At 44.9% G+C, this 112,253-nt stretch overlaps 5 protein-coding genes across 9 annotated transcripts; 2 read left to right on the plus strand and 3 right to left on the minus strand.

The window, feature by feature from the left end:
• Positions 1-327: 327 nt before the first annotated feature.
• On the minus strand, positions 328-11,371 carry bloc1s6 (biogenesis of lysosomal organelles complex-1, subunit 6, pallidin). Of its 3 annotated transcripts, none has more exons than XM_055661325.1 (6): positions 11,247-11,371; positions 10,824-10,916; positions 7,454-7,598; positions 5,416-5,503; positions 3,220-3,306; positions 328-1,302 (listed from the first exon to the last, which is right to left on the minus strand). In XM_055661325.1, exons 2-6 carry the CDS (start codon positions 10,876-10,878, stop codon positions 1,183-1,185), a joined length of 495 nt encoding a protein of 164 aa, XP_055517300.1. In that variant the 5' UTR covers positions 10,879-10,916; positions 11,247-11,371; the 3' UTR covers positions 328-1,182. The 3 variants fall into 3 exon arrangements, with proteins under 3 accessions (XP_055517300.1, XP_055517298.1, XP_055517299.1); XM_055661323.1 differs by having other exon boundaries at positions 11,326-11,366; XM_055661324.1 differs by having other exon boundaries at positions 11,084-11,260.
• A 5,947-nt stretch (positions 11,372-17,318) lies between these two features.
• Positions 17,319-34,447, plus strand: slc30a4 (solute carrier family 30 member 4). Of its 2 annotated transcripts, none has more exons than XM_055661327.1 (8): positions 17,319-17,429; positions 18,045-18,610; positions 19,948-20,094; positions 25,199-25,352; positions 26,707-26,890; positions 28,698-28,803; positions 31,177-31,311; positions 32,313-34,447. In XM_055661327.1, exons 2-8 carry the CDS (start codon positions 18,178-18,180, stop codon positions 32,465-32,467), a joined length of 1,314 nt encoding a protein of 437 aa, XP_055517302.1. In that variant the 5' UTR covers positions 17,319-17,429; positions 18,045-18,177; the 3' UTR covers positions 32,468-34,447. The 2 variants fall into 2 exon arrangements, with proteins under 2 accessions (XP_055517302.1, XP_055517301.1); XM_055661326.1 differs by having other exon boundaries at positions 17,366-17,513.
• A 2,164-nt stretch (positions 34,448-36,611) lies between these two features.
• Positions 36,612-39,662, minus strand: c33h15orf48 (chromosome 33 C15orf48 homolog). Its single transcript, XM_055661328.1, is given in 5 exon segments — positions 36,612-36,929; positions 38,657-38,717; positions 38,989-39,019; positions 39,022-39,076; positions 39,624-39,662. Coding segments are annotated over 5 exon segments (255 nt in total). The 3' UTR covers positions 36,612-36,860.
• A 2,527-nt stretch (positions 39,663-42,189) lies between these two features.
• On the minus strand, positions 42,190-52,689 carry spata5l1 (spermatogenesis associated 5-like 1). The gene is made up of 8 exons (XM_055661329.1): positions 51,499-52,689; positions 49,889-50,074; positions 48,305-48,463; positions 47,897-48,106; positions 47,404-47,637; positions 45,307-45,441; positions 44,311-44,433; positions 42,190-42,551 (listed from the first exon to the last, which is right to left on the minus strand). Exons 1-8 carry the CDS (start codon positions 52,687-52,689, stop codon positions 42,396-42,398), a joined length of 2,394 nt encoding a protein of 797 aa, XP_055517304.1. The 3' UTR covers positions 42,190-42,395.
• On the plus strand, positions 52,620-93,454 carry LOC129712692 (AP-3 complex subunit sigma-2-like). 2 transcript variants are annotated; one of them, XM_055661332.1, is made up of 10 exons: positions 52,620-52,742; positions 53,602-53,677; positions 54,272-54,404; positions 57,102-57,308; positions 58,718-58,881; positions 65,754-65,845; positions 71,725-71,836; positions 83,400-83,471; positions 91,899-92,006; positions 93,329-93,454. In XM_055661332.1, the coding sequence occupies exons 1-10, from the start codon at positions 52,642-52,644 to the stop codon at positions 93,434-93,436; spliced, it is 1,173 nt and encodes a 390-aa protein (XP_055517307.1). In that variant the 5' UTR covers positions 52,620-52,641; the 3' UTR covers positions 93,437-93,454. The 2 variants fall into 2 exon arrangements, with proteins under 2 accessions (XP_055517307.1, XP_055517306.1); XM_055661331.1 differs by lacking the exons at positions 52,620-52,742; positions 53,602-53,677; positions 54,272-54,404; positions 57,102-57,308; positions 58,718-58,881 and adding an exon at positions 62,788-62,947.
• The last annotated feature ends 18,799 nt before the right edge of the window (positions 93,455-112,253 follow it).

Raw genomic sequence — 112,253 nt, forward strand, 5'->3', positions numbered from 1 at the left:
ATTGATGCATAATTTATGTTTTTGTGTTTTGTCCGAGTCTATGTACCTGTGAGGCTGCTGCAAGCAAGATTTGCATTGTACCTGTACTCACCAGACTTCTCCATTGGACAATAAACTTGACCATACCACAGCTGTTTAGGAGAAGTGGCAGAGGGAGAGGAGCCTGCAGTGGAATTAAATATTTACAACTTCTTTAAAATATTTTATTAACAGTGGAAGTAACTTCCCTGTTGTACTAAAATCCAATCAATTGCATTGGATTGTCCAACTGGTTCAGTTGGTTAAAGCTGCCAACAATTGAAACCAAAACTTAAAAATGAAACAAGCTGAGAACATTACAATTTATTAGTTAGGAGACAGACGTGACAATGAGCAGGGAGCATAAAGCAGTGAATCGTTTAGTCCAAAGTGAAACCTCTGCATCCGTTCTCCCTGACACTGAAAGGTCACCTTCCTCATATCGACAAGCATCTAATACCTGAGCTCACAAACCTGCATTATAACTAATCGCCAAGCACATTATTTAAATTTGGAACTGTGCTTCATGATGGGGCAAAATCTCCAAACAAAACCCAGCCCCTTACTCACAAAGTTTAATTACTGCTTTAAATATTTTCATCCAGCTTGGGATTCTGCAAGGCCCAATCAATATCCCGGAAGATGGTGATGGTGATGCAGCAGCCTTGTTCGTCATGTTACAACTAAGAACTAACATAATATAACAAATTTAGTCTGGCTTTCCTCGACTATATGTCCTATTTTGACCGTGACAAGCAATGGTCTACTGCAGAGAGCTCAGTCAGGGAAGTGTTCACAGGATTCCAGTCCTCACAACAAATGAACCTGGAAGAATCCCTGAGCAATGTTCTGTTTCAGGGCAATGCTAGCCATGCAATACCAGTACAAGACCTCACTCCTACAGTGGAACCTGGATTTCCAGCCCTGGTTAAAACATCGTAGCTTTGTAGCCACAACTGGCAGCTCCGGTGAAAATCTCCTATAGACACACATTCTTAAAAAGTGCGTTTCAATTTCCAGTAGTTTGTACCGAGTTAATCACGGCGGATAAACCGAAGGTTAGTATTCATAGCACTCTGCTCCGAACCATCACGGATTGTGATGTCTTCCAATGGCAGAGATTCCATCGTCCATGTTCAATCTTGCAGCTGTGACACTGGCTGCCTAGACGAGCTTGGCAGGTTTGGCAATCAGCTGCCGCTCACGCTCAAGTTCCTTCTCCCGCCGCTGCTCATGTTCCAGCTCATCCTTCCGTCTCTGCTGCTGAAGTTTTAAAGCTCGTTTCTGCAAACAAAGGAGAAACCACGCAAATGCTGAACCTGATCCATCAAGACCCAGAAGACGATTCCCCGTGGACGGGGAGTTGGAGCCGACATGAAAAGGCAGAATCAAGCACAGCACAAAGCTCCAAAACACAATTTAAAGGCTGCAGAGACACTCTGCTTGGGCAACACAGAGAGAGAGCCAGGCGCAAAATGAAGCCATTCATAAATCCAATAAGAACCGAGAAGTTGCAAAAGTTAATAAAGTGCTGCAAATTGATCAATATAAATGACATAATTGCCAAAGTTCATAATATTCAGAATACACCTTGAAGAAGGATTCTAACCAACTGAGGGGGAAGCAGCACCTGTGATAACTGGAACTCACCAACTGTGCTCAGTCAGTTACTTCCAAGTATTTGGAATAGAAAAATTGTAGCAACCAGTGATCTTTTCATTTGATCTTGCATCTGGCCACCAGTTTTGAACATCCCAAACCTTTCTGCTCCTCCACAGCTTTTAGCTTCTCGTAATTTAAAACTTTCCCAACACTGAGCACCGCACTGGCTGCAGTGGCTCACCACCACCTCTTGAAGTCAGGGAGGGATGGCAATAAAAGCCAGTATTGCCAGCAACAACCACAACATGCAAGAGAGTAAAAAAAACAGTAAAAGTACCGAATGATGGAAGGAGTGTGCAACAAACTGTACTGTCAATGGAAATAACACAAGTGTGGCGTCAGCTGATACACAGACAACTTATGGTCGAACCCTCGTCAGTAGCTACAAAGGCCGTCAGGGGCTACGGGGAGTGTCCTGCTACAGAAGCATAACTCACCTTGAGATCACCCGGGTCAACAGGTAGCTGAGCTCGAGACAACACCCTCGCTCAGCTACAGCAGCAATGACAATTATGTTAGTGGACCAAACTTACATGTAACACTTGAATAAAGCAACTGTTTATTCACCACGTCTGGTGCTGCTACATAAGGTTTAAAATGTCTCAAATCATTCACCAGGACAGGTGCATGGAGTTACCATGGATTAGCAAAGGGCTCAGTGAATGCCAAGGACAAGGGCTGCCTGAGAAATTAGCTTCCTCCACAACCTCCAGGTCTAAAACTGGAAAATCACTCATTACAAATGTTCTCCATCAAGACCTGACGCCAAGTTCACCTTGACACTATCAACCATCTCCCTTCAGAGTTGCTGGGATGCTCAGGGCCAGCAGAATGTGTACAACAGTGAGCTAAAAAAATCTAAGTAATTGACCCAAGACACCTAATGTGGAGGAGTCTCAGAACAGACTTTGTCAGCACGCATACAACATGCCAAACAGTGTCCTCAAGCTGAAAATTTCAATCTATGAAAAGTTAAATCCTGCAGATCTCGAAAGTATTATGGTTCCAGCTGCTGGAACCATTCAGCAAGTGAGGCAGCAAGAAAAACAGAATTAATGGTTCAGACGTGACTACAGGTCACAGACGTGCAACGAAGACCATCAATCTAAACCATTAGCTCTGTTTCTCTGCCTTAACAGTTGTGTTTTCGATGTTTCTGCTCCCATTGCTCCTGCCGCAAACAAGCAAAGCACTGAGGAATACGAACTGTGTTCGGTTGCTGCAAGCATCACAATGACAACCAACTGAAATAGGACTGGGGACAAGTAATGGAATGTGGCCATGGTACCAGTGGAGATTCCATACTCAACCCAGCATCTGGGTTGAAAAACAATCAGCTGGAGTGGAAGCACTCAAATCCTCAGCCCATTCCAGCCCAGGAATGGGAATCACTGCTGGCAACAATTTTGGACAATAAGCTATAGATGATGCAGAGAAAGCAAAGTTATGCAAATTTCTTAGGATTCAGAATGACGCATACAAGGTACAGATTTGTCAGAGATGGCTCAGATACCCCAGTGAGGGTCATGGGGTCCATACCTTTAGTCTTGATGTCTTTTCATGCAACGTGACCATTTCCCTGCGAATGTTCACCAGTTTATCGTGGTAACATTTGGCCTCTGTGAACTGCAGGAAAATAGTTTCATTTGTTGTTAGGTGTACCGAAGTAGTGAATAGATGACATAATCACTGAGAAACATATCCATCTAATATTGTTAGCCATAGGCTGAGTTAAGAATGTGTACAAGTTAAAGAAGCCCTCCCACAACCAAGTGGAACTCTGATATGTCTGGAGAGTAGGCAGATGATTAGTGGGATAACATAGAGTGAACAGGTGATCAATGGTCGGCATGGACTCGGTGGGTTGAAGAGCCTGTTTCCATGCTGTATCTTAGAAACATAGAAACATAGAAATTAGGTGCAGGAGTAGGCCATTCGGCCCTTCGAGCCTGCACCGCCATTCAATATGATCATGGCTGATCGTCCAACTCAGTATCCCGTACCTGCCTTCTCTCTATACCCTCTGATCCCCTTAGCCACAAGGGCCACATCTAACTCCCTCTTAAATATAGCCAATGAACTGGCCTCGACTACCCTCTGTGGCAGAGAGTTCCAGAGATTCACCACTCTCTGTGTGAAAAAAGTTCTTCTCATCTCAGTTTTAAAGGATTTCCCCCTTATCCTTAAGCTGTGACCCCTTGTCCTGGACTTCCCCAACATTGGGAGCAATCTTCCTGCATCTAGCCTGTCCAACCCCTTAAGAATTGTGTAAGTTTCTATAAGATCCCCTCTCAATCTCCTAAATTCTAGAGGGTATAAACCAAGTCTATCCAGTCTTTCTTCATAAGACAGTCCTGACATCCCAGGAATCAGTCTGGTGAACCTTCTCTGCACTCCCTCTATGGCAATAATGTCCTTCCTCAGATTTGGAGACCAAAACTGTACGCAATACTCCAGGTGTGGTCTCACCAAGACCCTGTACAACTGCAGTAGAACCTCCCTGCTCCTATACTCAAATCCTTTTGCTATGAAATATCTTTCTGTGAACAGCAGCCAATGTCTCACCAGTTCACCACATTTCAATATCTATCATAACTGACCTGCTAACTGATGCAAGGTAAAACCATTAAAATATATAGGTGGTAACCTATTTTGCAGCAGGTTAATGAGGTAGTGCAGACAGGCTCTGCCTTATTCATTACCAGGAATACAAAAGTAACAACTAGCAGTGAGATACAAAAAAAGTTCTCTACTCTTGTCATTCATTAATACCATGGTTATTCTTTACTTAAATATCACTTACCTACACTCTCTCCACAGATTTCTGGATATTAAGGGAATTCATTGTTATCCTTTTTGAATAAACTCAATGACATCCTCTGTTGTATTGAAATGCAAAGATTCATCGCCTCCCAAGTGAAGAACTTTCTCCTATCTCAGTCCAATGTGGCCTCTCTGCCGCTCCGAGCTGTGACCCCAATCCTGAACTCTTCTGCTGTAGAAATAGTCCCCCTTGCATCTAGCCTTTCAAATAAATCATCTCAGATTTCTCCAAACTCAGAACCGAGTATTCAACTTTTCCTCACATGACAAACTCGCTTTCACTGGAACCAGTCTAGTGGACTTTCACCACATTCCCATCATGGCAAATCAATGCCTTTTTGTATTTTCTGTTCAAATGGCATCCAGTCCTTAATTATCAAATGTTACAAGAGTCACATTTCCTTGATCTGATTATATGCCAAGCAACAATCACAGCATTGTTACTAAAATCAGTTGCCCCTCCCCACGATCATGTAAATCAGTAGCCTGCCTCCTAAAAATCAGCCCCCATCCCACCAAAGAGCTGGCAGCAGCACTTGGAGATGAAAGGCCTTTCCTTTGCTGGGAGAATGCGATTCTGATGCCAGTTGAAACCTTGTGCTGCCTTTTCATCCCTTAATCAGCCTGCATTTATCTATTTATTTTTATTATTATTTATTTAATTCTTTATTTCGAGCGGAATAAAAGAATAAAAAGCAAGTGTGAAACAGCATACAAAAAACAAACAAAAAACAAAACAGGAATATTTATAAAGTGTCATAAACAATATTTATAAATAAATGAAATCGTAATGGTTCGAAAAGGAGCAGGAAGAAGCCAAAGCTTATTAATTCCCACCCCTTATTTAACTGCTTATAATTATCTTAAACAAATTCAGCAGCTATAATTTAGCAGCATTAAAATTGTACTTACTAGTGCATTAATATCCAGCACCAAATGACACTCACGGAATTTAGCAATCTGTTGCTCCAGGGTGTCCAATAATACCACCTGATTCTGTCTAGAACAGATAAAATACAAAGAGTTTTAAAAAGTGACCAAGTTCATCGCTATTCTCAGCTCCATTTCATACAACATGCATCGATTTCCACCGAAAAGCTATGTTCCTCCTAGGATTTTCAGAGAAACAGACTGGAACACTGACACTCAGCTACAGCAAGGCTCAACATCACAGCAAGTCATTCACAATCACCTGCATACAGTCAGACCCACTTGCCTTCCCTCCATGTTCCCCCATGACACATACTCTCGACCCCTAAATTACCCCAGCTATGACCCTCTTGCAGTCTGTTCTAGGTTTAATGAACTGTTAGATTTTCTCTGCAGTGAGTCTGCTTCCCTTTATTCCAATTGCTAATATCAAACATCATACTTTATTTCTAATCTTTTATAGTATTTGCAGGTTTACACCACATCATTACTCAGTCACATCACATCTTTGCAATTCCCTTATTCTTCACTTTAACCTCTCTGATGGATGAGATTAGTGCACCTTTGAGCTGACTATATAAAGTCCCCTGACACTTTCATTATACAGGTACTTGCAATCTTCCAATTTACATATTTGCCAGACGAGCATTGGTTCTATGTAGAAATGCTGAAGGTGACAAATTAAACATAATGCAGGCAATGCAAAGCTTGGTAGACAGGGCAGGAAAGCAGAATCCTTTTTAAAAGCTGGGAAACTGTAAACGTGGGTTTAGAGTGCTGGGTGCTGGTGAACATTCAGGGAACCCTCTCCTTCGAAGGATGAGGGAAGGGCAGCGTGGACATCACATTTCCTCATCTTATAAACCATTTTCCAGATATTTGCCCACACACGTCACCCATCTATCTTTGAACATTTTTAATGTAGCGGTAGACAAACATTTGATTAAAAGTAAGAGAACCATAAATGGACAGAAACATAGAGGTGAAGTTACAGTACGATCAGCTGTGACCTTATTAAATGGTGGGGCAGGCTCTTGGGCCTGGGCCTACTTCTGCATCTAACTTGTATGTTTGTCACTTGCTGAGTGAGGCTCAACACAATTGATATGGGGATGACATCTTTTGGGGATAGCTCGAGATTCTGAAACGTGGAGGACTAAAAAAGCCAAAAGGACACTGAAAGCAAAGTCATAGTTTTTCCTTGGTACTTTTATCAATTTGTGGAGCCTGTGTTAATGGCAAATAACATTCCCACTGGAATTATCTGTATGGAAAAAACATCCAATGTAATTTTAATACTGATTTAGGCAAAAATCAATTAGTCATGCAACTTTATTCAGTTCTCATTATAGTTGATACTGGCAAGGTCAGCATTTATTATTCATCTGCAAAACTGTACAAGTGACAAGCTACTGTCTTGAACCACTGCTGCGCCGTACAGGGAGATTTCTTCCACAGTGCAGTACTCAATGTGCTTTGGTCATTATCTGGTGGTTCTGCTTGTTTAATTCTCCTTTTGTTTTTGTCATAATGGGTTAGTGCAGCAGAACACTTGCCAGGCCAGGTTAGAGTGCACATGGGAAACATGTCAGAGCAGGCCCAAACCCAGAGAGGCAGGTTCCCTTCCCTCAACAACACTTGTGAAACGTACATTATTTTAAAATGTCAATTTGTTTGATCGTGATCACAAATAAAGACACTTTAGGTGTGGATTAGTTATTTCAATGAATTTAAATTCCCAGTAACCACAGTAAGAGCTGGCTCAGGGCCGGAATCTTAAGCCCTCTGGATCACTGGTCCTGTGATTTAACCACCTTGCTTCTGTTCCCATCTACAATATTGATCTGATCAAACAGAATGAGAACTAATGGCACATAAAAGCTGCAGAAAAGCAGAATATTTCAATTTGTCACCAGATTGTCTCTCAGCTTATTCCTCATAAAAAGTACACTTGCTAAGCAAATAGCAAAACAATCAATAATTAATCAATACCCGAGCATAAATACTTTCATAGACATACGTCAGTTCCTGCAGGGCATTTTTCAATTGCTTTAGATCGGGGAGGTAGTGAGATATTAATCCTTCTGTCAGCTTTTCCACTGTCTCCTGATTCACACACGATAACTCGCCAGAGCTCTCAAACTCTGTAATGCTTTCACTGAGACCTGAGACACAGGAAGGAGCAGAGTGGGAAATGATTAACATCACGCAATCCTCACCCACCTTACAATTCAAGCAACAAGCAAATTTGTCAGCATAAGCCCTTTCGTGTTCAAAATTAAAATCTATTTCTCTTTGGTTAATTATTAAGCGCAGAACAGTGTGTGCATTGCAGCATTTACACTGCTGCCTGGTTACGTAGAGCTGGATTAGGGCACGAAGTATAAATGGCAAGAGGCTGCAGATTTGAGATGTGGAGGGTTTGGGTGCCCATGCGCCTGTTCCACAGAGGCAAGTATGCTGCACAGCAAGTCATTCAGAAAGTGTGCACCACGGACTCTGGAACAGCTTCTTCTCCCTCTGTTATCAAACTTCTGAATGGTCCTTCCATAATCCAGAGTACTGCCCAATACATCTCTACCCCATTGTGTACATTGGATTTTTGTCTCTGAAACTGATGCACTGCAATGCTGTGAACTATATTCTGTATTCTATATCTTCCCCTTTGCTCTACCTATTGTACTCGAGTTTGACATGATTATATTTATGTATAGTATTATCTGATCTGATTGGATGGTGTGCAAAACAAAGCTTTTCACTATACCTTGGTACATGTGAGAATAATAAACCATAATAATAATGTCATAAGAATCTTATTACCTGTACCTCACATCAGTCTAGATTAAATTCCATCTGCCACTGCTCCACCCAATTTTTCAACTGATTTATGCCCTGCAGTATTCTTAAACAAGATCTTCGCAATCTATAATTTCACCAATTGCCACGTGGAGCTTTGCCAAAAGCCTTCCTGAAATCCACTACTTTCTTCATCAATTTTCATAGTTACCTCTTCAAAGAAAAACTCAGACCTGCAAGTACTAGTTCCTTGAAGTGGCGTCACAGGTGCTGCAGATAGGATGGCTAAGGCGACTTTTGGAACATTGGCCATTGGTCAGGGTATTGAACATGGAAGTTGTGCTGTTATGTTGCAGTTGTTCATGATGTTGGCAAGAGTATACTTGCAGTATTGTGTTCACGTTTGGTCACCCTACTATAGGAAGAATGCTGTTAAGCTGGAAGAGTGCAGAGGAGATTTACAAGAATATTGCCAGGACCTGAGGGCCTGAGTTGTAGGAAGAGGTTGGGCAAGATAGAATTTGGAGTGCATAAGGCTGAGGGGTGACATTGTAGAGGTATATAAAAACATGAATGGAACAGTTTTTTATCCAGAATAGGGGAATTAAAAACCAGGGGACATAGGTTTAAGGTGAGAGGGGAAAGATTTATTTGGAATCTGAAGCACCTTTTTCACAAAAAGGGTAGTGTGTATATGGAATGAGCTGCCAGAGGAGGCAGTTAAGACAGGTACTGTAACAACATTTTGAGAGACATTTAGACAGATACACAGATAGGAAAGGTGTAGAGATATGGGCCAAACGCCGACAGGTGGGACTAGCTTAGATGGGGCATCTTGGTCGGCATGGACAAGTTGAGCCAAAGGGCCTATTTCTATGCTGTGTGACTCTACGGTACCTGGCCAATGGATTTCCATGCCCAACGATCCGTAGATACCAATCCACTTAAATATTGTCAATGACTCTGCTTCCCTCACTGTCACCAGCAGTATATTAGATAATAGACAATAGGTGCAGAAGTAGGCCATTTGGCCCTTCAAACCAGCACCGCCATTCAATGTGATCAATCATTTACAATCAGTACCCCGTTCCTGCCTTTTCTCCATATCCCTTAACTCTGCTATCCCGAAGAGCTCTATCTAACTCTCTCTTGAAAGCATCCAGAGAACCAGCCTCGACCGCCCTCTGAAGCCGAGACTTCCACACACTCACAACTCTCTGAGTGAAAAGGTTTTTCGTCGTCTCCTTTCTAAATGGGTTACCACTTATTTTTAAACTATGGCCCCTGGTTCTGGACCACCGACATTAAGAACTCGCTTCCTGCCTCTAGCATGTCCAAACCCTTAATAATCTTATATGTTTCAATAAGAGCCCCACTCATCCTTCTAAACTCGAGAGTGTACAAGCCCAGCCGCTCCAATCTATCAACATATGACAGTCCCGCCATCCCGGGATTTAACCTCGTGAACCTACGCTGCACTCCCTCAATAGCAAGAATATCCTTTCTCAGGTTTGGAGACCAAAATTGCACACAATACTCCAGGTATGGTCTCACTAGGGCCCTGTACAACTGCAGGTGGACCTCTTTGATCCTATACTTAACTCCTCTTGTTATGAAGCCTAACATGCCATTCACTTTCTTCACTGCCTGCTATACCTGCATGCTTACTTTCAGTGATTGATGAACAAGGACCCCCAGGTCCCCCTGTACTTCCCCTGTACTTTTCCCAACTGCCTTCCTGTTTTTGCACCAAAGTATAGATCTCACATTTATCCACATTAAACTGCCTTCCTGTTTTCACCCACCTGTCCAGTCACCCTGCATCCTCATAGCATCCTCACAGTTCACACTGTTGGCTCATATCAATGTACTCACAATTCTGCGTGAAAAAGGCCCCCTGAAAAACCAACATCTGAGTTTGTTGTTTCATCATTCTGGTGAAACTCCTCTGCACACTCCCCAGCACTATCACATCCTTCCTATTGTGAGGTGACCATAACTGCCTGCAGTACTCAATCTGACAAATATAAAAGTTGGAGAACAACCTCTCTGCTGTTGTACTCAATGACCCAATTAAAGGCAGCCGATGTCCCATCGGTATTTTTAAACACATTATCTACTTGTGCTACCACCTTTGTGGATCTTTCGCCTGGTCTACTTTTGGACATCCCTTTGTTCCTCAAAACCCTATTATTCATGGAGCATGTCCCAGCCTCATTAGTACTCCCAAAATATATTATCTCACATCTGTCAGGATTAAGTTCTATCTGCCATTTCTCAGGCCAGCACGTCGACATGACCCTGTAGTCCCGACTACCCCTCACACAGTCAACATCAATCTGTGTGTCATTGATGAATTTACTGGTGGTGCTCCTACATCCAACTCACTCACGGACATTACATGCAGCAAGGGTTATCAAGCACCGGTTCCTATGGGACTGCGCTAGTCACAAAACACCCCCACCTTGTCTCCCTCACTGTGGACACGAGTTATCCTCCTGCCGTCTCCCGCATTGTGGACACGAGTTATCCTCCTGCCACCACCATGGCCGACAAGATGCAGAATTATCCCGCAGAGCACCAGCAAGCCCTACCTGCGGCGGCCTTGGGCCAAGCGGAGGCGCCCTGAGCAGAGTCCCCAGGCTCCATGGTTTACCGGCCGCGCCGGGCCTCACACCGGCGGCCTCCTGTTGGTGTAATGGGAAAAGGTCAAGGCGGTAACCGACCAGTGGAACAGGCCGATCCGTGGCCCACCTCGCCCACTCCCCGGCCCGAACGTCCACCCCTCGCCCAGCGCCAGCCCGGACCCGCGCCCGTCATCCACCGTATAAATACATATAATCCGTGTAAGTACATATACAAACACAAGCCGCTTGCGCCGCAACAGCTAACAGTATGCAGGAGTCGAGATGTGTTCCGGGAAAGACCGAGGCTGCGCTTCATGCCCTGATTCCGCCTCCAGCGGAACCCGGCTCGTCGAGAGAACTCGCTCCGTCCCACAGGCCCGACCCTCGTACCCTCTCCACCAGAGCCCCAGACATCGGATCTGTCCAATTCTACTCGCGTCCTTTACTCCGCTACCACTTATTTATTTACTATAGGTTGCTCATTTCTCGCTTTCCATAAATTCCAAGGTGCTTTCCCCGATTCTGCCAGTGAAAATGATGCAAACGCCCCTCCCATTCCTTTATTTATTTTATAATTTCTGAGTGTATCTGCAGAACCCTCGTCGTCTTTCCCAAGTTTCGTTTTACATAGTTACAGAAATTAGTGTAATATGCATAAATAAGGAACTGCAAATGCTGGTTACTAAAAACGGCACCAAGTGCTGGAGTAGCTCAGCGGGTCAAGCAGCATCTCTGGAGAACATGGATAGGTTGGGTGATGTATCAAATGATTACTTGCAGTGACTGGTGTACAAGGACACCCAGGACTTGTTGCACCTCCCGTTTTCCTAATCTGACACTATTAAGATAATCATAACTTTTTTTTTATTCTTGCCACCAAAGTGGATAATCTCACATTTATCCACATTATACTGCATCTGGTTTGCATCTGCCCACTCACCCAACCTATCCAAGTCACCCTGCAGCCACATAGCACCCTCCTCGCAACTCACACTGCCACCCAGCTTTGTGTCATCCCAAAACGTGGAGATGTGACATTTAATTCCCTCGTCTAAATCGTTAATATATATATATATTTTTTATAAATCATGTTTCTCTGGGTATCTAAATTTTTAGTTGTTTGTTATGACATCGGATGGAAGCTGCATACTAAATCTCGTTGCACCTATGTGCAATGACAATAAAATATATTATTATTATTGTAAATAATTGGTGTCCAAGCACTGAGCCTTGCGGCACCTCATTAGTCATTACCTGCCATAAAGGACCTGTTAATTCCTACTCTTTGCTTCCTGTCTACCAACCAGTTCGCTATCCATGTCAATACCCTACCCTCAATACCATGTACTCTAATTTGGCACACTAATCTCTTATGTGGGACCTTACCAAAGGCTTTTTGAAAGTCCAGATACACCACATCCACTGGCTCTCCTTTATCCATTCTACTTGTTACATCCTCAAAAAATTCCAGAAGGTTAGGCAAGCATGATTTCCCCTTCATAAATCCATGCTGACTTTGACCGATCCTGTCACTGCCTTCCAAATGTACTGCTATTACATCTTTAATAATCGACTCAAGCATCTTCCCCACTACAGATGTCAGGCTAGCTGGCCTATAATTCATTTTTCTCTCTCCCTCCTTTCTTAAAAAGTCCACAGGAACTGATCCAGAGACTATAGAACATTGGAGAATGATCACCAATGCAGCCACGATTTATAGGGCCACCTCCTTGAGTACTCTGGGATGCAGACCATCAGGCCTTGCCGATTTATCTGCTTTCAATCCCAACAGTTTACCTAACACAATTTCCTGATTAATGTGGATTCCCTTCAGTTCTCCCTCCCACTAGAACCTCGGTCCTCTAATATTTCTGGCAAATTGTGAAGACATAACCAGAGTACTCATTTAACTGTTTTGCCATTTCCTGGTTTCCCATTATTAATTCACCTGTTGCTGCCTGGAAGGGACATACTGTACATTTGTCTTCACTAATCGGCCAATTCTGAAACTCCAAGCCGCGAGTGTGTTCCGATCTGTTCCGACGCTGGAGATTCGATCAACCCGGCGAGAGGGCCTGTGCATCGGGCCGTCCGACGCGGCGACTGCGGAGGATTCAAAGGCCCCGACCACGGGTGAACAAAGAGGAAGATGACTGAACTTCCATCACAGTGGGAAACGTCGATTCCGTTGTGGTGGATGTTTATGTTAAACTCTATCGTGTATCGTGTTCTTTTTATTTGTATGGCTGTATGGTAACACCAATTTCACTGTACCAATTGGAGCATGTGACAATAAATATGAAGGTGAACATAATTTTTTCCTCTTCACATATCTAAAGAAGATTTTAGAGTCAGTGTTTATATTCCCCGAAACTTTCTTTCATGCTCTAATTTCCCCCTCTTAATTAACCCCTTTGTCCTCTGTTGAATTCAAAATTTCTCTCAGTCTTCCAGTTTGCTGCTTCCTCTGGCTAATTTATATGCCTCTTCCTTGGATTTAACACTTTCCTAATTTCCTTCGTTCGCCACAGTTGAGCCGCCTTCTTCATTTTATTTTTACGCCTGACAGGGATGACTAGTTACATCCTCAAAAAATTCCAGAAGATTATTCAAGCATGATTTTCCTTTCGTAAATCCATGCTGACTCAGACCAATCCTGCTACTGCTATCCAAATATGCTGCTATTTCATCTTTTATAATTGACTCCAGCATCACCCCACCACCAATGTGTCAGGTTAACTGGTCTATAATTCCCTGTTTTCTCTCTCCCGCCTTTCTCAACAAGTGGGATAACATTAGCAACCCTCCAATCCACAGGAACTGATCCTGAATATATAGAGAATATTGGAAAATGATCACCAATGCATCCACGATTTCTAGAACCACTTCCTTAAGTACCCTGGAATGCAGACCATCAGGCCCTGGGGATTTATCAGCCTTCAGTCCCATCAGTCTACCCAACACCATTTCTTGCCTAGTGTGAATTTCCTTCAGTTCCTCCGTCACCCTAGATCCTCTGGCTGCTAGTACATCAGGGAGATCGTTTGTACCTTCCTTAGTGAAGATAGAACCAAAGTACCTGTTTAACTCTTCTGCCATTTCCTTGTTCCCCAATAAGTCCACCATATTATGGTCACTGTTGCCCAAGGGGCTTTGCACAACAAGATTGCTAACTAATCCTTCCTCATTCCACAATACCCAGTCTAGGATGGCCAGTTCTACACATTTGTTTACACAACCATCCCCTATACATTCCAGGATATCCTCGTCAGCATTGTAACCAATTTGTTTAGCCCAATCTATATGTAGATTAAAGTCACCCATGATAACTGCTGTACCTTTGCTACACGCATGCCTGGTTTCCTGTTTGATGTTATTCCTAACCTCACTACTGCTATTTGGTGGTCTGTACACATCTCCAACAAGCGTTTCCTGCCTTTGGCTATTTCGCGGTTCTACCCATACAGATTGTACAGCATCCAAGCTAATGTCTCTCCTTGCTATTGCATTAATCTCCTCTTTAACCAGCAATGCCACCCCACCTCCTCTTCCTTTCTGTCTATCCTTCCTGAATCTTGAATACCCCCAGCATATTGAGCTCCCAGCCTTGGTCACCCTGGAGCCTCCGTAATCCCAACTATATCATATCCGTTAACAACTAACTGCGCATTTAATTCATCCACCTTATTACGAATGCTCCTCGCATTAAGGTACAAAGCTTTCAGACTTGTTTTTCTTTTCTCCCTTCTACTTTTTGCTTCTCCCCTCAACCTACAGCCCTCTGTCTCCCATCATTGGTTCCCATCCTCCTGCCCTATTAGTTTAAACATGATTTTTCCTACACTCTCTTTCCCATTAACTGCACACACACACTTCCACGTTGTTGCCCCCCCCCCCCTCTCAATATTTAGTTTAAACCCACCCGTGTAGCACTAGCAAACCTACCTGTCAGAATGTTGGTCCTCTTCCAATTAAGGTGCAACCTGTCCCTTTTGTACAGGTTACCTCTTCCCTAGAAGAGATCCCAGTGGTCTAGAAGCACAAATTTAGGTTCCTATTCATAACTAAAATCCCTTATTCTTACAGCCATTCTCATGCATCTCCTCAACATCCACTTAAGACCAATTGTACCAGAAATAGTATTCCAGGTATAGCTTATCCAGAGCTTTATAAAGTTTCAGAACAATTTTCTAGAGGTAAGTTCCTCCAGCATTTTGTTTTTCTTGTGAACCATCCTCTGGACCATCTGCAATGGGGCCTAAGTCAGGTATGGGGCCTAAATCTGCTCATAATATTCCAAATAAGGCCTGACTTGCACCTTATAAAGCCTCATCATTACATCCTTGCTTTTATATTCTAGTCCTCTAGAAATGAATGCTGACATTGCATTTGCCTTTTCTCACCAACCCAACCAGCGTAATAACCTTCTGGAAATCCTACGCCAGCACTCTCAATCCCTTTGCACCTCCAATTTCAGAACCCTCTCCCCATTTGGAAAATAGTCTGTGTCTTTATTCCTTTGACCAAAGTGCATGACCGTACACTTTGCTACACTCTATTCCATTTGACACTACATTGACCACTCTCCCAACCTATTCAATTCCTTCTGCAGGTCCCCTGCTTCCTGGCCATCCATCTATTTTCGTATCATCTGCAAACTTGGCCGCAAAGCCTTCAGTTCCATCATCCAGATCATTGATATGAAACGTAGCCGACCAACTCCTGAGGAACACTACTAGTCACCGGCAGCCAACAAGAAAAGGCCCCTTTATTCACACTCATTGCCTTCTGCTAGTCAGCCAATCTTCTGTCCATGCAAGTACCTTTCTTTGAATACCATGAGCTCCTATCTTATTTAGCAGCCTCACATGCGGCACCTTATCAGTGGCCCTCGGAAAATCCAACATCGTCCACTGACTCTCTTTTGTCTATCCTGCTTGTTACTTCGTCAGAGAATTCTAATAGATTTGTCAGGCAAAATCTCCCCTTTACAAAACCATGCTGCATTCAGCATCCTATATCATGTACTTCGAAGTACCTGGAAACATGATCCTTATAATGGACTCTAAAATTTAACTAACCACCGAAGTCAGACTTCTGGCAAAAATTTCCTTTTTTTTGGCCACGCTCCTTCTTATACAGTGGGGGTTAGGTTACATTCATGATTTTCAAGTCCTCTGGAACCATTCCTAACAGGTGATTCATGCTGAAGTGTAAAATCCCATATGCTTTGTTAAGCATTCACTCAACGTGTCCTGCCATCTTCAAACATGAATCTCAAGTCACACTATTGCTGCACATCCTTCAGAACAGTGCCATTAAGTTTTTATTGCATTTTTCCATTCCTTCTCCAAAAATGTATCACCTCACAATTCAGTACTAAATTCTATTTCCACCCCTCTGCCCATTCTGCTCGCCGTTGTCATATTGCAGACAATTAAATTGTATTCCAATATTCATTTCACTCACAGTGAACAAAGCATTCCCTTTGACCAGCGAACTCAACTTCTTCCACTTGCACACACCCCTCCCAACAACTACCAAAGCATACCCAACACATTAAAGATAACCCCACCCATCTCTCAAGAGCTCTTAGCTCTTTGACATTTGCAGCCTGGTAATTGGGTTGAACAATGAAGCACTAGGCGTTAACCACACAAGGAAAATATAAACAACATTCAATTGCCAAAGAAGATGCAGCGATCTCTGACCATCAGCCACATGATGAACTCATCCTTCAAGAGATCCATTTTTGTGGCATCCCAACCCTTGGAAGAATTACTAACCTAATTGTAGAACAAGGCGACCAGGTGATTCTAGCATTAACATTGGCACACTGTCTGATAGATACACACAAAGTGCTGGAGTAACTCAGCAGATCAGGCAGCATATTTAGAGAAAAAGGAAGGGTGATGTTTCAGGTTGGAACCCTTCTTCAGACTTTTTTTCCAGAGATGCTGCCCGACCCACTGAGTCTATCCTCAGTATAAATCTGCATTTGTAGTTCCTTCCTACACAACTGTCTATTGTGAAAATTAGACAACCACTTGCCACAACACGTTATCTTCCATCCTTGAGCCATTTTTTCAGAGCTGATCCTCAATTGTGTTCAATTTAAATTACTGGAGAAACTCGTTCGTCGAGCAGCATCTGTGGGAGGAAAATAATTGTTGACGTTTTACTTGTCCAGACTCAACGCGAGGATTTAAGATTAATAAGCCAAAAAATCAATTGTAAAGTAAGAACAAATAATACTTGTCAGGTCGGACAGCTTCTGTGGAGAAAGGCGCGGGGGGGGGGGAGGGCCCGTTGGACGTGCGCGGGGAGGGTACTTGCGCCCCCCTCTGGCTCAGCCCCGCACTACACTCCGCGTCACAGGCCGAGTTGTTGGAGGCGGGGAGAGGGTCAAAGTCGACCTCAAACCGCGATTGGCTGTGGTTACCATCAATCATGTGCTCCTGGCCTCTGATAGGCTGGGAACCTATGACCGTCACCGGGGGGCGTTGCCGATTCTAATGCCCATCGTGATAGGCTGATTGCGTTGGCAGCTGTGTCCGAGCGCCGGGCCCTGGGGTGAGCTGGGCGCCGGGGTCGCGCCTCCCGCCTTGGCTTGCTTATGCTGCACGTCGCACGGACGAGATATGATGCCGTCCCGGGGTTGGTAGTCCGGGAGAGTGGTCCCTGCAGAGACCTTTGAGGGAAGCTCTGGGCTGGGTCCTGGAGGGTGTCCGGGGCTTGGGGGTCTTCAAGGCCGAGGGTCTGGCAGTGAATGTGACCATTGACGAACCCAGGCGCTGCTTTAAAGCAGAGCAACATCATGTATCTGCGCTGAGATTACTGATTACTGTCGGCTTGTTGAGTTCACACTGGGAAGTCCTGTGGCTTCCTTGGTTTGCATAGGGAAATGTCAAACATTCCTACTTGCTTTGCTTTGCTTCGGGTCTGCTTTTGGTAACGGGCTCTGTTGGTGTGTTGTGATATTTCAGCGATAACATCAGGGAACGGGTGACTGATTTCTCCGAGACTGGCCACTGTGATTGGAGAGAGCTGAGCCATGAAATGAGAATGCGTTGAGAGATGTCAGCACTTTGAACATGTTGTCCCTGTACACAGTGCACTGGATCGGAAGGCTAACACTTGTGTTGCAGTGATCGGTGAATGCAGTTAATGTGTTTCTGTTTGTTGCAGGGTGTTCTGACGATGCTGGGTTAATCATTGCTGGTCTCCTGGGGCAGAAAAGAAGCAGCATTAGAACTGTAAAGGAGGAAGGAATATCCAGCTCTGACCAACACTTGGTGTCCATTGCTGACCTTGAGTGATCATGGCTAAATCCTTATGGAGTAAATTGAAGTCATTCACCCACCAAGATGACGGAGCCTGCACTGACTTAACAAGTGACACTGTTGCACTAGACTTTGCTGATGATGCAGAGGACGATGGAGATATGTCGACATTCAACAGTACCTGTACACTGCAAGTAGTCACTTTTGATCAGACTGAGGAGATTGCAAATGTGCCGATTGTGATTTGTAATGGGAGCACGGAAGCCAATGGCGAGAGCACCAACACTCATGAGGAGTTGGAGGCTTTTCAGAAACCAGGCTTGCAGGATGAATTTCAAGAAGCTGGGCAGTGTAATGAGGAATGCAAACATTGTACAAAGAACTCAGAATTAGTCAAGCAGAGGACAGTAAAAAGAAAATTGTGGATTGCTGTTATACTCTACAGTTTGTTTACCATTGGAGAACTTGTGGGTAAGTTTGATTTTGGATATTTGGATGACAATTTGAACTTTTGTTGAATAGTTTTACAGTTTTATGCCTCTTTGTAATTTACGAGTGGGGTAATTGATTGGATAGAAGATTGCATCCTACCATTTCTGGGTTTTAATGTGCTGCATAATAGGTGCAAAATTCAGCCTTTGCTGGAAATCAGCCTGCTTTGGTATAAATCATTTAACAAGGAAGCATCCGTGGATACTATGGGGAAGGCGACCAGAACTGTATACAATACTCGAAATGCGACCTAACCGGTCTTATGGAACTGCATCATGATTCCCTGACTCTTGTACTCAATGCCCTGACAATAAAGCCAAGCATACCAGACACATTCTTTACCACCCTATGTACTTGTGCTGCAATCTTCAGTGAGTTATGAACTCTGACGCCACTTGTGCTGCAATCTTCAGTGAGTTATGAACTCTGACGCCAAGATAGATAGATATAGATATAGATATGCCATTTATTGTCACTATACATGTACAGTGAAATTGAAAGCTGCTCGTACTCAGTGCATACATATAATTTAGTACAAAAAACAAGAAACAGAAAAACAAAAACAGAAGGGAGAAGGGGGGGGGGGGGGGGGGGGGGGGGGGGGGGGGGGGGGGGGATGCACAATTCTGCAGAGCTATATACATATATACATATATACAGATGGAAGTCCGGGTGTTGGGCTGTGAAGTCAGTGCATGTGTGAATTTGAATTAAGAGTAGTTATAATTTTCGGAAAGCAACTATTGATCCCTTTACACTTCAATGCTGTTAAGGGTCCTGCCATTAACTGTATACTTTCTGCTTACATTCAACCTCCCAAAGTGCAACACCTCACATGTGCTCCGATTAAACTCCATATGCCATTTCTCTGCCCGTTTCTGCAGCTGATGTATATCACGCTGTATCTCCTGACAGCCTTCCTCACTGTCTGCAACTCCTGCAATTTTGGTGTCGTCCGCAAACTTGCTCACCAACCAATCAACATTTACGTCCAAGTAAAATACAAAGTGCAAGAGGGGGATTCAGTAGATCAGACATCTGGGAGGGGGAGAGGGGGGGGGGGTTGGACAGGCGATTAATTGGGTTGCGATCCTTTAATAGATTGCGAATTCTGACCTTAACATTTAGAGGACTAAGTCAATGTGGTACATGTTATGCTATGGCAGTCACCAAAAGTATGAAGGGATTTGAGACATCAACCTGGATGTTAATGAATGGTGGAGCAAGTTGAAGCACTGTCTCCTGTTCTTATGTTCAGTGATTTTGTCTAAGTGGGTTTTTTTTTCTCCCCCTCCCTTTCTTTCCCCACTAACCAGGAGGGTGGCTTTCTAACAGCCTGGCGATCATGACTGATGCTGTTCACATGCTAGCCGATGTGCTGGGGATTGCTGCTTCCTTGGTTGCACTATATCTTTCAGCAAGGCCTCCAAGTAACAGGTTCACGTTCGGCTGGCATCGATTCGGTACGTGATAATTTGCCTGATTATTGTAAGCTCTCACTTCACCTTTTTGGTGCACAATTGGTTGGATGATTACAGTGTGTTAATTTCCTTAGATATGGATCAATATCAACTTTTTGCCATCCAGACGTGCTGTGGTATAAAGTCTTTGTCTTGCTGCAGTCCTGGCTTTGCTCTCTCAGCACTTCAAGCTGACAGTCCTAAATTGAGATTGATCAGGATAGATGATGGGCTAAAGTTATAGGAAAAGTATAATGAAGAGAGGCTTTAATGCGGAGCTTGCTGTTTCAGCTGATGAGGTAAACAAGCTGCCCTGTGGGGGTGGGAAGGGAGGGAACTGCATGGGGAAGTGGAGGGAGCCTCTCACTAACCAAGTACAGTTAGCTGACTCCCCAGTACAACTTGGGAGCTTATAAAGGGATGCTGAAGTCCCGACCGGAAACATCACCCATCATGTTCTCCAGGGTTGCTCCCTGAACCGCTGAGTTATTCCAGCACTTTTTGTCGATGGGGAATCTCAATACGTTTCATGCACCATGGTCTTGCGAGTGTGGGTTTTGGTATATAACGGGAGGGGGGTTCAGGGAGGCTGGTAATGCTGATTTGTCTGTGTGGGAATGTTCACCATGAGCTTCTGAATGTCAGTAGCTATACGGTGAGTCTTTTGACACTTATTGTTCAAGGTTTTGGTGAGGGTGTGGCCTGGCAGGACGGGTTCTCCAGGTGGATGCACCCTGTGCATCATGAGGGAGGTGTTAGATGACATGTTCCAGAAATCGTCATGTCCAGTTGCAGCAGCTTGTGCTGTTTCAGAGCTGGGCCGATGCTAAGAGTCACTGAGGTGCATCCATGGGGCTGATAACTGAATAACATGATTGGGGAGGTGATTACATTGTAGCTTGGGTTTGACAAGGCAGAGTTCATGGGGGACCATCAATCAGACTGGAAGGAGAGATACAGAATGTTGGAGTAACTCAGCAGGTCAGGCAGCACATCTGGAGAACATGAATAGGTGATGTTTCAGGTAGGGGCCCTTCAGACTGATTGGGTCAGACTAGAAGAAGCCCGTGAGTAATGAGCGAGTCATCATTGTTGAGCAGACTTCCCTTTGGCACGCTGTTAGGGGTCTGTAAAGGAATACAGAGAGAGTCAGGATCATGACACTGAATGGCTCGGCTGCATAGGAGAGCGGGAAGAAAGTGTGAGAACAATAATGATAGGGAATTCAATGGTTGGGGTGTGTTTCTGTGCTTGCAGATGTGGCTCCTCGTGCCAGTGACAATCATACCGGGGAACATCTGCAGAACATCTGGAGGGGGTGGGCAAACCCCAGGAATTGTGGTTCATGTTCTTCAAAGCTTAATTTTAACTGCAAATTAAACTATCTTTGTTTTAGCCTGTATCCATATGCTTCACATATTATTGAGAACTATCTTACTATATAGGTAGCTCCATCAAAGAGACGGCACAAGATAATGTGAATGGTCTCCTCCTGTACTGTATCGGTCTTTGCTTATTTATTCAGTTCAACCGTACACTCACTCCTGGATTTGTTTTAGTGTAATGGAATTTGTGTGTTGGTAAACTGAACTAAAAATCATTACATTGGAAAACCCTTAATTAGTCAGTCGCTTGAACATTGACTCACTGTTTGAACTTTGTATTATGTTCCTAAATATAAAACAATAATTGCTGTATGCTTCACCTACACACTGCCTTTAGACCTAAAGGCACAACATTTACAACAAGACAATGGAGAGTGTATTATGCCACGCAGCATTGACTGCCTAATCTGGTGAGGAGTGACTTTGTGTGCTCCAAATGTATTGCATCTGTGACTGAGGCTGAAAGTTTGGACAAAACTCTAGAGAAGAGCTGGTGGAGAAGGAAAGAGTAAGAGTGTGTGTACAGGGATGGGGGGGTCATGATTTCTGCAGTATAATCATAACACAGATTAAGACTGCATGAGTCAAGGTGTTGTCTAGGCGGAAAAAAGTGAGAAAGCTGTGCTCTTTTAATGTATTATTTTTTACTGCAATCTCACCTTGAAAATGCCATTTCTTCCCTTGCACCTGCTCTGCCTATCTCCTTTATGTATTGTTAGAATTACAATTCTTAATTCATTTGTGGGATTTGACTATCGCTCATAAGGCCAGCATCTATTGCCTTTACTGCTTTGAAGAAGGTGTTGATGAGCCACATTTTTGATGGCTGTTGGCAAGGGAGATTCAGTATTGAGACTGAGTGATGATGAGGTTTATAAGTATATTTCCAAATCAGCCCAATGTGCAAGCTGGGGAACCTGCAGATGGCGGTGATTCTCTGCTCTTGCTGGTGGAAGAGATTGCAAGTTTGTGGGGCTACTGTCGGGGACCTAGATAAGTAACCGCAGAGCATTCTTTGATATTGCACATTGTAGCCACAGTGGTGGAAGGAGCGAATCTTGAGGGTGGAGTTTGGGATGTCACTGAATCCATGGTGCCTTATCCTCAATGATGTTGAAGGAAATTGTTGGAGCTATCAATACTGTCCAATTCTTCTACTAATGTTACAAATACTGCCTTGGACAGACGTATCAATTACAAAAGTACTGGTTGCAGATGTAATCATGCAGGGTGTCCAACTTGGTCAATGATGGGGGGAAAAAAGTTCCCTGTGAGGATGTCAGCTGTGGTCTTGCTCCAAACAGTGGTTCTTTAAAAGTGCTTATTAAATATTTAGTCTTTGTATGTACTGGAAGCCAAGTACAGTATGTTCCCTAAGTGTATTTTGGCAGCAGTGAAGATTTTGGTGAAATTGGGAATTCGTTGCATGGGGGAAAGATGTGGTGCTTAGTATTAAAAATAACAGAAAGAAAATTGAATTAAGAAGAAAACAACATATTGAGTTGAATAAACTAACAATGTAGCTGGGTACCAAGTCTTGAGCTGTTGGCAACTACACCTGCAGTAATTGTTAACCGGAACTGCTTAAGGTCTCGAGTTCAGACCTTGAGCAGGGCTTGCTGTCACGCTGGTGACATCTGTAAGGCCAGAGGTTATATGGACAGCATGTTCCAGGTGGTGATTGCTGCAGCTTGTATCATTTTCAACCTGAGCCTCCAGTCAGGGAGGGTACCAGGTTTGTGGAAAACATCATGTCTCGTGCCGATTCCCAAAGCAGGGCGGCCGACCGAGATCAACGACTACGGACCGGTGGCCCTTGCATCCCATATCATGAAAACAATGGAGCGGCTATTCATTCGTCTCCTGAGACCACAAGTCCAGCACGCACTCGACCCACTACAGTCTGCATACCAGGAGAACATTGGGGTGGATGACGCAGTCCTCTACATGCTGCACCGGATCTACTCCTTTTTGGACAAACCCGGTGGCTATGTGAGGATTATGTTCTTCGACTTCTCAAGTGCGTTCAACACCATCCAACCCCTGATTCTGAATGACAAGCTTAAGAAGATGGGGGTGGATTCCACATTTATCTCCTGGATAGACGACTACCTGACGGGTCAACCACAGTTTGTCAAGCTGAGGGACAGTGTCTCTGGCACAGTGGTGTGCAATGTTGGAGCCCCACACGGAACGGTTCTGGCCCCGTTCCTCTTCACCCTGTATACAGCAGACTTTAACTATAAGTCTGACACATGCCACGTACAGAAATATTCAGATGATACAGCGATTGTGGCATGTGTAAGGAACGGGCAGGAGGAGGAATACAGGAACTTGACCAGTTCCTTTTGTGCCTGGAGTGAAGAGAACTGTCTCATCCTGAACACAACTAAGACTAAAGAGATGGTGGTTAACTTTGGCAGGTCCAAGCTCCCCCTTCAGCCGGTCAACGCTGCTGGGGCTGACATTGAGGTGGTGCAGACATATAAATACCTTGGAGTGCACCTTGATAACAAACTGGACTGGTCTGTCAACTCTGCATCCCTCTACAAAAAAGGCCAGAGCAGACTCTTTTTCCTCAGAAGGCTCAAATCCTTCAATGTGTGTAATGACATGCTGCACATGTTTTACAACACTGTGGTTGCAAGTGTTATTTTCTATGCTGTTGTCTGCTGGGGCAACAGCATTAGTGCAAAAAACAACAAGAAGCTGGTCAAACTGGTTAAACGAGCTAGCTCAGTGCTGGAGGGGAGAGTAGACTCTGGGATGGATGTGCTTGAGAGGCGTATGAGGCACAAGGTGCAGGTCATCCTGAAAAACCCCGGGCATCCCCTCCATGTAATTCTGGAGAGTCAAAAGAGCACTCGGAACAACAACCGGCTCCTCTCCCTGCCCTGTAGAACGGAGCGGTTCAGGAGATCCTTCACCCCTGCAGCCATTAGATTTTATAATTCGGACCGCTAGGCTGTAGGGGGATGCATTCTTGCAATTTTTAATTTTTAATTGTTAATTATTGGTCTTTTTAAGTATTTATTGCTCTCAGGTAGTGTCCACAGTGTATTCTATGTATTTTCTGTCTGCGTTCGTTTTGAATCTGTGGGTTTGTTGGTTGGGGGCTTCTGGACATCTGAATTTCCCTGAGGGGATCAATTAAGTATTTATTATTATTATTATTATATGGAGGGAGAATGATCTGACTAGGAGGACCAGGCAGGAAATGCAAGCATCTACGGAATGCCCTTGACTCTACAGTTGGTTTTTGCTTCTGAACACTGGAGAAGGTGTTAAATTCCTTGGGATTTCAACCAGATCAAAATCCAAGGTAAAGCAGGTGACTTGCCTGAACAGGATAGAAACCAAACTACAGAGATCTGGGGTGACAGGAATTCAGCACGTGATGGGGTGAGGTGAGGGATGAAGTTCTGGGGCTCAGCTAGGATGCCTGGGTTGAAGGTTCTTCTTGGTACCCGAGCCAAGGATGCGGCAGAACGCAGAAATGAATGGAGCAAATTTGAAAACAATGTACCAAAATGCTGTGGTATTCACATTCCTTGTATATTTAGCATTGGTTCAGTTGTCATGTAGTTGTGACAATGATCATTGTGCTTGATGTGATCAGCCCATTCCTCCTGACAAGTCTCTTCAGTCGTAGGGTTGCCAATGCTTGCATTATTTGTTTTGTACTTTATTAATGTGACTAACATTCTCCCCGTCTGTTGCAGAGGCGCTGGCGGCGGTGCTCAGTATGTTGCTGATCTACGCTGTAACCATAGGGCTTGTATATGAGGCTGTTCAGAGGACCATACACCAGGACTTTGAGATCAATGCAGACGTGATGATTATCATTGCAGCTGTTGGAGTTGCCATTAACCTCGTGTAAGTAGCATTTGCTTTAAAGAGCTGAATTAACACTCTGCTGCAGTCCTTCTTCTTATCTTCTCAAGCCCTTTGCTCCTCTGGGGAGCATAGGCCATTGACAAATGTCCCCCACCTCATTCGATTGTTGGCAAATCTTTTGAGATCTCCCCAGTTGAGCCCACTCTCAGACATCTCTCTCTGGACACCTCTTCTCCAGCTGTTCCTGGGGTGACCTCTTTTCATTTTTCCCTGGGGTTCAGTTTCAGGGCTTGCCGGGTGATGTTTGTGGCAGGTTTTCTGAGGGTCCAACTCCAACTCTATTTTCTCCTTCGAATTTGTAAGTCAGTGGGCTCCTGGCTTGTTCTTTTCCACAGGTCCACATTGCTGACATTGCCTCTCCACCAGATGTTAAGTATTCTCCTAAGGCAGGTGTTAATAAATGTTTGCAGCCTGTTTGTAGTATGTTTTGTTGTTTTCCATGTCTCTGATCCATACAGCACCACCTGTTTCACATTTGAGTTAAAGATGCGTATTTTGGTGTTGATTGAGATGTGTTTTGAGCTCCTTCCTGAGCATGTTAAACACCACCCTAGCATTGATTCTACATTTTATGTCTGCCTCTGCAGTCCACAATGTCTTTACGCCCATCATTTGGGCTGGAAGTCCAATTTCACGGTTTCATTGGTTGTAACATCCAAAGGTCAGAGGAATGTTGGGTAATGATTATTAGTATGGCTTATATTGTGAGTGCCCAGAAGTGTGGTTGGGTGGGAACAGTATGGAATTAGACATTGCTGGAAGAGGGTGGCACCAGGTCAGTGAGTCTAGTAGCCTTGGGAGGGGGTGCCCAGCAGTGTTTGGGGGTGTAGGGGAGAGGGAGAGTGCCCAGCATCAAGGGGTCAGTGCAGTGTAGGGTGTAAGCACATCTCTGAACAGCGACAGTTCTGAAAGTGCTATTGTTGCAATTCTTCCCAAGCAAAACTTATTTCCAGCACTCACAATCTTTTGGGTAGAGATCCTTCTTCAAACGTCTGAAGAAAGGTTCCAAATCAAAACATCACCTTTCCAACACTTGGTGTTTTACTCAAGATTTCAGCACCTGCGGTTCTCTGTGTGTTAATTTGTGCTCTAACTTAATCACTCCAGATTCACTGTGTTTAGGAGAATTAATTTCCATCCACTGAGATGAAATTATTTGATTAAATTAATTTGGCTTCACTTGATCGAGGTTTTATGCCAGGTGTTGAGATGATGCCAGGCTGCATGCCAGGTTTATACTCAGTAATACTTTGATTATGCAGAATGATGAAGGGTTTTGTATGCACATTGTTCAATGTTTAAAACTTTCATGTTTTTAATTTAAATTTAACAGGATGGGGTTTTTGCTGAATCAGTCTACCCATTCCCATTCCCACTGCCCTTCAGAAACCAGGGGAGCGCCTGGACACGCTCATGGTTCTGGGACTCTGGCTGTGCGAGCTGCTTTCATCCATGCTCTGGGAGACATGATGCAGAGTATTGGTGTCCTGATGGCAGCCTATATCATTCGCTTTGAAGTACGTTTGACCTTCTTTTGTTGCAAATTATATAATCCTGTGCACTGCATGGTTCCATAATGGAGTGGGTAAAACTGGTTTAGTCCTTCAGGTGCAAGGTGTTGTCACTTGTCTGTGAAATCAATGCTAAGTTTTGGGAGACGAAAATATGATTTGGAGTGGAACAAAATGACTCATAAATAAGAATTGGAGGGAGTAGATTGTGAGGCCTCTTGCCTTCCCTGCAATACCACAATGGTGTGCTCCTGCACACTCCACATATCCTGTGTGAACATCTATTTTTTATATTTGTTTTCAGGGTCACGGGTTTGCTGACCAGGTCGGCATTCATCCCCTTTCCAATATTGTTCCTGGGGAGGTGTGGTTGTGAACCACTGATCTGTTTTGAATTATCTCGAGGACTGAACTTCCTGTGCTCTCCAGCGGGCAGGGAATTCCCGCGATTCACCCATTTGCGTGGACATTTCTCCTCATCTCTCTCCTACATGCCCTACCCCTTATTCTGAGGCTGTGGCCCTGGTTACAGATTTCTATCTCGGGAGAAATTGTCCTCCCTGCAACCCAGACTGTCGAGCCGGGCAAGAGTTTGTAATTGTCAGTGAGATCGCCTTTCATTCTACTAGTTTTGCAAATCCAATTCCAGCCTATTGATCAGTCCAAGAATGGCAAATCCACCTCCCTGGAACCAGTCTGGGGACACTTCCTTTCTGGATGGTATATCCTTCTTTAAAGAAACCAACACTGACCCCTATTGGACTAATTACCAGTATTCTAAATCTGAAGTCCCATCTTTCTATTGTAACTCTTGAATCACGCCCCATATAATTGTACTAAGATATTTGTATTCCTGCATTTAAATACTCTTGCAGTAATGGCCAACATGTAATTTGCCTTTATTTCTCTGGCAGCATGCTCATTGGCCCTATCTCTGTGCTTTGACTTGTTGAATACCTGACATTTGTTGTAAATACAAAGGCTTTATAGCACAGAAAGAGAGCAGTTGGACCTGTCCTAGGGAGTAAAAACTCCCAAGTACATGGTTGCTGTGTTCACATTCATTCTACCCAATCTCAACTTGGGATGATAGACACAAAATGCTGGAGTAACTCAGCGGATCAGGCAGCATCCCTGAAGAAAAGAAATAGGTGACATTTCGGGTTGAGACCCTTCTTTGAACTGAAAGTCAGACAGAATTTTTTCCCTGGATCTCAGTCTGAAGAAGAATCTCAACCCAAAACATATTTTCCTTTTCTCCAGAGGTGCTGTCTGACCAGCTGATTTTTTTCTTGTTGTCTCTTTTCAGTTTTAAAAGGATCTGCAGTCCATCCTACACATTTTCTCAACTTGGGATGATTCTCTCAGATTCCCGCGTATTTGCCATTTTTGGAGATGTTGAATAGAATGGGATTGGATTTACATGACTTTTGGGTGTTGAGATGATGCTAGGAGGCAGTCTGTTAACAAATAGTCCGCATCAAATTCTTGATTAACTGTGCCTTCTAAACTCATCCAGAGCCATTTTATGCTTTCTTTAAATGTGCTGGGTTCACTGATAAAATTACAGTCGACTCTATAACATGCAAAGTAAAAGTGTATTGGGAGTATCATTCAATAATTCAGTAAATTCAAGAAATCTGCTTGTTTCAAAACCAGCAAATTCCCAAGCTTGCTGTATTATTGTAATTGTCCTTTGACCAGATGTTAACGGATGTTTTGGGTGTGTGAAACACACGACTGATTGGGTCCATGACCCAGCATGGTGTTGTGGCTTTGACTCCACTTCATGGTTACTCTTACTCTCCCACAGCCAGCCTACAAGATTGCTGACCCAATTTGCACCTACATCTTCTCCATTCTCGTTTTGTGCACGACATTCCGAATAATGCGAGACACCGTTCTGATCTTTCTGGAAGGTACAAATTTTAGCACAAAAGTACTAATTCTTCTCTTACAGATAGTGGTTGAAAAGCAGCTCTAATCGGGGAGTAGTCTGGTCCTGCAGCAGGAGTATCGGGTTCATGGAAGGCACCGTTATTTCCCACACAACAGAAAAGTTAATTGTGTTTTGTGATAGTAATTAGTGGGTTTATAATGTCCGTGAACACTACCTTCTGAAGGATTCTGACACTGGGAGGTGTGCTATGTGTCCCTACTGCACTAGCAGAGGGCTTGCAGAAGCATATTTTTATTTCATTTCAGTTTTTCCAACATCTGCAGCTTTATTTCCCCCATTTCTCCCCATTATTTTCTTGAATAGTTATCAAATAAGAGAATAAAATATTACATTTCAAAAATGGCATAAAAAGGAACTACAAGATGCTGTCTTGTACCAAAGAAAGACACAAAATACTGGAGTAATTCAGCGGGTCAAGCAGTATCCCTGGAGAACATGGATAGGCGACATTTCGGGTCGGAACACTTCTTCAATCTGAAACATCTCTTATCCATATGCTCCTGGGATGCCTCCTGACCCGCTGAGTTACTCCAGCATTTTATATTAGACGTTATATCATAAATGGTTTGTAAACCATATCGGGTATGTGTCAGTTGCTCCTTTGGTTGAATATCAAATCAGGTTGTACTCGCTTGAACTGCAGCCACATCATCAGAGCGCATTATTATGAGTACGTTTCTTTATCGTGATCAACATTGATGTCGTAAAGTGTGAAATCTCCCATTTAGTTAATTAATCTCTGCACCCTATTGGGCAAAATACCAGTATTCCAAATCTGAATTCCCATACGTTCTATTGTAACTAATTGAAAAGCAAAAATGCAGGAAATTCTCAGGAGGTCATTCAGCACCTGTGGAGAGAGAATTGGAGTTAAATGTTGCAAGTCAAATTGGGAGGAGTTAGAAAGGTGACACGTTTTAAGTTGCAAAGAAAATGAGGAAAAGCAGAGGGGGAAGGGGAAATCTGTTACCAGGAGAGAGTGAAGGACAAGTGCGGGAGGTGGTGCGTGAAGGAATGGTGAATGAGTATCTGGAGGAGTGTTCATGAGATGGAGGGGGAAAAAGAGAGGGGTTGAATTCTGGAAATAAAGGATATAAGATAGGAAAGCTGATTCCCAATCATTAAAAAATTACATATAATGACACCAACTTTTCTCTCTTCTGCTTTGCTAATTGACCTAAAATGAGAACTATTTTCCTCACAGTTTGACTGACTGACTTGCTGACTATTTCCAATAATCTGTGTTTTCATACTCATCTCCCTCTTCTAAACACCAGTGGATACAATCCTTGCCTCTCCAAATTTATAACACAAACTCGACTGGTAGGAAAAACAAAGTGCTGGAAATTTTCAGCGTGTCAGGCCACATTTGTGAGAAGAGAAACAAAGTTCATGTTTCCTTTGTCTAGTAAACCTCTGGACTCCCCCGAGTGCCACCCCTGGTGATCTGATAAGCCTTGTGAGTTGAGCAACGCATTTTATAAATGAGCTGATAACTGAGCAGTAATTGTTTTGGTTCTGGATTTTCCTCATCCTGAGAAAGGATTACAAGGCCAAAACACCCCTAGCCCACTGGGTGTGTTTAGACCACCAGCTGGTGCTGCTTGAGTTCCACTTGTGCCTGTATAGTGATGGATTGAGGCATATTTTGTGTCTTTTCCTCACACTCTGCATTTCACAATCACTAAAAAATCACAACTGCAATAATACTTTATTAGCCAATTATGTTTTGCAACATACGAGGAATTTCATTTGCCAAGTCAGTCATTCAAATAAAAAGCAACGGAACACACAAAACACATTTTAACATAAACATCCGTCACAGTGACCTCTCCACATTCCTCACTGTGATGGAAGGCGAAAAAAAAGTTCAATCTCTTCCCTTTGCTCACCCGCGGTCGGGGTCCTCAAGCCCTCCGTTGACGGGATGATGTTGCCTCCCGTAGCCGATGGCGGGCCCTTCGTGTCAAGGTGATCAGCTCCTGCATCGGGGGAGGTCATCACTCTCTGGCAGACCAGTCAGTTCCAAGCAATGTCAGTTGTCGGCAGCGTGACTCCAGGGAAACCCAGCGGTAAAGGTTCGAAACCTTTATGGATGGTTTACATTGTATATCATGGTATATGGACACATTATCATGGTATATGGACACACTATCATGGTATATGGACACATTTATCTGTTTTGTAGTAAATGCCTACTATTTTCTGTGTCCTATACAGGGACACATGACAATAAACTCACTTGAACTTGAACATTGTGTGACCGACTGATCCTCCTGCCACCCCCCCCCCCCCCCTCACCCCCCATTCATTGGACATTTTGTACCCTCAGGCACACCAAGACATCTTGATGTACATCACATGCGGGACTCTCTGCTGAAGATCGATGATGTGCATTCTGTTCAGGATCTGAATGTATGGTCACTAACAGTGGGGAAAACAGCAGCCATTGTGCATTTAAAGCTGAGTAAGTGGTTTACACATCAAATCCACCCCACCCAACTCCCTGGGAATAACCTTGCAGTTTTAGTTAGTGGCAAAACCTTGATCTAATGGCTTCTTTCTGCATCTCTTGTTGACTGTGGTCAGGAACAGGGGAATGAACTCGGCCAGTGGGGGCTGAAAGGTCTCTTCCACATTGTGTACAGTTGTGGTCACTACACTGCAGCAAGGATGTGGTTACACATGTGAGAGTGCAGAGGTGGTTCAACAGGATGTTGCCCGGAATGGAGTATTGTAGTTAAATGGCGAGATTGGATAGGCTGAGTTTATTCTCACTGGAACCTAGGAGCATGAGGGGTAGCCATAGAGCTTTACAAAATTATGAGGGGCATAAATAAGACAGCTAGTTTTGTTTCCCCTAGCCAGGAGTATCTAGAACCAGAGGGGGCAAACTTGGGTCAGAGGAGATTTCGGTCATGTCTTGGTTTTCTGGAACATGTTGTGAGAGGAAGTGGGAGAGGCAGGTCCAATTATAATGTTTGAAAGGTGTTTGGACATGGATAGGAAAGGAACATATATGGACCAACAGGTAAATGGGATTGGTGTAGATACGCATTGAAGCTGACAAGGGTTCATATCAGTGCTGTTTCTATTCTCTGACTGAGGATTGGACTAAAGCTGGCAAAACTGCTTTATGCTGATGATAAAATCTATCACTTTGGCCCAAGGGTGCGATTTTAGCATTTCAGTGCACTCGCAGCCTGGTGTAAAGCCTGGCTCTGCTACTGAAGTCTAATTTATGTCGGTAAAGGCCAAAAGTATTCACAATTCCATTTGTCTTCCTCCTGTGGTGCAGTGACCATTTCAGGTGCTCAGATACTGAATGGGTCGGGTAAAATTGACATTTGTGCTACTTGCTCCGGTTAGAACTACTGACCACTCAGGAGCTCCGGCTAGTGTTCACTGATTTCACCAGTCTCAGCATCCTCGTGTTGGCTGCCTGCTTTGATTAATGTCTGTATTCAGTTCCAGAGAGTACCTCCAGATGGGAAGGTGTTCAGGCCAAGGCTCGGCACGTCTTGCTTCATTCCTACGGCATGCACCAGTGCACAGTGCAGCTCCAGGTCTACAAGGAATCATCGGGCAGTGCTTGCACCAAGTGTGGGTCCTTGGATGGTTAGGGGCCTGATCCTTAAATTTTGTGCCTTTCATTCAGATGAAAAACACTAAAAATCAGTATTTGAAACTGTCATCACAAACAAATTCTACTTGTGGAACGCCAGCTGTAGAATTGAACCTCTCAACACATCGCCTCGCTCTGTTGCTGCAGAGACCCTCTGCTCAGCAGCTGACTTGAAGACCCTTTTGCCCTTCGGGCAGCTTCTGATCACGTGTCCCCCTTGATTCCCAGGTACCCAATATGTTTATATACCTTTTCTTCAGTTCGTATTTACTCCGTCTGGGTGAGAACTCTGGGTGTTCACTAGTGGCCTGGGACTGAGCAGCGCTGTTTATCTAGAGAGCCAAGAGTGATGCAGGGAGTTGTTGATTAAAGCAGCTGTCGAGGACATTCTGGGCAGAATGGCCTCTGTGCTGGACCAATCTCTCAGTCCACACGGAGCTGCTTGAAGGCACTCTTCTAACTTGCTGAGAATTTGATTCACTGAAACAATGTGTTTCAGCTAATAATCATGAATAGTAATTAGTTTTATCCCTCTCCCCATTTCCTTCCTGGGGAGCAGATAAGGAAAATGAGGCTCCAGCTGCCGGTGGCCATGTTGCAGCCTGGTCTGGGCATTGATTTACTTTGAGACTCTGTTCATTTTACAGCTCCCCAGTTCCATTCTGTGACCCAGAGCCAGTTTATTGATGGTGCAAGTGTGTGCCATTTGTAATCGCAAGTTGAGCATTAACAATTACTCGACATTATGTGCGATAGTGCAGTTTGCTGGGATTTGGATTGGGAAGACGAGTTGTCCCAAGTGCAGTAAACAGTTAAACAGTATTTGCAGATCAACACTTTGAACAAGTCTTTCTGAAAGAAATTTCCTCCTAACCTTTTGTGAGCTCGGCCTCTCTTAATTGTTACTGGAAAGAATTGTTTAGCCTTCAATCTCCTGGAAGAAATCAGACAATTTAAACATGTTTATAATGAGGAATAACTAAGAAACAAGTTAATAATGTGCATAATCTGGTGAGATTTAAAAACAAAAATAGAAGCTATAGTAATTGCAGGACTTCTGATCGTGTTCATCACAATTCACTCCAGTTTAGTACAGGATATGCTGCTGTCCTGTTGATGGGATATGAACTAATCTATCAAAATAGTTATTTCTGGTTTGTCTGCAATGTCCTTTTTAAAGTGCCATATACAATTCTACAGGCAAGGGATTCTTGACACTGTTAAGAGTCAGCCTTTGCCAAGTGCCACCAACTATAGCAAGCAGCTGATGTCTTTAAGCAGATGTGCTTCTGTGCACTGTGGTGGCACCTTCCTGCTGCTCTGTTACAAGACCTGGAATTAACCTGCAAATGGTCTTGAATTTTCCCCATCAGCCCTTTGATGTTCGCTTTGTTTAGCAGTGCAGGTAGTCTCTGTGGTAGGGCAGTGCTACCTGATGTTTGTGTTACATGTGACCCCCAAGGTCATGAGGAAAGAAGGAAGCACCAGCATTGAGTGCCATATTGCGTTGCATGGCTATTGATTTCCCTATTTCATTATTTACAAGTAATATGCTGTCTTATTTTTTATTCCTATTTGAATTTGCCTCGCATTTGAATTTTGGTGCCAAATGTTATGCTTATTTTGCTTGAATATTAATGTTGTAACTAACATCCACTGCACCGATTTACAGTGGTAAATTATGTTTCACCTCCAATTGTGTATCAACTCCAAATTAAAGAAAACTTGTCCTTTTGTCTCTGTTTTTCCACATACCAGTTACCAGTTTTTATTTTGCTCATTATACCCGTTATATTTTCCTTGGGTTTTGAATTCTCTTAAATCTTTTCCATTGCTGTTCAGTTTCATTGTTTTGCAATATTGTAAATCATTATACTTTGCAAGGTTGAATTCTCAGCCCCTCAAAATGGCATTTTCTTAAGTCTTTTGCCTCGGTATTCATTTTGTGTCCTTTAAGATAATAAACTGGAGTACAGTCTTTGAGTCGACGCTGTTTATTCTCTGTGTTCTGTTACCTGCTCGGGCGAATCCACAGGTGGCGCATCTTATCAACCCTTTTCCCCTGCTGAGTACAAAGGTGTGTATGTACATTGTGGGGATAATAACTACTCACCTTTGCATGCTATTTAATTTTCGAGTTGTGCAAATTCATGTGTCTTTGCTCAATTCCCAAATTGGTTTGTAAATCCTCTCTGATTCCACAATTCACGAGTCAGTGAACAAACCCCGAGTCTGTGATTCATCCCTCAATGTCCGTTTCTCTCGTGAAAATGACTGGAGTGGTGCAGGTGAATCATGGCCTCGCCTCTTTGGGTCACTGGATGATGGGAAGGGAAGATGCAGTAGGCGAGGCGGGAAGGCAACCATCCCTCGCAGATGCTGAACAGTGGAGCAGCAGCCTCCACATAGGATGACTATTCTTCACTATTTCCTCCACATGTGTAGGATACATCATCCAATGTGGCTGATGCTGGGGTATGGGTGAGGACCAGGGCATATCTGTTTTGCGGTGTCTAGAAGAAGAGGCGAGAGCAGGATATGGATGAGATGTGGACAGAGGCTCTGTCCAATACAGTAGAGGGGAAGCAATGGTTCAAGAAGAAAAACATTTCAGGGGCACATCCACATTATTGGAGCACTTGTGGGCAAGACAGACGAACTGAGAGAGCGAAATGGAGGCAGGGTGGAGGAGGTCCAACCTAAGGGAGGCTGTGGGCTTGTGGTGGATGCTGGTGTCCAGCCTATCACAGGATAGAGGAGAGACCTGGAATGGATGAGGAGATGGGCCGTGTGAAGATGAGAGCGGGGTGGAAACTGACATTAGCGAGTGGAGGAAGTAGCAGTAACGCGATCCTGGATGTAACGGGGGAGAATTGGGGGAATGGCGGAAACAGCGCTGAAACCGTCTCTCACAACAACAACAACGCAAGCGCTGGAGGAACTCAGTGGGTCGGGCAGCATCTGCAGAAGCAACGCTGCCTGACCCGCTGAGTTACTCAAATACTTTGTGTTTTTTTTAAACCAGCATCTGCAGTTTCTTGCCACAACAAGACGGTGGGGGCTGTGGCAAGAAACTACCCAAGGCCGCCCCTCGTGTCGGGGACACGAACCCTCCGTGTGAGGGCTGATGTCGGGTTGGACCAGCCTGCCAGGTGTTTCCGTCTCTTCATTTTAAATTACCCGAGGAGGAGATCGGTGCGGTGGTAAGCGGGGAGTTGCAGCCTCGCCCAGCGGACAGGAATGAAGTCAGCGGATGGAGCCGCCCCGAGTCCGGGGGAGCGGAGAATCCTGCGCTTCTTCAGCACCGCCCCTCCCACAGCACAGCCCCTCCCACATCACAGCCCCTCCCACATCACAGCCCCTCCATCAGCACCGCTCCCTGGCATTTCACTGCTTGCAAGGCGTCCTATTCGCTGTGAAAATGTGGGATTCGTGCAAACGTGAGAAAATAAGACAAACACGATCGAGCCTTGTACATACACACAGGCAGGAGCGGTTGTACATGGGGTATAATATAGGGGACACAATGTATTGATACGCGGCAGGTGTTGAGATCTTCTGAAGTTGGACCTACTATAGAAATCTAGATGAATGATTGATCTGTGCATCTGTTAGGGGCTGGAATAAGCATAAATACTGACAGAGGGGTGTGGACAGCACTGGCCTGTCCCACCCTGCAACGTCCCCATAACGCAACACCATGACCCTCCCCCCCCCCCCCCCCCCCACACACACACACGTGTGGCTCCCTCAACTCTTTAGCAATAACAAAAGTGCCGGAGAAAAAGTGAACGTCGCCTATCCATTCCCTCCACAGATGCTGCCTGACCCGCTGTGTTCCTCCATAACTTTGTGTTTTGCACAGGATTCCAGCATCTGCAGTTCCTTGTGTCTCCTTCAGATCTTAGTCTGAAACGCATGTCGCCCACGAGGTTCCCTCCAAGCCTCGGGGAATAAGTGTCGGTAACATTGAGCACCCCCGCCCTCACGTTGTATACTTCCTTACAGTATAGAAGGAGACGAATCGGCCAATTGAGCTTGGGCCAACTCTCCGATCAATCCCACCCCAACTCCCCAGGACCGGCCTCTCTCACGTCCACAGTGCTGGGGTGAAGACAAGGGAGACAGATAATTCAATAGAATGTTATTCAATAGAATAAAAATCTTCGTTTATTTTTTAATTTACACAATTTGTTAAATAGAATGTAATGAGTTAGATATATTTGATGCTTCCACACGATGGCCTGAGGGTTACAATGAGAGAGAGAAAGTTGTCATTTCCTGATGAATTTTGAAATCTGTAGCGAGAGCAGTTGCAGAGTTCAGGGATGATTGGACAGAATGACTCAGCATTTGTCTGCTCACCTACGCGCTCAGGATTCGCACACTCCTCACTTGGTGTAACCTTTCACCATCTGCAGTTCATCCACGGGTTTCCATTTCTGACTGACGGTCATGAACTGCCAGGAGAAAAAACGGCAAGGCTTTAATCGTTCCGCGAAACAGGCGTCGTGGCACAGATGTACATAAACAATTGTACTGTCATCGGCAGTGAAACTGCACTGATCCAGTGTGAGAGCCAGTGGCCATTGGACCGGTCTCTGGACTGAGATGGAAGTCGGATGTTTGAAGGAGCAGGTGGGGGATTGAGGTCCCGCCTGTGTGATTCAAGTCTTCTATCACAGGCTCAGATCGTTCTCTGAACACTAGTGGTGGTATATTCGGAACGAACTGCCAGTCCCCCCAACCCCCCCCCCCCCCCCCCCCCCCCCACACACACACAACAAAACGCTCCCATTGTGTATGTGTCCTTTACCCCAACTTCACCGCCGCCACGTTCCAGGTCATTCTGGTTAACAAACTGTTCCACAGGCATTAGGCCGGGGGCCGGAGGACACATTTCCGACCAGTTGACTTTATTTCCTGAGACAGTGGAATGAAACAGGCTGGGCCACCACTGACTTCGAACGCCACATTTGGATCCGTGACCCACATTTGGAGCATTGCCCTATCCTCCTCTGGAACCCGGTGGACACTGTTCTGAGGCAGGATCCCAACCCGAAACGCCGACCATGTATCTGTCTCCACAGATGCTGCCCGACCCGCTGAGTATTTCCAGCAGTTTTACTCTGCTCCAGTTTCCAGCATATGTATCTCGAGAAATTCCCCCACGTAACTAGCGCGTCCACAGGAGCAACCCAAACCCAACACTAAATGCTGTTGGTGCTGCATTTCCTCGGCGCCTCCCCCCTCCCACAGTGCGCGGCTCCCTCACACCTGGGTCTGAAGCTCTCATCTCCCGCGAGGTTCCCTCCAAACCCCATCAGGCCTCCGAGAGCATTTGTCCGCCCACCCTCCCATATAGTGCTCATTCCACCCTCCCATCAATCCCACCCCCAAGGACTGGTCTCTTGCACAAAACCATCGGAGCCACCAGCTTCTCCCCCTCACCCACATTTGGGGAATTCACAGCCGATTAACCCACATCGTCGTTGGAGGAAAGCGAGCTCCTGGAGAGGAGGGGGTAACGCGGTGACACGGGAACATGCAAACCCCACGCAGACAGCATCGGAGGGCGGGATCGAACCCACGCCACCAGCGCTGGGAAACAGCGGCCCTCCCGCGGCGCCATCACTGACGCACCGGCACAGCCCCGCCCCCCTGTTGTCCAGTGAACTCCCTTTTCCCTCGCCAACATCCTTTTCCATCGGCCATCGCCTCTCTTGCCGGTAAAAGCAAACTTCATCACCTCCTCGAGTCTCGCTCCACCCCCCTCCTCCCGTCCCCGCCACGTCTCCTCCCCTCCCTCTAATCCCCCCTCCCATCCCTCCTCTCGCATCCTCCCATCCTCCGCCCCCCCTCTAATCCTCGCTCCCCCTCTCCATCCCGTTCCTCCCACCCTCTAAAACCCGCTCCTCCCCTCCATCCCCTTAATCTGCCCATATCCCTCCCCGCTCCCCCCCACCTCAATACTCCTTCCCCCCTCCCCCCCTTCTCCCCCCATCTCTTCCATCACCCCCCCCCCCCCCCCCCCCCCCTCCCGCTCTCCAGCCGCGGCCCCACCCGTCTGGTCACCAGGATACTCTTACATCAAGATGTTGCCCAACATCGCGACCAGCCCGCTCCGGGAATCAGTGACTCAGCCGCTTTCCCATCAAATGTTATAAAGTCAGAGCTATGAGGTTACCTTCTGAGGTTTGTTCGGGTCTATGTTCTCCCATGGGGTAGGATTGTGCGTCTTATCGATTCTAAATAGAGAGAAATGAACTTCAGAAATGTTTTATCATCCAAAAAGTATCCGATCGCACGGCTGGTGTACTACATCCAGATCCTGATCCCCCCCCCCCCCCCCAACACACACGTCTAGACAAACACACCAAGACCGGAAACCACCAAACGCGCACCCCAACATACAGACACATCCTTGAACACATACACAGTGATGCTTGTTGCACTTCAACATCTGCAACAGGTCCCCGGCCCCTGTCCCCTGTCTCCCGGCCGGGACCGGATACTTACATGACATCGCTCTTGGTGACGAGGAAGTAATGCCGGCGCTGGTACAGAACGAGGCGGCGGTGGCCATCAGGCCGATCAGGGGGATGAGCTGCGGGACAGACAGCATCGGTCACCATGGGCTCCGAATGCGGCATCGGAGCCCGATTGAAAAGCAACGGGTCTAACAGAAGCGGCTACTCGGCTGCTGCAAACACCCGGGGAAAGTCAACAACAGCGGGCCGGGCGAAGCTCAGCGCGCCGGGCAGCGGGTGAAGAGGGAGGACTGCGGTCAAGAAACGGACTAAACTGTCGGGAAGAAGAGGGGGAGACAGGCCGAGCGGCAACAGTGGTTCGGGAACAGACCGGGGGGTGATAGAGATGGAGCGGTCGGTGGCATAAGGGAGACGGGCCGATAGGCCATAATGGGGGGGGATGCTGTCGATGGGCCGATCGGTCCGGTGGCTCACGGAGACGGGCTGGGCGTGATAGAAACATAGAAAACAGGTGCAGGAGTAGGTACCCGTTCCTGCTTTCTCCCCGTAGCCCTTGATTCTGTTGGTGCCAAGAGCTAAATCTAACTCTTTCTGATGGAGGGGACGGGCCGAGTGGTCAGGGAGGATAGGACGATCGGAAGGGGGTGGGTGGGGTTGGTTCACCTCCTTCCTCCGGCGGAGCATCGTGAAAAAGTTCGACATCTTCGCAGCGCTTGTCCCGATGATACCGGAAAATGAGAAACGAGCGTCGTAGCCTAGTTTTGAAACACCGGTCACAAACGGCCCCGCCCACCCGCCACATGCCCCGCCCACCCCTGCTAGCCCCGCCCCCTCCTCTGCTCGCCCCGCCCACTCCCATGATAGCCCCGCCCACTCCACCTGAGTTCAGCAGCGACGAGACTCCGGTCACGTCCACAGCAGAGACAGAGGGTGGAACGACTGGGGCGGGGCAAGGCCGCGAGCGCTAAGGTGCAGGTGGAGGAAGTCATAGTCATATTTCCACTGCTGTGTTAGTTTTCCAGCATTTGGCCCCTGGCCCAGGAACTTATCACACAGATCCCCTCTACATCAATACTTTATTTTAAACAAATATTATCTATAGCTACTATGGGAAATATAGGTTATTGCAGAATACCATATCTATATTCATCATAATTTCATACACTTTTAATATGTCCCCTCTTAAGCCACTCCACTTTAGGGAAAACAGACCCAGCTTCAAATTAAGGGAAGTGGTGATGGAAAAGGTGTACGGGAGAGGAGGGGCGAAGGAAAGGTTATGGGGTACGAGAAGCTGGGGAGTATTGGAATGAGAAGATGGGGAGTATTGGAATGAGATGCTAAGAGGGAGGGATATGCAGGGAGGAGTATGTGAACTTTGTGGGATGTAGAGAAGGGGTGTACATAATGGTAGGGGACAAAGTTGCAGGAAGGGAAGGGATTGTGGAGGAGACATGGAATGGAGATGGAAAGAGGGGAAGTGGTGTGGTGGAAAAGAGGTGGGAAGGAATTGTGGGGAGAGGAAGGGTGCGTGCAGGGGGTATGGAGAGGGGAGGGTGCTTTGGTGAGCTGAAACCCAAGTCATGATTGTGAGGATCCCAGTAATGGGTTTTGGTTGTCTAACATGGTAAAGTCAATCCCATCCCTTCAGGGTCTGATTCATGTTAAACTCTGTGTTGTATTGTGTTCTTTTTACCCGTATGGCTGTATGGCAACTCAAATCTCACTGTACCAATTGGTGCATGTGGCAATAAATGTAACCGGAACTAGATTGCAGTTATTGCTCAGATATAGGTGCACCATCAGAATCATTCTTGTAATTTGCCCGAGCCCTCCATCATCATCCTTGAGGTGTCCCATGTCCCATGGCGGCAGATCAGTGTGATATAGGTGCAAGGGCCTCAACATTGCCTCCAGGTCCCCAGTCTCATGACATCATGAGAAACATAACAAAGGAAACCTTCTAGTTACCACCCACCATTCAGCATTCCCTCTTAATTTGCTTAATGAGGGCTCCTCCATGTTGAACAACAAGATTTAGCTCTTAGGGCGAAGTGAATGAAGAGGTATGGGGGGAACAGGGTACTGATTTTGGATGATTAGCCATGATCATATTGAATGGTGATGCTGGCACAAAGGGCCGAATGGCCTACTCCTGCATCTACTTTCTATGTTTCTAAAGCAGTACTGAAACTAGCAAAAGTACAGAATGTTGAACCTCTAGGGGCTGTCCACCCCCAGCAGGATTTTGTAGCACCATCCCAGACTAAACTGGCAGAAGCATGAAGGACGGAGTAGTCAGAATGAGTCGATAGCAGATGGTGATGATCCAACCTAGCTTTGTCCAATCCTGTCTATCTGTAGTAAATACATCTGTCCATGCCCACACTGACAGCTTCAACTGACAGACAGGGAGATTTCACAAATTTTACAATATTTATTTTACTAACTCCAGAAGGGCAATGGAAGTGGTTGGAGTGTTGGATTTAGGTTGACTGTCCTGCAAGGATTCTGGTGCCAGTTTGAACCATTGCTAGCATTATGTACAAGACCAGTGTCCTGGACGTTTAAGGAACAGCAATGGAGACATCTCAGGACTTGTATTTTGGAAGATTTGAAGAGCAATACAAGTGGGTCCTGCCAGAGCTCTCTACATTTAGATATCAGAATATTTTTGTGTTACCTTTCACCTCCACCCTCAATTACCTCCATCGGTTACCTTCCCTCGGTACATCAACTGAATTTACTAAATTTCACCTCTTTTTCTGCTTCTTTGTCCAGTTTGGGTTGAATTTGTTCCGTTAAACTTTCCTGCCTTCCTCTTTCTGGTAGCCGAGGGTACAGCCCAGCTGCTCTTTCCCTCATTCTTATCAGTGACTCCATCTCTCTCTACACCTTCCTCAAAGTCACAAGCAACTTGCATTTATCATCCATCCCAAATCTTTTTCAAGCTTACTTTTCCAGCACATTGCTCTGCAGATTACATCTCATGTACCATTGTGGCATCCACACTAATGTAAACATAAACTCTTTTTTGCAGAGCATGCTAATGCAATGCTTCAAGGTCTTCTTTTGTATACTTCACCCTCCATCCATCATGCCTCACACGTGCCCAGTAGAACAGCAGTGGAAAAGCCCAAGATTCTGAGACTCTCAATGTAGACCTCTTCGTTCGAAACTCACCATTCTTTCTCACTTAAATTGTTACAACAAATTCCATCACAATTACAACTGCATTCTTTAGATATTTAATATTTTTTTACAATTCTATTTTCTACTTTATAAAGTCACACTTACAGATTGAAGTATAAAAAATACTTCTACATTTATTCAAAATAAAACACAATAAATCTTTAAGCAGTTGTGATTCATTTGTCCATGGCTGAACCAGTGATTTGGCAAAAGGTCAAAGGTTACATACTCTGGAATCAATGGTCACATTCCTGGGTTCCTAGCTGAGAACAGGTTGCAGTAAAAGTCAAAGTGCTGGTCAGTTAGTGAAGGTTGAAAACTCTGAAGAGAGTTCATGAAGTGCATTTGTGTCACTGCGGCAGCATCAAGCCCATTTTCTTGTAGAGACAATAACGCAGCCTGTCAGAGGAATAAGAGATGAAAATTAAACATCTGACGACTCTGTGGTATAAGTTACAGGACACATAGAGGTGTCCGCACAGCCCAGGCCAGTCTGGGGACATAATCATGCCAAACTGGAGCTGTTGTGTCAGAGAGGGGATGGGCCAGAGGAGGTGGTGGTGGAATAAATGGGACTGAGGGGCAAGGTTTTTGAGATCAAGAAGTGGGGCTTTCCCAAGGTTGACTGATTACACTGGGAACATTGAATGAACAAGGAAGTTGAAACCGAAAGTGAAACACAAATTCTTGCAACAATTCCAAGAAGTTCAGCAGCAGAGTAATAAACAAGTGCAGAGTGCAACAAACCGAACAAGAGTTTGGTTACCAGGTCAGTGCAGCTGGTGTCCTTCATCTGACTACTTCACTCTACAGATGCTACCTGACTCACTGAATTCCTCCAGCACTTTGTTGTCTGGTCGATAATCTAGGGCTGGACTAATCTCGTAATACAGCAGAGAGCATAAATTTATAAAATTGTAATTTTTCTCACAGGAGATAATGGATACAAACAGCTGATATTTAGTGTCCATCCCTAACCATGCCTGAACTGAGGAAGCAGTTTAAAGTTGTTGGATCTGGATTCGTGGGTGACAGAAAGGGTGAGGACGGCAGACTTTCTCGCACAGAAATTAATGAACCAGCTGTGATTAAGACAATTTGGTGGTTTCACTATTATCAATCCTGAGATTAATTTAATTCCAGATTCATTTAATTAATTAAAGTTAAATGCCTTGTAGCCATGGAGGGATTCAGAGCATCACACTGAATCAATGGTCTGCACTCCAGATACCCATGCAATGGTGTAACCACTTCATGGTCATCCTCATCTACCTCTTCTGTACTAAATTCTGGAATGAAAAGCTGGAGTCTGTGCTGCAATGATTCAATGGGCTTGTGTGGTCAGGGAAGGAAACCTGGTGTCTTTACCCCGTGGGCAATGCAGTACCCACAGCAATGAAATGGGCCGCATTCCCTCAGTGATGACAAAACATCACATTGATGGCAGATTTATACAGTTACAGAACTCAGCAGCCACACAGAGAAGCAATCCGCAGATATGCATGCCAGGTATGTTCAGGTTAGTTTCAGATTTTCATCATCCGCAACAATTTAGATATATGCAGAGGACTTCAGTAGATTTGCAAAGTATTGCAATGGCTAGAGGATGTGTTGTGATAACAGTAAATGCCTCAAGAAAATGGCTGTTTCACCATAACACAGCAGCAGCAATCATTGAGTTACACCACCTCAACCTGTGCATTCACCTCGGGTAAGCAGACAGTAGAGTTACAGTTCTCTTGCTGTGTTTCAGCAAACTGAATGCATCTGCCAATTTCCCCAACGATGTTCACATCCCACGTAAGCAGTTATACTGCCCCTGGGACGAGGCATTATAAACTAACGGCATGACAAACTCACCGCAGTGCCTGACGTCTGAGGACACTTATGGTTCCAACTCAGCATTGCTTTGCTAGTTTAAGGTACATGGAGCTCCAGCCTTGTCTGACCTGCACCACAATCCACATTTCTCTGTTCACTCAAAATCTAAAATGCATCTCTACTTCCCTTTAAAGAGTTTGTTTTTACATTTTTGCCCTTTCCCTGTTCGGCTGCCCTGATAATGACTGCCTGTAAACCCTCGCTTGATACAGAGAGTGAAAGACCTGGCCCGACTCCCAATCCGGCCACTACAAGCCCATGCTGTCAGCGCACTCACCTCCTTGCACAAATTCTGTAAATCTGCTCCAGTAAATCCTGCGGTCGCAGCTCCTAGCTCCTTCAGGCACACGCCATCCAGTGGCGTTTTGGAAGTGCAGATCCTCAGAATGGAAAGTCTTGCCTAACGTGTAAAAAATGTTAATTAGTAACCAAGAAAAACAGTGTAGAGATGATCACAATGCAAATTGACCACTATCTAAACAATTTCACTGAAAATGTGATCATCTGATCATTTCTTGTTGTTTTTGGAACATTATTATACACAGGCGCTGATATATTACTGTGTCAGTGAGGTTTGGAAATACTTTATATAAACACAGGACTGTCCTAAGCGTGACATATAAATGTTCCAATTAAAGGCAGAAGTGTAGTACACCTTTATCCACAGCTCTTTGTGTCTTCAAAAAACTCCAATAAATTGGCCACACGTGATTTCTCTTCCCTCCCCGTTGTGTTGACCTGATCATCCCGATTTGTTTGCAAGTGCTTTGCTATGACATTTTAATAATAGCGTTTAACGTTTTTCCAATGACAGATGTTAAAACTGACAGGACCGTAATTTCCCTTTTTCTGTCTCCCTCCCATTTTGAATAAAGTACATTTGCTACTTTCAAAACTAATGCAACCGTCCCTGGAATTACGAAGTTAAGAAAAATTGAAACCTATGGGTCAACCATCTACTGTTTTTTAAGGGCTTTTCCAGGACACAGTGACCCATACGTCATCAACTCCACAAGTCGCTTGGATGATTGTTATTTTCCGACTTGCTCTCTGTTCCCGATTCTGGAATTTGAGCTATCTCTAATAGCTGCGCTCTGCAATGGTTTATCAAATGGTGGCCACTTCAACAAAACATTCAATGGAACTTTATTTATCCCAAGAGGAAAATTGATCTGCCAACAGCCATAAAAACACAAAATATATAAAGCATGAAATTAAAGTGACGAGTGGAAAGTACAGAAGTGCATCATCAACATCTCTTGAACATACTCGCCTCTTCATCTGGGGGTGGAACATAGATGATTTGATCAAAGCGGCCAGGTCGCAGTAAAGCATCGTCCAAGAGATCTGGTCGATTCGTAGCAGCAATCACAATGACGCCTTTGTTACAAATTTCCTGAAACTCTATCTAAGGGATAATAACAGTTCAATTATCCTCAAACAATAGCAACAGCGTAATGATGAAATATCATTGCTTAAAATCTGTCATAGAATTACAAGATTATGCAATTCCTGCCTACAAGATTATTATATTTCGTAAGAGTTTAGGCATAACGGATCGAACCATGGGTTTCATGAAGTATAGATGCCTTTGTTTTAGAGGAGTGAGCACACAAACTTTCTCATTCAGTTCTATTTTAAATCACTTGGCCCTTTGTACTACATTTCTTGGTCTTTTGCTTTGCCGACATGCATGCTATTCAGTTGTGATTATAGATTTATGTATTATTCATTTTGGAATTTTGCTATTGCTGGAATAGCCAGCATTTAGTGCCCATATCCCCATAAGAAAGTGGTGATGTTCGAACTTGCTGAGTTCTGGAATTCATACCTAGTAAACAAGTAAAGATGGTGATATAGTTCCAAATCAGGATAGTACCCCTGCTGGGGGGGGAAGCAGCTGAGCCGCTCCCTGCTCGTCCGCCGAAAACCAGAGACTGGGAGGATGGAGCCGGTGATGACAACAGATGCGACAGGCGAGGTGCAAAGCCGGTGGGAGAGGGAACCGTGGTCTGGATCACTGCGTACTCAAGGTCGGCTGCAGGAGGCACCCCCGGGGCATAAAGGTAAGACAGGCGAGGAGAGGGACGTTGGGCCCAAAGAAGGCGACAGCTTGGGCCCGCAGCAACTTGCCTGGATTCAGCAACGCTCAAGAATTAGAGTAAGAACTAGAGTGCGGACTGGACTTTGAAAAGGGCGACAAAACATGGTGCATAATACATGCGGGCTCAGTAGACTATTTCTGTACACTTTGCTAATCAGGGTTGTACTGGCAATACTTTACTGCATGCAAGAAAAGAATTTCACTGTGTATTTGCACGTGGCAATAAAAGCAGCATTGAACTCGCGTGGTGGTGTTCCACATGCCTTTTGCCCTCATCCTGCTTGGTGGCCCATGCTGCTGGTTTGAGGTGTGATTTAGGATACTCTAGGCAAGTAAATGCAGTACTGTGTGCAATTACAGCAGTTGTTCCAGCTTCTCCCTATCAAACAGATGAATACAACTTGGCTTGACTTTAATACAATGTTATTTCTATTCATTTGTTTTGGGAAGTAAGCATCACTGGCAAAGCCCAAATTTAGTCTGTCTCCAACTACCCCCAAAGTGGTGGTGGTGAGTTACCCTTTTAAATCACTGCAGTCCATCTGGTCCAGCACCAACACAAAATACTGGACAGAAGGTTCCCGACCCGAAACACCATCTCTCCATATTCTCCAGGGATGCTGCCTGACCCACTGGGTTACTGCAGCATTTTTGTGTCTTTCCTTGGTAAACCAGTATGTGCAGTTCCTTGTTTCTACACACTTCCAGTGCTGTTGGGAAATCCCAGAAGATAGGCCAGCAATGATAAAGGACAAAACATTTCCTATGCCTGTCTTTCCCCAATCGACATCCATGGTTCCTTTACCTCACCAGGTTTAAGTCCTGGAGCTCACTCACCAACAGCAGTGTGGGACACCCTCACCTGAAGGACTGCAATGGTTGAAGGCAGCTGTCCATCAACCTCTGAATGCTGACTTGCTAATGATGCCGTCTTCCCAAAAGATAAATAAATGAACAAAATAATGACAGCTGAAGCAAAGACTGAGACACAGGGATACAGTGAACAACCTCTCCTGCGTTCTTTTATTCTAGGATTCTGACCCCATATTCTTTCCAAAGCCGCTTTACTATCTTATCAACCTCTTTCTAGAGTCTGTTTGAATCAAATCTTTATTTTCCCAGTTCCAACAATCCATTTCAGGTTAATGTCGATGTTGAACCAATGTTTGACCAGATATGTTGCATTTTACTCTTTTGATTACAAAAACGGGATTAAAATTTGCATCCGTCACACTCAACACACGTTTGGCTGCTTTAATCTTTCACCTTTCTTGCCTGTTCCTCAGATTGATCCCCTTCACACGTCAGCATGCTCTTGCCAGTTCCTCTTCTCTCAGCCAGTGGGGATCCAATTCCATCCATCTCGTTGAGAAGGACAGACAGTACTCGCTGCTGTACACTGTGGCCACTTGCAATGTCCCTCGACCGAGACCCAACTATTGAGTCAATCTCATCCAGGAACAGGATTGATGGAGCGGCAGCTCGAGCCTGGCGAAAGACCTGCACTCGAAACACAACAGGATGGAAGTGAGAGAAAGGATAGGGATGGGGCCAGCCAACCAGTCACACAGAACAAGCAAGCAGCTGGACAGTGGATGGCCAAATCTCCCCAAATATAAAGGGACTGTATGACATTATCACATTATGAGCATTGATTACCCAAGGAATATGCAGCAAATGCTTTACTGCCGAAAGTGAGGTCCACGTTGCAACAACTCGCAACATAGCCAGCCCGGAGCAGAGGACAGTAAATGCTCACCTCAGACAACGCCTTTTCAGAATCACCCACAAAGGGGGAGAAGAGCTCAGCCCCACTGACCGACAGCAAGGAGCACCGGCAGCTGGAGGCCGTGGCCTTCACCAACGTGGTCTTTGCACATCCTGGTGGTCCATACAGGAGGATACCTCGACAAGGCCTCAGTCCCATCCTCACAAATGCTTCCGGGTACATCAGTGGCCACTCGACACTCTGCCAGAAGCAATGCCAAAGTGGTCAAACTCTGCTGAGAGACAGAGAGCAAGAGGGAGAGAGACAGAGACACGTATAGACAGAAACACATACAGAAATCCCAGAATGATATGGATGCACAAAGATAGAAAGAGCAGCAGATGGAGAATTAAATTGGTTTGAAGCAGATGGGCAAGGGGAGGGTTTGATGAACTTTACCTGCCTTAGTTTCAACTTGATATCATCCAAACCTCCGACCTGGTCCCAGGGCACGGGTCTGAAGTCAGTCAGGCCAATGCTGCTCCGCAAAGATGAAGGGAACACGATCTTCAGCGCCTCCTGGAAGTCTGCCAGTGTAATCCGCTGCTTCACCGAGCTCTTCCTCAAAAAAAATCAGAAGTTTAGAAAATAAGTGATTTCAACAAACAAGCAATGTTGGAGGATTGGCAAAATACCTGGCATACTGCTAACTCAGGGTTATAGTACAGCATAGCATAAAGTAGATGGGGAGGAGGAGAAGGCTACTTCAGAGAACATTGGCCTACAACAGTTCCCTGGTCTATGTAATGACCTGTTAACAAACCATTATTGTCACATTATACTTTATTGTCACATGTACCTAGGTACAGCGAAAATCTTTGTTTTTGCATACAATGTACAAAGTGTGTAAAGTGCCGCCATGTAGTCGACAAAGTCCTCATTATAACCCAAAGGTCCCTCTCACCCCCCCCCCCCCCCCCCCGCCCCCCACCTGTTCTTGGCTACTCTCCCTGTCTCTCCTCTCCGGTCCTTCAACCTTTGTGCCCCATGGGGGGGGGGGGGGGGGGGGGAACGCCCCCGGAGGCTAAAAAAACCTCCAACGATTCCCAACTTACGTGGTCTGCCAGTACTAGTTCTGACCCAGTCCCATGTGTTTGGAGGTGGGATACTGTCGGGGCATTCCCACCCTGTGTGCAGAGAGCCGGCGTAACACCTATGTCTGGACATCAATGTGGCCGAATCCTGGAGCTTTACATTTATTTTCCAGAGCCCGTTTCCTGGGAAGGCTGGCATTTAATGCCCAATCCCAAATGCCCGAGGCGAAGATAGTAAATTGCCTTCTTGAACCACTGCTGTCCTTCTGGTCAAGGTACTCCCACAGTACTGTTGAAGAGGGAGTTCCAGGATTTTGAGCCAGCATTGACAAATGGGGATACACCTCCACGATGTGTGTGACTCGGAAGGTATCTTATAACAGGACAGTCAGTCTCTGGCCTGTTCCTGTAACCACTGTATTTTCATGGCTGTTTCTGTGACTTTCTGGAGACAGTGATCCTCCTCGGGATACTGATGGTGAACGAGTCAACGACAGTAAAACCAATGAACATCACAATTGGGTTGCTCAATTCTCACTTGCTAAGATGCTAATTTGTGAAATGATTACAGGTCAGACGTTGATAGGCACTGTCAGCTCACACCGGAATATTGTCTAGGTCTTGCTACATGAACTGAGCTGAGCTGCTTCTAATGGAACTGAACCAATCATCTGTGAAGTTGCAATGGAAAGTCTGCAGAGGCAGCTGAAAACATTTGAGTCCAGCAAACGGTTCTGAGGCAGGGACACTTGACCTGCGATAGCCTCAACCATTCTCCAACCATCAATTCTACATCATTTTGCACGATTCTGGTTTGCTTAAATCTCACACTCACTCCACTGGTAGGTGGATGCCTCTGCACCCAGCCTCAAGGTTTCAAGGTCAGTTTATTGTCACATGTACCACTTAAGGGGCCTGGGTGTTTCTGGCAGTTTGTTTATCTCCATACCTGGGAACTGCGCCTGATGACCTGCAGTGCGGTCTCTCGACACAGGGCTGTCAGGTCAGCCCCAACGTAGCCACTTGTTGCTTCCGCCAGCCAGGACACATTAACATCAGCGCTCAGAGGCATCGGGGCAGTGACCGCTTCCAAAATGGATTGGCGTTGCAACATAGTAGGGACTCCGATTGTGATCTGGAGGAAGGAACAGAAGTGGGTGACCGAGTCTGATGCTGAGTGCAAAAATGTAATCGTAAAACAACCGGCAAGACGGGATGCGACTGAACCAAGAAATGAGGAAGTCAGTGGATGCACTGCTGCAACCAGGGAAGGGGGCACGTTTACTGCTCAAACAGGTTGAATGGATGGAGCAAGGTGGCTGGGGCAAGACCCAGTTCTGATATATAGAAACCCAATTCTCCCCTCATTGTGTCACTAGTGAAAGTGGAAATACAGAAAACATGGTTGCGTGAAGAGCAGGACTGGCAGCAATTGTTCCAGGGTGGTGGTTTCGTAGGTGTTGGCGCTGGGAGCTTTGCTGTTTGTGATGCATATAAACAATTTGAATGGAAATGAAACCAGACCGATTAGCTTACTGATGACACAAAAACTATGGGAGTTTGAAAAACGATTCACGAGGAAATAAAGCTGTTGGTGATGTGGGTGAAGAAATGGTAGATGGAGCCTAATACGTAGATGCAAGGTGTTGCACTTTGAAAGGTAAAATGCAAGGAGAAAGTATATAATAAATAACTGGGCCCTTAGCAGTATTGAGGGGATACAAATCCATAGCTCCCTGCAGATGACAACACAAGCAGACAAGGTAGTAAAGAAGGTGGAAGCATGCTTGTGTTGGGACATGGAGTATAATAGCCACAAAGTCAAGTTGCAGCTGCTTAAAACTTTGTTTCGACACATTTGGAGTATCATGTACAGTTCTGGTCACCACATTACAGAATGGATATGGAAGTCTTGGAGGACACAGAAGAGGTTCACGAGGATGTTGCCTGGATTAGAACGTATTAGCAGTTAGGAAATCATATGACAATAAAATACTCGTGACTCATGAGAAACTATCATTGTGTCAAACTATCACATTCGCATCAATCATATGCTGGGAACTTTTCACAACTATTCAGTCGTAGGGGCAATGAGTTATATTGCGAAATATAGCCGTATTATTTTAGATGGGCAAACATCTCGGGCTGGACACACTGGGCCAAAGGGCCCGTTTAGGTGCTGTACTAAATAAACAGCATACCAAGTTTCACAGAACATTACTGGTTTAATATTTCTGACTCGAGAAATTGTTTACACTTTCCTCCGCTACATTTGAAATCATGTTCCCCACCTGCTGCACCTCTAACTCGACCCATGTACAGGCAACCACTGGTCTTTGCTATAAGATCTTTGCAGGCAACCACTGGTTCCAGGTGAAGCTTGCACTGGTCTTGAATGCGACCAACGACTAAAGTAACCAACAGACTGGCCGGAGGGAGTCCAGGGGGAAAGAGGATCAGTCCCATCCCGAAGTCCCTACTTCCCTGGGGTGGGCTCATCCCGGCTATTGCTGTTTCCCCTCCATCCATACACCAACTCCCGCTGGACGCAACCCTCACCTCCCGATCAAATCGTCCTGGCCTCCTCAGTGCGGGGTCCAATGCCTCGGGTCTGTCCGTTGCGGCCACTAACACGAATTGCCTGCGGTCCTGCCCATCGAGCAGGCCGAGGAGCTGCGCCAACAGCCGGTGCCCGGCGCCCTGGCTCCGACCCGCCCTGCGGGAAAACACGGCGTCCAACTGGTCGATGAAGAGCAGGCAAGGCCGACGCTCGGCCGCAGCCCGCCCAAAGAGACGCCGGAGGCGGCGTTCGCTGTCCCCGGGCCGCGGCCCGAGCAAAGCTGAGGCGGAGGCCTCCAGCACCGTGGCGCCCAGCTCCCGGGCCAGGCAGTGCAGCAGCCGGGTCTTGCCCACGCCCGAAGGCCCGAGCAGCAGCACGCCCCGCGGGCAGTCCAGGCCCAGGCGCGCCGACGTCTTGGGGTAGAGGAGCGGCCAGGCCAGCGCCTCCCGCAGGGAGGTGAGAACAGGCTCGGGCCCCGGCCCCGGTGCCTCGGGCGGGGCTCGGCACTCGGCCCGGTACTGATCCAAACTCAGCACCTCAGCCACCTGCACCTCTGCACCTGCCGCTAACAGAGCGGCCCCAGCTGCCGGTGGATCCAGCCAGACGACCTCGAGCTGGAGCAAGGCGCCGGGACAGGCCGAGGCCTCGGGGCCTGCTACCCGCACCACCAGCCCGGCGCTCAGGTAGACGCCCTTCAGCAGGCCGCGGATCAGCGGGAGGGGGAGCGGGGACGGAGGCTCCGGGCCGTCGGGCCGCGCCGCCACCACCGCCCGCACACACACCCGCCGGGCCCTACTGCAGCCGAGGGGCTGCAACTGCCCGATGCCCAGGCTTAGGCCTCGGGCCGCGCTGTCGGGGAAGCCCGGGCTGGCGCACTTGGTGTCCAGCTGCACGAAGCCGTCGGCGCGGTCAGCCCGGGGCCAGGCGGAGCAGAGGGCCAGGCCACCGGCCACGCACACCCGTAGCGGGGCACCGAGGCGCACGGCCAGCGTTGCCAGAGCCCGGGGCCCCAGGCGGCAACGCTGCGAGTCGCGGTCCCGAGCATCGGGCGGCAACAGCCGCAGCTCCGGCCCCTCCATGGGGCCGTTACCTGGGTGATCGACTAGTTTCCGCCGGAAGCCTTCCCAGTATCCGGTCGGACGATGAGCCGCATCTACAGCGACGAGCGGCTGCGGGTCGGCCCGGTGCATCGACACCGCCTCCCCGGCTGCTGGACCCCGGCCACCGCCACACGGACACCATGGTGAGGCTCGGGGGAGGGGGAATCTGGGGGCTGAGCGCTGCCCGCCACATACGGCCGCAGGCGGAAGATAGGACAAAAGATGGACACAAAATGGGGAACAGGGGACAGGCAGCACCTCTGGATATTCAAGATTCTAGAGAGTTTATTGTCGTGTGTCCTAGATAGGACAATGAAATTCTTACTTAGCTTCAGCACAGAATATAGCAAGCATGAATACAGAACTGAAACTTGATCAGTCTGAAGAAGGGTTTCGGCCCGAAACGTTGCCTATTTCCTTCGCTCCATAGATGCTGCCTCACCCACTGAGTTTCTCCAGCCTCTTTGCCTACTTTCCGATTTTCCCGCATCTGCAGTTCCTTCTTGAACATGAATACAGAACAGATCAGTGTGTCCATATACCATTATATAAATATATACATACATGAATAAATAAACAGATAAAGTGCAAATAAACAGATAATGGTCTATTAATGTTCAGAGTTTTGTTTCATTTGAGTTTAATAGCCTGATGGCTGTGGGGAAGTAGCTATTCCTGAACCTGGACGTTCAGAGAAGGAATAGTTCGTGTTTCGGGTCGATAACGAATCTTCAGTTCCTTTTCATAACCTATTCCTTTTCTCCCGAGATGCTGCCTGTCTCGCTGAGTTACTCCAACATTTTGTGTCTGAGGTGTAAACTAGCATCTTCAGTTCCTTGTTACACAGAAGACAGGAATGCCCGGTGAACTTTGTCAGTGCCAGAAACGTGCCGACTCTTGTGATTTTACCGCGTTCTATGCAAAACAAATCATTTCATTGTACCTAGGCACATGTGACAACGAAGTATCATTGAGCCACATTGACTCGGTATTTGTTTACAGTGGTCCTGGTGCGGTGCTGGAAGGGGAACTACTGCTGGTGACCCGGCATCAGATCGAGGACGAGACCGACAGTAAGGTGAGCGGGTGTGTCGGTAATTGGGTGGGGGACAGCTTTGGGGTAGCGGTGTGATAATTTCGGGGGATTATGGGGACGTTGCACGCAGTCGAGGTCACGACCCATGACCCGTACTATTGCCATGCAACGCCAGCTGGAGGGCACGCGGTGAACTGCAGGTAAGCATTTACCAAAGCTCTAGTATCTTTGGCATTTACTGTGGCTGTCAGCACAGCCGGCCCTTCTTCTAGCCCAGCATCCGGAATGGTTGCACTGGAGGAGGAGGGGGTCGGGGCGAAGAGGTCGGGGTGCCGATGCAGCGCGGTGAGTGACTCTGGGTGGGTGGAGGAAGCAGACCACCCCCAACTCTGCTGCAGCTGACGTTGCCTGGAGCCGCGGCCCCGGCCCCTCAACCCACAGTCCCGTGACAGTGCGGCCCACAGAGGGAGACGGGGTGGAGGGCAGCAGTGGCCGGACAGCGCTGGCCCGGGTGGGAGAGTCCGAAAAATGCAAATGTAATTACCATAATTCAAAATTGTTTAAGTGTTTCTATTAATACCTAAGTAATCAAATATGTATTACCATACCATGTTGATTTGTTTGCATCTTTTTCAGTACCGTTACTTCATTCTGTATATTAAGCCAACGAAAATCCACAAAAGAAAGTTTGATTCTGATGGAGTGGAGATTGAACCAAACTTCAGTGAAACCAAGAAAGTCAACACTGGATACTTAATGTCATCCTTCAGTGAGTACAGAGAGTTAGGTTGCAATTGAGCCACTATCTCATTAAATGGGATCCATCTCGGGGGGCAAATACCCTTCTTATACTTTGAGTATCAGACTCAATGATTCTTTGGGAGAGGTCCCCATCTCCCAATAAATGTCAGTGATTTTCATGTCCTCTTAGCCTTGCTATACTTCCATATCTCTTTGCAAATTTGAGTCTAAACAGGCTCAATGAGCCATTTCATTCTCCTTACTTGTTTTCCCAGTAATCTATTTTCTCCACATTCCCAAGAATTCCCAGCAGATTCTACCACTTACCAATATACTTGGAACCAGTTAAAGGATTATTTAACCTGCGTGTTTTTGGGACGTGAGAGCACAGGAGGAAATTCACGTGGTCACAGCCATATGATGCAAACTAGCACTGAAAGCACCAGAGATGCAGATTGAACTTGGGTTGCTGAAGCTGTGAGGCAGCAGCTCTGCCAAACGCACCAAGAAGAACTGCATTGCATTTTCCCACTGTTTCCATCTCTAATTCTATATTCCTCGCCACTTCTCCAAAAGTGAGATTGGCTTCCCTGAATCCTAGATGTCCAGTACACCAGCTTTTATATTGTGCTGCATAGTTCTGACACCTTTAAACCTGATTTCACCATCAATGAATGAAAATGGGAAATATTGGAAATGTTGTGGCGGCACCTGGTGGCTAGCACAGGCATAGCGAACCCTCGGCTCAGGAGGGAGGGGTTGAGCGTCTCAGAATGGGAGGCATAGGGTCACGGGGCCTGGCCCTGGGTCTTTAAGGTCGGGTAACGCCCGTGCACGTTCTTGGAGTAGGGAGCAGCACTGAAGTAGTAATAAATACGTTCGATCACACAATTTTGTGTTTCCGACTAATTCTTGGCTGGACTCCTGTGAGACCCCACTACTATGTGACGGTTTGGTGGCCTCTAATGGAGAGCTGAATCCAGCTAGTTTTAAAACCACATTTTTAGCATGCTTGGCTTGCAAATATACCCATTGTCTGTAACAGTACCTTTCTCCATCCTCTCAGATGGCCCCACCACCACGTGCCATTCAAGATCTCTTTGTTCCTATCCTAAAACAGGCCTTTCTGCCTCCCCTCTCTACGCTGTCCTCACATTGGCTCACATTTTTCATTGTTCGCTGTTATGATGTTATTTACCAGATTTTTCTATTTACCTGAGAATCCTATTATCTCCACATGATCCTGACCTGCTGATGTTTTTATATCATGTGATAGTTGGGATTGGAGGAGTTCAAACCTAACAGGTCCGGAATGGGCAGATTAGTGAACAATCGGTTCCATTGAGCACTTGGAGTTTCAAGGGCATCTGATGAGGCATTAGATATAACAATTGTAGTTATAGAGGATTGGTTAGAGGACAGAAAACCAACAATTATTATTTCCGGGTTGGCAGGCTATTACTTGTGTTGCCGCAGTGACGGGGTTCCAACCTCTCAGCTTTTCCTAGTTTATATTATTAACTGATGAGATATCAATATAACATATACAAGGCAAGGTGGGAAAATGAGCTGTGAGGATACAACAAGTCTGTGAAGGATCTGGACAGGTCAGGTGAGTGGGCAAGAGGTTGGCAGATATACTTAATCTGATATTATAAACTTTAATGGAAAGTGGGATTTTTAAATGAAGAGGAACTAAATTCAGGAAGTCCGCAGATTACGACAGAGTTCAGTTCCTGAGATCTGTTTGTAAGTTGTAAATGAACAGATACAGATGTGCAAGGAGAGCGAGTAGCTACCAGCCAGCCTCACTGACTCAATGAGTCATATGAGTTTATTCAGCATTCCCAGTGCTGCTCGACTCAGTGGGGATGTGTGGGGGTGAAGGCGCATGTAAATGCCCTATTCCCAACCGGCAGAAGATACCTGTAGTTCTGCAGCAGCCAGCAAGCCCGTCCCACTGGTCTCCAAAAACTCACTTGTATGTATGGGTTGTCCACAATCCCGGTGTTTGTTGTAAAGCTGGGGAGGACCTGGATACATTGGTGTACAGAGCGTACTGGTTCATCAGAAACTGTCAAAAAAAATTTGCGCCAATTATGGGATATGAGCATTGCTGGCAAGATCAGCACTTACCCTCCTTGAGTATCGTGCATCTCTATACCTAAAGGTGGATGTTCTTGCTTAGGAATTAATAGATATGCCAGAAGAGGAGATTTAGTTGGAAGAGATGGTCTGGCCTAACTTGATAGGGTAGATGTTGGGATTTGTTCTCTAGTTGGAAAATTACAAACAAGAGGACACCGCTACAAAATAAGTGGGTGGTCATTTAAAGCTAGGAAGTGTAGAAATGTTTTCTCCCAGAAGGTGGTGAATCTCTGGAACTCTCAGGTGGTGAAGGCTGGGTCATTAGGTATATTTAATGTGGAAGATATTTATATGTAGAGATATAATTGAAAGATCATGGAAGTGCAGATTATGTGGAACTGGTGCATATATCAGCAATGATAGTGAAGGCAAGGGCAGGTTTGAGGAGGCACGTGGCTTATTCCTGCTATTTGCTTGTGAAATCTACTGCTCCCAATTCTCTGGTTGTTAAGTGGTAAGAGAATGGTTGTAAACTTGGTGAGGTTAAGGGGTCCATAGAGGGCAGTTACCTGAAGCAAAATATTGAGACTAATTTGGCCTTTGTTTTCACTTTCTCCTTTGTTACACCATGTGACAGAGGTGGAAGCTAAAGGACAGTCAGATAAGATTTCGACAGAAGAGTTGAAGAAGTTGATTTACAAATCAGAGCTGGTGCAGATCTCCGAGAAACACACCCCAGACCAAAGCTTTGCATTTTGGATCACTGAAGAAGAGATGGGAAACATTGAGCTGGACGTCGGAGATGCGTTGCGTCTGAAAACACAGGGCGACAGCCCATTTATCCGTAAGTACTGCGCTGTGGAATTGTCTGGTTTTGGATCTGAAAGGTAAAACTGGAAATTCTTCAGAACTTCTCACTGTCTCCAGATTGTCCCAGACAATTTACTACTGAAATGTTATCACTGTTCACGTAACCTTAATGGTTGGGCGTTTGCCATTATTTCCATGCTAGTCAACCTAATGGCTTGGTCCCACTTTCTGCACCAGGTTCACAACCCTGCCAGTCAGAGCTTTTCAAGTACACATCCAGCTGCTAGTTAATTCATCTTGGGAGGGGGGGGGGGTCTGACTGTCCCACCTCCCAGGAGGGAGGTCCCAGGAGGAGACTCCCAGGAGGCAACTTCCAGAATCCCACCAGCTTCTAGGTGAGAAACATCTCCTTATTTCCCCAAAATCTCATCCAATTATTTTGCACCACTCTGTATATTGGTCCTCTTATTTAAGAAAAAAAATCCAGGAGCATTGTGGGCTATTCGAAAGACTTTTCCCAGGCTAATTTCTGAGATGGGACAGTTGCAATGTCACAGAAGTTAGATCAGGTATTCGTGGTCATCAGAAGAATGAGCAGTGATTTTATCAAAACACAGAAGATCCTGAGAGGACTTGGCAGTGCAGATGTTGACATGTTACCACAAAGGGCAGAGTCTTGATCGAGAGGACATAGTTATAAGATATGGGGGTGGCCATTTAAAACTGAGGTGCGTGGAACTTCTCACAGTAAATTAGAAGTAATCATAGAACATATAAATGCAGGCAGTTATACAGCCTGGAAATAGGTCCTTCTGCCCAACCTGTTCATGCTGAGCAAGGTGCCTCCCCATAAGCGAGCTTCACTTGCCTGTATTTGATCCATTTTCTTCTGAACCTTTACTATCATCTCCGGGATCATTCTCGTAAACCACTTCTGTATCCTCTCCAACATCAGCATATCCTTCATCAGATATGGGGCCTAAAACGGTTCGCAATATTCCAAATGTGGTCCTACCAGCGCCTTATAAAGCCCCAGCACTACATCCTTGTTTTTATATTCTAGTCCCTTTAAAATAAATGCTAGCATTGCATATGCCTTCCTTACCACTGACTCAACCTGCAAATTAACCTTTTGGGAAATCCTGCACTCCCAAGTCCTTTTGCATCTCCGATTTCTGAATCTTTCCCCATTTAGAAAGTAGTCTATGCCTTTATTCCTTCTATCAAAGGACTAACTGTAAACCTTGCTGCGCTGTATTCCATTTGCCTCTTCTTTGCCCACTCTCCCAAACTGTCCTCACCCTTCTGCAGACTCCTGGCTTCTTCAACACCACTTGTCCCTCCACTTATCTTTGTATCATCAGCAAACCTGATTGAAATTGAAAGATTGAAATACAGGAGGGTGTGCAGTGCTCACCAGTAATGCAAGTACTTGATTTTCAGTTACAGTGGCCAAATTGGATGCAGGAACTGTGACCAAATGCAACTTTGCAGGTGATAAAAAGGCAGGAGATTCCTGGACAGACAATATATTTGCTACAAAGTCTAAAAACGAGCAAGAGGATAAAGGCAGCAGCCGAGGAGAGGGTGCTGAGGAGGATGAGTGGGTAAGTTATCGATGGAAAATGCCCACTTCACAAACTCCTATTGGGAAATGTGTCTGAGATTTCGAAGAGGTGAACTGATTGTGAAGTTCATTTCACTTGAATTGAACCATAAGGAAGTTGGCAGAGTGAAGCCCCATTACGTGCTGTAGTAAGGAAAAAAGTTGTATCGGACAGAACATTAAATGCATTTGGTTAAATGAATGATCCCAGAAAACTTTGTAGTCAGACAATTAGCTTTTCTTTAGTCAATTATAGTTGGACTAACAACGTATTAAATGAATCTATAAACTGCCAAGATGAGTAAGTACTTATACAAAGGACCAAAAGAAAGAAGTCAAAAACAAAGACATTGTCAGAATGTATACAGTATTCCAAACCAGATCGATGGCATAATGGATGTGCGTGGGTTTGATCTAATAGTCTTTACAGGTACGAGCGGCAAGGTGAACAAAACTGAATCCTCCGTAGTTCTACGTTTACGAAGGAAAGGTGGAATGGAAGAGACGGGCAGTGCTGAGAAATTATTTTACTCAAAATCAGGAAGAACAATATTCGGGTTGAGAGTAGCAACTGGGAGATCAGGTAGGTTTAGGCAGACTAAGCGGAAGTGTTCAGCGAAACGGTCGCCGAGCCTGTGCTTGACCTCATCGACATATAAGAGTCCACACCTGGAATAGCGGATACCGTAGATGAGGTTGGAAAAGGTGCAAGTGAGCCTCTGCCTCACCTGAAAAGACTGCCGGGGTCCTTGGACGGAGTCGAGGGGGAGGTGTTGTATCTCCTGCGGTTGCAGGGGAAAGTACCTGAGGGAGCGGTGGTTTGGGAGGAAAGGGACGAGTTGACCAGGTAGTTGTGGAGGGAATGGCATCTGCGGAAAACGTTTAGAACTTTATGAAGATCTAGACATGCAAGTTCAGGTATTGGTGGAATTTCACAACATTTTCTAAACAGAAAAACCTATAATTAGAACTAGGGGTTGTTGGAAATGTGTTCCCCGGCTCCCAACCAATTCCTCCCAATATATTTTCTCTTTGCGTGCACGGCTGATGTCTGTATGGTAAACACAAACACTGTTTTAAATTTAGCTAATTAATATTCCGTTTAGAGATATAGCACAGAAACAGGCCCTTTGGCTCACTGAGACACGCCGACCAGCGATCCCTGCACAATTTTAACAATTGTTTTTGCCTTCCAGGATGATTGAAGGTCCAGGCAGCCAGCGAGACAATGAAATGACCAGCCCTGTCAACGTATTATTTTTTACACTCCCTCTCATCATTTGATGTTCTTTATATGGCACTAAAATTTACTTAGATTCTATGACCCTTTGGATTTACCAACTGCGGAACACTATTCAAAGAAGCTTGGTGTTTTGCTCGAGTTGTATCTCAACTTCTATGCTTTTTTTGCTTTTGAACTAAATTGGTTATCTAATGCCTTTCCTGAACCCGAGCACTGTGTGTGTTGAATTACACTCTTCCTTCTTCTTTGGCGTTTTATGCTTAGTCTGAGAACATGGGTTATTGATGAGCTGACAGCAAACCAATGTCTGGGGAAAAATGTTCAATTTTTGCTTTTATTTGAAATGAATGTTAGCACAACTATGAGGGAATATTGGTCAGCGAGTGCAGTGTTATGTCAGTGATATGTTTGGGTGGGAATTGACCTGCAGTGAACCAAGGTGATGGTTAGTGATTTACTGAGCTGAAACCAGGTCATCTTCGTGTGGCATAGGTTTGCGGTTCATAAGTGACCTCTGCTGAGTACAACATGAGGTTGCAAACAATAGGGTTTATATTCAAAGAGAGGACTAGTCAGTCGTCAGGGAATGGAGTTTGTGACGGGGTTGAAGATGATGGCTTCATCCTTCACTGTTAATAGGAGGAAATTTCCACTCCTCCGTTACTGGATGTTGGACAAGTAGCCTGATGATGCAGTTGCAACAGAGGGGCCACTGGAGGCGATGGTGAGGTGAAGCCAGGTGAAATCCAAGAGGTAGAGTCAATCCTTGCAATTTCTGGAAGGGAAGTGAACCTGTTACAGGAAATATCAAGAGTGTGTGGATAGATAAGAATAGCAGCAAGTGCGTGCTGTCCCTACCAGAAGCTTTTTGGGATGCAAGGTCAGTATGTTGAGGAGGGAGAGAAGCTGAGGCTGATTTGAGCCACTAGTACAGAACCAGGAAAGAAACTCTCCAGACGGGGCTGGGCCCAGCATTAACCAACTTTAAACAGGAAATTCTGAGAGATGCGATGGAAAAATCTGTGCTTTTTATTAAGTGTTTTTTTAATATCCTTTTGTTAATGTTTGCTTGCCTGTGAACAGTATATTTGTACTTTTTTACTCTAATGCTTTTGTTGTTTATTTGAATTTTTTTTAAATTTCCTCAATGAATAAAAGTTATCAAATGTACTTTAATAATTTCACTCTGCTACTGTTAGCGTTTCGGAGAACTCTTATCTGTCTTCTGTGCTGCACTGTTGTGTAGATGGCATGCTTTATTGGATGGGACGGGGGAATGGATTCATAAGATCAGGTATATCACATTACTGATGACATCTTAGTGCAAGTGTAGCATTGTGCAGGACAAGATAGAAACATGGAAAATAGGTGCAGGAGTAGGCCATTCGGCCCTTCGAGCCTGCACCGCCATTCAATATGATCATGGCTGATCATCCAACTCAGTATCCCGTACCTGCCTTCTCTCCATACCCCCTGATCCCTTTAGCCACAAGGGCCACATCTAACTCCCTCTTAAATATAGCAATGTTAATACTCTGCAGATAGTGAGAACTGCTACATGTGTATGAAAAGGAATAGACAAGCTAAGGGAAATGTGCGTAGAGGAAATCACATTGATTCTAAATAATTTTGGATCAGTCTTCATAGCTTTAAACATAATTGATAAATCAAAAAGCTGCAAAGAGAAACCTGGGAACCATAGACCAGTAGGCCTAACATCTATATTAGAAATGTTACTGGGGAGGATACACATGCGTTTGGAAAGACAAGGGATGACTAGGGATAGTCAGCATAGTTTTGTGCAGGTTGTGTCTCATGATTTAGAACGTTTTGAAGAAGTAACCAAGACGGTGGATGATGGCAGGGCCATAGACGTCGACTATATGGGGCTAGTTTGTTTGGATGGGACCAAAGGGCCTGTTTCCATGCTGCATGACTATGACGCATTGGGGGCTTTGGAGTAAATCAGACAATCTTAATGTCACTTGAGGAGAAATACTGGACAATAATGAGGCTAAAGGCCGATGTCTACTGGATAATGGTCAGCTTCAGATCTTAAAGGACGTAACTACAGAGATGGTGGGTGTGTTGATTGTAATCCAACATCAGAACACAAAATAGCAGGGACAGGCCATTGAGCCTTCCCTGCCATTCAGTGTGATCGAGGCTGATATATGCAGGCCACAGCTACCCTTTTTGTACTACAATTCCTCAAATACTTATCCATCTTCACCTTGTATATCTAGTGATCTGCATCTGCCTCTGCCTTGGAGGCAGAGAATTCCATTCTATTAAATGGTGACACAAAAAACTGCAGACGCTCTGATGCTGAACAAAGAAAAAGTGCTGGAAGAAGTCAGCCACTCAGGCAGCACCCATGGAGGAAAGTGGACAGGTGACGTTTCCGGTCGGGACACTTCTTCAATGGTCTGTCCATTTTCTCCACGGATACCGCCTGACCAGCTGAGTTTCTGAATTTTTTTTCAATGGTTAAATTTCGATTTCTCCGCTGCTAGAGCTCCAGACGCCGGTCTGGGCATCCTGAGTCAATGGTGGTTCGCTTTGCCCAGAGGCCACCGCGCACAGGAATACACTCTATCCGCGTTAGTGAGGTGTTGGAGCCGCGACATCAACTCCTGGAGAGGACGGCAGGGGGCAGCACCGCGCCGCCGCGCTCGGTCAGGTGCTGATGTCAACGGAGCCGGAAGCGGTGCAAGCCGGCCGGAACCTGTGGTGGTGCGGGTTGTCCGGGAGGATGATCAAGGCGATCTTGGTGTTTAACAATCACGGCAAGCCGCGGCTCAGCCGTTTCTACCAGCACTTCGTGAGTAGCCGAGCTCGGGGCCGGCCTCCTCCACGGGATACCGCACTCCTGGGGCGAGCTCCAGCTTCATGCCTCCCCCTCGCCTTTTAAACCTGTCCCTCTGGTCTGGGACTGCCTTGGGGAACAGGCTGTGTGGTTATCCATCTTATCTGTGCCCCCCTCATGATTTTATAAACTCCGAGGTCACGACTTTGCTCCCCGAAATATAGTTCCACCCCCTCATTGTGACCCGAGCCTCCAGTCCTGGTAACATCCTGGAGAATTTATTCTGCGCTATTTCCAGTTTAACTACATCCTTCATATAGCTGGGCAACCGGAACTGCGCACAATGCTCCAAGTGCTGTCCCATCAATGCATTTTAACATGTCATCCCAACGTTTGTGCCCAAAGCCCAGACCGACGAACGCAAAGTGTGCTTTCATGGAACTACATACCTGCACTCGTATGTCTGTCTGCTCTACAAACATCCTCAGCGCCCTGTCATGCACTGTGTATGACCTGGTCTGGATCAACTTGCCAAAATGCATTACTTTGGAGTTAAATTCCATCTGTCATTCCTTCGCCCACTTTCCCAGTTGCTCTAAATAGCCTTCTTCACCCTCCATTATACCACCAATTTTGGTATCTGCAAACTTACTAATCACACCACGTACATTTCCAGATCATTAATATGCACAAATAAGGATCCAATACTGATCCCTTGGCACACTGTTGGCCCCCAATCTGACTCCTTATACCAAACCAATTTTGTATCCAATTGGCTAGTTCACCCTGGGCACCATGTAATTTAACCTGCACTGGCATACCATGCAGGACCTTGTCAAAAGGGATTTTGAGGTTGTGACAATCTCAAAGACAGGGGAGACCATTAATATGAGCTTTTATTATGCAGCGGGAGGCAAATCCTTGGAAATCCTTACCCAAGAGGCTGGGTCATTGAGTTAATTCAGAACAGAGATTGATAAATTTTGAACAATTAAGGGAATTAAAATGCGGTGAAATGGCAGGAAAATAGATGATGAATGACCACATACTTAAGGGCTGGAATGATCTCCTCCCTCTGTTCCTTATCTTATTATACACTACCAGTCTAAAAATGATTGTCTACCCTCACTGTGTGCACTCTGTCCAGTGATTAATATTGTAATCAGAGTGTTACTCTTTTAATTCCATTGATTTTGGTAATAAGTGATTGCAACTTCATATTTTTATTTTACGAACAAGGAATGTCGAAGGGAACATGATTGACGAGATCTTTATGCATTTAGCTAGGTGTTTAATAAAGTTTGAGTCAATTTTCTCATGGAAATGTAAAATACATTGTTATTCAGGGGAAGTTGGCAGTTTCATTGTGGGCCGAAGGGCCTGTTCCTGTGCTGAACTGTTCTATGTACATTTGCTTTTCATGGTTTATTTTTACTATCCATCAATGATTTATGTTTGCCAATGATGAAGGTTGATGGGGGGGAAAATTAGTTTAGATAACAGAAAGACATGACTGGAAATGAAATTTAATGGGTAGAAGCGATGCATTTTGTGGTGGCCAAGACATGAGAATGCTGAATACATTATGGATTTTGCAAAGAGGTACCTTGACTGCATTTCCACAAACCTGAAGGTAGATGGCAGGTAATATGAGTGTCATCGGCTAGTTGCCTTTACTGCTTGAAGCACGAGTGAAGAGAAAGGAGGCCATGCAGGACTGCATAAATCTTTTGTTAGGCCACAGCTAGGATATCAGGTAGAGTTCGATAACCAGCCTGAAGACTGGATGTGAAGTACTGGCAAGGATGTAAAGAGAAATTCAAGAGTCAAGTCAAGAGTGTTTTATTGTCATATGTCCCGGATGGGACAATGACATTTTTAAATTGTATAGAAGTGTAGTTATTCTTTGGATTAGAGAGGCTGAGGGGAGTTTTATGTGAGTTTTTATTACATTGCAGGCAGCCAGGACAGGGCGAACAGCCTGTACTTTAGTCAGAATTCCAGCCAGTTGGAAGCAGTAAATGTAACATCCCAATGCAAGAAAGGAGGGAGTGCCAGAGAGAGAGAGAGAGTCATTAAGCATGAAAATACTACCCATGCAGCCTAACATCTGGATGAAAGCTGGCATCCAAGAGTGGAGAAATAGTAGCAGAACATTGAGAAAGTCTTAACCAAACTGGCACATTGAACATGGTTTAGTGCAAGAGAAATCAGATTAGACAAGGTAGATTTTTTTTGAGTTATGGTTCAACATTTGTCACATATGCAACTGCACAGTGAAATTATTTTTCCATATTTACACATGCAGGCGCCGCCGTGTTTTGGCGCCATTATTCAAAGTCCAAACTCCGTATGGCCCATGAGCTTGATGTACTGGAGCAGTTTGCATGAACAGATGCGCCCCTCTCCTCTCCCGGTCTTCTTTGTGTCCTGGAGATGCTTCCTGTAGCCAACCATTAAGGCCGGCCCACCATCCATGCTCCTCACATCCGATGTCTCCAGCTCTCTCCCCGTTACAACGTCCGATGAGCCTTCAACCAGGTTACCGGTTCTGCTGCGTTGGCTGTAACTTGTGTGTGGATTGCCAATGTACTCCATCCACCTCATATCTGTCGTTACTATAGATTGCAAGGACAGGTTCTGCAACGTCTCTACAGGATGTTGGTGAGGCCATGTCTAGGTATGGTATAAAGTGGTGGCCTCCTTAACATACTTGACATAGATGTGGATCAGATAAGGATAAGCTGGTTCTAGGTCAAAGGGGTTGAGTAGTTTGGGTTTGCGTTCTTTGCAACTGATTGTGTTTGTTTTATGTGTTCAGTCGGAGGATATGCAACAGCAGATAATCCGTGAAACTTTCCAACTGGTATCCAGGAGAGATGAAAATGTTTGCAACTTTCTGGAAGGTGGCAGGTAAGTGGTGCTAGAGAGAAACGAGTTCCAGCAGAGAGCGATGGTTTGCGGTGAGCCCCAGTCTTGGCGTGAGACCAACAACCAAACGTCAGCCACCCAGCCCTTTAAGCCTCCACTGCTGTCATCTAGATCCTGGTGATCTTTACCTTGGCTGCATTTTCCTTCACTGTCCCCACCTTACTCAATACTCTTCCTGCTGAGAAACCAATCGATTTGTGTTTTGAATGAACTTGGAGACTAAATCTCTGCAACTGCCTAGAATAATGAATAACAAGATTTAACACCTTTTGTGTGAATACATTTATCCTGCAGCCACTCTGGTGAATGTTCAGAAACCTGAGGGACAACATTTTCATACAGGGTGGTCGGGAAATGGAACAAGCTGCCAGAGGAGGTAGTTGAGGCCAGAACTATAACAACATTTAAGAGACATTTAGACAATTACATGGTTAGGAAGGATGTCATTAAACTAGAAAGGGTGCAAAATAAAAAGCTTTACAAGGATCCTGCCAGATGTGGAAAGTTTGAATTTTAAGAAGTGGCTGGATTAGGTGGATCTTTTTACACCGTTGGCACTGCCGCCAAACATGTCCATGCCAACGAAGATGCCTATCTGAGCTAATCCCACTTGGCTGCGTTTGGCCTAAATCTCTCTAAACCATTCCTATCCAAGTAACTGTCCAACTGTCTTACCATAGTTGTAATTGTAGCCACATGTACCACTTCTTCTGACAGTTTGTTCCACTTATCCATCTCCCTCTGTGTGAAGAGGTTACCCCGCAAGTCCTTTCTAAATCTCTCCCCTCTTATCTTAAAACCATGCCCTCTAGTTTCAGACTCCCCTTACTCGGGACTGTGACCATCTACCTTATCAGTGCAAGATTTTTATATCTCGTTAATGTCTCTCAATCTCCATATGCTCCAGGGAATAATGCCCCAGCCTATCTAGAACATCCTCGTAACTCAAATCCTTCAGTTCCAGTAATGTCATTGTGTTTTTTTTAATGCACCCTTTCCAGTGTAATCACATCCATCCTATAGGAGGGAAACAATAAACGTATGCAATACTTCAAGTGTGGTGTCATCAACGACTTGTACATTTGTAATATGATATCCCAACTCCTGTACTCTGTGCCCTGACTGATGATGACAAGTGTGCCAAATGCCACCTTCACCACCCTGTCGACCTGTGCACCTATTTACAGAGAACAAATAATAAAGGACAATATATCATTTGCCTTCCAACATGCATGTGTAGTTCCACAGTCTGACACTTGGGGCCCCTGCCAGCGAAAACATCTATAGCAAAGATCGGGCCAAAGGGATAAAATATCTCTAATGCATTCTGTGGATGAGTGCAGCTCCAGTAACGGAAGAAGCTGAATATCATCCAAGACAAAGCAATTCACTGTATTGGTACACCACCTACCATTGTAGACCCTCCCTCCCACCACCGACACAAAACGGCTACAAAATATACAGCAGCTCCTTTCCCAGCCTACTCCCACAGTCCCCCCAAACCTGCAACCTCTGCATCAAGGGCAGCAGTCACGTACACATTCCCTCTCGGTAAGATGGTGAACTGACTTGCAAAATATGTTGTTAGCCTTTCATCTATGCTGGGACTGTATTAGAACTCCCTCTTTAATGGCACCGTGAGAGCACCTTCATTGGTAATGCCCGTGGCTGGCGGCATTAGGGAAAGGTGATAAATGCCGTCTTTGTCAGCAACGCTACATCCTAAAAACAATAAATAAACAAGACAAAGGGACATTCCTGGTCGATCTCTGGCTCATGTCTGCATCCATCCCTACTCCCTTCTTTTGGCACCTCCAATGCAGATGCAGCGCAGAGGGAGAAGAGGAGGGAAGAGACTGCGACCTAAGACTTTTGCCTCCATCACAGTGATGAGATGCTGGGTGGACTCACTGTGGTGGATGTTTTTTATTTTTATTTTTATTTTTTTAAATTTTATTTTTATTAGAAGTACGGTAAATTACAATACTACACAACACATATATCTTAATACATTTTTTGTACCGCTTCATTTTTTTTGAGCTTTAAGAGAAAGGTAGAAGTAAGGAAAGTAAAGAAAGTGCGTGAGAGTCGTGAAGTGCAAGAGTGTTGGGAAAAGAAAGCCCCTTAGAAAAGAAGTTAGAGAAGGAAGTAAAGTGAGAAAATAGATCCTAGAAAAGAAAGAAAAAGAAAATAGGAACAATCGCTCTATTATAACATTAAACTCCGCAGAAAGGGGACTACCAACCAAGTCTGTTTTTGTTGTTTTACCTCCCGTTACCAGGTCCTGATACCACTTATTTATTTGTTTATTTAAATTACTATTGCACCTCATATCCAGATAGGTCCAGAAACATAGACCACGTCTTTTGGAATTGGTCTGCTTTACCTGCTAAGAGGAATCTCATCTCTTCCAGATGTAATGTTTCAAACATATTTGATATCCACATTTTTATTGTTGGTGTGGGCGCATTTTTCCAGAATTTAAGTATAAGCTTTTTTCCCATTATTAGCCCGTAATTAAATAAATTCTTCTGAAACACGTTTAGTTCAGGGTTACCTTCTGATATTCCAAAGATAATCCATTCTGGTTTTGGTACCAGTTTTATTTTGATTAATTTTGAAAAAATATCAAATATTTCATACCAGAATTTTTGGATTTTTGTACAAAAAACAAAAGAGTGCGTTATGGTAGCTTCTTGACACAGGCATTTATCACAGATTGGTGAAACATTAGGGAAGATTTTATTTAATTTAGTTTTTGAATAATATAATCTATGTAATGTTTTAAATTGGATGAGCGTATGTCGTACGTTGATCGAACATTTATGCACCTGTAGTAAGTGATTATCCCAGGTCTCTTTTGAGATTTTTATAGCTAATTCTTGTTCCCAATCTTTTCTAATTCCATCTGTTGAGGGTATTTCTATGTTTAAAATGATATTATATAGGTACGATATTAAATTAGCTGATTCCGCCTTTGTCTTCATTGCTTCATCCAATAAGTCGGAAGGCATATTATGATAGTCTTTTGTGTGTTTTTTCAGATAATCACAAATTTGAAGATATTTAAAATATTGGTTATTTTTCAAATTATATTTCAGTTGTAGTTGTTGAAATGATAGTAAATTCCCCAATTCATACAGATCTTCGAGCGTTTTGATTCCCATTCTTTCCCATTGTATAAATGATTTATCTATGATTGATGATTTAAATGATGGATTATTGACTATTGGTATTAAAAGAGATAGGTTTCTTAATTTTAGAGTCTGTTTTATTTGTTTCCATGTTCTTATTGTGTTATGTATAATTGGATTTTTATTATAATTTTTATTATTCAAATTTATTGGTGAGAGGATGGTCGCTCCTATATTACTCGGGGAGCAGTCCCCTTTTTCCATTACCATCCAGTCCGCCTGCTGTGCAGAATTGTCCAGCAGGTGAATCATATTTTTAATATTTACTGCCCAATTATAATACATAAAATTAGGGAGCGCTAGACCCCCCAGCTCTTTTCGTTTATTAAGGTGTGCTATTTGTATTCTATGGGATTTATAATCCCATATAAAATTTGTAATGTCTGAGTCCAATTTTTTGAAAAACTTTTTTTTGGGAGATATATAGGTATTGATTGAAATAGGTATAGGATTTGTGGTAAGAAAATCATTTTAATAGCATTTATTCTGCCTATTAAGGACATCGGAAGTGTTTTCCAGAATTTAATCAGATTATTCAATTTCTTGAGTAAGGGATTATAATTGGCTTTAAACATATCCTGGTAATTTCTAGTAATTTCAATTCCCAAATATTTGAATTTTTCTGTAGCTATTTTAAAGGGAAATTTCCGGAGATGTGTTGAGTCTTTTGGTTTTATCGACATAATTTCACTTTTGTTCCAATTTATTCTATATCCCGAAAAGGATCCAAAGTCCTCAATTAAATTTAATATGTTTGGTATACTAATTTGTGGTTTTGTGATGTACAGTAGTACATCATCAGCATATAGGGATATTTTATTCTTTGAATATTTTGTATTATAACCATAAATATCCGGGTGTGTTCTTATTTTTTCAGCAAGGGGTTCAATTACCAAAGCAAATAACAGCGGTGATAATGAACATCCTTGTCTATTGCCCTTTGATAGTTCAAATTTCGAGGATAATATATTATTAGTTAATATTCTAGCCGTAGGTTTGTTATATAATAGTTTTATCCATGCGATGAAGTTTTCTCCCAATTGGAATTTTTGCAATACTTTAATCATATAATCCCATTCTACTTGATCAAACGCTTTTTCTGCGTCCAGTGAGATGATAGCTAACTCTTGGTCGTGAGATTTATGTGAGTGCATTATGTTAAGCAAACGTCTCAAATTATTGAATGAGTGTCTCTTAGGTATAAATCCTGTTTGATCTCCATTTATTAGTCTACTAACGTACCTGCTTAGTCTACTGGCCACTGTGGTGGATGTTAATGTGTGTTTATTGTTGTTTTATTGTATGGTATTATATGTATGACTGCTGCAATTTCGTTCAGACTTCGGTCTGAATGACAATAAAAGGCTATCTATCTATCTAACAGATACAATACCCTCCTTTTACCTCTTTGTCTCATTATCCAGAGACACACTTTTCCTGTGAATTGTGTAGCGCACTGCTTTTGATGTTTATAATAATCCCCAGTATAGATTTGCAGAAACCTTTGTTGGTTAATCTTTCAAGGGTAATCTTGAGCTTCCAATTACCTTTCACATCTACCTTTGGTCACTGATGTTATCCCCAGGAAGCTCAATAGATAGCACCTCGTTTTCCGACTGGCTATATTATAGTCTTCCTGGTTTCAGCACTGAATTCAATAACTGATTCAGCTAATCAGCTACTTCACCAGCATCTCCCATTTTCAGGATTTTGTTTGCTTTCCCTCTCCTCTTGCAACTTCCAATTGCACCCTCCCACTCCTCTTGACCTCTGCCCCAGACACGTCCTTCTCTGAGCATTACCAACCAAAGATCTTGCTCTACTCTAAGATCTTTGTTACCAACCAGCTTCAGAAACCACCATGGGTGTCAGGCGATCCAGCCTCACCTGCTCACATAATTTATTTTTCGTCTCTCCACCTTTCCTTTCTTGGTAAATGTTTTTCCAGATTGCGCTGAAAGGTCCTTGACTGTATTTCCCTGGACTGCTCCCCACAGGGTGTCTGATCTGCGCAGTAGTTCCAGCAGTTTCTGTCTGCATTCGCTTTGATAAGGTGCCATTCATTTAGTTTGAACTTCATCACCCACATCTTCAGTGGTGTCTTCCAGAATATTGCCAATAATTGTAGTTAAACTACAAGTTCCATGTTTTTCTTTTTTAAATTACATTTTTTTTATTTTCTCCTGGATTTTTTTTTCTAAAAACTGGGGAATTTTGGAAGATCATCATTAATTCATCTGCAGTCTCAATAGCGACCTGGTGTGGAACCTTGAGCTGTGGCTCGTGAAGTCTGGAGGATCAGTTGGTTTTACTTCCTGTAGATGCTTCAGTTCTTTCTGTCTAATATGTTCATTGAACTCCTTATTGCAGTTGGGATTTGGGCTCTCTCTGTTGATATCACAAATGGGGACAAAATATGTCAAGCCTCAGCCGTCTCTTACTTTCCACCCATTTTCTCCTGTTGTATCTCAATTAGATCATTGTTACTCCCTTTTTATGCCTGTATCTGACAGCAAGGCATTGCTCCTAACATTTATGAATGCAATCCACCTACTTCCAACAAAGAGATCTTGCTTCCTTTGACCTTCTTTAAGTTATTGTCTGCCATATTCGTGTACTTGCCCTGTTTTTTCCCTTTAGTTTGTAATTGCCTCTTATTTGTTACAGTTTGATTGGAGGGTCAGATTACAAGCTGATCTACCGACACTATGCTACCCTCTATTTCTTGTTCTGTGTCGACTCTTCGGAGAGCGAGTTGGGGATCCTGGATCTGATACAGGTTGGTGCCGATTCCATTCTTGTGGCTTACCTTCGTTATTCCTTTGGGATTGACTGGGAACGTCCCAGCTTGTCCATGTGTTCAGACCGCTAAACATTTTTGAGAAAATAATTTACACCTCATCTGCCAGGATGTAGGGAGAGGTTGTAACTGCATCTCGGAGCAACTCACAGGGAAGTAAAATCCCACTCGAGGGACAGAACTGGATAAACACTCCAAAGAAGGCAGATCAATGTCTGACTGCACGTGTTAGCTATAGGGTAAAGTGAAGTTTAATAGGTTGACCTGTTTGCTCATTACTGAAGATCCCGTTGAATTTACTTGGATTGGTAGTATTGGTATTGTCACGGTGATTTTAATTATCATTAATATATATGACGAATAATAAAAGATTCAGCACTGATCCCTGCGGCACACCACTGGTTACGAGCCTCCAATATGAAATATAGCCCTTCACTACCATTCCCCGTCTCCTACCACCAAGCTAATTTTGTATCTAATTGGCTAACTCACCCAGGATCCGATGTATTCCAACCTTCTGGACCATTTGCGACCTTGTCAAAAGCTTTGCTAAAGTCCATCTAGATTACAGTGCTGGAGAAACTCAGCGGGTACAGCGGCATCTATGGAGCGAAGGAAATAGGCAACGTTTCAGGCCGAAACCCTTCTTCAGACTTCAGACTGGGTTTCGGCCCAAAACGTTACCTATTTCCTTCGCTCCATAGATGCTGCTGCACCCGCTGAGTTTCTCCAGCACTTTTGTCTACCTTGGATTTTCCAGCATCTGCAGTTCCTTCTTAAACACTCCATCTAGATAACATCTAGAGACACAATTTCCCACCTAGAAAAACATTCCAGATAATTCTTATTTAGTTTTTGCCTCTCCAAATGCAAATCCTCTTCAATATATTTCTCACCAGAGTGTGTAGTTCCTTGAATTTTGCATGCAGCCCTGCTTAATTAAAGGTACTATGTTAATCATCTACCAGTCCTTCAGTACTTTCATTCACGTGGTGGATGAAAGTACAAAATCCTGTGTCAGGGTCCCAGCAGATTTCTCCCTCACTTTCCAGCATGACCTGGGATATAGCAGGTCAGGCCCCAGGGATTTCACCACTTCAAGAGCACCAGCATCCCTTCCCATGTAATGTCAGTATGCTTCAGAATACCACTCTATGCCTTTTCCAGGCATTCCCGATTTGCTTAATGGCGAGTTATGCAAACTTGCACTTAAATATACAATTCACAATCATCCATTTCCTGAATGACGTGTGTCATTGCAATGGGAGGATGGTCAGGGCTTCCGCGCCCTCGGCTTCATCGATATAAATCATCGTCCGGGTACGCTGCCTTTCCAGCGTCGACCACCGTCAGTGTGACACTGGGAGGACTAGCGAGAACGGGGAAGACATTGGAGAGCAATTCCCTGCCAAGTCACCGTCACCTTCCACAAGCTGCAGCAGCGAGACTTTCTTCACCGGCTGCTGGTGTTATTATGGCTCATGTTGTTGCCTCTGGATGTCAGCATTTTCTTCAGGCTGCCGCCACTGACATGACACGCTCGGTCGCTGCACGCTCCCTCCCCGCTTACCAGCTGTCACTTCTTCCTGTTGGCTGTCGCTTTGTCCACTCCGCTGCTTCCTCCTCCACCGCCATCTTCTCCCCTACAGTCACTGACACTTTCCACCTTGACTCCGGGGAAAAGGAAAGAAGGGAAGTGGACAAAGCGACAGTCTACAGGAAGAAACTGCAGCTGGTGGGGAGACGAGAGTCCCACTGTGACCGAGCAAGTCCTGTCGGTTGCGGAGGCCTGAAGAAAGTGCTATCAGCCAGAGTTACAACGTGAGCCACAACAACAGCCAAGTGAAGAAGTGCTTGCCACGTGAACAGGGGTGTTGACCAGTGGCATCGGCGCCTAGTTTTAAGGTGAAACGACACAAAGTGCTGGAGAAATTCATCGGCGTGAATCAGTCTAAAGAAGGGTCCCACCCGAAACATCACATATCCAAGTTCTCCAGAGATGCTGCCAGACCTGCTGACCTACTCGAGCACTTTGTGTCATTTTGTGTATCAACCAGCATCTGCAGTTCTTTGTTTCCACCTAGTTTTCAGGTGATTCTGATTTTACTTGAGAGTTTCCATGTCCTTCGCCATGGCAAACACAGATGGGAAATATTCATTTAAGACCACACCCATCACTTGTGGCTCCACACGAAGATGACCACACTGATCCTGATGGGGACCTACTCTCTCCCAAGTTACCCGTGTGCTTTTAATCTACTTAAAGAATCTTTTCTATTCTCCGTTACCTTATTTGTAAGGATTATCTACATCCTTATCAAACTATTTCAGAGAAAAGACAAGGTTAGGTTGTGTCTTTAAATGAAATTTAGTTATTTTCAGAGATCTTCAGAGTTATATAAACCAAAAAATATATCCTGAATATCCATGAATTAATCAAAGAGGACGGCAGGAGAGATTTGTAGAGGGGTGTTCACCAATGTTTTGAATTTTAAAAAGAGCTTTTTGGGATGGAGAGGTAAGACTTGGAGGTAATAGAGAACCCTGGATGAGCAGTTGGGAATTACCTTAATGTCAACTGGGCAATTTCGAGGAGATCTATTACAACACATTCCAACTGTTAGCATTGCAGTCAGCATTAAAGAAAGGAAAGAACCCAGTTTTATTTGTGACCTATTTTAGCTGAGACTTAAATATTGTATAAATCAAGATACGTTGTTTTATTATGCATCATCTATATTGAGTAGATATTTTAAGATTTATGGTTCTATGGCTCTGACAATCTGCAAAAACTGCTGAATTTCATTGCAATATGCAATCTAATCATGTCCTTTCTCTCAAATGATTTGATAAGGTTTGATAAGGATGTGCATAGTAATCGTTCCCTTTTACTGTTTCACGAATTAATGGCCTTGGGTTCATATCTTTCCATTGCTCATATCAGGTGGAATGGTTTTATTGATCAGATACTCCCAGATCAAAGGGGCATTTCTCGAATGATTGCGAAATGTTGTCCAAGATATTGTGGAGTCTAGTTGGCACAGCATTGGTGGAGACGTAGAAGGTTCTTTACAGTGAGTCTTTCTGATTTTAATAAAAAAAATCAGCCCCCCATCACCCCTCAGCTTGTCCTCACCTGCCCACCATTTTAGTCATCCAGTAACCCAGTATTTGGCTGCTTACGGTTCAACAACGCAGACATTAAAATTGATCTCATGGGCTAGATCTGATTTTTATTTTGCCCAACTACGGAGTGCTGGGGACGGAGTGCTGCCTACTAATGTGCCACACTAAAGACAGCAATTTCACTAAAACCTTGCCTTGGTAATGCTCTCGGTTATTTTCCCAAAGTCCATGTCAGTCGTTGCTGCAGACATTGTTATTGCGAATTCGGGCAGATTAGCAGACATTTTCTAAATGCCCATTTCCTTGCTCTTTGTTCCCTTGCTGACAGTTATTTTACACAACTAATAATAATAATAATACATTTTATTTATGGGCGCCTTTCCAGAGTCTCAAGGACACCTTACAAAAATTTTGCAGGTAGAGGAAAAACATGTAAGGGGAATGAAATAAATAGTAGAGACATGACTAGTACACAAAGTAACGACAGAATTCAATACAAAACACAATAATAAGGCAATTAATGCACAGATGAAAAGGGAGGGGGACGTGGGGCTAAGGATAGGCAGAGGGGAAGAGATGGGTCTTGAGGCGGGACTGGAAGATGGTGAGGGACACGGAATTGCGGATCAGTTGGGGGAGGGAGTTCCAGAGCCTGGGAGCTGCCCTGGAGAAGGTTCTGTCCCCTAAACTGCGGAGGTTGGACTTGTGGATGCAGAGGAGACCAGCTGATGTGGATCTGAGGGACCGTGAGGGTTGGTAGGGGGGGAGGAGGTGAGTGAAATATGTGGGGGGAGAGATGGTGGTAGAGGGCTTTGTAGGTGAGGATCAGGATTTTGTAGGTGATCCGGTGGGAGATGGGAAGCCAGTGAAGTTGTTTGAGGACTGGAGTGATGTGATGCCAGGATTTGGTGTGGGTGATGAGTCAGGCGGCTGTGTTCTGGACCAGTTGGAGTCGGTTGATGTAGGTGGAGCTGATGCCAAGGAGAAGTGAGTTGCAATAGTCCAGTCGGGAGGAGATGAAGGCATGGATGAGTCTTTCAGCAGCGGGCGGTGTGAGAGAGGGTCTGAGTTTGGCGATGTTGCGGAGATGAAAGAAGGAGGTTTTAATGACATGGCGGATGTGAGGCTCAAGGGAGAGGGTGGAATCAAAGATCACGCCAAGGTTGAGGGCCTGGGGAGATGGGGAGACAGTGGTGCCGTCGATGGTGAGAGTGGGGTTATTGATTTTGCTGAGTGTGGCTTTGGAGCCTATGAGGAGGAATTCTGTCTTATCGCTGTTGAGTTTGAGGAAATTATGTTGCATCCAGGTTTTTATAGCTGACAAACAGGAGTTGATATGGGAGAGGGGGTGGGTTGTGGGGGGATTTGGTGCCAAGGTAGATCTGGGTGTCATCAGCGTAACAGTGGAAGTCCAGGTTGAAGTGGCGGAGTATCTGACCAAGGGGGAAGATGTAGTTGATGAAGAGGAGGGGGCTGAGTACGGAGCCTTGGGGAACACCTTGAGTGACTGTGGCTGTAGCAGAGGTGTGGTTGTGGAGAAAGATGAAGTGGGATCTGTTGGAAAGGTAGGAACAGAGCCAGCTAAGTGCAGAGCCTTCAATGCCGAGGTCTTTGAGTCTGGTGAGCAGGATGTTATGGTTCACTGTATCGAAGGCTGCGCTCAGGTCGAGGAGGATGAGGATGTTGAGGGAACCAGTGTCAGCAGAGGTGAGGAGGTCGTTGAGGACTTTGAGGAGAGCAGTTTCTGTACTATGGAGGGGGCGAAAGCCAGATTGGAGGGGTTCAAGTAGGTTATACGCAAGGAGGTGGGAATGAAGTTGCGACGCAACGATACGCTCCAGGGTTTTTAAAAGAAAGGGAAGGTTTGAGATTGGGCGGTAGTTAATGAGAGAGGAGGGATCAAGACTAGGTTTCATTAAGATTGGTGTGACAGCAGCAGTTTTGAAAGCGGAGGGGACAATTCCTTGGGACAATGAGGAGTTGAAGAGATTAGTGAGGTAGGGGCAGAGAACGGGGAGGCAGGACTTCAACAGGGGAGTGGGGAGAGGGTCGAGGGAGCAGGTAGTGGGTTTGGAAGAGCAAATGAGTTTGGAGATTTCAATAGGGGTGACCAGGTCAAACTGGGAGAGGAAGCAGTGTGGAGGAGGGGTAAGGAGGTCAGTGGAGATGTTGAAAGGAGGGGCCTTGGTAGGTGGTGGAGTAGATGCTGGGGATTCGGGTACAGGGGATAAAGATTGATAGATGGTGCTGATTTTATCAGCGAAAAAGTGGAGGAATGCAGAGATCTGGAGTAGAGGTAGGGAGAGTGTTGGCTCGAGGCTTGAGGAGGTTGCCCACTGTGGGGAAGAGGGTTCTGTGGTTTAGGCAGGGATCGGTGAATATGGAGGAGAGGTAGGCAGATTTTGCAGCAATGAGGGCATCTTTGTAGTCAGTGAGGTGGAGTTTGTAAGCTTCAAGGTGGACTGTGAGAGATGATTTCTTTGTGAGTCGTTCAAGTCGGCGACCAGTCTGTTTCAGTTTACGAAGTGCAGGTGTGTACCAGGGTGAAGATGTGTTGAAAGTTACGGTTCTTGTTTTGAGGGGGGCCAGAGTGTTAAGGGAGGTAGACAAGGTGGAGTTGAGATGGTTTGTGAGATCATCAGGTGAGATGGGGGTTGAGTCCAGGGGGAGAGTGGTGGAGAGCAGGTCAGAGAGATGGTGGGGATCAATGGATTTTAGATTACGGAAGGTGATTTCTCGGAGGAAGCGGGGGCGAGGTGTCGGAGAAGGGATGGTGAACCGTATAAGCTTATGATCAGAGAGGGGGAAGAGGCATGGATGGAGGTCGAGTACCGGTTGATTTGTGGAGCAGACCAGGTCAAGGATGTGACCTTTGTCATGGGTGGGAAAGGTGACGTGCTGAGTGAGAGAGAAGTTGTCCAGTAAAAAGGCGAATTCAGATGCGAGCTTGCAGGTGGGGGAGTCCATGTGAATATTTAAGTCACCAAGTAGCAGCAGACGTGGGGAGAGGGATGAGGCAAGTGTGAGGAGTTCAGTGAAGTCAGATAGGAAGGAGGGGTTTGGTTTAGGTGGCCAGTAAATGAGGATGGCTGTCATGGAGGAAAGGGCTTTGAAGGCGAGGAATTCAAATGATGCTACTGGGGGGAAGGTGAGTTCAGTGATATGAACATTCTGGTTGAAAATAACAGCGAGGCCACCTCCATGGCAGGAGGTGTTGAGGAGGGCAAAGTTGGCATTATGAGAGGGTGGAGGGATGGGGGCAGGCTGGAGAGATCTGAGGTTGTCCCGGTTGACAGTGCGTGCGGTCAGCTGGGATTGGGGGTGACGCGGTGAGGGGGGGCAGAGCGTGGTAGTGAGCAGATGGATGGAATGGAATGTCTGTGGTTGAAGCAAACAAGCCTGCGCCGAGAGCCTCTGTGGATGAAATGGGTCATGACGCAGAAACATAGAAATTGTTGCAGGAGTATGGCCATGGATGGCTGATCATCCATGGGTATCCCGTTGCCTTCTCTCCATAAACCACATCAACTCCCTCTTAAGTATAGCCAATATTTGAGCATCAACTACCCTCTGTGAGGGTGCCAGAGAGGTGTCTCAGCGTGAAAAAAAAGTTCTTCTCATCTCGGTTTTAAAGGATTTCCCCTTTATCCTTAAGCTGGGTCGACGCAGAAGTCCAAGATGTTCAATGACCTGGATGCAGGATGGGATGTGGTTGTTGAAGAAACCAGTCATCTGTAGAGCGGGCATGATGGTGAGCGAGAGGTGTCCAGCAGTGCAGCAGTGAGAGAGAGTATCAGCGAAGAGAGGTTGTCCAGCAGTGCAGATGTAGAGGTAGTCCAGCATTGAAGGAGCAGATAGGTTGTCCAGCAGAGCAGGTGTGGAGGTAGTGCAGTGATGAGGGTGTAGAGGTAGTCCAGCGGTGCGGGTGCAGAGAGGATCCAGCTGGTGCAGGGAGGTGTCCAGCGTCGATGCGTCGATGGTGCACAGGCACAGGTACAGGCAGGGAACAGACAGGCAGGTAGGTAACAGACAGGGGGGGGACAGCGGGCGGAGAAGCGGCGAACAGTCAACGCCAGCGTCCTCTCCGGGCAGCGTGCAGGGATTCAAGCGGTTCTGGCGGCTAGCAGCTAGCTGTATAGGCCGCAGGAGGACGATCGTTCAACGGCCGAAAACGGCCAAAAAACATCCCAGACCACCACAGCCGGAGCGACCCTCCAGTGGTCCCACGACAGGTGGTAGATCAAGACCTCGTCCGGGATGGAAATAAACCGCAGTCGGCAAATTGAAGGGGATGAAGCCGATTCGCGGTAAGGGACCGTTGTTAATTTGAATTTCCCGCCGCCGCCATTTTCCCCCAACTGTACATTGAAATATATTTGCAATGCCGTGTAGCTTTGGGTTTATAATATAGATCATAAAACAGTAATGCACCATGTCTGTGCTGACTATGATACCTAATCTAACTGATTCCATCTGCCTGCACATGGTCCATTTTCCTCTAATCCTTGCTGTTAATGTGTTTGTCTAAAAGCTTCTTAAACGTTCCTATCATATCTGCTTCCACCACCTCCCTTTGCAGCGTGTCGCAGAAACCTACAACTATTCTGTTTAACAAAAAACTTGACTTCACATCTCCTTTATACTTTCCCCTTCTTCAATAAAGCTGTATGTATACTTTTGTACTTGACATTCCCACACTAGAAAAAAGATTCTGACAGTCTACTCAATCTATGCCTCTCATAATTATATATACTTCTAACAGGTAGCTCCTCAGCCTCTGATACTCCAGAGAAAATAATCCAAAGTTGTACAACTTCTCCTCGTAGCTAAGGCTCTCCAATCCAGGCAGCATCCTGGTGAACCTCTTCCGCACCCTTTCCAGAGTCTTCAAATGCTTCCTATAATGTTTGACTGCGCACAATAATCCAAATGCAGTGCAATTAAAGTTTTATACTGAAGCATCTTTTATACTCATTGTCCTGACAGATGAAGGCAATCATACCACAGTCTTCTTTATCACCCTATCCACTCGTGTTGCCACTTTTGTGAAGCAATGGACCTGTACCCCAAGATCCTTCTGTACATCAATGCACCCAAGTGTCCTGTCATTTACTGTATTCATTCTTCTTACATTTGAACTCCTAATATTGCATCACATTGCACTTGCCTGCTTTAATTCCATCTGCCATTTTTCTGCCCACATTCTCAACTGGTCGACATCCTAATTGTCTTCACGATGCACAACTCCCCCAATTCAGCCCAGTGAGTTTATACCAGCTCTAAGCAGAGCATTCCCATTGGTTTCTTTCCTGCCCTCATTCTCCATTGTCTGGCAAAATATGTTTGCATGTTCCTATCCATTTCCCTTTTGAATTCCTCGATTAATTCCATCTCATACATCCACACTGACAGTGAATTCCAGATCCTGTCTGCTTTCTGGTAGAATTAATTATTCTGCACACCCCCTTATATATTTTGGCCTACGTTTTAAATCAATGCTCCTTTGTTTGTTAGTTCTCTGCTAATGGAAAGAGCTCCCTCTACTTCCCCGATCTAATTTATTCCTGTTCTTGAACACCTCATCAAATCTCTCCTCAATATTCTGTGCTCCAAGGAAAACAATTCCTGTTTCTCCAGTCTAATTATCCAGCTGAAATCCCTCATCCCGAGATCCATTTCAGTAAATGCTTTCTGCACCCTTTCTGTGTAATAAGAGTTTTTCCTGAACAGTCCATGTCTCAAAGTGCTGTGGCTTTTAGCGCAATGTTTAAAACCTCATAGCGCTGTGTCCGGTAACGCATGTTCAGTGGCTGTTGGTGCTGTGTTTAAAGCTTGTCATGCCAAGGCGATAGCATTGTGTGCATTGCCTTGCGTGCCGAGTCTGTGGCCGTAGCACTTTGTTTCCATGGGGTGGGCTCGCTCGGATGCAAGCCCCTGCCATTGGTTGCAGTTTGAATTTGGAAGCGGTGCTCTTGGCCAGGACTTGATGGTGGTTATTTTCAACGGCTGATTCCTGCCGGTATAAAGGCAGGCGCCGGTAAACCATTAGTTCGTTTTTGTACGAGAGGGGTTCACCGACGGGCTGGGTCGCATTCTACTTCAAAGTGTGACCATTGGATGTTAGATACGGTCAAACCAGTTGAGGCGATCAGGCAGTGACGTAGCGTGGGGGCAGCCAGAGGGGCGGTTGCCCCGGGCGCTAAATTTTTAGGGGCGCAAAAAAATTGTTGAATAAAAAAAAATTATAAAATGGCAAAAAATGTTGTTCTAAAGGCACGCTGCACCTCTTTGGCAGCCTTCCCCTGGATTATTGTAATAAAATGTCGGGTCGAGTGGCCACTGCCGCCAGAACGTGCCCCAGCTCCGAGTTCTGGTCGCCGCTGCCGCTGCTCCAGCTCCGATGCAGTGTGGCCGCTGCCCCCGCTCCGAGGCCAGGCCACCGCTGCCACTGTCCCAGCTCCGATGCCGTGTGGCCGCTGCCGCTGTCAAAGCCGCCGCCGCCGCTGCCCCAGCTCCGAGTTCTGGTCGCCGCTGCCGCTGCCCCAGCTCCAAGGCCGCCAGCTCTGCCATTAGGCTTCGGCGCAGGCGGAGACGGGGGATATATGACAAAAGAAGTCGCATGCCCCGAAGGAAGAGACCAAAAACGTGTTACCCCCACATACACAACATAATAAACCAAAAATCAACTAAACAGGACAAAAGAACAACACAAAAAAAGAAAAAAAACCAGATAGACTACAGTCGAGCCGCAGCTGCTAAGGCAGCGCCGCCATCTTTTTGTTAGTCGGAGAAAATAAATACAAAACTTGGATTTATAACAGCTCATGGGCCATGGCTAGCCGCTAATGAGGAGGCGCAATATTTTAAACTGCCCCGGGCGCTCGAAACCCACCCTACGCTACTGCGATCAGGTGATTATTTCTGTTTTAATTTTGTTGCCAATCTCCTGTTAATCCATGTATGGCATTGGAACACTGCCAGATTAATTAATTAAAAAAGTAAAGGCCAGTAACTGGAGAACATTTAGAGAGAGTAACCTGAGACAAAATTGAACGTCTCCTGGAAAAATACAGATTATAAATGCAAAGCAGGACGCATCTGTTAACAACGGTGAGGGTGTGTCTGGTTATTGCTCTGAATTTGCCCAAAGCTGGTGATACAGCACGTTGGTTTCAGATCCTGTAATGGTGGTTGGTGTATTTAATTTCAGTAACATATGTAGATCTAATATCAACAGGTAGTGTCGGTAATAGTGACTGTGAAACGACTAAATTCTACTAGTTTCTTAATGTCATTCAGAGAATACAAGAAAATAGCAGAAGGAGTGAGCGTCGGGCTCTGCTTACTCACTCTGGGCTTTGTAACTCCACTGTGATAGACTCCAGACAATAACCTTTAGCATATGCAGTCATGGCCACAACTTGTAAATAAAGCAATGATACATAGCTCTATCAAAAAGACATTGCAGGATCAGTGGAGCTGAAATGGGCGTCATTATATCGCGCAATTCTGAATTTAACTTGTTTATCTGAAGCGGCTTCGTGCTTTACCTCTTTATCAGTTTTAGCAGTTGTGTGTACTCAGCACATTTGCTTGGTAATAGTTATCAATCTTCCCCAGACCAGAAATTAGTTGCTTACCTTTTCCTTTGTTTTCTTATTGGATGAGTAGTCTATCTAAGGGGAAGTGATAAGGTGGTTTCTGATATGTTCGGTGATTATAGGGACTTTTTTGAACTCAAATGTCATGATGCTGATTCAGTGTGTGTACCTTTGTAACACAATCCACTGTTCATATTTTCAAATGGAGGAATCCATGCTAAATAGTAAAAGTCAGTGATGCGTGGTACAAGAAACTCTGGACTGTGGATAATTGTGTGTACAATGATTTCTCTGAGCTTCATTTCAATGTTAACCACATAACTGATAAATACTCCCAGTTTTAATAATGATACTGTGGTTGGCCTGACGTCAATGTTTCTAGTCAAACCTGTCACTTTTGGCCTTCCTCTTCCCACATGTCTAAATTCGGTCAAAGCCCAATGGGCCATTCTACAACAATTAATTGTGGCGATGTGCACATCTAAAGCCAGGCCATTTTTCTAAGCAAAACACCATTGTTGTTGGAAATCTAAATAAATACTGGAAATACAGATTGGGCAACGTCTGAGATAGAGAGATAGTTAACAATCCAGGCTCTAAAAGATTGTCAACCTGCAATGCGAATTGTTTCTCTTCAAATGATACTGCCTGACTTGAGCAAGGTCGAGCAGACTATGCAATGGCAATGGACATTTTATCCAGTTGTGGTGGTCCAGAATCCTATGTGGGTGCATTGTAGTCAAACAAATTGGATGGTGTTGGCATTGTCTGATCACTGAATAATACGTTGCTGTTTGCTTAATCTGTTCTTTCAGGTGTTTGTGGAAACATTGGACAAGTGTTTTGAAAACGTTTGTGAGCTTGATCTTATATTCCACATGGACAAGGTAAGTCTTCATCTGCTGCTGTTTATCTGGTTTAAATTGTGCATAACTGTTTGGAATTCAGTTCTATCACACCATTCATAGCTGATGGAATAAGAATGCTTGATAAATATTACTAAGCATTTCAGTGTTAAATGTTCAGATCGGATCAGCTCTGTGAAGGCTGTCAGATTAGTTTATCTTGGTAACTTGGGATCTGTTCACACACACACAATGCAGTCCGACATAAAGCCTTCCAATATAAATTGTGCATTGTTTACTTTGGATTAAGAATAAATGGAAGGACTCGAGACAAGAAGCTATCTGCCAGAACACATGGATATTGTAGACAAACCCAGATTTTGCTGAACTCAGCCATGCACAAGGCATGTTGATTCTGTTTGCACTCCTGGAACAGCACCACAGGGTCATTTTGTTTAAGGAAACCCCTCTCCTCCACGTATGTCTCTGAGCATTCCTTACCGCCTCAGGGGTAATGGTTTATCTCATCCAACTGTTTCTTGCTTCTCTTTTACATTCCGGCAGTGTGTGTGAATCTCTTGGTGTTGTGTTGCTGCAGGTGTTACAGCAGTTCACAGACTGTGGGAACAGAGATTAGATTTAAGAAAGTGAAGCTTTGCTGGAGATGCTGTTATAATAGAAATGTCCTTGGAGGCTTTGGCTTTGTTTGGTTAGTACATTATGCTCAGAGTAAGCAAGCGATGTTTACTTATGTAGTCTCCCTGATTGTTAGTGATTAAAGCCACAATTATAGTTGGATATCTTAAGGACTTAGTTTCCATCATTTAGAATATTAGCCCAGATTGTGTGAAATTTGTTTAAACTAATGTTTATTGGATGTTCTGCAGAAAGGATAACAATCACATTTTTGTACTCTGAATATACGATTGCGGAATAAACAGGAAGCTTGGTAATATTCTATTTGTGTTTGTGGATTGTATATAAGAAATGCTTGTCAAGTCAGTAAGTATCAGTAATGTTGTCAACCATGGCTGATTAATGTTTTGCTTGACAGCGTAAACTGTAAACAATGGTAAAAGGATCCATTAGCCATGGTGATCAAGGATACGTTCTTGTCTAAGTATTCCATAACATGACTAAGTTAGCAAACTTGTTTAAAGATAAATAAGTTAGAAGTAAACAGTTGACTTAACAAAATGTTTGCAAAGGAGTCCTGAACAAATACAGTGGGTATAGTACAGTACAGAAATAGTGGATGCATTAGTAATAATCTTTCAAAACTCTTTAGATTCTGGAGTAGTTCCTGAGGATTGGCGGGTAGCAAACGTAACACCACTTTTTAAGAAGGGAAGGAGAGAGAAAACGGGGAATTACAGACCAGTTAGTCTAACATCGGTAGTGGGGAAACTGCTAGTCAGTTATTAAAGATGGGATAGCAGCACATTTGGAAAGTGGTGAAATCATTGGACAAAGTCAGCATGGATTTACAAAAGGTAAATTATGTCTGACGAATCTTATAGAATTTTTCGAGGATGTAACTAGTAGCGTGGATAAGGGAGAACCAGTGGATGTGGTGTATCTGGACTTCCAGAAGGCTTTTGACAAGGTCCCACATAAGAGATTAGTATACAAACTTAAAGCACACGGCATTGGGGGTTCAGTATTGATGTGGATAGAGAACTGGCTGGCACACAGGAAGCAAAGAGTAGGAGTAAACGGGTCCTTTTCACAATGGCAGGCAGTGACTAGTGGGGTACCGCAAGGCTCAGTGCTGGGACCCCAGCTATTTACAATATATATTAATGATCTGGATGAGGGAATTGAAGGCAATATCTCTAAGTTTGCGGATGACACTAAGCTGGGGGGCAGTGTTAGCTGTGAGGAGGATGCTGGGAGACTGCAAGGTGACTTGGATAGGCTGGGTGAGTGGGCAAATGTTTGGCAGATGCAGTATAATGTGGATAAATGTGAGGTTATCCATTTTGGTGGCAAAAACAGGAAAGCAGACTATTATCTAAATGGTGGCCGACTAGGAAAAAGGTGAGATGCAGCGAGACCTGGGTGTCATGGTACACCAGTCATTGAAAGTAGGCATGCAGGTGCAGCAGGCAGTGAAGAAAGCGAATGGTATGTTAGCTTTCATAGCAAAAGGATTTGAGTATAGGAGCAGGGAGGTTCTACTGCAGTTATACAGGGTCTTGGTGAGACCACACCTGGAGTATTGCGTACAGTTTTGGTCTCCAAATCTGAGGAAGGACATTATTGCCATAGAGGGATTGCAGAGAAGGTTCACCAGACTGATTCCTGGGATGTCAGGACTGTCTTATGAAGAAAGACTGGATAGACTTGGTTTATACTCTCTAGAATTTAGGAGATTGAGAGGGGATCTTATAGAAACTTACAAAATTCTTAAGGGGTTGGACAGGCTAGATGCAGGAAGATTGCTCCCAATGTTGGGGAAGTCCAGGACAAGGGGTCACAGCTTAAGGATAAGGGGGAAATCCTTTAAAACCGAGATGAGAAGAACTTTTTTCACACAGAGAGTGGTGAATCTCTGGAACTCTCTGCCACAGAGGGTAGTTGAGGCCAGTTCATTGGCTATATTTAAGAGGGAGTTAGATGTGGCCCTTGTGGCTAAGGGGATCAGAGGGTATGGAGAGAAGGCAGGTACGGGATACTGAGTTGGATGATCAGCCATGATCATATTGAATGGCGGTGCAGGCTCGAAGGGCCGAATGGCCTACTCCTGCACCTAATTTCTATGTTTCTATGTTTCTATGTTGTGTGACTTTACTTGATGTTTGGCACTAACAAAACTAATTGTAAAGTGGGACGTGCTTTTCAGGGTTAAAGCGACAGAAGCCAGAACTGATGGCATTCGGTAGAAAAATGAGTCACTGACACTGGATCCCAGATTTCACCATCGAGAACCATGTGTGTACACACTCATTGCAGCAGAGGTTCATGAGGACAGAGGGGCATATCCTCCCCTTCCCACAAATGGAACCATAACCAGAGTTCCCTCAGTCCCTAGAGGCCTTGCTTTGCAGTTGGAATGTTTTACTTTTGTAGATCAGGCTGCAGTAAGCAGCTCCTGTAGGATGGAGTCAAAGGCTCTCTCAGGGACAAGTACAGCACAGTGGTGTAGCTTGTAAAGCTGCTGCCTCATAGAGCCCGAGACCCAAGGTAGACAAAAATGCTGGAGAAACTCAGCAGGTGAGGCAGCATCTATGGAGCGAAGGAATAGGTGACGTTTCTGGTCGAGACTCTTCCTCAATCAGAGACCCAGGTTCGATCCTGACCTCGAGTGCTGTCTGTGTGGAGTTTGCATGTTCTCCCTGCGATCGCATGGGTTGCCCCCCACATCCCACAAATGGAATCATAACCAGAGCTTCCTCAGCTCCCAATCCACTTACAATTCCCCTCCCACCGCAGATTGTGCTCGATCCACTGAGTTCCTCCAACTTTTTTTTTTTTCTCCAGATACTAAATTATCTGAAGTAGTAGAATTCAATATTGAGGCCAAAAGGCTGCAACATGCCTGGACGGATGCTGTTCCTCAGCTCACATTCTGCTTTTATAAAAGTGCAGAAGGACACAGGCCATTGGGTTAGAGTGGGACTGGGATGGAGAATTAAGGTGGCAGGCAACAGCTCAGGGTCCAGGCAGAGTGTTCATCCAATCTCTGGTAGATTTCTTCAGTGTGGAGGAGACCACAATATAGGCACCAAGTGCAGTAAGCACATTAGACCGGAAGAGGTCCGTACTGAGTTTGTCCGCTCTTCCAGTGACTGCATGGGTTTTCTCCGGACGCTCTGATTTCCTCTTACATTCTAAAGATGTGTAGGTTAATTGCCATCTGTAAGATTGTCTCCAGTACATAGGATGGAACTAGTGCACGGGCGATTGCTGGTCGGCGCAGACGCTGAAGGACCTGTTTCCACACTGTATCTCTAAACTAAAACTGAGTGGAAGTAAACCATTGTTTCACTTGGAAAGATTGCTTTGGTTCTTGGATGTTGGGAAGGAGATAAATGAAAGGTCAGATGTTGCATCAGCTGTCGTTGTTGGGAAAGTGCTGTGAGTGGCTGGTGTGGACAACAGATCAAAGGGCAATTTTTACCAAATTGAGAGATGGGTTGAGAGATGGTCATGGCTGAGGAGTCTGGAATAACTTTCAGGAGTATAGACTCAACATGCTGGAGTAACTCAGCGGGACAGGCAGCATCTCTGGAGACTTTTCGGGTCGAGACCCTTCTTCAGACTTGGGGATTTAGATCTGGGGGATATTGCAGGAGGATATTCGTATACTTGAAGAACAGATAACTAATCGGTAAGTTCCAATCAGCGCATAAATGTGAGGTAGTCATTTTGGAGGGAAGACTGAAGAGATCACTTATTACTTGTAAATGGGGCTAGGTGGGTTATGGGCCTGTCCCACTTAGGCGATGTTTCAGCGGACCGCCGGCGACTGTCAAGTTGCCGGCAGTCGCCTGAAAAATCGGGAACTGGAATGGCGACTGTCAGAGTGGAACACACACAAAAACACACACACACACATCGCAGTCGGGGCACAGGGCGAGCAGGGTTAGCGCTGTCTAAAAAATTCCCATGGTACAAAGCCAAGGTGATACAGACACACACCGCGATGACCAGGAAGGTTGGCATTGTAATTAAGACAGCTAAAGCACCGTATACTATAAGTCCTTTAAAAGAGGAGGGAGAAGGAGTGGAGACAACTTTTAAGAAGCCACAGATCACGGCTGTGAAGTTCGGCGGACATTTAACATTACCGGTCGGTTCCCTTATTCTGAAAACTACTGTTTGCCTTTTTTCTACCCAATGAGCCAATGAAATTCACCGGTCATCACCGGCTCCAACCTATTCCAACCTCCGAGAACCTTCGACCTCCTGGCAACCCACTAGGACCTCCTTGTGACCCACCCACGGCTCGAGAATTCTCGCTAATCTCCATGGCGACTTCATTCCAGTCGCCGCTAATTTTTCAACATGTTGGGAAGGAGACAAATGAAAGATGTTGAAAAATTCTCTGCGACCATAATGAGGCCGCAACTAGTTCCCAAAATGTGGGAACTGCTCACGACCATGAAGGCGACTCCCCGGCAACCACCCGCGAACATGTGACGACCATGTGGCGACTGCAAAGTCTCTTGCAATCGCCTAAAAAGTCACCTAAGTTGAAACATCTTTGCCCAAAGAGTGAAAAGTGGTTAAAATGTAAAGCAATTAGTAATGGAAAGCTGGAGAAGGCCACACCCAATACAGGCAGATGTGGATGTGGGAAGACAAGAGGAGCAGGAGTAAAGCATAAATGGTGGGGCTGAATGACCCGTGTCTGCTCTTTATATCTTTTCTACTGAACTGCTCCACTGAGACTTTTGCAATATTACTGCATATGTAGTAATAACAAATATGTCTGATTCATATTGTGCAGGGGCAATCACAAGATGCTCTTGTCAGCTAAATGGATAAGACAGTTTTTTAATTTTAGAAGAGATTTTGTAAAGCAGCACATTACAATTGCTAATGTTTTTTTATTGCTAAATATATAGAATTATATTTGCATACCATTTCCTCACAAACCTTTACTCCCAATTATGCCCTTATCATGGTTTATGATGTAAATGGCAATAGATCTCGACTGCATCAGTCAAAATAAGATAGATTCACTTTATTTCTTTTTTTATGATCACATGTACCAGGTACCATGAGATTCATGTTTGCATGCAGATCAGTACGATTATTGCTTTTCATAAGGACAATCCCCAATTAAGTACAGAATACACAGAAACAGCTCATATATGCAAGTCTATATGCAAGTGTTGCTAGGTTTGGTTCTATTTTCACAGTCCAAGCAGCTGGCCATAATGACCATAATGGCTTGAGCTGCTGTGCTTGCCACTATTCTGGTGGCCACATAGAAAGTGATGTTGCTCGCTCAGCACAACTGGGGAACACCCAGATTGGGTGATGAGCTTTGAAGACCAGAGGTCCTGTTCCTCAGCGACACTCAACACCAAAGTTCATGTGGAAATATTCAGGACCCATTTTGATTTTCAGTCTTTGTTCTTTGTAACTTATTGGTGACTTTAAATATTTAACATATTGCACGGTAATCCAGGCACGGCAGATTTTAAAGCAGTCAGCTTTTCCCAGCCTCCATCTGCTCTAAGGCCCGTCAGCTTCACCTGCAAGCCTCTCCACTGCCTCTCCAAGCAGTTCCATCCTTCTGGTCGCAGTCTGGCCGCGATTCTCAAGCATAAACTTTGTCCTCTTAAAATTTGGGAATGTAGAGAAGATTTTAGTAAACTCTCCAATTCTTGTGCTGCTAATCAGTGACCTATTATTGGGAGCCTTGCCCATTTTCATGTTGACCAGTTCTTTATTCACTCCGATTCTCAGGGTTTCTCTCCTTGGCTCCACTGTATCACTCGTTACGCTCACTGACTTTTGCTGCTGATAAACAGGTCAATTGCTAAACAACTGTGTATGTACCGTGCTGCTCATTGGGTTAGATTCTGTTGTCAGGGTCCAACTTTAACCTTGTGTTCCTTCTACACAATTGAAATATACTTATCTGATTCACAACCAAAGATGCTACACATATGTATCTTAAGTACACATGCACCAATCATTGAAAGTTGTACAACAGGCTAGGAAGGAGAAGTTAAACTTAATCAATCTTTTGTTTATCTCTCGCCATGTAATTGTGGTGCACAAAAATGCCTGTATGTATTACTGCTTTCTGGTAGTTCTTTACTCGGGGATTAAAGTGATCGGATGGGGAAGCCAGCTGAACCAGTTTGTTGATTCACTTTTCCCTGTGAAGCAGATGGGAAGGGAGAGACTTATACAGTTGAAAAAGGGAACTGATTTCTTCATTTTTTAATTTGTAGTTCTGTATTTTCACCATCCTAGAGGTCATCATTGAACAGCAATTCAAATAAACCAGCCTCTTAAATATGATGGCTGCAAGAGCAGGTTAAAGTGTCGCACCCTATCCCACCAGTCCCGAGGCACGTCCAGAGTGCAATGGGATGCTCTCCGCTTACAACGGAGAGGCTAGATAGGCTTGGTTTGCTTTCCTAGAAGTTGAGAAAGGATCAGAGTGAGGAATAGAAAATTATAGGAGTGTACATAGTTAATTCCTCTTTTAAATCAAACCCTAAGTTGAGAGGTAAGATGTTTCGTGGAGATCTCAGGGGGGTATATTTTTCACCCAGAGGTTGGTTGGTGGTGGAGGCAAAGACTCCAATGTTTAAGAAGCATCTAGACAAACATTTGAATCACCAAGGCTAAGGGACAAAGCAAGTAAATGGGACAAATCTAGATAATACAATGATGGGCATGGCCAGGTGAGGGCATGTTTCTGTGCTGCATGGCTCTGTGACTACCTGGTTGAGTCCAGTGCCAACAACTTTCAAAAGCTCGACTTCATCGTGATAAAGTAGCTTAATTGTTACAGCCCATCCACCAACCTAAACCTAAACGTTCACCTCTCCAACGCCAGTGCCCCGTGACTGGGGTGCGCACTGTCTACAAATTGCCCTGCGGTTACTCACCAAGGCTATCCGGACAGAACCTGCCAAACCTGCCACCTCTGCCCCCAAGGAGGACAAGCGCAGTAGATGCAGGGACACACCACCATCTGCAGGCTCCCTTCAAGGGGTTCACCATCCGAACTTAGTAATACATCGCTGTTCCTTCATTGTCACTGTGTCTAAATCCTGGAACTCACTCCCTCCCAACAGCACTGAAGGAACGCCTTCAGCAAAAGGGCTTCAGCAGTTCAAAAAGGTCATTCATTGAGGCATGGGCACAGAATGCAATCAGCCTACTGAAGAAACTCAGCAGGACAGACAGCATCAGAGGAAACTAAAACAGAGTTAAGGATTCAGGTTGAAGATTTGTTTTGTGTTTCCAGTGCTATTACTAAACAACTGTTATTATTCCAGTGTCTATTTATTTGGCAATAAATCCTCGCAAAATAACAAACTGCTTGAGGAACTCAGCAGGTCAAGCAGCATCTGAGGAGGCAAGATGGTGGTTGATGTATTGGATTGTGACCCTGCATCAGTAAATACTAGCCTTCTCAGCAAAGTCCAGATCCTGAAAATGAAATTTAAAAATCTGAACCTGTGCATCATTGGTTAAAAGATATTCTGAATGTTTAAGATTTGATTATATTAGGGTCATAGAGTTGCACAACACAGAAATAGGAAATTTTCCTTCCATGCCTTACTTATTCAAATGTCTTTCGAAATGCTCTAAAAACGTGGTGATTGTATCGGATTCTACAACCTCCACTGGCAGCGAGTTCCTGATGCCAGCCACTGATGGATCGTCAAGAAGCTAGTCATTATTTGCCAGCCTGTCGGAACTCATTAAGTAGATCAGATTTCCGAGTGCACTTATTAACTGGTGATTTATCTGATTATATTTGCACAGGTCCATTGTATTCTGCAGGAAGTTGTAATGGGAGGAATGGTGTTGGAGACCAACATGAATGAGATTGTGTCACAGGTCGAGGCACAAACTAAACTGGAAAAGGCAGAGGTAAGAAGTCGTCATTGTGCAAGTATATTATGTGAGCGTGTGGGAGTTCAATATTCACTCTATTGCAAGAGCAGTGGATAGAAGGCATATTGTGGAAAACTGGGTGGTATAATGGTAGTAGCGACGTACAGGTTTGTACGTTAATTGGCTTGGTATAAATGAAAATTGTTCCTAATGTTAATGTGCGGGGATCGCTGGTCGGTGCGGACTCGGTGGGCCGAAGGGCCTGTTTCCATGCTGTATCTCTAAACTAAACTAGAGGTTTTGAAAGAGTTGCCATGTGATGTTGCCTCCCTTGCTCCCATACATCATCTACAGAATTGTTTCTTCTTTCCTCTGTCAATGTATGCTAGGCTAGTATATATTGCTTACCTCAAAACTGCTGGGCTTGACTGAGAAGGCATTTTAGTGTCATAGATGTTACATTTAAGAAGATGTAGAAGGTCTTCCTAAAGCCAAGGAAGGAGACTTAGAGATTTTACAGCAATTTGTTATTTTGTGGTCACCATTACTTTAACAGGCCATTTATTTCACATTCCTCAATTCGATCTTTACGTTCACCACTGTGCCACCACTAAGCATCTGATCCATTCCATTCTTTTGAAACAAGTGAAATATTCACCTCCCAATCTACAACTTCATGGCCCAACATATTCTTCAAATTACTGTCACTATCATGCCAGATGCTCAAGTGTATAGAAGGGCTTGCAAGGAGGAGCATCGAGCCTGGCTAAAATGAGATGCTGGCCTAGTGAAACTTTAATACGTGAGCTAAGCTGCAAAAGCAGCAAACAGCAGACAGAGCTGAGCAATCTCACTGTGGTTCAGATTGAGGTCCTGCAGTCTAACTACATCTAGTTGTGAATGCAGGTGGCCAATTAAGTAATTAATGGAAGACAAAAGGTCCAATGAAATGGAACACCCAGCATCTCTTGGGCTTGACAGGGTAGATACAGGGAGGGTGAAAAGTCAAACCAGTGGCCACTGTCTCAAAATAAGTGGTGGGCCATTCATCAAATGCTAACCGAACTGCTGAGTGTTTTACATTTTTATACAAAACTAAATTGTAAATCTAAGTACATATTTATCGTTGCAGTATATCCTCCTCGCCTCCCTTCACCCTCCCTCCGACCTATCTCGTTCTCTCAACCCTCTCCTAGTTTTCTTCCTCTAGTTTTTGTGGAAGAACCTCACATTTGCTTTGAGCAATGCCCTTTTGAACAAGCTTATCAAGTGATTAAGTTCTTTGCAGCTGCGGTATCCTGGATATTTTGGTGTTTGTCTGTGTGACATTAGTGACTAATCTTTCTTTGCCGTTCTAGGCTGGGTTCTCTGCAGCTCCGGCCCGTGCAGTCTCTGCTGTCAAGAACATCAATCTCCCAGAGATCCCACGCAACATCAAAGTTTCCAATCTATCCCCGTTTGTATAAAAGGACATTTTGAATCAAGTTATCTTTTCATTCACTGCACTCTCCAGATACAACATGACCTGCACTTCATTACATCAATGGAAGATTTTATTGCGTTTGGTCCAGAATCCTCACCCTTTAACAGATCCAAAATTAGAGGTACAGAAGCGACCTGTTTGTGTTGAACACATGTATCAGATCAGTATTATTGCATGTGGGATATATCTGAAAATGCTGGAGATACTCGGCTGGTCAGGCAGGATCCATGGAGAGAGAAGCAGAATTAAGTTTTAGGTCGATGACCTGTCATTGTCTTACCTAAACAACCTTGGTCTCTACACCGTCTCCACATTCCCTTTGTTCTCTCCTCCTTCAGCTTTTAACACTTTCTTTCACCTAATTTACCTTCCCTCTTCCTGAAGTATTAAATCCCATTATTTATACAATTAGGGAGGTGCAAATATTATTTAACATTATAATCTCTTCTAACCTAATTATAATGTTCCGTAACACCTTATTCAAAGCAAGTGTGAAATAAAAATGAAGGGTAAAATAGATCTCAAAAATCTCTAATTTTGGGTTAGCTGGTTCCTTGAGTTTATTACCCATTAATCCATGGAACAGCCTATCCATGGACTGATCCTGGCACTGAAGTTATGGTTGAAAGTACCAGCACTAATACATTTTAAAACCCACCTCAAAGATATTGAAAAATAATGTTTTTTTCTTAAGAACCATGGAAAAACCCAGTATTTCGTTGACGTTAATCTTGAGGCCTGTCTTATTACAGAATTTTTCCACGTTCTTGAGATTTTTTGACTTGCCTTGTGAGAATCACGCACAAGTGCAATGTCACCAGCAAAGGCCAACGCAATACAATATACGCTGTCCATTTCTAAATTGGAACTGCACCCATTTCTATCCAATGAACATAATGAAATGTCCGTCATGATACTAAATCCCTCTCACGACAGGGATAGGGTCCTGTCTTAGCTTGCTATTCTCGATAAAAGTGGTAGGGCTTGACTGCAAGTCATAGAGAGTCATAGAGTGATACAGTGTGGAAACAGGCCCTTCGGCCCAACTCGCCCACACCGGCCAACAATGTCCCAACTATACTAGTCCCACTTGCCTGCGCTTGGTCCATATCCCTCCAAACCTGTCCTATCCATGTACCTGTCTAACTGTTTCTTAAACAATGGGATAGTCCCAGCCTCAACTACTTCCTCTGGCAGCTTGTTCCATACATCCACCACCCTTGGTGTGAAATGTTACCCCTCGGATTCCTATTAAATCTTTTCCCCTTCACCTTGAACCTATGTCAAAGACAAGGTCGATGAAATGGAGGACAAACCCCATCCTGTCCAAAGCCCTAATGATAAAGCCAAATGTGTCAGGCAGATCTTTAAAACGACTGCACATCCTCCCACTTTTCTTTGTGCCCACCGCCCCCATAGCTAAATTATTGAAGGAAGCAGTATTTAGATTACACTCAAGTGTTGTTGCTATAAATTCCTTTTGCCAACCGTTGAGGCTATTTGCCTCGGCAAGTGGCAGAACCTTTCATAAAACCATCAAAGCCGTTGAATATCTCTGTTGCACTAAAATATTTCTAATTATTACTGGCCAACCATCACTTACCTGATACCTATTTAATTATCTTCGATCTATCAAAACATTCATTTTACCAGAATATATGCCATCTGACGCTAAGAGTAAACGGACAACACCTTCTGTCCATGTGCAGACAACCTTCCCTTCCTGCTCACATAGTGTCAATCACAGACAGATCTGTTCTGGCTGCCAAAGCTTGCTTAATATTTCCAACAGCCAGTGCACGTGTTGCCCTTGCTGTCCCAAGCCAAGTTCCATGTAAAATGATGCACTACACTTGGAACAACACAAAGATCTGTTCCCTCGTGTCCGGAGCCAATCACATCTCTTGCGTCCATTGACTGATTACATTAACTGTGCAGCACTCCATTGCACCGAAATCATTGCCTTACTATGTTATACAGTAAAGTGCATTTTAAGTTTGTTAAAGACCATAAAGCCTTCATAACACATTCTGTGAAGGATCCTCAGGCTGAAACATTGACCCCTTTTCCCTCTGACTTCATAACCGTCTGAACATCTCCAGCATTTTCAGCTTTATCGCACCAAACGTTTATCAGCGGCAATGATTAATCTGGCCCAGATAATTTGTAACTTAAGTAGCTTTACTATCCAAACAGAGCTAGGTATAGAGGATCAGTTGATCTAAACGCTGTGACTGCCTGGAAAGAAACGGAGGTTACAAGCAGTGGTTTAACTCATTTTTCCATGACCTTGCACATGAGCTCACTGCCAAGAAATGCAGTAGTCTGCAAATGAAACTCTTCTCTTGCGCCTTATTTATATTTTCTTCAACATATGAATGTTGTTGGAAATTCTCAGCCTGCTCAATATTGAGTTCCAGGATGGGAATGGACTGCAGACGTTTATAGCAATGGATCTTAACTTTGATTCTGAAAATTCATTCCCTGTAAAGTGTGGGGTTGTGGATATCCTCAATAACCCTGGAGTTGTTGCAGTGGGCTGCATGTGCTGCAGGTGTCCCTCGGTCTACACCTGGAAACTTTCCCTGTCCATTTGGAACGGATGCTTTAATGATCTGATTTCCATTATGGTGTGGAGGTATGAAGGACAGACGGGGTTTATCAGCTCAACCTTGGCCTCTTGTTTAGAGGAGAGGAACCACAAGTGCAAGGACAGGCTAACTGGAGAAACTTGAGGGCAGAGATGGGAGGTGGTTGCAGAGTTTTAGCACCAGCTGGCTGTGCTGAGGCCTGCTCTGTGCGGAGGCCTGCTCTGTGCTGAGGCCTGCTCTGTGCTGAGGCCTGCTCTGTGCAGAGGCCTGCTCTGTGCAGAGGCCTGCTCTGTGCTGTGGGTGAACCTCTGTGCTGAGGCCTGCTCTGTGCAGAGGCCTGCTCTGTGCTGAGGCCTGCTCTGTGCGGAGGCCTGCTCTGTGCTGAGGCCTGCTCTGTGCTGTGGGTGAACCTCTGTGCTGTACACTTGACTTCTTGATGGTGCTGTCAGAAATGCTTTTCCATTCCAGCTAATTTTTCACCATGATGATGATATCTGAATTATTTGTGTTTTAATCTCCTCTGTCCCCCCTGACCTCCCCTGCCCCAGACCCTCACTGGAGGGCAACACTTAATCTTCAGAATGTTTCAGGTTTTTCACTCCCTAGCTTTGTCCATGCACCTTCTGAACTCCTGCTGCTTCAGAGACAAAGATTGTGTTGTCAACAGTAAACATGCATCTAAGACTATGTTCCTTGTTGGGCAAATTAAAGAAATCAGTGTAGGATTAGAGAGAATTTGAAAATTATTCTGACCTCTGCGGTTTGGGAGGGTGTAGGCGGAATCTCGGCATGTATTTAAAACTACCTTGCTGTGGTGTGGTTGGAAATGATGCTCAAGGTCCAGAGAAAAAATGTTGGCACCTCCTCTGCTCCCTCCATCACTTCAATCCATTCACCTCGCTCCCAGTGTCTTTTTAGCCTCCTTAGTCCATCCACCTGCGTTTTCTTGATTCACACTTGCCCTATCCCTGTGAACATAAGGCTATCTATCTATCTATCTATCTATCTATCTATCTATCTATCTATCTATCTATCATGCCCCTCAACCCATACAAGGTCCCTTCTCTTGACCCCAGCATTATTTCTGAGTTGTTACTTCCCTGTTTAAAGGCTAATGTTTACTCCCCTTAAATTTCTTCAAGTCTCATATAAGTAATTACATTACACACAAAGATTGCACAGATTGTTAAAGCAGTAAAACAAAATTGCAAATGGCCAAAATTAAAAAGAAGCACGCGGCAAGTTTTCAGTCATGTGACAGCTTGAATAATTTAGTGCAGTAACTGATTATTACATCCTGTTGGAAGATCCTGGTTTATTCAGGTCTGCAATGGGTGAAGTTAAGTAGATTAATCAGTAGTTTAATTCTTGAAAAAAAGGCAAGTCTGAGAGGTCAGTCAGTCCATTATGTGTGTGCTCTCCTGTAGAATTTGCTGTTGTCATGCACAGGTTAAATGTCATATTTTTCTGCACAACACCCTTTTGGAACAAGAACTTTCACCATGACGTGAAAGGGGTGGAGAAACTTCAGTGTGGACCAAGTGAATGGTGCACTTTACATTGTGCGTGCTTAATCTTCGCCAGGATCACTAATTGTGGGGAGCATATATGATGGCATATTGCATACTTGCAAGGTTCTTTGATTGTTATATGATTTTCACCTTTGCGATGCTGTAATTTGTAATTGTCCCATTAAAACTCCTACTATTTTCCTGCTGCATTGCCCTCGGGCTGGAAATGTGGATCTCCCGGTGCAGGTACACTGTTCAAGAGTTTTAGAGGCTAAATATTCTGGTTGCAAGTGAATTGAGGCTTCGGGAGCTGGTTTCAGGACAAGACCCTGTCCACAATAGGGTGGCCCCTGTGGAAAACTTCAGCAAGATTACTGTATTTTCTGCTTCAGGTTACTACATGTCCCTACTTGGCCAGCAAATGGTGAAATGTTTTAGAAAGAGCTCTAATGAACACCTGACATATTCAAAACACCTACTTTCGTTGCTCAACATTGAATGATATAATAATCCTGAATAGCCATTCTGGAACTGACTGTGATTCAGAGCCTTAATGCCACCTCCAGAAAAATAAATCCAAAGCTACGCAGGTGAGTTCATACTCACGCTGTGGGAGGAGTATTGCTGAGGATGTGCTCTGCTCCGGAACTGCCCTGCCTTGATGGTGGGGGAGGCAGCGTGGAGGAAACAGCGATGTGTGTATGGGGGTGCCGTGTTGTGGGAGGGATGTCACTGAGAGAACGCTGCCAAGGGAGGGCAGAACGTGGGGCGCTCCGCACTGTGGGAGGGGCAGTACTGAGGGAGAGATGCACTGTGAAGGGGGGGGGGGGGGTGATGAGAGAGTACTGCACTCTTTGAAATGCAATCCGGAGGGACTTTCCCGAGGGAACACCACACTGGGAGGGGTAGTGCTGACAAAGCACCACACAGTGAGGGTGAGTGATAAGAGATGGTTACTCATTTGCAGGGCTGGTCCTGAGGAAGGTGACCCTGTGGGCCAGTGTTGTGGATGAACCACACTGCCAAAACCTGGGGAGCACAACATCATTGGAGGTTGGGTGGGGTGGAGGTTGCAACCTTCACGTGGTCCGCCCTGTTTCGACAAATGCTATCAACCTGGTGGGCACAATCAAATAGAACGAGTTGTCCTACAACTTTAGGCTGTGCACGCCATACGCAAGAAGAAGAAGGAGGTTGAGTACCGAGGGATGAGGCAGGATTAGACAAGAGGTTGTGATGGAGAGTCCTACAGTACTGAGGGAATACTACACACTGTCGGCAGTATAGTCGTGAGGAAGCTCATTACTGGAGAATACAATTTAACAAACTGAATGTTAATCATGAAGTCTTCATTGGTAAAGTGGGTATAAAAGCTAATTGCCTGTCTCCCAAGACCAATGTTGATCCCTAAATCAACATTAAATAGCATTGTGGAAACAAATAACTGTGATGCTGATTTACAGTGCCCTCCATAATGTTTGGGACAAAGACCCATCATTTATTTATTTGCCTCTGTACTTCACAATTTGAGATTTGTAATTGAAAAAAATCACATGTGGTTAAAGTACACATTGTCATTTAAATAAAGGCCATTTTTATACATTTTGGTTTCACCATGTAGAAATTACAGCGGTGTTTATACATAGTTCCCCCATTTCAGGGCACCATAATGTTTGAGACACAGCAATGTCATGTAAATGAAAGTAGTCATGTTTAGTATTTTGTTGCATATCCTTTGCAAGCAATGACTGCTTGAAGTCTGTGATTCATGGACATCACCAGTTGCTGGGTGTCTTCTCTGGTGATGCCCTGCCAGGCCTGTATTGCAGCCATCTTTAGCGTATGCTTGTTTGGGAGGCTAGTCCCTTTCAGTTTTCTCTTCAGCATATAACAGGCATGCCCAATTGGGTTCAGATCGGGTGATTGACTTGGCCACTCAAGAATTTACCAATTTTTAGCTTTGAAAAATCCATTGTTGCTTTAGCAGTATGTTTGGGATCATTGTCTTGCTGTAGAATGAACTGCCGGGCAATGTTTTGAGGCATTTGATTGAACTTGAGCAGTGGATGTGCCTATACACTTCAGAATTCATTATGCTCCTACATCAGCAGTTGTATCATCAATTAAGATAAGTGAGCCAGTACCTTCAGCAGCCATACATGCCCAGGCCATAACACCCCCACCACCGTGTTTCACAGATGAGGTGGTATGCTTTGGATCTTGGGCAGTTCCTTCTTCTCCTCCATACTTTGCTCTTGCCATCACTCTGATACAAGTTAATCTTCGTCTCACCTGTCCACAAGACCTTTCTTCAGAACTGTGGTTACTCTTTTAATACTTCTTGGCAAACTAACCCGGCCATCCTATTTTTGCGTCTAACCAGCAGTTTGCATCTTGCAGTGTAGCCTCTGTATTTCTGTTCATGAAGTCTACTGCGGACAGTGGTCATTGTCAAATCCATAGCTGAAGAGTGTTTCTGATCTGTCGAACAGGTGTTTGGGGATTCTCTATAATAGAGAGAATTCTTCTGTCATCAGCTGTGGAGGTCTTCCTTGCCCTGCCAGTCCCTTTGCGATTAGTAAGCTCACCGGTGCTCTCTTTCTTCTTCATGATGTTCCAAACAGTTGATTTTAGTAAGCCTAAGGTTTAGCTGATGTCTCTAACAGTTTTATTCTTGTTTCTCAGTCCCATAATGGCTTCTTTGACTTTCATTGGCACGACTTTGGTCCTCATATTGATAAACAACAATAAAAGTTTCCAATGGTGATGGAAAGACTGGAGGAAAGACTAGGTGCTGAGTGCTCTCTTATACCCGCATGACGGAGGCAATGAACAGTTACAAACGCCTGTGACGCAATGTGTCCCAAACATTATGCAGGGCTCTCACTTAACTTTTTTTCTCTGTTTCCAGCTGGGTAACCTAGGCAACTTTCTAGGTTGCCAAATGACAGTTTAGGTGGTCATTTAAGACGGCTTGCATGATGTGTGCGATAATGTGCTTGGATGAAGTGCGTAGTCACCAGTTGGAATTATGCTCAATTAAGTATTCACATATTATTTCTGCTTCAAATAAAGTCACAATCTAAACATATTCACCAATCAAGACATGATATATACCACAATGACTTGCAGCACAATTATAATACAGTATATACAGTATCTCAACTCGTTTTACACGTTGCAATAAATGCACTTTCTATTATTTCTTTCCACTTCCAAACTAAAATGTGGTTGGATTATTCAGCGTATGATCAACCTTGGTGAGACCAAGCACAGTCTTGTCGATCGCTTCGCACAACACCTCCACTCAGTTCGCAATAACCAACCTGATCTCTGCACTTCAACTCCCCCTCCCATTCCCCCAGAGTGAGGCCCACCATAAATTGGAGGAGCAGCACCTCATATTTCACTTGGGCAGTTTACACCACAGCAGTATGAACATTGACCTCAAATCTCAGGTAGTCCTTGCTTTCTCCTCCTCAGCCCACTGTCTCCGCAGCTTCCTTTCTTTCCCCCCACCCTCACATCTGCCTGAAGAAGGGTCTCGACCCGAAACGTTATCTATTTCCTTCGCTCCATAGATGCTGCCTCACCCGCTGAGTTTCTCCAGCATTTTTGTTTACGTTCGATTTTCCAGCATCTGCAGTTCCTTAGACATTTTGCGGTGACGGCTTCATCTGCGGTTCCTTTTTGTTGGGGGAGGGGGGGGGGGGAGGGGGAGTCCTGGCCCAATGGCGGCTCCTGATAAGTGAAATGATCCCTCCGCGGATACCACCTTGCCCGCTGAGTTCTTCCAGCACTCTATGTTTTTTGTTTGGCTCTGAAGTTGAAGGTGGCTCAGCGGGCATGGGCTGTGGGGAGAGGGTTGCGTTTCTGGCCGAGACCCTTCTTCAGACAATCACAAGTACTCTCACCGACGAGAGTCTGAAGAAGGGTCTTCTCTCCAGAGTCGCTGCGCTGCCTGTCCTGCTGAGTTACTCCAGCTTTATGTCTATCTTCAATATCAGGGAAATCAAATTTCTCACGGGGGGGCTTATAGCGTCCCTTAAGGCCGGCCCTGGTGTGTCTATATACCATAGACCATATATATACACAATAAATAAACAGATAAAGTGCTATAGGCTGTTATTTTTCAGTGTTTGGAGTTTGGTGGTGGTGGGTCCACTCCATTTCCATTTGGAATATTTTTGGAGGACCAGGAAACCAAGAAGCAAGAGTGACTCCAGGGAGTTACTCCAGCTCCAGGGAGTGATTGTGCGTTGGTTTTCAGTGGTCATGGCGAGGTGGTGACCAGACAGCAATGGCGGCCAGATCTCCCACAATGCAAAGGGAGGGAGAAAGTGCCCGGCATTGACCAGTTGCCGTGGCAGTGTGGATCTGCAGGGCGGCCGATGATGTGCTGGCCATGGTTGTGCGCATGTGCAGGGGGAGGATGTGCAGGCCGTGGCAGACGGAGAGTGACAGAGAGAGAAATAGAGAGGGGGGGCTCACTCAGAGTTGAACAATAGGTGTCCTGGGTGCTTGCCAAGCCGGGCAAAATGGCATGGCTTTTAGGTTGCCCGGCAGGACTGTAGGTGGCCATTGGCACCCGGGCAACCATTAATTTCGAGCCCTGTTATGGTACCCTGAAATGGGGGGGAATATGTATAAACAGCTGTAATTTCTACATGGTGAAACCAAAATGTATAAAAATGGCCTTTAATTAAATCTGACAATGTGCACTTTACCCACATGTATTTTTTTCTATTACAAATCTCAAATTGTGGAGAACAGAGGCAAATAAATAAATGATGGGTCTTTGTCACAAACATTATGGACGGCGCTGTATACCAAAGATAGACACAAAAGTGTCTGCGGATCAGGCAGCATCTCTGGAGAAAAAGGATGGGTGACATTTCGGGTCGAGACCTTTCTTCAGACTGAAAGTAGCGGGGTGCAGATGGGGGAAGAGCTGGAGGAAGAGAAAGACCAAGACAAATCAGGGCTGGCAACTAATGACTTCAGGCAGGCTGCTGCCCTGGTAGATACAATGTGGTGATGTGTGGAATTAGTTTAACAACTTGGGTGGATCCCATTCCAGGGCACTCCACCCTGCCGGAGGACATTTATTGCTGTCTGTGGAATCCTATATACAAGTTGCTGAACAATCACGGTCTTAAAAGGTGCAAGAAAGAAGCAAGCTTTCCTCATTCTATGTTTTAAATATTTCAATGTAGAAGTTGCATTCATTGAACAGAAGTACTTGAGTGTTGCCAATAATGCGTATGTCTGCAATGTGCCAATGACTAATCATTCACCAAAGAAGCATATAGAATGACAGTTGGATTATGTCAAATTGTGCATTGTATTGTAGGCTGTGCCTAGTAATGTATGACCTGTAATTGGAGTCAACGAGGCACTAGCTTTAGACTGGTTTTGCTATTTCACAGTTTGTAAACTAGCAAAGTTAGAACATTGAATTGGCCATCAAAAATGAATACTGACAAGTTTAATATATTCAGAATATAAAAGATGGGGCTGCTCAGTTAGTGATTCGGCTGTGACAGTAAGGTTGGCCGTGACACCAAGGCTGGCACACTGTGATGAATTTCTCATTATAGTGGCTGTTGGTTATACAACACCTGAATGTTGAAACTGCCCCCTGGTTTAAACCCTCGTTGCTCTCATCATCCATGTTCCTGGAACTACTTCCAGATCTCAAACCTAGGTCACACACTATGATTAAATACTTTGGCTACTATTGCTCTGACCATGATGTCAGGAACTATCTATTTGCTGATTTCTAATTTCTCTGCTACATACTGGACCCAAGTACAGAATGGGTGATATTTTTAACAAGAAGGATCATGATATCCAGCCAATTGAAGATGATATTCCATCAACAATGACAATACAGATCACCCACAGCTTATGAGCAGCCAATTTATGTACAGCCTGTCATATGAAGGAACGATTGAGTGATCAGCGGGTGGATTTGTCGATTGCTGTAGGGCTGCAGGCAACTGTTCTTAACATGAGCTGGAATGTTGCCACATCAAACCCAGGAATTCTGGTTAACATGTTCTGCATTTTGCAAATCTTATCTGGAGGAAGACTTTCTTGCATTTGGGGCCCATGGCTTCTGAGGGGACTGCTGAGGCTGGTGTGGGACCCACAGACCCTCCTGTGGATGGGGCCGGACATGCTGCTGGTCCAGGCGGGAGGGTGGCTCGCTCGATGAGTAGCTACTGGTTCCTCAGGATCCATGTGCTCTCTATAAAAGGATGCCCAATTCTCAATCTCATCCCAATTCTCCTCCATTTTGGGCAGTTTCACTGTATAAACCAGCTAACATCCACATTGGGATAATTCCATAAATCCATGTGTCATATCCTTGATCAGCGACCTTCAGTGTGAGACTATCTTGACAACCTTATAGAGAACAAAGTCCACCCCAACAACTGATTTTCCCTTTTCTATTCCACTGGTTGCATCCACACGAAACTCCAACAGTAGAACACGATCTTCCTTTCATTAACTCAAGGTGAGTCTGCTTAAACTGATCATTCTTTTCAAGATAAACACAAAAAGCTGGAGTAATTCAGCGGGACAGGCAGCATCTCTAGAGAGAAGGAATGGTTGACGTTTCGGGTTGAGACCCTTCTTCAGATGTTCAGACCCTTTTCAAGATGTTCTCTTATATCCTTTGTTATTGATTCCAATGTTTCCTCACTGTGCAGGGGCTCCCTGGGTTACAAGTGCCTGACTTATGCACGCAAAGTGTCGTGTTAATTTTTAAAGCATTTTTCAAGCTTGTAGTCATATAAAATGTTTCATGGCGTTCATTAACGACTCGATGAATATGTGTTCCAGTTTTTTCTTTTCAATTTACTTCAAGCATTTGGTTACAAAGCAGATCATTGACTTGGCCTGGATTCTACTCACTGAATGTTCTTTAATTGAAAAGAGGTAGGAGGATGAATTGTGCCACAATTATTCTGACAATTGTGCTTCCCTTGGTTAAGTACGCCAGTGGGACAGTTTCTTAGGTTAGTAACATCACTAAAACTACCGTGAATCTGGGCTTGAAAAAGACATTCACCACATTTCCAAGGTGTTGACAAAGACCACTGTATTTCTAAGAATGTGACAGATTCCTGACTTTATCTGATGCAGCTGCCCCCAGACAAGTTATCCATTACAATAAACATTCAGAAATAAATATTTAGGTTCAGGATATATTTTTGGTCCATGGCGGATTGGGGGAGGGAAATGAGGTAGGACCAGGGGAGCAGTGTGGTCATACATCATGTTCTCCACACAGCCCTGTCCAACATAAGCAACGATGCCTTCTGCTCACCAGTCTCCAGTGAGATCCAGTGTATGAACCACTTGCTTGCTGAACTTGTATGTTTACCCTCTGCTCTCTACCTACCTAGAGGCCCTTGTGTAATTTCTCACTATTAAAACATCCTCTGCTTTTATATTCTTGCTGCCAAAGAACACAATCTCACATTTAATTCCTTCTGCTGTCCGTTTGATCACTAACATAACCTGCCAATGTTCGCTTTGTGCACCTCCCTTCCAGTGTAAATGTATTACACTTTTTATTCTCTGTCATGCGCAGCACAGAAACAGGCACCTCTGCCCATTATGTCCCATAGGTAAGGTCACAAGTGATAGGTGTAGAATTAGGCCATTCGGCCCATCCAGTCTACTCCGCCATTCAATCACGGCTGATCTATCTCTCCCTCCGAACCCCATTCTCCTGCCTCCCCATAACCTCTGACACCTGTACTAATCATGACTCTATATCTGCCTTAAAAATATCCATCTGACATTCCTTTACCAAATCTTTTTTTAACCAATTGATCAATATGTTCCTATAGCCTACAACGATCTGTATGGAGTTTGTAAGTTCTTCCCATGACTGCATGGGTTTCTCTAGGTGCTCCAGTTTCATCCCACATTCCATAGACGTACAGGTTTGTAGGTTAATTGGCTTTGGTTAAATTGTAAATTGTCCGAAGTGTGTGTGGGAAGTGTTAGTGTACGGGGTTATCACTAGTCAGCGTGGCCTCAATAGACTGAAGGGCCTGTTCCCACACTGTATCTCTAAACTAACTAAAAATTATCCTCACCATCAGAACATCACCAACTTTTGTGACAACTGCAAACTTACTTATGATACCTCCTGCATTCATATACAAATTGTGGATGCATATAATCCTAATAAACCCTAAATATTAGCGTTATCAGCTAGTTATAGGTTTCTGCTCAGAAACAACCTTGCTCCATCACCCTCTGCCCTAGTACCATGCAGACTTTTTATCCAACTTGCACCGGTTTCCATTGGTTCGAACTATGTGGACCAACCTTTCATGTGAGATCTTGTCAAAGGCTTTATCGAAGTTCATGAAACTAAAAAAACCCTGCAAATACTAGAAACATAAATAAAAACATTGCTGGAGAAACACAGCAGGCCAGGCAGCATATGTGGGGATAGAAATAATGAACTTGTTCCGTCTCCTTACTTATGAAGAAGAATCACAGACTTGAAGTACGGATGGTTTCTCTTCCCAAAGATGCTGCCTGGCCTGTATTTTCTGTTTCTATTATTAATTAAACTGCCATAGATTACTTGTCAATATGTTTGATTTACTTTTGAAATCTATCTATCTATACCATTACTAAAACTCTCATCTTGTCCTCTTCCGGTTTGTGTTTTTTTTAAATGTGCGCAAAAATGGTACCCTATATCGCTAAGATTTTTTGCCAACTTACACACCATTTTCTGCTCCAAGCGCACCAAGTTTTGTTCCGATCGGTGGAAGATTACAACAGTTATGAAGATTTAAAAAAACGTGCGATCAGCAGATTGGTCTACTCGCCTGACAATCACCATGAAGGTAACGCCCCTTCCGACAGCCGCTGTAATCACCGGGTGGGGCAAGGAGAATAAAACCCCAAGGCGGGGCTGAATCCACAAGGCGCGCTGGTTGAGTCCGTGAGCCGTGCGGAGGAGAACAACGGCCAGCGAAGCAGCTAGTAAAGCGACCAGCGCCCTCTGTGAGTTCCCATCGCACCCCAACCACTTCCCCTCTGGTCCCCCTTGCTGGCTCATGCCCCCCTCCCCATAATACCAAACACTTCCCCATGGCTCTTCCCCATCTTTTCTCTGAGCTCCCGCCCCCCCCTGCCCCCACACCCTTCCACCCCACAGCCCACCCCCTCGCCCCCCCCCACATACACACACACACCCTCCCCCCCCACCCTCTCTGCCCCCTCCCCTACCACATGCACCCCTCCCCCCAAATACACACCTAATGCTACCCCCACAACCTCCCTCCCCACACCACCCCCTCACCCACATCACTCCCGCAACCAAACACAACCCCCCCTCCACCACACACAACCGCACGTTGGGGGAACAGACCCAACGGGTCTGCACTTGGTCTAGTATCCTCCTAAAATTTCTTATGCATTTTAAACATCTCGTTCCTCCCAGAGTAAATAGCAGAGAAAGATGCGATTTTAACATTTCAAATATACTATCCTATCTATGGAAAAGTTTCCTTTGGGTTCTTTTACAATTTATTCCCTCTCCAACCATCCAATCAAGTCAGCTGATGATGAAGATGCTCTCCAAAAAGATCTCGATGCTATGGTTGACTGGTCACATCAATGGGGTATGCAGCTCAACCCTTCCAAATGTGAAACCATGCGTGTCACCAGAAAGAGGGAACCAGGTGAAACATCATACAATATACTTGGTGCCACCCTTGAAGAATCCAAACAAACCAAGTATCTTGGCATGAAATTGCAGAGCGATCTTCATTGGAATAGTCACTCATCATGCAACTTCAATTCATCAATGTTCAACTTCTGTCAAGGAGAAGTTATACTTCATCCTTGTTAGACTACATTTGGACTACGCAGTTGCAGCATGGGAAACACAAATAAAAACATTTCTTCCATCAAAAGTGTCCAAAGACAGGCAGCTCGATTTGTTACTAGTCAAGTCAAACCACTTTTATTTCTATAGCACATTTAAAAAACAACTCTCGTTGACCAAAGTGCTTTACATTGGTGGAGGTGCTAACGTTATACAACAGTGGTTCATAGATTAAGTACAGACATAAATACATACATATAACCCTCCCTCAGAGGACGTCAAGAAAGACTTGAGAGTAAAGATGAGTTTTAAGTCTCGACTTAAAAGAGTCGATGGAGGGGGCAGTTCTGATGGGAAGAGGGATTCTGTTCCACAGTCTAGGAGCTGCAACTGCAAAGGCGCGGTTGCCCCTGAGCTTATGCCTAGACCGCGGGATGTTCAGTAACCCCAAGTCGGCCGATCTGAGGGACCTGGAGGTGGTGCGGTGGGTGAGCAGACTTTTGATGTAGGTGGGGGCAAGCCCGTTAAGGGCTTTGTAAACATAAAGAAGGATCTTGAAATTTATTCTGAACCGCACAGGGAGCCAGTGGAGAGAGGCAAGAATCGGGGTGATGTGGTCCCTTTTTCGAGTGCCCGTCAGGAGTCTTGCTGCGGCATTTTGGACCAGTTGCAGGCGGGACAGGGAAGATTGGCTGATGCCAGTGTAGAGGGAGTTGCAGTAATCGGGGCGGGAGGAGATAAATGTGTGGATGATCTTTTCGAGGTCGTCAAACTGGAGGAATTGTTTTATTTTAGCTATCGTCCGAAGGTGGAAGAAGCTAGCTTTTACCACGGCATTGACTTGTTTGTCAAATTTCAATGCTGAGTCAAATATCACGCCAAGGTTTTTGACTTGAGGTTTGAGTAATGGGGTAAGGCTTCCAAGGCTGCCTGCTAACGTTTTGATTGAGTCCGAGGGGCCGAGAAGGATGACCTCACACTTACTCTCGTTTAGTTGGAGGAAGTTCTGGACCATCCAACACTTTATATTCTCGAGGCAGTGGATAAGGTTAAGTCGACTTGATCGGTTGTTGGGCTTCAGGGGGAGATGTGTATCATCTACATAGCAATGGAAGGAAATGCCATGCCTTTCAATGACTTGGCATAAGGGGAGCATATAAAGGGAGAAAAGAATGGGGCCAAGGATGGAACCTTGTGGAACCCCGCAGCAGAGGCTAGCTGGGGAGGAGAAAGAGTTGTCTATGTTAGTAGAGAAACTCCTACCTTTGAGGTAGGAGATGAACCAGCTCAGGGCAGCGCCATCAATACCAACCCCGTACCGGAGATGGTCAATTAGGATGGTGTGGTCGACAGTGTCAAATGCTGCGCTGACGTCGAGAAGGAGCAGGATTGCACAGTCGCCCGAGTCAATGGTGAGAGAGAAGAAGCGATGTCACCAAACTTCAGACTGCACTGGGGTGGAACCCTCTCCAAGACAGACCGCTTGACAAAAGCTCACCGTTTGACCTGTGTTTACAAAATGTTAAATGGTCAGCTTGACAAAGATTACCAACCCTACACCAAACCCAAACCTATTAGGAGCAGACGAGGGCATTCAATCCAATTTGAGATATCAGCTACCAAGACAGATGTGTACAACATTTCATTCTTCCCCCGCACAATTAAAGCATGGAATAGTCTTCACCCTACCATAGTTACCCAACCAGACGCAACTAAATTTAAGGTAGCTCTTTATCTCCAAGAACCTTTTTTGCTCCACCCTCCGCCACCTCCAGTTTAAATTCCATTTGGAATATGTTTGGAGGACCAGGAAATCAAGAACCTCTCACCTGAAATTTACTTTGAGTTTTAGCCATCTAATTTTAGACTCCCCTCTCCCGGAGAAACAAATGTGGCTATTTACCTTATCTATGTCATGGCTAAAGGAAGGATAGGACTTACAGCTTAACATGCCAGGATACAGGCGAGATAGAGGTGGGGGAAAGAGGGGAGGGGGACTTACAGTTTTGATTGAGGAGAACATCGCGGCAGTAGCCACAAGCAGCAATGGGCCTGAGGCACACCACTAGTCCTGTCTAACACAAACTTCCTCCATCACCCTCTGCTTTAAGCTAATTAACCTCTGGCATTTATGTGGAGGAACTGCACCTCATATTCCATTTGAAACCCATTATGAACATACCCAATATAACAACCCCCCTTTTCTCCCCTGCCCAGATCAGACACTCACCTGCGTTCCTTTACTTTTGTTCAGAACATCTACCTATCAACCCCCCCGCCCCCCTCACCTGCGTCCACTTGTTAAGACTGTCCTGTCTCTCCTCTATCCAAGCTTTTTTTCTCCCCACGACAATTAATCTGAGGAAGGGTCCCGACCCAAAGCGCCATCTATCCATGTTCTCCAGAGTTGCTGCCTGACACACTGAGTTAATCCAGGACTTTGTATATATCCTTTATACATGCAATTGGCCAGCTTTCCTGGATCCCATGCAATCTAATCTTCCCAAACAGCCTACCATTTGGAACCTTATCGAATGATTTGCTGAAGTCCATATAGACAACATCTACAACTTTGCCCTCATCAACCTTCTTGGTTCTTCACAAAACTCAAATCAGATTTGGGAGACACAATCTCTCATGTACAAGTAGCATGCTGGCTATCCCTAATCACCCCCTGTCTATCCAATCACCTGTCTGAAGAAGGGTTTCGGCCCGAAACGTTGCCTATTTCCTTCGCTCCATAGATGCTGCTGCACCCGCTGAGTTTCTCCAGCATTTTTGTGTACCTATCCAAATACATATATATCTTATCCCTCAGACTACTCTCCAATTACTTGCCTACCCTGGATGTTAGGCTCACTGGTCTATAGTTCCCTATTGACTGGAATGAGTGGAAAAACATGCAGGGAGATTGCGGTGCGTTGCAATAATGACAGGTTTGCTAGGGAATTTTAACTTTCCTAACATAGACTGGGACTGCCATAGTGCTAAGGGTTTAGAATGGGTGGAATTTATTGTGTGTTCTGGAATGTTTTTTACTCGGGCAATGTATAGAGGGCCCTACAAAGGGAGAGAACAAAGCTTGACCTACTTGTGGAAAAGAGGGCAAAGCAAGTGACGTGTGAGTGGGGAAGCACTTTGGGACCATCCACCACAGCTCTATTTGTTTTAAAACAGAAATGGGCAAGTTCCTCTTGAATATATCTCTTGTGTTTATTGTGGAGAAACACACTGAGACTAGGGTACTTGGGAACGTTAATAGGGATATAGGTAAAACATGTGAAGGTAGATAAACCTGCTCAGGTATATCAAAGGACACTGAAAAGTTATAGATGAAATATCGGGAGCCCGGCTGTGAAATATACATCATCATTAGCGACAGGTGAGGTGCCAGAAGGCTGGATGGATTATAGGGAACGGTTGAGCAAGCAAGAAAGACTGAGGGATGAACTTATAAAGAAGGTGTTTGAAATCATGAGGGCATAGGTAGCATGATTGTGTACTGTCTATTTCCCAGAATTGATGGGTTAGGAATTAAAGGGCATCAGTGTAAGGTGAGAGGGGAAAGATTTAGTAGGAACCTGAGAGGTAGAGATGGTACAGATGTGAAAAGAGTTACCATATGACATGTTTGAGGCAAGTACAAAAACAGCCAGGGTTAATATGGCCATTTGGATTCAAAATTGGCTTGGTGGGAGGCGTCAGAAGGTGGAAGTGGAGGGCGGCCATTCAGAATGGAGGACTGCGAACAGTCATTGATGAGACCACACTTGGAGTTTTGTTTGCAGTTCTGGTCATTGGAAGGATATCATTATCCTTGAAAGTGTGCAGAAAAGATTCACACGGATGTTACTGGGACTGAGGGGCTTGAGTTATGAGGAGAGACTGGAGAGACTGGGACTTGTTTCCCTGAGTGTAGGAGGTTGAGGGATGACCTCATTAAGGTTTATATAATCAAGTGTGTATAGGTTTAAGGTGAGAGGAAAAAGATTTAAAGGAGAATTGGGGACCAACTTTTCACACAGGAATGGTCGATATATGGAACAAAGTGCTGGAGGAGTTGTAAAGGCACTTAGATTGGTACATGGACAAAAGGTTTAGAGAGACACAGGCTAAACACGTGCAGATGAGATTAGCTGAGATAGATGTTTTGTTCTGCATGGAGAGATTGGGGCGAAGAGCCCGATTTTGTGGTGTATAACCCTATGATTCAAAATGAAAATACTGAAAATATCTAACAGGTCCGATAGCATCTGTGGAGGGAGAACATGCGAGTTAACATGGATGTCCTTTCACCAGGACAAACTGGATTGGGTAGGCTGGTTACCTGAAATGGATTAATTTGGTGTTTAGAGCTGAGAGCTGCCATGTGGCCAGACACTAACCGCTGGCCATTGGGACAGTGGACGAGAAGGCAGAATTACAGTGACATGTGTCTGCAAGGTCAGAGCCAGCCTTACCGACTGCATGGAGGTGCTCTACAAAATGGTCATCCATTTAGTTCCTCTGATGTAGAATCAGAGAGTCGCAGTCATACAACACAGAAACATGGCCTTCGGCTCAACTTGCCCACTTCTGACCAAGATACCCAATCTGCATGTCCTACCTGCCCTTGTTTGGCCCATAAGCCTCTAACCCCTTTTTATCCATGCCTGTCCAAATGTACCTATCCAACTACTTCCTCTAGCATCTCATTCCATATACTCACCCCCTGTGTGAAAAAGTTGTACCTTAGGTTCCTTTTAAATCTTTCCCCTCTCACCTTAAATCTGTGTCCTCTGGTTCTTGATTCCTGCTCTGCGTAAAAGATTCTGTGCATTTACT

This window comes from Leucoraja erinacea, chromosome 33, assembly GCF_028641065.1.
Source record: "Leucoraja erinacea ecotype New England chromosome 33, Leri_hhj_1, whole genome shotgun sequence".
Taxonomy (NCBI): Eukaryota; Metazoa; Chordata; class Chondrichthyes; order Rajiformes; family Rajidae; genus Leucoraja; species Leucoraja erinaceus.

What these genes read in the sequence shown, in the direction of transcription:
- LOC129712692 (XM_055661332.1), top strand. Translation starts at nt 52,642, where the DNA reads ATGAGCCGCATCTACAGCGACGAGCGGCTGCGGGTCGGCCCGGTGCAT. An exon ending in GTGCTGAGGAGGATGAGTGG is followed by an intron (nt 58,882 to 65,753) that starts GTAAGTTATCGA and finishes TTATGTGTTCAG; the next exon opens with TCGGAGGATATGCAACAGCA. An exon ending in TTATATTCCACATGGACAAG is followed by an intron (nt 83,472 to 91,898) that starts GTAAGTCTTCAT and finishes ATATTTGCACAG; the next exon opens with GTCCATTGTATTCTGCAGGA.
- bloc1s6 (XM_055661325.1), bottom strand. Translation starts at nt 10,878, where the DNA reads ATGGAGCCTGGGGACTCTGCTCAGGGCGCCTCCGCTTGGCCCAAGGCC. An exon ending in TGCTGGATATTAATGCACTA is followed by an intron (nt 3,307 to 5,415) that starts GTAAGTACAATT and finishes ATTTTCCTGCAG; the next exon opens with TTCACAGAGGCCAAATGTTA. An exon ending in AAAAGACATCAAGACTAAAG is followed by an intron (nt 1,303 to 3,219) that starts GTATGGACCCCA and finishes CTTTGTTTGCAG; the next exon opens with AAACGAGCTTTAAAACTTCA.
- spata5l1 (XM_055661329.1), bottom strand. Translation starts at nt 52,689, where the DNA reads ATGCACCGGGCCGACCCGCAGCCGCTCGTCGCTGTAGATGCGGCTCAT. An exon ending in CAGGACGATTTGATCGGGAG is followed by an intron (nt 50,075 to 51,498) that starts GTGAGGGTTGCG and finishes TCCTTCCTCCAG; the next exon opens with ATCACAATCGGAGTCCCTAC. An exon ending in TTCCACCCCCAGATGAAGAG is followed by an intron (nt 44,434 to 45,306) that starts GCGAGTATGTTC and finishes TTTACACGTTAG; the next exon opens with GCAAGACTTTCCATTCTGAG.
- slc30a4 (XM_055661327.1), top strand. Translation starts at nt 18,178, where the DNA reads ATGGCTAAATCCTTATGGAGTAAATTGAAGTCATTCACCCACCAAGAT. An exon ending in TACCATTGGAGAACTTGTGG is followed by an intron (nt 18,611 to 19,947) that starts GTAAGTTTGATT and finishes CCCACTAACCAG; the next exon opens with GAGGGTGGCTTTCTAACAGC. An exon ending in CATTGTGCATTTAAAGCTGA is followed by an intron (nt 31,312 to 32,312) that starts GTAAGTGGTTTA and finishes GTCTGTATTCAG; the next exon opens with TTCCAGAGAGTACCTCCAGA.